Source organism: Capricornis sumatraensis, chromosome 7, assembly GCF_032405125.1.
Source record: "Capricornis sumatraensis isolate serow.1 chromosome 7, serow.2, whole genome shotgun sequence".
NCBI classification, from domain to species: Eukaryota; Metazoa; Chordata; class Mammalia; order Artiodactyla; family Bovidae; genus Capricornis; species Capricornis sumatraensis.
Window position 1 is genome coordinate 93,033,724 of NC_091075.1, and position 144,179 is coordinate 93,177,902.

The 144,179-nt window shown below is 39.3% G+C and overlaps 1 protein-coding gene and 2 non-coding genes across 4 annotated transcripts; all 3 read left to right on the top strand.

Moving 5' to 3' along the window:
- The first annotated feature begins 21,068 nt into the window (after positions 1 to 21,068).
- USO1 (USO1 vesicle transport factor) lies at positions 21,069 to 96,659 on the top strand. Of its 2 annotated transcripts, XM_068974919.1 has the most exons (26): positions 21,069 to 21,259; positions 39,393 to 39,479; positions 39,557 to 39,621; positions 46,758 to 46,834; positions 48,949 to 48,960; positions 58,875 to 58,975; positions 59,379 to 59,481; positions 59,830 to 59,885; positions 64,133 to 64,253; positions 69,907 to 70,085; positions 74,232 to 74,372; positions 76,804 to 76,892; positions 77,269 to 77,423; positions 77,837 to 78,048; positions 79,678 to 79,698; positions 83,564 to 83,674; positions 83,937 to 84,055; positions 84,191 to 84,372; positions 84,839 to 84,960; positions 87,522 to 87,660; positions 88,775 to 88,938; positions 89,500 to 89,583; positions 91,821 to 91,919; positions 93,868 to 93,975; positions 94,961 to 95,176; positions 95,692 to 96,659. In XM_068974919.1, the coding sequence occupies exons 1-26, from the start codon at positions 21,194 to 21,196 to the stop codon at positions 95,779 to 95,781; spliced, it is 2,919 nt and encodes a 972-aa protein (XP_068831020.1). In that variant the 5' UTR covers positions 21,069 to 21,193; the 3' UTR covers positions 95,782 to 96,659. The 2 variants fall into 2 exon arrangements, with proteins under 2 accessions (XP_068831020.1, XP_068831019.1); XM_068974918.1 differs by lacking the exons at positions 48,949 to 48,960; positions 79,678 to 79,698.
- Positions 96,660 to 113,892: 17,233 nt separating this feature from the next.
- On the top strand, positions 113,893 to 113,999 carry LOC138082480 (U6 spliceosomal RNA). Its single transcript, XR_011145109.1, has one exon. It is a non-coding gene; the product is annotated as a U6 spliceosomal RNA (small nuclear RNA).
- Positions 114,000 to 132,447: 18,448 nt separating this feature from the next.
- LOC138082476 (U1 spliceosomal RNA) lies at positions 132,448 to 132,611 on the top strand. The gene has a single exon (XR_011145105.1). It is a non-coding gene; the product is annotated as a U1 spliceosomal RNA (small nuclear RNA).
- Positions 132,612 to 144,179: the final 11,568 nt, after the last annotated feature.

The following is a 144,179-nucleotide window of genomic DNA, read 5'->3' on the forward strand; positions in this document are numbered from 1 at the left end:
GGTCCCCACCTGTAGTTAGTTCCTCAAAGATGCAAATTGCCCAACGGAGGAAACAGAACACCCACACCAGCCTGAGCTGCACCTTCAGGCTACCTAGGAGGTAAAAGCCCACCAAGAGAAAATAAGATCTGTTTTATTCTCAAAAGCAAAAGCACAGGGGCAGAGCCTGAAGGAGGCTCTAGTTTACCATTTCAATGGAAGTCAAGATTATGGACTAGAGCCAAATTAAGTCACTTTTGTAATTTCTTATAGATTTTTCTAGGCTTGTTTCCAGTCAGTTCCCCAGCAGGGATTAGCTGTAAAGCTTATTTAGAAAACAAAAGGCTTGTGCTGAGAGGACTGCCTGAGCACTTCCCACCCACACTGGGCCTGGGGAGAGGGGTCTCCCAAGAAAGAGTGAAAGTGGGGGCAGCCTGGCCGGGAAAGAAGGCGGCGGGGTGGTGTTGGGGGCGGCGGTGTGTGGAGCAGGTCCCTAAGGACACTGGAAATGTTTTTCTACAGTCACCTATGACAGTTCACATCTGAGCACTGGCAGTGTCCTTTAGAGCTGGAAGAGGGTGAATAAGGACCTGTAATATAGCAGAGAACTATATTCAACAACTTGTAATAATCTATAATGAAAAGAATCTGAAAAAGAATATATATATATATAACTGAATCATTTTGCTGTACATCTGAAACACAACATTGTAGATTAACTGTACTTCAATAATAATAATAACATAAAGGGCTTCTCTGGTGACTCAATGGTTAAAGAATATGCCTGCCAATGTAAGAGACACAGGTTCAATTCCTAGTCCAGGAAGATTTCACATGCCTTCAGTTCAGTTCAGTTGTTCAGTCATGTCCAACTCTTTGGGACCCCATGGACTGCAGGATGCCAGGCTTCCCTGGCCATCACCAACTCCCAGAGCTTGCTCAAACTCATATCCATTAAGTTGGTGATGCCATCCAACCATCTCACCCTCTGTCGTGCCCTTCTCCTTCTGCCTTTAAGCCTTCCCAACATCAGGGTCTTTTCCAATGAGTCAGTTCTCCTCATCAGGTGGCCAAAGAACTGAAGTTTCAGCTTTTGCATCAGTCCTTCCGATAAATATTCAGGACTGATTTCCTTTAGGATTGACTGGTTTGGTCTCCTTGCAGTCCAAGGGACTCTCAAGAGTCTCTTCCAACACCAGAGTTCAAAAGCAACAATTCTTAGGTGCTCAGCTTTCTTTATAGTTCAACTCTTACATCCATACACGACTACTGGAAAAACCATAGCTTTGACTAGACAGACCTTCATTGGCAAAGTAATGTCTCTGCTTTTTAGGTAGGTCATAGCTTTTCTTCCAAGGAGCAGGCATCTTTTAATTTCATGGCTGCAGTCACCATCTGCAGTGATTCTGGAGCCCCAAAAAATAGTCTCTCACTGTTTCCACTGTTTCCCCATCTATCTGCCATGAAGTGATGGGACCAGATGCCATGATCTTAGTTTTCTAAGATTATGCCTTGGAGCAACTAAAGCCCTGAGCCACAACTACTGAGCCCACGTGCTGCAACTACTGAAGCCCGGGTATCCTAGGGCCATGCTCTGCACCAAGGGAAGCCACTGTAATAAGAAGCCGGTGCACGGCAACTATGAGCAGCCCCCGCTTGCCACAACTAGAGAAAGCCCACACAGCAGCGAAGATCCAGCACAACCAAAACTAACTAAATAAAATTATTAAAAAGAAATGAAAGTGTTAGTAGAGGGTAAACGAGCTGTGGGAAAGGGCTATGAAGGAGGAATGAGTGTAAGGGCTTCTCAGTACCTAGACCATTGGATATCAGAAAGCCTTACTAGCCTTGAAACCAGTGGATTATTGTAAGAACAGCTATAACTTATTGAGCACAGGAAGAGTGCTTAGCATAATGAGTGCTTGCTATATGCCGGGTCCTGTTTAAGATTCTTCACATATGCACGCGTACATATTGATATATAACATAATACACACATCTTACTCATTTAATCCTCAAGTAGTCATATCAGGTTGGCTCTATTATTCTATTTTATAGTTGAGGAAATAGTCTCAGAGAGGGTATATACGTAGCAAGATATCATTCACAGGTGAGTCCTTCGGAAACTACTAAGATTCTACTAACTCTTAGACTTCAGCTAGTCTAATACACCTGAATATTGAGGCAGTATTGAATACTCTTGCATAGTGTCATAGACTCTGTAGCCCCAGTGGATTTGAATCCCAAGCTGTGCTTCTTTCTGGCTGTGTGACTTTGGCCAAAAAACCACAAAGTGGCATGATAACAGTAGGTACGCTACTAACCATCTAAGAGTAGTTATGAGGATTGTTTTAGCTAATACCTGCAAAGTCCTTAGAACAATGCCTGGAACACAGTACATGTACAATAAAAGTTAGCCACTACTAAGGGTCCACGTTAGATCACAAATAGCAAATCAGAGTGCAAAGGACTATCCTGATAGCAGTGAGAACTGAAAGCTAACAACCTTAATAACAAAAGGGAAATGTAAAAGCATAAATAACCAACTATAAACATAGAAACGTGTTTGATGGGAGAAGAGCATAATAAAAAAATACGTGGGCATGACACATGGTCCTTCAGTCCTGCATATTCATAACCAGGTGAGGAAGAAGGAATGAACTTGAGATAATATCTATAAAATTTCAAATAATAATCAAATTGATGAATGAGGATACCATTCACCTTTCTTCTATTGGTTAGCTTTATTAAAATCCTGAAGAAAAAGTAAAAGTGTCAGTTACTCAGTCATTTCCAACTCTGCAACTCCATGGACCGTAGCCCACCAGGCTCCTCTGTCCATGGAATTCTTCAGGCAAGAATACTGGAGTGGGTTGCCATTCCCTTTTCCAGGCAACTTCCACACCCAGGGATCAAACTAAGCTCTTCTGCATTGCAGATAGATTCTTTACCTACCATCTGAGCCACCTATTGGATAGCTTTATTAGAATCCTAGGATTTAACATATCAATGCAGAAAAATGTTGATTGACCTTAGTCTTGCCAAATGTAAATTTTATAATATTAAAATAAATTTGTATCATTCAAATTTTATGACATTTATTCAGAGCAGAATCGGATTTAATAAAAGTAGCATCTATTATTCAATTTTAAAGATTGAATCTTGAGAATGAAGATGTAAACATAATCCCATCCCAATGGAATGAATTAGCTAATTTGATTTTCTTAGTTGTTATTCTTAATATCTGCTTTTGGGCCAATTTATATAGATATTTATTTCATACGAAATTCAAATGCATATGCAACAAACAGACCCTCTATGATAGACTATGTGGGGTGGGAATTTACAAAATCAGTTAGGACAGTGCTGAGTGCTGGAGTGGCTACTCCCTGCTGGGGACAGGTGTTGTCTGAAAGGAAGCAGCCTCAATGTCAAACCAGGCACCGTGAGGGTGGTTCTAAGGAAGACTGGCAGGCCTCTCTCTTGCCATGTCTCTGACTCTGATAAAGGACCTTGCATTTTGTTCTGCCAGACCCCAAGCACCAAGTCTGGTAAATGATTCTTCAGTGCTGGGAGTAAACGGGCTCAATCTGCATCAATAGTTCAAGAGCTGGAAGACAGGATCAATACACTCTCCTCATAAACCAGATTATAAAGACTGGCGTCACTCTCACTCTGGGCGTTTATTTTCCTGTGGTTAGCTCCTAGCAGATAGAACTCAGCTTGAGTCAGGCTCAGCTGGAGATCTGATTCATAGCCAGCGATGGGTCCACAGCCACGGAGGGGAAACGGTGCCTCCTAGAGGCCACCATGTTGGTGGCAGAAGTAATTTGTGAGAGACCTACAGAGGCACTCTTGCCTGGAAAATCCCACGGGCGGAGGAACCTGGTAGGCTGCAGTCCATGCGAAGAGTTGGACACGACTGAGCGACTTCACTTTCACTTTTCACTTTCATGCATTGGAGAAGGAAATGGCAACCCACTCCAGTGTTCTTGCCTGGAGAATCCCAGGGACGGGGGAGCCTGGTGGGCTGCCGTCTCGGGTCGCACAGAGTCGGACACGACTGAAGCGACTTAGCAGCAGCAGCAAAGAGGTACATTGTGGGGACACAATGATGACATTATGGTCCTGCTGACCTCACTGCACTGGGATCTTCTTCAAGTATAAAATCTGAAAGTTTGTGGCTAATTTTTACTTCAAAAGTGTACTTTCTCCCCCTACAAAATCATCTATCAGAAACATTGCTAACCTGTTAATCATGATTCCTTTCAATTCCATCAACTCACCTTCAACTGCAACGTGGTGCTAAAGTCAGAATATTTGTGTCCCCCTAACAGATAGGGCCTTTGAGAAGTGATGAGATCATAGTACCCTCAAACTGGAGGCCTAAGAAACCTCCCTTATCACGTCTGCCTTGGGAGGACACAGCAAAGAGACCAACGTTTATGAACCAGGAAGTGGATCCTCACCAGACATGAAATCTGCTAGTGCCTTGGTCTTGGGCTCCAGTCTTCAGAACTGGGAGAAATAAATTTCTCCAGTCTACGGTATTCTATTACAGTGGCTCAAATGGAGTATGACCCTTGGGTAATAACAAACCAGGTCTAATGATGCTTGGCTTCAGTTTTATTAGAGGACATAAGATAAAGTTGGCTACTTCAGTGTAACGTGGGAAAAAAGCTTACTGAACATACCACCACATACCAGGTACTAAGCACTAAACTATTATTGAACACTAACGATAATTTATAACTTATTTAAAAGCCAAAGTGTAGGCTGTTTGGACTATTTCTTAAGTTGGTAGATGACTCAATATGAGAAACCAAGAGAGCAGCCTCTTCTTGCCTACATAAGTTCTGGCAAGATCACAGCTTTGTTTCAGACTGGAAACTGGGAAACACTGTTACAGGGTGGACCTCTCTGTAACCCACTGGTGAGAGTTCCCCTTCTCACAAAGTATCTACTTCTCCAAAGAGCGAAAGCTTACTTAGGGGAAGTAGCCTGGTTAAGCTATGGCAGTGGTCAGGAGCAGTCAGTAGCCTATCCCTTCTCCAGGGGATCTTCCTGACCCAGGAATCGAACTGGGGTCTTCTGCATTGCAGGCAGATTCTTTACCAATGAGCTATCAGGGAAGCTCAGTAACTGCTGTTGTTAGGAACTAATACCAATTCCCACTGCACTCAGGTAAAACCTAACAGCCTAAAGGGTCTTCACAACAGGATGCAGCAAATCGTCTGTCTTCCCACCCCCCGCCCCCTCCCACTACACTGCAAACCATGATAAAAGAGAATGTAGGCAATGATAATGAAGGAGTTGAGTTGTGAGGTTACACTGAATATGGGCTGGGGTCCAGGCAATGGCCAAAGCTGCTTGCAAGCTTGGCAGCCGATAGGCATAAGTCTGCAGAGAAAGCAAGAGAATGGAACAGACTCACTGAAAAAAGCACAGACAAGACTATGAGACTACAAAGCCTGACACAGATAGAAACACATACATCTCCACCACACACACACACTACCTGCCTGTCACTCTTTGGTTCTCATGAGGCCAGCCTGGACTTTCCAAAGATTTCTTTGAAGATTCCCCTCTATCCTTAAGAAGAGACCCTTCTTGAGCTGAGTTCCTTTGCAAGATTCAGGATGGACTCCAGACTCTCAGGGAACTTCTTCACAACCTTAAGTGATGCAATCTCAATATAACAGGAATAGAAGCACCATCATGGCTGAGGAGGAAAGTGAACCAGAGAGAGGATGGAGGATTTGGAGACAGAGATGTACGTATGAACCTCAGTATCTACGTGTTTTAAATCTTGTAATTTTCACAGACCTAGAGGTCTCTGACAGTTAATGAACTGTCATTTTAAAATGTTGAGGCAAAAAGGAACGCATCTGAGTCAGTTCTAATGAGGTGGATGAACCTAGAGTCTATTATACAGAGTGAAGTAAGTCAGAAAGAGAAAGATAAATATTGTATACTAACGCATATATATGGAATCTAGAAAGACGGTACCAAATAATCTATTTGCAGGGCAGCAATGGAGAAACAGACATAGAGAACAGATTTATGGACACGGGGGAGAGGGGAGGAGAGGGTGAGATATATGGAGACAGTAACATGGAAACTTACCTCACCAGATGTAAAATAGATAGCCAGTGGGAAATTGCTGTATGAGTCAGGGAACTCAAACAAGGGCTCTGTATCAACCTAGAAGGGTGAGATGGGGAGGGAGGTCCAAGAGGGAGGGGACATATGTATACCTATGGCTGATTCATGCTGATGTTTGACAGAAAATGACAATATTCTGTAAAGCAATTACCCTTCAATTAAAAAATAAATAAATTTTTTAAAAATGTTGAGGAAGAGGCAAGCTACTGAATGAGTAGAGGACCTCCATTTTACCCCAGTGGGACTGTTACTGATTCTTACACCTTTTCAGAAAAGGTATTCATTCACTCTTTTATTTATATCTTAAGCATTTCATGAGAGAAATTACACATTCTAGGAGTATTTGACAATGTGAGGATTTAAGAAGGTCACAAGCATATACCTCAGAAATGTCCTGGTCCTAAGACACTCTTTAATTGGCTAGGGAGGGAAGGAGGAAGGGGGAGCTATCTAAACCTGGGAAGACTTCCACATCTTTCCCCAAGACAAACTCATATATGTTAAGAATGAAATTTATTTCCGGAATTCTACCACTGTTCTCTACCACCGTTCTCGTTTTATCCCCGCATTGTCCTTTTTTCCTCTGTCCTGCACTTCTGAAATTGCCCCTTGATACAGGACCCTCCTCCTGCTTACTCTGAAACCCACTTAGGTCTCCCCTTCTCAGATAGTACCTAATGGTCCTCTCTTCAATTAAAATGTTCATTCTTACAAAGCATGGCTTTCATTTAGCTCCTGAGGTATACGACAGAATTAATTCATACTAACCTACGAAGGGCAGTTAAGCGTGATGATGATGTACTTTTTCCACTGATATTTGCATTTTAAAAGAAGATGTTTGTGGATCCAAAAGGCTAAGTCCTTCATGGCGTACTTTTATGCATTATAAACAACTGTTGGGAAGATATTTTTTCATCCAAGGGCCTTTCCTGGACCTTTTAAATCACACTGTCTACCCCCACCAGAACATGTTTCACAAAGATGAACATTTTTATCTGTTTTAATCATTGCTGAATCTCCGATGCCTACAGCAGGACATGGCATACTCATTGCTCAATTAATGTTTGTGGAATGAATGCCAGGATTTAAATCTAAGTCAGTCTGACTTCAAACTGTAATGTTCTTTCTACTGTATGAAGCTCTCTTTCTTATAATTAATCTCTTCACCTGCATACTAAGGCGATTCAGATATGTCTGACTTGTTGTGACCCCATGGACCCCACTAGGCTCTTCTGTCCATGGGATTCTCCAGGCAAGAATACTGGAGTGGGCTGCCATTTCCTTCTTCAGTCTCTTCACCTACCTTACAGTAAAAGAGAAAAGAAGTAAAGAAAGAATGGAAGAGAGGGAGGAAAAGAGATGGTACCAAGATGGATAAAATGAAATAGGCTCAGGGATCAGCTGCAAATTGCGACCCCTGGGGTCTCTCCTCCAAAGCAAACTAAATTTTGTCTGGAGCTCCTGATGTTTCCTTCTGAAAATGTTTCTACTTAATATCTTTTCTAATCTTTCTATTATTTGTGATTATTTGGGGGGGGGGAAATGCATGTTTGTTTAAAGAAAAATGCATCCAGTACAAATTATGGAGCAGTTGAAAGAAAAACACATGACCCATATCCTTCCACCAAAATACAAACACTCTGAATTCATATCCTACATTTCTTTCTAGGTTTCTTCCTATGCATACATTTAAAATATTTACTCAATTTTATTTGCATATTTTATCTTTTTTTTTTTTTGGCCATGTCATACAGCTTGCAGGATCAGCTTACTGCTGCTGCTGCTAAGTCACTTCAGTTTTGTCCGACTCTGTGCGACCCCAGAGATGGCAGCCCACCAGGCTCCTCCATTCCTGAGATTCTCCAGGCAAGAACACTGGAGTGGGTTGCCATTTCCTTCTCCAATGCATGAAAGTGAAAAGTGAAAGTGAAGTCGCTCAGTCGTGTCCGACTCTTAGCGACTCCATGGACTGCAGCCTACCAGGCTCCTCCGTCCATGGGATTTTCCAGGCAAGAGTATTGGAGTGGGGTGCCATTGCCTTCTCCGGCAGGATCAGCTTGCTGGATCTTAATTCCCTGACCAGGGATCGAACCTGTGCCCCATGAAGTGGAAGTGTAGAATGCCAACCACTGGGCCACAAGGGAATTCCCCATATATTTTAAACTTAGCTGTTAATTTCCCTGGTAGCTCAGATGGTAAAGAATCGGCCTGTAACGAGGGAGACCCAAGTTTGATCCCTGGGTTGGGAAGATCCCCTGGAGAAGGAAATGGCAACACACTCCAGTATTCTTGCCTGGAGTATTCCATGGACAGAGGAGCCTGGTAGGCTAGAGTCCAAGCAGTCACAAAAAGTTGAACACAACTGAGCGACTAACACTCTCAGTTTTCATATACAATTTTGTGTATCCTGATTTATCATTTTTCTACCATCATATTTTATTTCTGTCATGTACTGATATTACTCTCCTCCATGATATTCAGTGTAAAATTCTAAGTTAAATGAACTGAGGTTTTCTGCTGCCAGTTGGTATTAAAATTTCATGTTCTTTCATACTGATTCTGTGACAAGGGAATTTTAAAATTCCAATTCTTATTGTTGGCAGGAGACAAAACAGTTTTACAATTCTCTCTTTCTGTTAAATATTTTAAAAACTACAAAGAATCAATAAAACATGTGGTTGTATTTATTTATAATGCTGAGCAAACACACTTATTCTCTAACCATTTTTCCCTCCCAAGTTTTTCCAGATTATGATTCCTGGAAGAATAAATAGCCATTGCCCCAAAAGAGAACAATTGCCTGGGACTACACAAAAAGGAACATGCCCAAATATAAAGAAATTAAGTCAGGTTTTTATTTATTTAACATACACATAATGTTATTTTCATCTAGTGAATAGAACCATTCCATAAGAATTGTACAGATTAATGTAGAGTTTTATATATTAAAATACTATAGAGGTAGTTTTAGTCATATAGCTGAGAAGATTTAAGAGACTGCTGCTGCTGCTAAGTCACTTCAGTCGTGTCCAACTCTGTGCGACCCCAGAGATGGCAGCCCACCAGGCTCCCCTGTCCCTGGGATTCTCCAGGCAAGAACACTGGAGTGGGTTGCCATTTCCTTCTCCAATGCATGAAAGTGAAAAGTGAAAGTGAAGTCGCTCAGTCGTGTCTGACTCTGAGCGACCCCATGGACTGCAGCCTACCAAGCTCCTCCATCCATGGGATTAAACAGACTACAGAATGTTTAAAACCAGCAAAAGGAAACTATAGTGTAAGAACCAGACTAGGGTTTGTAGACCTGTTCTGTTATTTACTAGCTATGTGACCACAAGTGATCAAAAAAACAAATTTCTGTTCCCATAGGTTGGGGAGGAATATTTTAAAATATCAACCATGTTATAGGTTCCTTGGTAGATGTTTTACAAAGACCATTTAATTTAATCCTTATGACTCTGTGCTTCTAATGCGGGGGGCTCTGGTTTGATCTCTGGCCAGGGAACTAAGAACTAAGATTCCACATACCCCTCGGTGCTGCCAAAATTTAAAAGCAAAAAAGAAAAGTTAATTCTTATAAATGATGCTATTGGGTTGGCAAGTTGTAGTAAGCTTTCATTCTCCCCTCTTTACTAAGAGAACCCCAATTTTCCTGGGGAAACAAATATGCTTATACCAAAAAAAAAAAAATATAATAATGCATTTCCCAGGCTCTCTTGGGATCCAATTAAGCTTGGATGCAGTTCTTAAGGTGGAGAATCCCAGAGATGGGGGAGCCTAGTGGGCTGCCGTCTGTGGGGTCACACAGAGTTGGACACGACTGAGGTGACTTAGCAGCAGCAGCAGCAGTTCTTAAGGGGCTTCCCTGGTGGCGCTAGTGGTAAAGAACCCATCTACCAATTCAGGAGAAGCAAGACATATGTTTGATCCCTGGCTTCGGAAGATCCCCTGGAGAAGGGCACTGCAACCCACTCTAGTATTCTTGTCTGGGAAATCCTATGGACAGAGAGGCCTAGTGGGCTACAGTCCACAGTGTTGCAAAGAGTCGGACATGACTGAACCAACTTCGCACGCACAAGGATGCAGTTCTTAGCAAAACAGGTAGAGGCTGAAAGATGGAGCTTCCAGGAAAGGCTTTATGCAAACAGCAGACTGTGTGTGCTCAGTCGTGTCCAACTCATTTCCTCCTCCAGGGGATCTTCCCAACCCAGAGATCAAACCCATATCTCCTGCATCTCCTGCATTGACAGGAGGATTCTTTACCATTAGTGCCACCTGGGAAGCCCCTAAACAACAGACTGGCAACTACTATTGATTCAGGTAACAATTATCAACGGATCCTAAAAAAGAAGGGTGAAAGTTTGAGGAGAAACAGGATATCTAGCAATATTAAAGCACATTCCTCAAATGATATACATTAATATCAAAGGGAAAAAAATCATTAAATGTACAGTAGAGAGGCAGACAACACCTTAAACAAAGGATCAAAATTAATATGACTAATAGTGGGGCAAGTATATGTTATGTATCTCCTGAGATGATGCACTGTGAGAAGAAGAGCATATCTGGGATATTCCTAGCAAAGATGCCAAAGATGCACCATTCGAACTTAATCAGGATGACCCAACAAACTCCAGTTGAGCAGCGTGCTGCAAAGCAACTGATCTAACCTGTACTCTTCCAAATATCAAATCACAAAAGACAAAGACAGAGAACCATTCCAGATTAAAGGTGACTATAGACAGATAACATCTAAATGCAATGTGTGATCCTGGTTTGGATATCGGGCCAGAAAGGAAAATAATTGGGACTCCTGGCAAAATTTGAATAAGGTCTGTAGATTAGATAACTGCATTGATATCAGTGTTAATTTCCTGGATTTGATCACTGCACTGTGTTATTTAAGAAAACTTTTTAGGAATTAGGAATTAGGTACTAAAATAAAGGGACATCATGCTTAAAAATTCTTTCCCATATGGTTTAGGTGGAAATGCATAATTTAGAGAGAAAAAAATGATAAAGTAATCTTGATAAAAATGTTAGCATTCAAGGAATCTGGGTGAAAATATTTAGGAATTCTTTGTATAATTTTTGCAACCTTTTCTCAATTCTAAAATTAATTCAGAACAAAAATTACATGAGTAAAAAAGTAGAGGATGGACAGATAACTTGTCCATAGATAACTTTTGATCTTGACCTTTCTCCTCCTTTCTTCCCAGATAAGGATACAACCACAACCAGCTTTTAACAAAAAAGACAACGCTTCGAGCCAAGCATGGCTTAGCAGAAAGGTACCATCTTAGATCCCAGACAATTTGTTTTAAGGCATTCTTTGTTTTTCTTTTGCAATGCAGTAGGTAATCAAAACCAAGACAGCAAAGTTAAGTCTAATTTGCCCAAGACTACACCATTCCAAAGAGGTAGGACCCATTTCTGTTTAGGTTTGCAAACAAAACATTCCTTTCTACTTTATACCATGCTGAAGCCCAGGCTTCACTCTCTGTGAAAATACAAATAAGAATTTCAGCACTCCAGAAGGAACGTATAGTGGGAAAGAAGCTATAGCAGGGCCTGGCAGAGAGGACAGACACTCAAATGTTTGCTGAATCAGTAGCTCAGGAAACCAAGCACATCTGTTTTCAGTATTCTGCTATACTGAGCTATTTTTAAGTACTGAAGAAAAAAAAAAAAAACACTGTATTTATGTGGGTGTAATACTCTAGCTGCAGATATTAGTCAGCAGTTTCATTCAGTTTCTTGGATCTCTTTCTCTACTCTCTCCCCTTTCTCTTCCATGACTGTTCTCTCCTTCATAGAAGCCCCACTAACCCCCTCTAAGCCCCTACCTTATCAATCAGCTCTTGCAATTCCGTCTCCCACCCCAACCCACCCTCAAAAAGGGAGGGGCTGAGTATGAATTAGAGGAGAAAAGTTCTACAAATAAAGGGGCTCATTCTGCCAGGGAGGTCAGGAGTTAACCCACAAGGACCATCTTTCCTAAATTTGGCAAGGAAAAATTAAAAAAAAAAGGAGCCCGAGTCTCTGGCCAGAGCCGAGTAGCTACCTACAGACCAAGATTCCAAAAGCCCCAAACAGAAAAGTGAAAGGTACAGAAAGATGCTGAATTCAGGCCTAACCAGCCCATCAGGTATGCAAGATACAGCAGAACATAGAACCACTCATTCTGTTAAAATGAAATGGGTTAACTTTGTAGTTTCATTGATATGTTTTCAATGGTTATGAATTTTGTTTTTAAAAAAACAAAGATCTTGGTATTTACTATACCATAAAAGAAGTACCCAAATACAAGTATAGTCATTTTGCTTCCCAGGTGCCAGTAGTATAAAGAACCCACTTGCCAATGCAGGAGATATAAGAGACTGCAGCTTGATCCTTGAGTTGAGAAGATCCCCCATGGAGGAGGGCAACCCACTCCAGTATTCTTGCCTGGAGAATCCCACGGACAGAGGAGCCTGGTGGGCTATAGTCCATGAGGTCACAAAGAGTTGGACACAGCTGAAGCTACCTAGTATGCACACACAGAAACTTGAACCACATCTAGACAGCAGCACCTGCACAAGAAGACTGGTTGCTATTTAGGACTCATCATGCATATACCTGGGAGAGAGGGAGCAGTTTAAGGACTTGGCTCTGGGTCATCTTGGGTCTCACCAACTATGGCCCTGCCCTGGAAAGACCATGTGTATTGGGGTATTAGAGGTAGGGAGAGGGTTCATGCATGCATGCATGCATGCAAAGTTGACTCTTCTCAACCCTATGGACTGTAGCCCACCAGGCCCCTCTACCCATGGGATTCTCCAAGAAGAATACTGGAGTGGGTTGCCATGCCCTCCTCCAGGGGATCTTCCCAACCCAGGGACTGAACCCGCATCTCTTACATCTCCTGCATTGGCAGGTGGGTTCTTTACCACTAGCGCCTCCTGGAAAGCCCAAGGAGAAGGTAGTGGGAGAATAAGCTGGAGCTCTTCTATTTCTTTATATTACCCATGACTAGTGTGGTATTTGAGATCCTGGGCAAGACAGCATCAGGAATAGTCGAACCAGAGAGAAGGCTTCTGTCCTCGGCCTCTCTGTGCTCATAATCTTCTATCTTCTACTCCTATGCGCATAGACTCTTGAGCTGCTGGCAGACAATTACATCCACAGCCAACTCCCTCTTCTTTCCTCAAACTGTATGCCAGTTCTGGACCCTCCATCTAATATCTGCAACTTATTGAGCTTCCCCCAATTATTCATGTAGTATGTTGGTTGCTTATAGTCAACATCATTAAAGAACTGGAACTGGGGAGAGAGGAGACCTTGGAGATCTGGGCTGGCTTTGAAATGCTCTGGTCCAAATCAGTTACCACCCTGCTGGCCCTGGAGGCCCAATCTACTTTGACAGAGTCCCCTGCTCTTGTACTCACCTGACCACAGACTCAGGCAGATGAGACAGTCAGCTGCAACTGCCTGGTCATGGATTGCTAATGAACATGGCAATGACTTCACGAGAAGTTACCTTAAACTTCCAGGAAGTCTTAGCATCACCCAGTAATTAGAACTTCAAAAGACTCAGTTTAGCTGTGGAATGGGGCAGTAAAATCTTCAACCCTATTCTGGCCATTCAGGACTTGCCTGTTTAGCTAGCTGCAGAGAGTTGGGGAACACAGTGGGTGTGGAGAGATGACAGTCAAATTATCTACAGGAGATAAGAGTGCCTGGGCCTCGAGCTGATAAATTTATCCCTCAATAAACACTCTTATAGGACTTCCCTGGTGATCCAGCGGTTAAGAATCCCCCTGCCAAGGCAAGGGACATGGGTTTGATCCCTGGTCCAGGAAGATCCCACATGCTGTGGAGCAGCTAGGCCTGCGTAACACAACTACCCAGCTCACATAATTAGAGCCCGAGGGCCACAACTACTGAGCCTGCGTTCTAGAGCCTGTGCTCCCAAACAAGAGAAGCCACCGCAATGAGAAGCCCACACACCACAACTAAAGTAGCTCTCCACTTGCAGCAATGACGACGCAGCACAGCCAAAAATACATTAATTAACTTAAAAATTTCAGTCTTACAAAAAGTCCTTTGGAACTGAAAATGGGATTTCCTAATTTAAGTGTTTTATTAAATAAGCACTTCTCTTATATCTTCCGAAGAATGGAAACACACATGGACTGTACTCTTGTAAAAAGTGGGTATAGCTATAGCTTTGCTTGCAGATATAAATACAAAGCAATGTGAAATTACTTTTATTAAGTAATGCAACATGATCTTTTGAACATTTTGTAGAGCAACAGTACTTATGCTAGCTAGTGCTAGTGGCACTGCAGAAAAAAAAAAAAAAACCTGGCAAGCAGTCAAGTCCATCAGGAATGTAGCAAGCATCTATTGTTTTTCCTATCCTGATAAATTTTCTGCTGGCACAGTAGTCCAGCTTCCCTTTGAAGAAAGTCCCTATTTCTCTGTTCTTATGCTATACGCCCATTGCTTATTTTAGAGGTGGGCATGTAAACCAAGGCTAGTCAGAGCATCTCACACACTGGACTACAGGAACTCGCCCAATACAAAGGTACATGCCCCAGTGAGGTATAAGAGGACTTATGCTGGGATTCGAAGGAGAGAGGTAAGGAGTCTTCCTCTATAAACTCGGTCCTTGGAGGTTACAGGACTGCAGGAACTGACAGCAAACCTGCCCTTGCACGGAGTCAGAGAAGGAAACCAACAGAAAGAGCAGAGTCCAGATAAAATAATTAAAGTCCAGATCCTCGAGAGATTATCTGGATGTTCCCCAGAGCAAGCCATGTCTGAAGTAACGGACTTTTCTGTAACATGCGCCAACAGTTTGAAGTGAGTACTGTTATAGGGTAATATCTTTAAATGTTCAGTTGTTAAGAAATTGATGATATGCACCAGAGATACCTAGGTCTCCACTCTGACCTTTCCTGAGTATTTACTCTGTTTCATGCACTAAAGTACTAAGCACATTAAAGCTATTATGTAATAAAATTCTAACAACAACCACATGAGGAGGATATTATTATCCTTCTCAAAACAGGTAGAGCAGGAATTTGCATCCTGGACTCTAGAGCATGTGAAACTACTTGACTATTCAGGTCCTTGCCTTGGTCATGTTTCACATCTCTTAAGAGAGGTGGCTATCCAACATTTTAGCCTCTTTTCTTCCAAATAACACAGGAAGTATAAACAAATGAAATCCATCAAATGGAGCAGGATGGGGCCCAAGAACCCTCTGTCTTGCACCCCTCTCTTCCAAGGAATTCCTAGGGCTTCAAAAAGTATTTTAAAAGCATTCCACAGAACACAATAAGAAAGGATAAAGAATACTTCTTGTATGGATCAATCTCCAAGAATTATTAAACAGGAAAATGTAAGGTGCAGAACAGTTTATACAATGTGCTACATTGATTTGTGTTATTAAAAGAGAGTACATATACATATATGTGTATCTGGAAGGATAAACAAGAATTGTCTATATTTGCCTGGGTGGCCAAGGAATTGTAGGGAAACTTTTTGCTAAGTACACGTTTGTCACTTATATTTTAACCACGTGAATGTATTACCTGTCTTAAAGGAGGAGGAGACCACCATGATGACAATAATTGCATTAGTGTAATGAATCTCAAGCCAAAGTGAGCTTGCCACTGGGAGGTTGAAATGGTTCTCCCAATGGGCTGCTATCTGATCCCCAAAATTTAACTCCTTTCTTCGACATTTATCTTTACATATGACTAAGTGTTAATTACTAAATTGATTGCTGAAAGCAAACAAAATATTCAGAAACTAAATTTAGTTAATCAAATTTTCGGAGGAAAATTTTCTCAGACTCTGTTGAGGAAGTGTGGATGCCATGCAATACAGCACTGCAGAATTTCTGCTTCCATGCACACAAGCTGAACTGGGAATTTCTTCATTTGAAGAGTTCATTCATCCCTTAAAGAGCTACTAAGTGCTGACCATGTGTCATATACTGTGCTTAAGCACTGAAGACAGAACCTGAAAGTGTTAGTCACTCAGTCGTGTCTTAACTCTTCGTGACCCCATGGATGTACCCTGCCAGGTTCCTCTGTCCCTGGAATTCTCCAGGCAAGAATACTGGAGTGGGTTGCCATTCCCTTCTCCAGGGGATCTTCTCAACCCCAGGGTCAAACCCGGGTCTCTTACACTGCAGGCAGATTCCTTACCATCTGAGCCACCAGGGAGAGCTACTGAAGGAAGAGCAATTTACAAAAGGGAGCATTTAAAATCCCTACCTTTATGGGTTTACATTCAGGTGACAGTGGAGAAATATACTATAAACAAAATAAAGATGTAAAATAAATACTATATACCATTAATCCTATGATGAACATTTCTTCCCATTTTATGAAACCTAAAATTGGCATGCATTTTTTGATAGGTGGCATCTTACAGTCAAAGCTATGGTTTTTTTTTCCAATAGTCAGGTATGGATGTGAGAGTTGGTCCATAAAGAAGGTTGAGCACCAAAGAACTGATGCTTTTGAACTGTGGTGCTGGAGAAGATTCTTGAGAGTCCCTTGGACTGCAAGGAGATCAAACCAGTCAATCCTAAAGGAAATCAACCCTGAATAATCATTGGAAGGACTGTAGCTGAAGCTGAAGCTCCTGATGTGAAGAGCTGACTCACTGGAAAAGACCCTGATGCTGGGAAAGATTGAACGCAAAGTAGGAGGAAGTGGGATGAGATGGTTAGATAGCATCACTGACTCTATAGACATGAATTTGGGCAAACTCTGGGAGACAGTGGAGGACAGAGGAGCTTGGCATGCCATAGACCATGAGGTCAAAAAGAACTGGACATGACTTAGCAAATGAATAACAATAACAGTCTTTTTTTTTCTTTCTCTGAGGTACACTTGATGGCATCTTAGATCTGCTGAAATATGGAAAAATTATATATATATGGAAGAATAAAGTAAGACTGATAAGGACTACAGAGGACCACAAGCAGAGCAGAGGAAGAAGGAGTATGGGGAGATGGCAACTTACAACAGTCAGGAGAGACCCAAGTAACATTTACGTGTACGTCCATGCACAGTTGTGTCTGACTCTATGCAACCCCATAGACTTAGTCTGCCAGCCTCCTCTGCCCATGGAATTCTCCAGGCAAGAATAACAGAGGGGTTGCCATTCCCTTCTCCAGGGGATCTTCCCTACCCAGGGATCGAACCCAGGTCTCCTGCATTACAGGTAGATTCTTTACCATCTGAGCCACCAGGGAAGCCCAAGTAACATCTGAGCAGACTTAAGTAAGGTGAAGGGAGTGAGGCATTTCTCTATGTAGGTAGAGGAGCAAGCATCCAAAACACAGCAAAGACAAGCACAAAGGCCAGGAGGGGAAATCAAGTTTCAGAAACCTAAGGAAGCCAGTGTTGCTGGAGTGGAGGGAATAAAGCAGGAAGTGAGTGAGGTCAGGGAGACAACAGAGAGGCCAGATTCCACAGGGACTTGTAGACCACCTCTCTACTTAGTGCAGGATCATTGTCTTGAGTCTAGAGAGGTCAGACAGGGTAGTACATAGGAGCACAGGCTTTGGAGTCAGATTACCAATTTATGTTCCAGCTCTGCCACTTTCTACCTATATGACATCAGGCAAGTTACTCTCTGTCCCTGTTTTGTCACGGGAAAAATGAGGCTAATAAGATTATTCAGTTCATAAGGTTGTTGGGAGAATTAAGCAATTCATTTCTTGTAAAGTCCTTTGAATAGTCTGGCAAAGAAAGAGCACAAGTGTACTTGATACTGTTATTATTGGTTGGTTCTGAATGTCAATTACTGCTTCATCATTATCAATTTATTTTGCTGTGTGTTGTTTGGTTAATGAATAAAACTTAATGCAAAATTTTATCAACAATATTTTTGAACCCTGACTTTTCCAGTAACTAGTCTTTAAAAACCTGTATGTGACTGATACATTTTAGACGCAAATTATCACCTCCACTCATCCTCCAAAGCAGGTATGGACAAAACTCCACTGCATTACCACCACCCTCAACCAATCTTGTACAATGATATTTCATTGTTATTGTTGAGTTTGCTATAGAAAATAAGAAAGGATGAGGAAAGTGGGCCACTGAAGAGAGCCACTGAGCTAGGGGATTGGAAGCAAGCAAATCTAAAAATGAATTTCAAATCAATGAGTTTTGTTAGTCATTCTGTTCTCAGAAAAATCACTTTTATTTACCCAAGTTAACATTTTGAAAACTGAAAGTCACTCAGTCGTGTCTGACTCTTTGCAACACCACAGACTATACAGTCCATGGAATTCTCCATGCCAGAGCACTGGAGTGGGTAGTCTTTCCCTTCTCCAGGGGATCTTTCCAATCCAGGGATCAAACCCAGGTCTTCTACATTGCAGGCAGATTCTTTACCAGTTGAGCCATGAATTATATGTATTTTAATGATTCACATTCTTCCATTGAATATTTAGATTTATAAAAGTGAGAAGTATAACGGCATAAGTCGGGCAGTCACAATTTTTTCATGTTTTCTTTTCCTTTATTTAAGAAATGGTTCTTGAGCGTCTGCTATACTCACGGAAAGTTAAAACAAAGCAGGGCATTTTGGAAAGGTTGGTGCCTTAAAATGATTCTGCTAAAATGTGAAGGCGCTGCTTTTTATTACCAAATAATACATGTAATAAACATCCATGAGCCCCACTCCATCTCAGAGCTTTACCCCTAGAGGTGAGGAAAGGCTCAGGGAGGGGTGACACTTAAGGACTAGATGAAGTTCTTTGCAGATATTACTTGGTAATAAAAATGCTGAGCATTTATTGGTTACTTTTTTTAGGCTGCAAGGAAATGCCCTGGTGGAAAATGTCTAAAGCAAACTGTCAAGTGTCCAATTTTAAAACAGAGGACAATGCTTAGTGTACAATATTTTTGGCAGTATGATCCCCACTGTTCTCCAACTCACAGAAGCTTAAAACCTTGGCACTAGCAAAGGAAACTGCACCATAGCCTTTGTGACATGTGTTATCTGCAAACCCACCTTACAGATGAAAAAAAGGACCTTCCTCCTCATCACTATATTCATATACCCTTTAATGCTTTCTTCATGTATCTATCAATATCACCTTTTATGTGACAATGCTAAGCCACAAAGATATAAAAATGAATAACACATTCTGCCATTAACAGTCTGGCTCAATAGGCATTTATTGAGAGCTTCCCACATATCAACAACTGCAAAGAAATAGCATATACACATGTATCTAGATTTCAGGGAGAGCTTTCTGAAGATACCAAAGTTAAATTTTTTTTTCTGCTTTTTTTTTTTAGTTTTTTATTTTTTTAATTTTAAAATCTTTAATTCTTACATGTGTTCCGAAGTTAAATTTTAAGGAACTAGCAGGAGTTTCCTTGATGAAGTGGAGGGAGGGGAAGGACTTATCCAGGCATATATCCAGAGTATGTGTGGGAGGCAGGAGCTGAACAAACAGGCAAGAGCCAGAACATAACAGGCCTATACATCAAGCTAAGGAGTTTGGATTTTATTTTGGGGTGAATGGGCGACAACCGGAGGATTTTCAGACGAGGACTAACATGGACAGATGTTTTGTCATTGTCAGGCTCACCCAAGAGTGGACTTGGGTGACTGGAAGAAACCCAAGGCTTAAATGCTGACAAACTAATTAGGAAGCTATTGCCCGTAATCTTGGTGAAAAATGATGAGAACATAAACCATGTCAGAGGCAGAGAGCATGGAGAGCAGAGACCTATTTGAAAAATAGTCTATAAATAGGCATGACAGGATTTGACTACTGGACATGCGGGGGTGAAATTCAGAGTTTCAGATTCCTCCCAGCCTCCTCCTTCCAGCTTAGGCAATTATTTGGCTAGTGGTACTGATGAGTGCAGCAGGGCACATGAACGAAGCATACTGATTTTTTTTTTTTTTAAAGGAAGGTTGGGGAGTCTGAGACCTGTGGGGCATCCAAGGGGAGTGGTGTATGAATCAGTTATAACTAGACTCTGCGCTTTCAGGTTCAAGACATTGACAAGACTACTCCATAAGCATGTGTACCTGGCACTCTCATTTCAAAAGAAACAAGGCATACCGATTTGAAAAACGAATATTTTTCATGCTAACCCCCCACACACACGCTGAAAATCTAAGAGTTTAGCATTAACAACAAAACATCATGTTCCCTGCTGCCAAAATGACACTGCAGATCAACGTATTTAATCTAGTAAGCCAAACGCAGGGTTGGATTGGTTTCCTCTTCACACCCCTAGAAAATAGCGGTGTACCTGGTGTTTAGATCCAGGAATTCCTTTTAGCAGGTTGGAAGAGCAAAAGCTGAGAAATGCGCCCTCCCGTGGCAATGGAATGAGGGGGCTCAAGTACCCTTTTTTTCACCAAACAAAGCCCTGTAAAGAAATGCAATTTGTGGGGATGAGAAGGCCACAAAGCTCGTACTGCTATACCGCAAAACCAAATGAACCCTCCCAGAGGCCGGGACCCCTTACCTGTCACGTCGGCCGAAGGAAAATTTCTCTTTCTAGTCAACAAAACACAACCCCAGACTTGACAGCTTGCAGTAAGTCCCGCCCGGCAACAATTAAACACCTTGCAAGCCAAAATGCGTACACAATCCGTAAGGTCCCCTGCCGGCAGGGCCGGGCTCGCACCACGTGGGTGGTTGGGGCCAGCAGGAGGCAGCAGCCGAAGGCGGGAGTGGGAGGCGTGTTCTTACGGGGGAAGGCGGAGCCTTCGCAGTGGGCGGGGCTTAGGAGGACCTGGGCTACCAGCCACCTCTCGCCTACTTTCCTCGTTTGCCTTCGCCCTTCGAGCCGCCACGTAATGCCACGTCGCCGCGCATGCGCATCTCAACTGGTGGCGGACGCTGTTTCCGGGCTTAGGGGGCTGGAGCGGCCGCCGAGTAGGCTGTGGCGGTGGCGGCCGGGGAGTGCAAAGTGCAGGCTTGGGGGTCAGGCCCTGCGGAGGACAGGGGAAGTTATCTCTTCTTTCCCGAAAAGGCCGGTAGAGCCCGTGGCTGAGCGGCAAGATGAATTTCCTCCGCGGGGTTATGGGGGGTCAGAGTGCCGGACCCCAGCACACAGAAGCCGAGACGGTGAGAGGAGCGGCGGGTCCGGGACTTGGGAAGGGTCCGGGCAGAAACCGGGACGGAGGACATAGGGGCCCGGAGGTCACCCCCCTGCGCGTCACCATGGGCCGGGAGTCTACATGCCGCCTCCCCTTTTGCCCCCGTGCCTCTTTTCCTCTCCTGAAACCCGCAAGTTATTCCCTCACACCCGCAGCACAACCCCCAGCGCGGCGGCTTGGCCCTGCTGACAGCAGCCGCGCCCCGAAGCTCCACAGGCCGCTTGGTGGTGGTCCGCGGTTGTACCGCCGGGAAAGGCATCCATCCTGGGCAGAAGTGGCCTGACCTGCCTCCCACGCCCTTCGGGGCCGCGGGCCTGTCCCTCCCTTTTCGCCAGTGTCTTCACTGGCGGTGATTAACCTAAAGTCCACCTCCCTCGCAGTCTGGAATGGAGCTTTGAGGAAGACTGCAGGAAGGTTTAAAACCCAGCAGTTGACCAGAGCAAGTGGCTAAGAATAATACGATAGTTTGGGTCACAAAGCCACCTGCCCCTGCCCATTCAACTGGAGGCAGGTCGTTCTTTCAGGTGTCATTAGTTCGGACCCCGTTTTTCAGCCTCGCCCACTATTTGGGAAATACTCGCTTGGACGTTGTGGGGATCTTTCGCGCTCAAAATGCTTTGGGAACACGCGTCCCTTCCATTCTCCCCATTCAGAAGTCTGAACTCGTGGTAACAGGATTTGCAGCGTCACTTTAAAAAAATTGTTAGCTACTCAACACAATTTTTGATAAGTTGGTTCGACTTTAGGTTTAGGATAAATCTCGAAATTTGGTTCGTGTCTGTTAGGAATAAGTGTATGACTTTTTTTTTTTTTTAAACTATTGGTTTGAGAGTAATTTTAGGTCTACAAAAAAAGTGACAAAGTATGGCATTGTAAAAGTAAACTGTGGTTAGTATTCGTAGACACTACTGGATTGTCTGTGAATGTTGATCCTATGTTCTGTGTTACTAGGATCCTGAAAGTTCAATAATAGCTTTCATTTGCCAGGTTCTTACCTTGTGCTGGGTTCTGTGTTCTTTGTAGTTTACATTCTCATTTTCCTTAGCTCCCCAACCACCTTGTAGGATAGGTGATAGTATCCTCACTTTACAAGTGAAAACTTGAGGCTTAGAGAGGTGAAGTCACTTGACCTAAGTCACACTAGTAGTAATGGAGCCAGGATTCAACCAAAGCTTGCCTTACATCAAAGCCTAGACTTTATTGCTGATGTCTGTATTTTAATACATATCTGGGAATTTGGGGAATTTATGTCATCTGAGTTAGAACTGTTTAAAGCAGAAGCTGAAAGCTGGTGAATCTGCTTTCCTTCATTTGAAAATCAGGAGATTTCACACACGGTCATGTGCACACACACATGCGCGCGCACGTACACATACACATGCTCTCTTCAGGTTACCATAGTCACAGCCCACCTCTTCAGCTTTTGTTCATGTATTTTATATATCAGATATTTTTGTTTGAGGCACTAGGTTTTAAAGTGTGGTTTATTAGAACTTGATTTGAATCCTTGCCTTCCACCTCTCATTAGATTGAACAGGCAAGAGATGACTAATACCCAATGAGTAAAATCAGAAAAATGCCTACTCTGATGGGTGTAATGAGGATTAAGTGAAATAAAAAATGGAAAGAAACTAGCACTTAGTATGTGTTCAATAAAAGCTGTTTTTATTACTTTTTTTTTTTTTTCTTTTTTGGCTGTGCCATGCAACATGTGTGATCTTAGTTCCCAGGCAAGAGACTAAACCTGCACCCCCTGCCTTGGGAGCTTGAGGTCTTAACCCCTGAACTGCCAGGGAAGTCCCTTATTACATGTTTTCAGGAAAAGAATACTTTCTTTTTTGTTGTTGTTATAGTCTTGTCACAATGTCCTCTCCAGAAAAGATGGTGTACGACTAATTGAGTATAGGCTATTAAAGCAGAAAGGCCCTTTGCACGTCATCCAGGTGGAACCCCATCATTTTACAAGTTAGGAGACTAAAGCACAAGTTAGGAGACTGAAGCCACTTGCACAGTAATGCAGGGCTGAGACTAGAGCACTTTGATCTTGCCATAGTGAATGGAACAACACAGCTTTTATATCATGATTTCAAAGTGAGACTGGAATCACTTGTGTATCACGTGTATATAAACTGAAAGGGAAGTGGGGGGCCCTTGTTCTTGCCTAACCTTGAACGTGTATATTCAAAATTGGAAAACCAGTGTCTTCTGATGAGAATTAATAGTTTACTCTGAGTTACTATTACACTATTTACTCGGTATGAATAAAATTTATTTCACCATCTCATTCCATCAGGAAGAGTAATTGGTATACAGCATCATAAGCCACTAATTTAGGAGTATTTATAGAGCATTGGTAGACTGTTGGTATAATATTAGATCTTTTAATTGGTGATTTGATGTGACCTGGATATTCTAGTTGCCAGAGCTTAGAATTTCTAACTTCTGCTTTATCAGTATTTTGTAGTTTTGTCCATTTCTGCAAAATTACATTATTTCCATTGTGGTTTCCCTTCTTTCTTGCTTCCTCATCTTTCCCAGTGGAAAGCCTCTTTTCATTGTCTTAAGTTCTACCTCTCCTTCAAATCCATCATGGATCCCTTCCCTAATTTGCACCCCTTATTTTTCCATCCAGTTAACTGCAGATAGTATTTCTCCTCTGATTAATCTTCAGATTAGCTAGATTGTGCATTTGTTAGACTTTCTACCCTTTATATCTGCCCCATCTCTTCTAGATTCTTAAGCATCTTTGGTGCAGTGTTCATATATATTTTAAACTGTTTTTCCATAGTAGTACTCAATATTTGTTAAATTATTTATTATGGTATTATGAAAGAAATCACAGATCTATAATCATAGCAAGTGCAAATTAATAGGTGTTAAAACAATACTTTTTAAAGACTGTAGAAATCAAAATTCTGAAATGATTGAAATTAATTATGTCAAACTTTTTACTTCAGGGATTTTTCAGATTTGCTGTGCTTTGACTGCTTTCCTGCTTTTCCTTAACTCAAATTTCTTCTGAATATTTGAGTTGTATTATTGATTGTATGTTACCTAGCTTTTCATACTCAGTCAACAGTAACTTTGGACTGGTATTAAGATGTTCTCTCGAAACAAAGTAGTAAATATTTGTGTTTATATCATATGATGGTCAATAATTCTATAAAGTTTGAAATATTTTAAGTCTGGAGTTTCATTCACATTAAACCTTTCATATTTCATAGAGTCAAATACTTTTTAATTTGATTTCTCTTTTTTACTTCAGTAGAGAAAGGCAGTAACTGATTTCTGATGATTAAAGCCTCCTTAGCCTTGGCATGGGAGAAGGCGGTGGCACCCCACTCCAGTATGCTTGACTGGGGAATCCCATGGACGGAGGAGCCTGGTAGGCTGCAGTCCATGGGGTTGCACAGAGTCGGACATGACTGAAGCGACTTAGCAGCAGCAGCAGCAGCCTTGGCATACTTTGCTAGGTCCAGATAAACACTGATTATAGTAAATATCCTACTCGTTTGTTTGAGTGCTCATGCTAAGTGCTATGTCACCTCAGTCCTGTCCAGCTCTTTGTGACCCAGTGGACTGGTAACCCACCAGGCTCCTCTGTCCATGGAATTCTCCTGGCAAGAATACCAGAGTGGGTTGCAGTGCCCCTCCTCCAGGGAATCTTCCTGACCCAGGAATTGAACCTTAGTCTCTTGAGTCTCCTGCATTGGCAGACAGGTTCTTTACTACTAGTTCAAACTGGGAAGCCCTTTTGAGAGCTCAGACATGCTTAATTTTCCATCTGCCTTCCAACTAATATCTTCTTTTCTTTTTTGAAGGTGAGTTTCTTGCAGATTCCAAGAAAAATGTTAACTATTTGTGATGACAAATCATAGGGGTGGGGTTCTCCTCTCAAATTGTGTCCCAAAACATGAAAGCTGCAAAAGTCCAGAAAAGATATGTACAATTACTGTACTGCTAAAGTGTCTTTTTTTAGATCAGACTTTAGTCAGCTGACTTGAAAAGCAAAAGGGCTTTATGGACACAGCTGTAGTTTCTTTTAATAAAAATTGTTATTAAGGAATGTGCACTTAAATTTAGACATAGTTTTGGTTTAGTTGAGCACATTATATACCACGTTACTATAAAATGTGTAGCCTGAAACTCCTACATCTGGATTCGTGGTTCATATTCTGTATTAATAACCCAGTCAGTGTTGGAACTGGTATGTGTTTTCTCTCTTAGCTCTCTTACAATAACAGTATCAGAGAAAGCCATAATAATGATTTGTGTTTTGATCGCTGCTGCTGCTAAGTCGCTTCAGTCGTGTCCAACTCTGCGTGACCCCATAGACGGCCTCCCACCAAGCTCCCCTGTCCCTGGGATTCTCCAGGCAAGAACACTGGAGTGGGCTGCCATTTCCTTCTCCAGTGCATGAAAGTGAAAAGTGAAAGGGAAGTCGCTCAGTCGTGTCCAACTCTTAGCGACCCCATGGACTACAGCCCACAACTATACCCAACCAAAGGTGTCTCATAGTCTTTAAAAGTAGTGCCTATTGAAAACTACATGGCTTTCTTGAAGGTTAATTATGTAGAGTATTTGTATCATTTAAATTTTACATATCAAAGGGTATCCCAAAGAATGTGAGTAGCTGTAGTTGAAAGGATTTTGTTACTAAAGACATATACTGTGTGATGGTCAAAAACAAAACAGAAAACCTGATATTTGTACAAGGTTTATTAAATAGACAGTATGTTACGCTTCAAATATTTTCAAGATGGAGTTAGAAAGTAAGTTGTGTTTGCCAAATCTGATTGATCATATCCTTTTTCTCCCTCCAGGAAACCATGTAGGTCTAGTGTTCTGAGAAACATATATTGGATAAAATGTTCCTAGAGGATATATTTTTTAAAGGAATGCTGCATTTAAAATAGAAGTCCTTTGTTATCATCAGTTTTATAGAGTCCATGAACTCTTGCCGTTTGGGTAACCTTAAAGACTAAATAATCCTTGATGTTTTATGATTTATAATTGTAATCACTTGAATTATCTTTTAGGAGAGAATATAAGAATTTCTTATATAAATTTGTCTTTCTTTTTGTACATGTTCCTCTTATTATTTATACTGCTTTGTCTGGTTTTTCTGTTGTAGATATCCTAGAAAAGGCATGCTTATATTTTTATACCTCAGGCAGAAATGCCATAAACTCTCTATAAAAAGTCACAAATTTTTATAATTTATAAAATTTATAATTAAAGTTTATAATTTGGAAGCTTATATACTGTTAGACTTTGAAATGCTAGCATTTGTGATAGGTTATTTGTTAGACAAGTTTCAGTATGATGCCTTGCTTAAAAGCGTTTGCTTTTGGAAAACAGGTAATTTCTTAGAGAAAGCATGGGGAATACATGAAGCAGTATATTATGTTGACTAACTTATTAGTAATTGTAATGGAAATAGATTGTGTTAGGTTTATGGATTGATCTGAAAAGAGACTGGTGTTTGACTTTGTAATCCGCCCCCCGCCCCCACCCCCGCACTTTAAGAAACAGTTCAGATCATCTGAAGATAAGTCTGGCTCTTGCTTTTTTTTTTGTAAAATCTTCTCAGTGATAGAATTTGTTTTAAAACAAATTTCTGGCTCTTTCTGTAATCAAAACCAGTAACTTTTTATTTCATTAAAACAACATAAATCAAATTGACTGTTGATTAGCATGAATTATTTTAGTCCTATAGTCATAGTTAGGGAAGTTCTCTCAAAAGAAGTTATAACTATGTTTTAAACCTAATGAAGGCAAAGTTATATCAAATAACTTGGGGGATTTCCCTGGCAGTCTCATAGTTAAGACTCTATGCTTCATTCCGGGGGTACAGATTCCATCCCTGGTTGGGGAACTAAGATCCTATATGCATAGCAGCCAAAAAGATGTTTTTAAAAAGGAAGGAAAGAAAAGAAAAATGTTGATGTTAGGTGCTTGATAGGTATCTGTTGAATAAATGATTGAATGGTTGAATTTGATTTTTTTTTAATGGGCATTACTGACTTTCATTTTCGCATGTCAGTTAAATAGTTACTGAATACTAGAAAATATGAATTTCTATTAGGAATTGTGAAAAAATATTGCAAACTGCTTTATTTCAGAGTCCTTTTAAACGTACCTCAGCATCCTAGTTTTATGGTACCTTTTCTTTTTCCCTTCTTAATGCTCAGTGATTTCTTATTTTCATATTCCTCATCTCAAATTTTTTTCCCTATTCATTCCTTTTCCTTTTGCTTCTTTTTTGGTCTCTTTTGTGTATCACTGAGTAAAAATAAACTATTAGTAAACAAATTTGCACTATTAGTAAACAACAAGCAAACAAATTCAGATTATGCTGTGCTTTCATGCTGTGTCCAACTCTTAGAATCCCATGGACTGTAGCCCACTAGGATCCTCTGTCCATGGAATTTTCCAGACAAGAATACTGAAGTGGGTTACTATTTCCTACTCCAGGGTATTTTCCTGATCCAAGGATTGAACCCCCATCTCCTGCATTGGCAGGCAGATTCTTTACCACTGTGCCATAGGTTATGAGGTTGTAATTCTGACTATGCCCGCTTTACCAGTTATTAATGGAATTTTTTGTCCTTTTCATATTTTTCTTGATAAGTGAACTTGTGAATTTCACATGACAATCTCATCAGGCAAGGGTCCTGATACATAATCACCTCCATGAGCTACATGATGTTATACATATTATTTTACTAATTAGCCTTTTAATTTTCTTATACAAAATGGCAAACAATACTGGTAAAGTTTAAGTCCTCTTTGACTACCGTCTCCAATTTCAGTTCTGTTTCCTGAAATAATTACTACACTTATTTTGGTATAAATCCTTCTACACGCTTATAAATAATCATTCAGTATGGAATTATATATTTGTATGAGCATGTTTATCTCTTTTTCATAAATGATACACTGTTTATAGGGTTCTGCAGCTATCTTTTTCTTTGGTATGTCTTGGAGATCTTTGCATATTAAAACATAAAGCTACTTTATTAGAAATTACTTAAGACACCGGATTTTTCATTTTCTTAACTACGTACCTTCTTCTAAGAGACTATATCTTGATAACAAGAGTGAATGGTCAGTTGTTCAATTTTGTCTGACTCTTTTTCAATCCATGTCTAGTTCATCATTGTATTTATCTCTGAGAAAATCTAGTACCTAGTTAGCATAGTATGAATTAGTTGAAATACTGCTGTCTCTGCAGTTTTTCCTTCTTAATTACTCCCTTCAATCCTTTTAAATAAAACTGTCGGTTAAATTTTACTCATATGTATGTTTTCTCATTAGAACTGGGTTTGTTGTTAATACATAGTTCTCTGTTTAATGCAGGAATCACAATATCAAATCCCAGCAGTGTCAGCTGGGTAACATCATTATTCAGTGAAGCAGATCAGGTTAGAAAAGAGAGCAGAGAGGCCTGGGATGGAACTGAAGCCTGCACATCCTGCCTTGAGAATGTAGCTAGTGCTCAGCTTCACCTAGTTGCTGCAGAGCTTAATGGTTTTAAATCCCATCCCCATACTGTAATCATGCGTCTTTTTCACAGTCTGTTTAGTGTCATGTGTTTTGCATTTTTGTGCTTTTTGTTGATTTCACAGTTAAAACTGGCCCCAAGTATAGTGCTGAGCTCTTACCTAGTGTTGCGAAGGATAAGGAAGTTGTGATGTGCCTTATGGAGAAAATATGTTTGTTAGATTAACTTCCCTCAGGCATGAGTAATAGCACTTTTAGCTGTGAGTTCAGTGTTAATGAATCAAGATATATATTGAGCAAGGTGTCTTTAAACAGAAGCACACATTAAACAAGGTTATGTATTTGATCCAATGATGAAAATGTTACCAGAGGCTTATAACATCCTGGGCCTGCATTTCCCTTAGGTACAGTGGTTTTGCTGCTGCTAAGTCGCTTCAGTCGTGTCCGACTCTGTGCGATCCCATAGATGGCAGCCCACCAGGCTCCCCCGTCCCTGGGATCCTCCAGGCAAGAACACTGGAGTGGGTTGCCATTTCCTTCTCCAATGCATGAAAGTGAAAGATGAAAGGGAAGTCGCTCAGTGGTGTCCAGCTCTTAGTGACCCCATGGACTGCAGCCTACCAGGCTCCTCCATCCATGGGATTTTCCAGGCAAGAGTGCTGGAGTGGGTTGCCATTGCCTTCTCCAGTACAGTGGTTAAGTATCTGCCAATTCAGTGTCCATGATAACTGTAGAGCATAACTATCAGGAATTACAGGCACCACTTGTATTCAGAAAGTAGATGAACAGTCATCTGAGAACAGTAGATGAACAGTAGATGATGAGTCAGTCAGGTGATCTGTTAAAGCAGGTACTAGAATAAGAGCAAGGGCTGATATATTCTGGAAGTGTCTTTAAATGTTTCTGTTATTGAAGCGCTAGTTGAAAACATGCTTATTATAAATAATCCAAATCAATATATAGGCTCAAATTGCCCCTTTCTTCCTCTCTCCACAATCTTATTTCCCGTTACTAGGAGTAATCTCAAAGGAAGTTTTGTGTACATCCTTCCAGAGTGTTTGCTTTGCATTTACCAATGTTTATCACATAAACGAGTTTATTTATAAACTAAGATAGTTATATTCACAGATATTTGATTTTTTTTTAATTTTAGCAGTGGGTATTAGAATATTTCTATTTACTAATTAATGAACATAGTTGGGTCCCCACAGCAAGAGTTGTGTTTTTTTTTGTTTTTTTTTTTTAATTAAAAGTTTGTTTCAAGTAAATAGGCTGAAGTGTCTTTTTTGGTTGTTACCAGTATTCTGTTATATAACCTTACATGTATTGACTATGCATTGACTTTTGAACAATACCAACCTTCTGCACAGTGGAAAATCCTCTTGTAATTTATAGTTGTCTCTGTGTATCCTCTGTTCCTCCATATCCTTAGATTTAATTGATTGAGAATCTATAGTATTTACTGCTGAAAAAAATCCAAATATAAGTGGACCTGCACAGCTCAGATCTTTTGTTCAAGGGTCAACCACGTTTGCATCTCTGTTGATTCAGGCAGTAAAATTCTTTGAAGGTCACTTTTTTCAAGTCTGCAGAATGGTCATCTGAAATGTTGTGCCTTGGTAGTATGCTGTAATGAGTACTTTGCTAAAAGGCCTAGGAAATATTTGTCTGTTTACAAAAGTAGACTGGATTCATATTTTCTGTATTGTAACTCATTCTTTTCATCAATAATGGCAGCAAAATGTTACCTGAAAAGGAGCAAGGTAGCATTAAAATCTGTGGGATTTAAACTTGTAATTCCTTTGTAGGTAAGAGTGTCAACTAGGATAACAGCCTTTGACTAGTAAATTCATGCATTTTCTTTAAATTACTAAGTGGCCTCATTGGTCAGTTTCTGAGAGAGTGAGTGAGTTGCTGGCAACAAAGTCCCTCACCTCAGGATCCCATTTGGGACACTGAATAAACATATTCTTCAGTTCTAAAATACTGTCCTTTTTTCTTCTGATGGTAAGGTCCTCTTTCACTCTGCTTTTCTGCTTGCTGTATTCTTGTTACCCTTAACCCACACGTCCACCAAATCCAAATCACTGCTTAACTTGAGGCCTTCTGATCGGCTGTGCTATCCAAAGCAGTATTGTCTTTCCAGTCTCTGTCTCATTTCTCTATAATCATTTCCTTCATCATACTTAGTATTTTCTGTATATTTCTTACTTGTTTTTAATTTATTCTGTTGTCTCCTTGCTTTTATAGTTTCATTTGAGTATGTACTTTCTAAACTGATCCACTGCTGTTTTCCCAAAATAGAATTTTGCAGGCCCCAGCAAAATATTAAGCAATTTAGCAGTATTTCTCAAACTGACTGTGTTGAAGGACCAGTGGATTGGTTTCCCCGTGCCCCCTGATTTCCAATTCATCACAGACCAATACTTTCGTAAAACATAGTAAAAATGGATTGCTAGGAAAAATGAAATGACAACACAGACACTCATACTCATGAACATATAATATGCAAGCCCAGTTATTTTTAATTAAACAACCATAAACGTAACCAATTGTTACAGAAGTTGCTAATTTATAATCATAGTTTCTTTCTTTTTTATTGAAGTATAATTGATTTATAATATAGGTTTCAGGTGTACGATGTAGTGGTTTGATATTTTTATACGTTACAAAATGATCATCACTATAAGTCTAGTTACCATCTGTCACCATACAAAGCTACTGCAGTATTATTGACTATATTCCCTATGCTGTACATTATATCTCTGTGACTTATTTTATAACTGTACCTCATCTCCCTCACTGTTTTACTCATCCCTCACACCTTTGCTTAGTCCAGTTTCTGAATTTACCTTGTCACAAACACAACTCTGGTTGCACTGACCATGGTTCCCATGAGGGTAGCAGCACTCTGTAACATTTTTTGAATGAATGAATGAATGAATTACCAGCTTCAAAATTACGGCACCGACTTCTTCAGACTCTCATTCCTTTAACCTTAGCTAGAATATTCTGAGATATTGAAGAGTGATTGCTGATTCATGTCAAACTTCAACTAGCTTATTCACTGATGCTTTTTGATTCTCTGAATCTTTTTTTTTTCTAATGATAAGAGAGACATTTGAATACATACTTGTTGAAGGAAAAGCTGTAGAAGTATGTAAAGTGAAAAATGAAAGTCCTCCAGGAATGGGCATTGAAGGTACTTCTGTCTTGTTCCCTTTCTGTTACTGTGCTGGAGTGGTTGTTCTTGTAATTATGAATGCACATGTGCATGTATTGCCCAAGGACAAAATGCTAGAAGTTGAATTCTAAACAGTAGCTGTTTCAGACAGTTTATTCTTCTCAAGCCTCTTGGCCTCTTAAATTCAGTTTTTTCAAGTATCCTTTTGCCTTATCTATCTCTACAGCTCTTTGCCCATTGTCCGCACCCTAATGTCTTTTTTTTAAAAAAACCTTACTTCATGTTTGTTATAATGAACTGACATATTTTCTATAACCTCCTTCTGTTCCAGTTTGTCTTTATTATCTCAGCCAGATTCTTTCAAAGTGAGTGTATTAATTTCTGAAGTACTTATATATGGTGCTGCCTTTTTCTTAAATACCTGATAGCTTCTGATTATCGGAGAAGGCGATGGCAACCTACTCCAGTACTCTCGCCTGGAAAATCCCATGGATGGAGGAGCCTGGTGGGCTGCCGTCTATGGGGTCGCACAGAGTTGGACATGACTGAAGCAACTTGGCAGCAGCAGCAGCAGCTTCTGATTATAGCTTTCCCAATGTATAGCTCCAACTCCCTTGGAACAAGGGGCTATTCCATCTGTACTGTGACTGGGCAGTTAAGGCCAAGGTTAATCAGCATCGTTGGTGGGGTGTAGTGCTAGTGGAAGCATTTCACAGAAACTGTGTTACCATGTTCCCCTGTTTCCAAGGAAGAAATCTTGCACTGCCTGTAGTTTGCAGCAGGTGCTCAGGCTCACATTTCCCTGCACAGTGTAAGATAAGTGTTAGGCAGTGTAAGAATAGTAGAAACAGCGTGGGCTTTGGAATAAGACCTCTATGGCTCATTTAGAATCTGGACCATACCACCGAACTAGCAGTGTACTTTGGGGTGCATTTCTTCACCCCTGAACCTTAGTTTCCACTCCTGTAAAATGTCTTATAAGTTTAGGTATTGGATCAGCTACTATAACGGAGGTCTAACCAGGATAAGGGAGAAGGCAATGGCAACCCACTCCAGTACTCTTGCCTGGAAAATCCCATGGATAGAGGAGCCTGGTAGGCTGCAGTCCATGGGGTCACTAAGAGTCGGACACGACTAAGCGACTTCCCTTTCACTTTTCACGTTCATGCATTGGAGAAGGAAATGGCAACCCACTCCAGTGTTCTTGCCTGGAGGATCCCAGGGACGGGGGAGCCTGGTGGGCTGCCATCTATGGGGTCGCACAGAGTTGGACACGACTGAAGTGACAGCAGCAGCAACCAGGATAAGAGTTTGTGTCTTTCTCCAATAAAAGTCTCATTAGAAGGTGATCCCTTGGGTAGGTTAGTTATGCTCCTCAGGGTCGTCCAGGGGCCCAGCTGCTGCTTTTTATTTTGTTCTGCCATCCCCTACGATAGTGTCTTGTGGGAGATGCTTCACTAGCATCAGGTTCAAGTCCCAGGCTAAGGGAAGGAGAAAGAGAAATGAGCATATAGCTTCCTTTTAAGGACATGACTTGGAAGGTACAACTCACTGGCCAGAAGCTAGTCACTTTCTGTGCCTGAGTGTAAGGAGAGCTTGGAAGGTAGTCTAGATGGACAGCCTTTGTGCCCAGCTAAAACACAGAGGGTTCTAATAACTCAAGAAGAAAAGAATAGATAATGAACACAATTATACTGCATTTCGTTCGTGTTTCAAGTCAGGAATAAATAGAATAAGTGTCTTTGAAATATTCAGTGGTCTTTGAAGTATTTGAAATACTCTGAATAGGAGTTAAGTATATTTGTGCTATAAATTTTTTTCTTGGTAAATGTCAAAGCCTTTGACTGTGTGGATCACAACAAACTGAAAAATTCTGAAAGAGATGGGAATACCAGACCACCTGACCTGCCTCTTGAGAAACCTATATGCAGGTCAGGAAGCAACAGTTAGAACTGGACATGGAACAACAGACTGATTCCAAATAGGAAAAGGAGTACATCAAGGCTGTATATTCTCACCCTGCTTATTTAACTTATATGCAGAGTACCTCATGAGAAACACTGGGCTGGAGGAAGCACAAGCTGGAATCAAGATTGATGGGAGAAATATCAATCACCTCAGATATGCAGATGACAACCACCCTTATGGCAGAAAGTGAACTAAAGAGCCTCTTGATGAAAGAGGAGAGTGAAAAAGTTGGCTTAAAGCTCAACATGCAGAAAACGAAGATCATGGCATCCTGTCTCATCACTTCATGGCAAATAGATGGAGAAACAGTGGAAACAGGGGCTGACTTTATTTTGGGGGGGGCTCCAAAATCACTGCAGATGGTGATTGCAGCCATGAAATTAAAATATGCTTACTCCTTGGAAGGAAAGTTATGACCAACCTAGACAGCATATTGAAAAGCAGAGACATTACTTTGACCACAAAGGTTCGTCTAGTCAAGGCTATGGTTTTTCCAGTAATGTATGAATGTGACAGTTGAACTGTAAAGGAAACTGAGCGCTGAAGAATAGGTGCTTTTGAAGTGTGGTGTTGGAGAAGACTCTCGAGAGTCCCTGGGACTGCAAGGAGATCCAACCAGTCCATCATAAAGGAAGGAGATCAGTCCTGGGTGTTCATTGGAAGGACTGATGTTCAAGCTGAAACTCCAGTACTTTGGCCACCGGATGCAAAGAGCTGACTCATTGGAAAAGACCCTGACGCTGGGAAAGATTGAGGGCAGGAGGAGAAGGGGACGATAGAGGATGAGATGGGTGGATGGCATCACCGACTCAATGCACATGGGTTTGGGTGAACCCCGGGTGTTGGTGATGGACAGGGAGGCCTGGCATGCTGCGGTTCATGGGGTCGCAAAGAGTCGGACACAGCTGAGTGACTGAACTGGACTGAAATGTCACCTAAAAAATACAGACCTGTGTTTGACCTAAAATATGGCTAAGTCTTTGTAAGGTTTGAAACATATATAATAATTTCCTTCATTTGGTTTCCATTGTCTTTAAAAACTAGGAGCATAACACTTCATCTTGGAGAGATCACTTACTCAGAAACTCCAACTCTGTGAAATACTATTACAAGGTAATAAGGCTTTCTCACAGCAAAAGTAGAAGTTGCAAAGTCCATGTACTCAGTCTTGAGTTGAAACCTGAATAGTTTGGAGTTATAGACATATTACTTTCTAGCTTAATGATCAGATTACTCACTGAAAATCTGCAAAATTTGAATGATCTGTTAGAAACATAACGTGATGTCAATGACGGTCAAAAGCCTAATAGGATAGAAAAATAATACAAAGGAATCATAGAAGTTTAGTAATAATTAAGTTTGTTAACATTTATTGAGCATTTATAGTGCCAGGTACTGTTCAAAGATTTTTATATTCATTTCTTCATTTACCACCTAAAACATCCCTGTATCTGATATTGGAGAGGACTTAGGTTTAAATGCCAAGAAAGCTTATAATTATGTTCTTTAAGAAGCCAGAGAAGGTTGTAATTAGTTTTAGATTGCTATCAGAAATCAATAAAATGAAAAGGCCATTTTGGTGGCTGACAGAAAGTATCTGAAATAGCTTAATTATGGCTCTGGATAAATAAGTTGTTCTTACATTCATTTTTGACTTATTGATTTTGCAGCGTGGTGATTTAATTGTCTTAAGGCACTAGAGAGAAAGTTTGGATTAAAATCACCAGTTGAGAAGAACATGTGCTTGCCACTAAAACCCAAGTTTAATAGATAAAAAGCATGTTTATAGTCTTTTTTTCTTTTCATTTTGTTTGGCTGCATCAGGTGGCTTGCAAAATCTCAGTTCTCCAACCAAGGATTGAACTTGTCTACAGCAGTGAAAGCCTGGAATCTCAACCACTAGGCCATCAGGGAACTCCCAGCATGTTTGTCATCTTAAAAATAGTCTTGAGACATATTTACCCAAACTCAGGAATTTTCATATATACATAGTACACTTTAGTAATTAGTTTTTAAGTTACATTTTACAACTTTCTGAAAAAACTAGTGATTTTATTTATTAATCAAAGTTAATTGAAGATATATAATTTGAACTCATTAGAAAAGAAATCTATCTTTAGCTAAGTTTTACAGTCATACTCAGGAAAACTCTTTAGCTTTAGGAATTCTTTAAGCTGAGAATAGTGAGATTCGTGTTTGCAGAAGATAATTGTGTAGTTTTTCTCCTGGTTAAAAAAAAATGAGAAAAACTCAACCAATTACTTAATAAAGAGAAAGTTTTATTCCATTTTTAAAAGTCAGTATAATTACTAAGAAATAAAGACTAGACATCTCTTCAAGAAAATTAGAGATACCAAGGGAACATTTCATGCAAAGGTGGGCTCAGTAAAGGATGGAAATGGTATGGAACTAACAGAAGCAGACGATATTAAGAAGAGGTGACAAGAATACACAGAAGAACAATACAAAAAAGATCTTCACGACCCAGATAATCACGATGGTGTGATCACTCACCTAGAGCCAGACATCCTGGAATGTGAAGTCAAGTTGGCCTTAGAAAGCATCACTACGAACAAAGCTAGTGGAGATGATGGAATTCCAGTGGAGCTATTTCAAATCCTGAAAGATGCTGCTGCTAAAGTGTTGCACTCAGTATGTCAGCAAATTTGGAAAACTCACTAGTGGCCACAGAACTGTAAAAGGTCAGTTTTCATTCCAATCCCAAGGAAAGGCAATGCCAAAGAATGATGAAACTACCGCACAATTGTACTCATCTCACACGTTAGTAAAGTAATGCTCAAAATTCTCCAAGCCAGGCTTCAGCAGTACGTGAACCGTGAACTTCCAGATGTTCAAGCTGGTTTTAGAAAAGGCAGAGGAGCCAGAGATCAAATTGTCAACATCCTCTGGATCATCAAAAAAGCAAGAGAGTTCCAGAAAAACATCTATTTCTGCTTTATTGACTATGCCAAAGCCTTGACTGTGTGGATCACAAGAAACTGGAAAATTCTGAAAAAGATGGGAATACCAGACCACCTGACCTGCCTCTTGAGAAACCTGTATGCAGGTCAGGAAGCAGCAGTTAGAACTGGACATGGAACAACAGACTGGTTCCAAACAGGAAAAGGAGTACGTCAAGGCTGTATATTGTCACCCTGCTTATTTAACTTCTATGCAGAGTACATCATGAGAAATGATGAGCTGGAGGAAGCACAAGCTGGGATCAAGATTACTGGGAGAAATATCAATCACCTCAGATATGCAGATGACACCGCCCTGATGGCAGAAAGTGAAGAGGAACTAAAAAGCCTCTTGCTGAAAGTGAAAGAGGAGAGTGAAAAAGTTGGCTTAAAGCTCAACATTCAGAAAACGAAGATCATGGCATCCTGTCCCATCACTTCATGGCAAATAGATGGAGAAACAGTGGAAACAGGGGCTGACTTTATTTTGGGGTGCTCCAAAATCACTGCAGATGGTGATTGCAGCCATGAAATTAAAAGACGCTTACTCCTTGGAAGGATAGTTATGACCAACCTAGACAGCATATTGAAAAGCAGAGACATTACTTTGTCCACAAAGGTCCGTCTAGTCAAGGCTATGGTTTTTCCAGTGGTCATGTATGGATGTGAGAATTGCACTATAAAGAAAACTGAGCACTGAAGAATAGGTGCTTTTGAACTGTGGTGTTGGAGAAGACTCTCGAGAGTCCCTGGGACTGCAAGGAGATCCAACCAGTCCCATCATAAAGGAAGGAGATCTGTCCTGGGTATTCATTGGAAGGACTGATGTTCAAGCTGAAACTCCAGTACTTTGGCCACCCAATGTGAAGAGCTGACTCTTTTGAAAAGATCCTGACGCTGGGAAAGATTGAGGGCAGGAGGAGAAGCGGAAAACAGAGGATGAGATGGTTGGATGGCATCACCAACTCAATGGCCATGAGTTTGGGTAGACTCTGGTAGTTGGTGATGGACAGGGAGGCCTGGCATGCTCTGGTTCATGGCGTCGCAAAGAGTTTGACACGACTGAGCGATTGAGCTAAACTGAACTGAGAATAAAATCAAAAGGTCAGGCTAGGCTTGGTTAACATACTGCATCTGTAGTGTGAAGAAATGGAAATCAATATAGTAAAGACTTAGAAATTCTGCATTGCAGAAACCTAATTTTGTATATAACCTTATGTTTCCCATTGGTTGTGATCTTAGAAGTCTGTTAATATCTTCTGGGACACTGGAAGTCTACAGAACATAATTTGGAAAACACTATATGTATTTAAACACCATTAATTTTGATACATTGGATGCAAAATTTGTGACATGCCAAAATCATTTATAGAATCTGAGTAAAAACTGTTATTAGAGTGAATAACAGCATAATAAGATAGGAAAAAACTGTTGGAGCTATAAAGGACCCGAGTGTAATGGTTTTAAAAACTGTTCTCTATCACATGTTTTCCATGTTTTTTCATCCTTTCTATGGCTTATCTTTTCATTCCCTTAACAGTGTCTTTTGAAGAACAGGAGTGATGAAGTCCAAATTATTATGTTCTTCTTTTATGGATTGTACTGTTAGTATATGTGTCTGAGCAACTCTTCCCTAATTTGAAGCCACAGCATTTTCTCCAGTGCTTTCTTCTAGAAGTTTTATAGTTGCTTTTAAGTTTCCAGATTCTTCTTTAGTGCAGTTTTACATACATACATAGTTTGGTTCTTTTGTTACAGTGAGCTCACAATTTACATAGTTTTACAACTTGCTCTTTTTTTTTCACTATTTATTAAATCAGTATTTTTATGTCAGTACAGTTAACATCTTTTGAGTAGTTTTAATAGTATTTGACTGGCAAATATACCATAATTTATTTAGTTTTTCTTCTCTTGATGGACAGTTGTTTCTAATTTTTTTCTATTCTAAATAATGCTCCAAGGTTTATTTTAAAATTCAGTTCAGATTTTAATTCCTGAAAATTTATTAGAAGCTTAGAACATTTTACCCTTCTAGATTTTTGAGGCACACTTAAAACTATTGATGAACAGTTTCTGACTGTTCTCATTCAGATATGTAGTGGAAACATTAGGGTGAAGTTATGATGTAAGCAATCATCACTTTAAAAATTTTTGTTTATTAACTTTATTAACACATCATATACCATAGCCCTAATGGATCCTTCTTAGTTCAAAGAGCTGTAATAGGTACCTTTGCAAAGCTCTGATTCTACTAATTTCTTTTAATTTTTTAGTTTATATGACTTAACTTTATTTGACTTCTCTTGTACCACTTCCATTTTTCAAGTCTCTGTGAAAAATCTATTTGATATCTGTAATACTACCTAAACAGTGACATCCTTTTTTTCCCCCTCAGATTAAATGGTATAAATTTTGGTGGAAACTTTATGTATCTTTTTGTTTCCTTTTTATTCTATTTATGTTATTTCATTTTTCCATGACAGATTCAAAAGCTTTGTGACAGAGTAGCTTCATCTACTTTACTGGATGATCGAAGAGATGCTGTGCGAGCCCTCAAATCGTTATCTAAGGTCTGTAACACTTTATCAGTTAGTAAGGTTATTAAGTTGGATATTCCTTTCTTAAATAACATTTTTCTTTCGTGCAGAAATACCGCTTGGAAGTGGGTATTCAAGCTATGGAACATCTTATTCGTGTTTTACAAACAGATCGGTATGTCTCTGTTTAATGATTTTTCTCCCTAATTTTTCTTAAAATTTTAATTAATTTGTTTTAGAGTCACTGTTCCAGAAATGATTAAGGCTACCTAAGTTTTTACTTTCAGTTGTCATTCAGTAAACAGTTATTGGACACTAGATCCAAACCATTGTGCTAAGCATTTAGGACAGACATAATCTAAACCTTCAGGGATTGAGAGCTTACCATTATATAAAAATGGAGTGAAGTAACTGTCAATTAAAGGTTTAAAATTTGGAGTTTGAATTGAACAAATTAATGTATTGATTTTCACTTAGATATACTATAGCGTACTATTTGGTAATATACATATTATATGTTATATCACTTAGCTAGACTTTGTTTCTCTGAGGGGAGAGAATTAAACTCATACTAATAGAGTGAAGTCTTAAGAGAAAAGTCACTCAACCTAGTTTTTGTTCTTTCAGTTTCTCTTTAAGAGAGCATCTGCATCTTTGTTTTTAATTAACAACTGTACATGAACAACTTTAGATCTTATCCCTAGTTAAAAATATCTTACAAGCTTTAGCTGCTCAGTTTACATTTCCACCATATCAAGATCTCTTCACAGGTGTCTTAAATTCAAAATGTTCAAAAGTAAATATGTCTCTGGTTGTCCTGCTAATATAATACTCCACCACATCCCCTCACCCGCCTGATCCACCTCAGCTGCCTTTGACCCAAGTTCATCCCAGTATCACCTTTCCATTAAAATAAGAAACTGGAAGTTTTGTGCTGAACTCATCCCTCTGCTTAACCCATTATGCCCATCCAGACCAAAAAAAAAAAAGCTGGAATCCATGAATTCTCTTGATTTCAGTTGTCAGTCCTAGTTTTGGCTCTCAGTATCAATCACTTAAGTCATTTTCACAGCCACTGTATTAGTTATCTATTGCTGTGTAATAAATTACCTCAAAGCTTCCTGGCTCAAAATAACAAATATTTATTATGTCACAGTTCCTGTGGATCAGGAATTCAGAAGTGGCTTAGCTAGCTGGTTCTGGCTCAAGGTGTCTTACGAGGTTGTACACAAGATGTCAGCCAGGACTAGAGTCATCTGAAGGCTTGATTCGGGCTGGAGTATCTGATTCCAAGATGGCACACTCACCTGAGGCGAGAGGCCTCAATATCTCACCTTGTTGCTCTTTTTAAAGGACTGCTTGAGCATCCTCATGATATGGGAAACTGGCTTCTCCCAGAGCAAGTGATCTTAGAGGGAGAATAGAGAGAAAGCCACAATGCCTTTTAGGACTTTGTCTTAGGAGTCACCTATCGTCAATCCCATTACATTCTACTTTACTAGAAGCAAGTTAATAAATACAGCCTGTACTTAAGAAGAGGAGACTTAGGGTCCACCTTTTGAAGAGAGCTGTAACAGAGAGGTTTGTTTGTGTTTTTTTTTTACATAATTTAAAACCATCCACCACCTCCAGACTCTATTCTTTGCCTCTGACCTCTTTGTCTTTCCATTCATTTCAAGAATTATCTGTCTGAAGTGTAAATCTTCTATTACTCACCTGTTTAATGCATTTAACCAACTGAGTGCAGTGTGAAGTCCAAGTTCCTCAAACAAAGCAAAGCATATAAGCATTTAAAATATATATATATATATTTCTTTCTTTATTTGGCTGCATCAGGTCCTAGTTGCAGCACACAGGCTCCAGAGCTTGTGGGCTCAGTAGTTCCAGCATGTGGTTCTGAGCACATGGGGGAGCTTATTTCCCTCACCAGGGATTGAACCCATGTCCCCTGCATCAGATGGCAAGTTCTTAACCACTGAACCACCAAAGAAGTCCCGCATGTAAGCTTTTTAAAGGCTTAGACGCTGCCTGTCTGTCAAAACTCATAACCTCTTTTAAAATTGTATTTCATCAATGCCCAGCTGCTTGTTCATACTGAATAGACTCTTTGCTATCCTCCTCAGTGTAACTCATGTTGGCCAGCTTTCAAAGCCAACTAATTTTTGTTTTTGTTATGCATTTGGCTGTACTGGGTCTTAACAGCCCATGGGATCTTCGCTCTTCGTTGCAGCATGTGGACTCTTAGTTGCATTTAGAATCTACTTCCCTGACCAGGGATCAGTCCTGGGCCACCTGCATTGGGGTCGCAGAGTCCTAACCATTGGACCACCAGGAAAGCCCCCCAAAGCCAATTAATTCTAATGTGTTTGATTAAATCCATCAGATGTTATTCTAGAACTATCTATTATTAACACTGGAGTGGGCAGCTGCAGTACTGTTACTTTAACACCAGGTGGGCAACTGCAGTAGGAAGATAATGGTCACCCAAAGATGTTTATATTCTCTCAGCACAACCTATAAATGTTACCTTAGATGGCAGAAGGAACTTTGGAGATATGATTAAGTTATGGATTTTTAGATAGAGAAATTATGTTGGAGTAGCCAGGTGGGCCCAGGGTAATCCTAAGGCTTCTCAAAAGTTGAAGAGGAATGCAAAAGAGGAGGTCAGAATGAGGTAAAATGAAAAGACCTCCATCTGTCTTTGCTGGTTTTAGAAGTGAGAGGGGACCTCTAGACCTGGAAAAGGCAAGGAAATGGATTCTCCCTGAAAGGGATCAGAAAAGAAGGCACCCATGATGAGACCCTGACTTTAGTCCACTGAGATCCATTTCAGCTCTCTGACTTCCAGAACAGTATAGTTGTGTTGTATAAACCACTGAATTTGTAGTAATTTGCCACAGCGTCAATAGAAAACTAATAAAGTAACCCAAGATTGCTATCTGCTTTAAACAATATAGATCAAAAAAATTAGTGTGATTATTAAACATACATGTAATTTTTTTCCATGTATCTTTATGCATGCCATTTCTCATTGAGTCTTACAAAATTGGTTATGAAACAACTACTATTTTGATACAGAAAGCAGAATGCTACCCCTTACATAAAGTGGCCCTTATTGTCATTTTTAGGGCACAGTAGAAAATAATAGTCTTGATATAAAGGTTAAGAAGTACATTTTAAAAAACATTTATTGCACATTTACTCTGTGCCAGGCATCATAAGGTGTACCATATAGAAATAAGGTGTACCACATAGAAATAAGGTGTACCACGTAGCCTTGTGAATGTGTGAACTAATAATTGATCATATTAGAGGCTGATGGGTATTTTATTATGCATCTTAGACAACAAAGCCAAACGTCTGTGAACCTTCTTGTGTTTTATTTCTTTTCTTGTGTCAAATTCCATATCCATTTGTCTTCTATATTTATCTGTTATCTTCTATTCTCAAAACATACTACGAGTGCTTTCTTAACTTCATTGATTGCAAAGGTATATATTCTGCAGCCATCTCTTTCCACTTCTCATCTTCATTACTCTTTTATGCTTATGCTCTTGGCCCATCTAACTAATACTCTAAGAATCCTTCAACTGAATCCCCTTCATCCTTGGCTGCATCACAGAGAGCTGTGTTCCCTTTCTTGGCATGTCTTGAAACTTCATCTGTCCATGGGTCCATTTCTATTAAAACTTGAGGAGCGACTCCTTATTCTCCCAAGTCTCACATTCGGGGCCTGAAAGTTGTCTGATAGAAACTAATGTTTCCAAACCATGTCATCTCAATAGTTGTTTTTTTTTTTTTTAAGTGTACATTTCAGTCCCTGGTGGCTCAGAGGTTAAAGTGTCTGCCTCTAATGCGGGAGACTTAGGTTCGATCCCTGGGTCAGGAAGATCCTCTGGAGAAGGAAATGGCAACCCACTCCAGTATTCTTGCCTGGAGAATCCCATGGATGGAGGAGCCTGGTGGGCTACAGTCCATGGGATCGCAAAGAATCAGACACGACTGAGTGGCTTAACTTTTCAGTGGTTTTAGTATATTCACAAAGTTGTCTAACTATCACCACTGTCTAATTCCAAAACATTTTCATCACTTCAAAAACGATAGTATCCATTAGTTGTCATTGCCTAATGCCTACCAACCCCATTCCAAGTGCCTAGCAACAACTAATCTACTTTTTGTCTGTATAAATTTGACTGTCTTGAACATTTCATATAAATGGCATCATAAAATGTGGGACTTTTGTGTCTGACTTCTTTCACTTAGCATAATATTTCAAAGTCCATCCATGTTGTAACATATATTAGTATATTCCATCCCTTTTGATGGCTGAATAATATTCCAGGAAAGATCCCCTGGAGAAGGAAATAGCAACCCACTCTAGTATTTTTGCCTGGGAAATTCCTTGGACATGGAGCTGTCACAAAGAGTAAGACACAACTGAGTGACTAACACACACACACAGATATTGCCTGTTTTTTTATCCATTCATCTGTTGACAGACATTTGGGGTATTTCCATTTTTTGACTGTTAGGAATAATGCTGCTATGAACATTTGTGTACTGGTTTTTGTGTGAACATATATTTTGTATAAAAGAATGCAATTGTTGGGTCATGTAGTCTAACTTTTTGAGAAACTGCCAAACTCTTACATGGCGGGGGTGCTGTGCCATTTTACATCTTAGTCTGCAGGTGTAAAGGTCCAGTTTCTCTTCACCAACATTTTTTATTGCCCTTTTTTAAAAATGGCCATCCTAGTGAGTATAGCTTGTAGTTTTCCTTTGCACATACCTAATGACTTATGCTTTGCATATTCCTAATTATTGTTGAGTGTCTTTCCATGTGCTTATTTACCATTCATGTGTCTTTATTAGAGAAATGACTGAGCCTTTTGCCTAATTTTAATTTGTTTACTTGTCTTTTTTTTTTTAAGTTCTCTTTTTATTGTTCAGTTGTATATTATTCTGGATACAAATCCCTTAATAAACATATGATTTGCAAGTATTTTTTCCCATATTTTGGGTTTTCTTTTCACTTTCTTAACAGTGTCATTTGAAGGACAAATGTTTTTACTTTTGACAAAATCCAGTTTATCTGTTTTATCTTTTCTTGCTTATGCTTTTAGTATCATATCTAAGAAACCATTGCCTGATCCAGGGTTTTAAATATTTGTACCTGTGCTTTCATCTAAGAGTTTTATAGTTTTAACTCTTATTTTTAAATCTTGTATCCCATTTTGAGTTAATTTTTATATAAGGTGTGAAATTAGAATCCAACTTTTTGCATGTGGGTGTTAATTGTCCATCACACCATTTGTTGAAGACACTGTTCTTTCCTCATTGAGTGGTCTTTGCACCCTTGCCAAAAATCAACTGAAATAAACTGAAATAAATGTTTGACTTTATTAATCTGTGTCTGTTCTTATGCCAGTATTGTCTTCATTACTGTAATTTTATAGGAAGTTTTGAAATCAGAAAATGTGAGTCCTTCAACTTCATTCTTCTTTTTGAATATTATTTTGGCTATTCTAGATACGTTGCATTCCCAGCATTCCCATACAGGTTTACTATCAGCTGGTAGCTGGGATTTTTATAGGGATTGTGTGAATCTGTAAGTCAAGTTGGGGTATATTACCATGTTTACAACATTACATCTTCCTATTCATGAACACAGAATATCTTTTCATTTATTTGAGTTCTAGATAATTTCTTTCAACACTGTTTTGTAGTTTTCAGTGTACAAGTCTTGGACTTTAGTAAAATTTATTTCAAAGTATTTAAAACTTTTCTATGTTATTTAAATGGAATTTAAAAATTTTTATTTTCTGATTGTTCGTTGCTAGTATAGAGAAGTACAGTTGATTTTTTTTTATGTTAAGCATGTGTCCTTCAACCTTGCTGAATTTATTTACTAGTTCTAATAGGTTTTTAGTGGTTTCCTTAGAATTTTCTATGTACAAGGTCATGTCATCAGTGAATGGGATAGTTTTAGTTCTTCCTTTCTAATCTGTATGTTTTTTATTTCCTTTTCTTGCCAAATGCTCTAGCTAGAACCTCTAGTTCAATGTTGGGTAGAAGTGGCTAGAGGAGACATCATTATCTTGTTATTAATCTTAGGGGTGAAGCATTTAGTCTTTCACCATTACATATGATGTTAGTTGTCAGATTTTCATTTTGAGGAAGTTTCCTTCTATTCCTGCTTTCTCAAAGGTGTCTTAAGAGATGTCCCTCTTAAGTTTCTCAAAAACGGGTAATAATAATTTTAAAGATCTGTTTTATTTGATATTTGCATCATCTGGTTGTGACCCTCTGTACCTCATTTTTGCTTTCACTCCTCATCACTTCTTTATATTTATTAAATCTTTCTGACCTGTGTCTCATTCTTGCTTTTCACTCTGAATGCCATCATCTTCCACTGTTTATCAACAACAAAAATTTACTGTTTATCAACAACAAAAATTTACTTCCTTAGACTTCTTGGCAGTCCAGTGATTAAAAGACTCTGCACTTCGAATGCAGGGAGTATAGTTTCAATCCCTGCTCAGGGAACTGAGATCCCACATGCCGCAAGACAAAAAAAAAATTATACTTCCTGAAACAAAAGAGAAAAAGATAAAAAAAATCTTACACCTCCTGAAACAAATGAGTAAAAGGAAAAAATTTTATACTTCCTGATGTTTTAAATGTCGTAAATGTTTACTGTATTTTTTTTTAAGAAAATAAAATACAGATCAAGGAAACAAATTCTAGAGATCCAACTAGAGATAACACTTTATAACATATTTATGTTATAAAACATATATGTAAACATACACACAGACTTAAAAAATTACCTGGCTTATGCTGATTTTGCTTGTTTTAAAGTTGGGTTTCTTTTCCAAATTAATTTATAAGGTTTCCTTAAAATATATACATACACACGTGAGTATATATATGGTTTTTCATAGATGGGATCATTCTTCACATTGATTGTTGTATTCCATTTTTTTCCTACTGGCATTAAATCAGGGGTGTTTTAATTACCATGTCATTAAACATTCTTTAAAAATACATTTTTTAATTGCTGCTATATATGGATTTACCACACTTTTTAAAAATATTATTGGACATTTAGGTTGCTTCTAATTTTTCAGTATTATTACAAAAAATAGACCTTTATATGTCTTCACAGTTTGCACTCTGATATTTTCTTAGGGTAGGGTCTTCAGAAGTGAGATTAGTGTTTTATACAATCTTGTTAAAGAAAAGTCTAAAATAGTCATAACAGCCTATACTAACTGGCAGTGTGTAAGTGTAACAATTTCTTTCTTCCAGTTCGGATTCTGAAATAATAGGTTATGCTTTGGACACACTGTATAATATAATATCTAATGATGAAGAGGAAGAAGTAGGTAAGTTTCTTTCACTGTGTTTTCTGTACATAAAATTAACTGGATTGTGCCATTTTTGCTGTTTTAGGGTTGATTTTATAAATTTATTTTTAAGGTTTTTTTTCTTTTGTTCTAATCAATAAAGGGAAAACATTAGAAAATATCTTTAAGATGACTGCTTTGTATGTGATTTGGAGGTGGAATTAGATTCTTCTTTTTGAAATATATTATTCTCTCTTTATTGGTTTAGTTAAGCAGAATGAATATTAGTAATCTCTCAGTTAAATAATCATTTTTGGCTATTGATTAAAAATCAAACTTTTATTTATATGTTATATGGTGAGCAGTATGAAGTTAGAGGAATTGTTCTTGATATATACTTGAATTTCTAACAGATCTTATGTTAACTTTTTTATATTTAGAAGGTTTTTTGTTTTTGTGTGTTTGATTTTTGGCCTCACCATGCAGTTTGCAGGATCTCAGTTCCCCAACTGGGGATTGAACCCAGGCCATGGCAATGAAAGCCTGGAATCCTAACCTCTTGACCACCAGGGAAATCCCAGCATGTGAAATACTTGACTGGAAGTCCGTACATTTTATTCCATGTATTGTAAAAACAGACACTGAGTAACATTTTACAATGCTATTGAAGAGTGCTTTCCTTATTTCACATTGACTGTTGCAGTAGGACATAGTGGGTTTTTCATTTTTCTAGACAATCTAAAGGGTGGTATTCATGTATATTATAAGTAATTTAGACTGAAATCATAGGGTCCTCCAAAATCTGAGTAGGTAACATAAAGAAATGTATAGATACTATTGTTTACACATATTTTATTAAAGTAAAAGTGGAACAGAAATATATATAGATACTAATTTCACAAAATACCAGTAATAACATTTGAAACTGGATTGTGTTACATAATCACAATTTCTTAGAGTCAAATATCCTTTCTCTTAAATTTTTATTTCTCTGTGATATCTACCTCACAACTTTATTAATTTCTCAGGGGTAAAAAAATCTTTAGTAAACAGAATTTTGTTCTCATTGAAAAAGAGGCTGTCAGTTACATAACAGTACTTAAGTACAGTACCACCATTTTGAAGAAAAAGATACTTATTTCGACTAGTCATTTCTCAGAAAATTAGATGCAGTTATACTTATTAGAAAACATTAAATTTTTTCTTAGTTGTTTCAGATCGAAAATTTAGCTCTTTTTTTTTTATAATTTTTGTGTTTTTAAGAAACTGTTTAGCATCAATTAGGTGATTTTCCTGGAGAAAGCAATGGCACCCCACTCCAGTACCCTTGCCTGGAAAATCCCTTGGACGGAGGAGCCTGGTAGGCTGCAGTCCATGGGGTCGCTACTAGTCGGACACGACTAAGCGACTTCACTTTCCCTTTTCACTTTCATGCATTGGAGAAGGAAATGGCAGCCCACTCCAGTGTTCTTGCCTGGAGAATCCCAGAGACGGGGGAGCCTGGTGGGCTGCCGTCTCTGGGGTCACACAGAGTCGGACACGACTGAAGCGACTTAGCAGCAGCAGCAGGTGATTTTCCTTTGTTATAAATTCATAATCTAGTGATGTTTAAGTCCATTTTTTTGCTTCTGTTTAATGTATTTGGGCTCCTTATTTTTAATTTACCATCTAAAAAGTGATTCTTTGGATGAAACCAGGTAAACAATTCTAGAAACTACAATAGTGGAGTCATTTTTTTCTAGGAAAGATTAAAATATGAACTTAGGCTAATAGCCTGAGTCAATTTTTAGAAATCTAGATACTGAGAAATAGGGCCTTCAATTCTATTATTGATACTTTCTCTTTACTGCTTCATTAAAAGATATTTCTTAGCAGACATAATGAACTTCATTTTAAAATGAATTCAACTTCATTGTAGTTATTTTAATAATCCTTCAATTTATTGGTAAATATGTCTCATAACTCTGCATATATAGCACATGCTATGTCTGTTAGAATATCTAAAATATTTGAGTAAAATGAGTATGAAGCGCTTCCCTTAAGAAATGATATTGCTTATTTGATGTTTTTAAGCTCGTATTTATTTTATTGTGAATACTACTACATAAAAAAGTTTTATCACCCACTTTTATTTATTTTGTCTACCTTTTCAGATGATGTTGAAGGTAAAAGATTGCATTTAATATGCATGATGCTTTTAGGCATAATTTCTGATAATATAAAAGGACACTGTCAAGTGAGTTTCTTCTGGCTGGTAAAAAAAAATCTTGAGATTTATTTTAATATATAAGAATTCCTTCATTAAAAAGGAATATTTTATAATCTTATTATTTATCATTTCTATGACTACTAAATTACTTATTGTCCAGGAGACAGAAAATATTCTAGTACATATTTTAACGAAATTAAAGTTTTTTCTCTGGTAGGACAATTTATTAGAATTACTTCTTATGTGTTTCCAGGGGGAATTTTTGAGCCAGTTTATTTAAAAATAAAAATAATATTTGAATATGTATACATATATATACATGTATACATATAAATTTTATCTATATTCAAGAAGAACTGGAAGGTATTCCAGTTCAGAGAATACTTATATGTTGATATTGTCCCTTTAAAATTATGCATGCACAAGGCCTGGTTACTGATATTTTTTAATATTAATTTATAAAACTCACCAATATTGCCTTTTTTCTAGTGGTCCGATTCAATTTCCATTTACTTTTTAACATTGATTGTTCTTTTCCTCATAGTTAATTTAAAGTAACCACACTTTTTTTGTTTTACTATTTTTCCTGAGATCCTTAACTTTTTAAAATGAAGAAAAAAAATCCTCATCTAAAGTAGGTTTAAAAATGGGACAAAATTTCCTATACCTAACAAAAAGCTAACAATGAAACTAACTTTTAAGCTATATAACATTACCTTTTGTGAAATTTGAACCCCTTGTTTCAAAGTAGAGAATATTGACTGCCTAATTAATTAATATGCCTTGACTCTTGCAAAAATGCTGTGTCCTTGTTGAGTAGTACTATTATTGTTTCGTCCTGTTTATAGAGTTTAAATTTTACAGTGCTTTTATGTCCATTATCTTATTTGATCCTGTTAGCAAACTGTGAGGTAGGTAATATTTTTCTCTTTACTAAAGAGAAACCCCAGAGATATATAATTTACATAATATTGTCTACTAAATAGGGTAACAAATTTTTTTATACGTTTTTTTGAATTCCATAGTTTTCTGATTTAATAATCCGAAAAGCAGACAGATGTTTAAAAGTATAGGTCTGCTTCTTTAACTAATTGACCACAGTGTAAAAGATTACTTGGTATTCCCTCACTCTAAGTTATGACTACTTTTACCAGAATATCTCTTTTGTCCTCCATAATACAGATTATGAACTCAATGTGGAGTTTCAACGAGAAGGTCCAGAAATGTTTTTTAATATTGTATAAATAACTGGGAAAAACACAACTGTAAATACATTTGAAGAGTAAATGTGTATATACATATTTAGTTAAAAGCCACGTAAATAGGTGTGAAATGTTTCCAGAGGTTTATATGGACTTTTTAAAAAGCAATCTTTAATTTGATATGCCTGTCTTAGGTTTATTTTCACTATAATTTCAAAAGGTCATTTTGTTCTTAATTTTTCATTTGGGATTCCCTGGTGGCAGACAATCTGCCTGCCAGTGCATGAGACTGGGGTTCAATCCCTGGGTGGGACCATCCCCTTTAGAAGGAAATGGCAACCCACTCTAGTATTCTTGCCTGGGGAATCCCATGGACAGAGGAGCCTGGCGGGCTACAGTCCATAGGGTCGCAACAGAGTCAGACATGACTTAATCACTAAACAACAACAAAGGGATATTTACTTTTACAAGTTATAATAAGTATACCAAATAGTGCATAACCTATAGGATGTTAAAAAATAGACTTAACTCTGGAAATTTTTAAATAATTATATTGGATGAAAAGGGATTGTTTACGTGTTTCATTCTTTTGCCTACTTATAAAAACGTAGTATTTCATGAATATAGTTTTGTTTTACAATCTTTAGATATAATTAGTGTTGTAGTTTTAGCTTGACTAACTTCTACATCAAAATAGCTTTGTATGTTACTTTAATCACTTAGCAAATTTTTGTGGGACTCTTCATTAAAATCTAGAAGCACTGTCTTATGACTGTAACTTGAAGGAAGTAGAGTACATCTCACTAACACTTTTTTAGTTAATATTAAATCAGAAGGAACAATAGATCCTTGGAACAGGCTCATACTTTACTAGTTCAATTCAAAACATAGATCTTAATTATATACTGCTAAGCTATAGTATTTTATAGAGTATAGCTACAGAATAAATTGCATGTATAGTATTAAATCTACTTCTTGCTAAGTTATTAGCTTGTGCTCAATGCCTACACTAAATTAAACTTTTTCTTCGGTTAAACTTGTGTTCCTTATAGTATAGCACAAAAGTTCTAGAGTTCTCTGTATTAAAAGGTGTCTGTAGTTAAGCATAACATACTGTATCTCCCTCTGAAATGTCAAAAAATTTACATTAGTGTAGAAAATATTGAGAATTCTGCAAAAAGGAGCCTATTCAGTTTTGTTTAATCTAGATATATTTGTGTACCTGTGCTTGCTTTCATGAAATACCTGTTAACACATGCCACGCAGTCCTGGATTTTGAGAAATACTAACCAAGACTTAAACCTACACCTTGGTTATTTGCATTTGTCCACATAAAAATATTTCGTAGGAAGAATCCATCAAATCTGTGTTTGGTTTTCCTCCCTTCATTTTAAGATTAACTTATAAGTTTGAATATTCTCCCAAATGTCAATCTTTTTTTTTTTGGCTGCACTGTGTGGCAGGTGGGATCTTAGTTGCCTGGCCAGATATCAAACCCATGCACCCTGCAGTGGAAGCATGGACTCCTCTAACTACTGGAGCGCCAGGGAAGTCCCCCAAATTCCATTGACTTTTATTTTGAACCCTTCTCTAGAGGTCACAGTCTTTGGGACCAAGGGCATTGTCTGTCTTACATGAAAGGTTGTTTGACCACTTAGTATTTTAAATAATAAACAAGTCGCTAACATTAAAAATGGGGTACTTTGATATCGCTTTTTAGAATTTGAACTGCTAAAAAAATCTGAAGACTGATGACACCTGGGCCTGCACTGTCCCATGGCAGCAGTCAGTTGGAGCTGAGTAACTGCTGCTTTCCTTAGACGAACACATAGTCTCCATCCTCCTTATAGTCTTACACCTGGCCTGCTTCATTCATGTGCATTACTGTCTTGTCCCTGTAGTTGAGTTTATATTCTCTACTATATTCACAGCACTCATAAAAACCATTTTAAAATAAATTATATTTCAAAAACGTTGTTACTTGTATACCCAAGTGTGCTTTCATGTAATAAATATGAAAATATGCAAATGTAAAATAACCTTCAAAGCATCACAATTAGGTCATTGCATTGCCGTGATTGTATTCATACTCTCTTAGAAGGAAACAGTTCTAAGGGGGAGACAGTTAAGCTACTTGCCTTTTCAACATTTCTCATGTATATGGAGTTTTTCTCTTGACATGTGTGGGCCACTTTTTGCACAGTTTTCTTTGCTTTTTTATCTGTAGATTTTGGCTAAGTATTTGTTCTTGGTACCATCCCCCACATAGCCAGGGTTCCAGGGTAGCTATAAACAAGATAGACTCATTAGCCCAGCAAACCTTGTGAAATTTTATGGGATAAAGGGCATTTACCATACCATGGGAATCAGGGCTATTTTTCATAGCTGATTCTAAAGAGGGAGATCTTCAAAAGGTTTTACTAGCTTCCAAATTCTCATATCTTTCCCAGTTTCTTTGTTATCTCCCTTCCCATCATCACATCACCTTGCAAATAAAATGGAAAGGGAGTGCAGTTCCTGCTACTTACCTAGTCTGAGTGGTTTTCCAACTCCGTAGATAAATTCAGCTTTGAGTATTGAAAACCACAATGTACCATGCAGAATTTTACTTTCAGAGATGTGTGAATAATCAGGGCACAGGATTTTATCTGCTCCCAAAGGAACAGCAGAAAATCTTTTAAGTAGATCAGTGATAGATATTGTCCCTTGAGTCTATGCGAGTTATGTTTGAGTATTAGACTTCCTTATGATTTTATTAGGCCTTTTTTGCATCAAGCCTTTGCCCCTTTAATTTAGTACCCTTGACATAATAATTATGCAGTAACATGATGATAGCTTTCAAATGTAGTTTTTTTAATCCCTTCATGTCGTCCTTTACCTGTTTTCCCTGAAATAATGGAAATATTTCAATGGAAATAATGACCGCTTACCTAGGCAATTCTTCTGAAGCCACCATTAATCTAAAAAATTTAACTAAAAGGAGAAAAAATTGTTCACTAATGTTTAAAAAAAATGAAACAAGTTTATTTGGCATCCAATCAATCATGAACTCAAATAACTACTTATTTTAGTAGATTGCATACAACTTTTACAAGAAAGATACAAGGTAAAATATCACTGACAGGATTTGTTTACAGATAAGCATGTTTCTGGGAATATCATAGGTTATACTTCTTCTTAGACATCTCTTGCATCTTGGTATAATACTCATTGATAGTAACCTTATAAGAATCTGAAAATTTTTTTGAATCATTAAAAGAAGATTGTTATGTTCTGTATAATTTGAAACTTGAGGGAATTCCCTGGTGGTCCAGTGAAACTTGAGAGAATTCCCTGGTGGTCCACACTTTCACTGCCAAGGGCCCAGATTGGATCCCTGGTCGAGGAACTGACCAAAAAAAAGAAAACTTGATAATATCAATGCATGTAGATATATAGTATGTTACAAATCTTAGGACTGTGGTTCTTAAGGGCAGTTCAGCCCCTCCTGCCACCTGAAGGACATTTGTCAACCTCTGGAGACGTGTCTGGTTGTCCCAACTTGAGTAACTGTAATGAATTGCAATTGGCATCTTGTGGGTAAAGGCCAGGGGTGCTGCTAAACATCTTGCAATGCTTGGGGAGCCTCTCACAACAATGTCATTGTCAGTGGTGCCAAGGTTGAGAAATCCTGTGTTAGGGATGATGATGACCATGTTGTTACTGTTACTGAGCACTTACTATTCACCAAACACTGTGCTAGATGTTTTAGTTACTTCAGATCCTCAAGGGAAACCCTGTGTAAAAGAAAACTGTTCCCATTTTCAAGTAAGGAATCTGAAGCTTGATACAGTAGGGCTTTTTGCCCAAAGTAATGTGACTAAATGGATGAATATGGGTATAATCAGTCTTACTTAAAACCTTTGTGAGCTTTCTTTTCACTTTACTGCCTTTCAGAAAAGTGTCTGACCACACCACACACGCTAGCCATTCTGTTCATAAACAAATTCTGCCTGTGTTAGCAGTGCTACTTTATTTCTCAGTCATGTTAAGTTCAGAGATAGTATTTGACAGGTAATTGCTCCTTTCTCCTGGAAACACTTCTTCATTCATTTCTCAGTCTCCCTAATTTTCTTCCGATCTCACTGGGCTACTTTTTTTTTGTCTCATTTGTTGTTTTCTTTCTTTTCTCGCCAGTCTTTAACATTGGAATGTCCCAGGGCATGGATTTCTTTCCTTCTCTATTTTTTCCTTTGGTAGCCTCATCTAGGCTTGTGACTTCAAGTACAGTCTGGATGCCTGCCTCTCAAATATGTATGTCCAGCCCAGACCTCTCCACTGATATCCATATATGTATATTCAAATATTTAACTTGATGTCTCCAGTTTAATTTTTTCCTCCCACACACAACTTTATTGAATTATAATTAAAATATAATAAATGTGTAAATATACAGTTTGATGAATTTTGACATATGTACAAACCCATGAAACCATCACTACCACCAAAATAATGAACATACCCAAGTTTCTTTGTGCTTGTTCGTAATCAATTCCTCCTTCTAGCCCCATTTAATCATAGATCTGTGATTACTGTAGATGATTTGCATTTTTCTGGAATTTTTATGTAAATAAGATCATACAATATATACTCTTTTTGGTTTATTTTGGTCTGGCTTCTTTCACTCAGCATAATTATTCTGAGTTTCATTCATAGTGAGTATCTAGAGTTTAATCCTTTTTTTATTGCTGTTGTATGAATATATAACAATATGTTAATCCCTTCCCTTGTTGGTGAGCGTTTGGATTGTTTGTCCAAGTTTTTAGCTGTTACCCGTGAAGCTTCCATGTACAAGTCTTTTTGTGGACATATATTTTCATTTCTGTTGAGCAAATACTTAAGAATAGATTAGCTAAGTGATAGAGTAGATGTATGTTTACCTTTACAAGAAATAACCAGACTGTATTTCAAAGTAGTTATACCATTTAACATTCCCACTGGCAGTGTATAAGAATTCTATTTCCTCTGCATCCTGTCCAATACTTTCTATCTTTTTAAATTTTAGCAGTTCTGATGGACGTGAAACAGTATCTCATGGTAGTTTTGATTTATATTTTCATAATAAATAATTATATTGACAGTTTTTCATGTGGCTATTTGCACCCATATACTTTCTGTGAAGTGAAGTGAAAGTCGCTCAGTCGTGTCCAACTCTTTGCAACCCCATGGACTATACAGTTCATGGAATTTTCCAGGCCAGAATACTGGAGTGGGTAGCCTTTCCCTTCTCCAGGGGATCTTCCCGATCCAGGAATTGAACCAGGGTCTCCTGCATTGCAGGTGAATTCATTACCAACTGAGCTATCAGGGAAGCCCTTTTACTTTCTTTGGTGGCATGTTTATTCAGATCCCTTGTTCTTTTTTTTTTACTCGATTGTCTTCTTATACTTCAGTTTGTAAGAGTTCTGTATATATTCTAGATAAAAGCCCTTGTGATATATGTTTCACAAATACTTTCTCTCAGTCTTTGAGCCTTTTTATTTTCCTAACGTATTTTGAAGAGAATTTTTAATTTTCATTAATTCCAGTTTATTATTTTTCTTATATAATTTGGGCCTTTTGTTTCCTATTTATGAAATCTTTTTTTTTCCTATTTATGAAATCTTTACCAAACCTAAAATCATTAAAATTTTCTCCTGTGGTTTCTTTTAAAAGTTGTATAGTTTTAACTCTTGTAATTAGGTCTGCGAACCAATGGGTCTGTTTCTAGACTTACTGTTCTGTTGGTCTCTGTGTCTTTCATATTGCCTGCATGACATGGTATTGGTTACTGTGCGTGTGAATATGCTCAGTCGTGTCCAGCTCTTTGCAACCTCCTGGACTGTAGTCTGCCAGGCTCCTCTGTCCGTGGAATGTTCCAGGCACAAATACTGGAGTTGGCTGCCATTTCCTACTCCAGGGGATCTTCCTGACCCAGGGATCTAACTTGTGTCTCTGTGTCTTCTGTATTGGCAGGTGAATTCTTTACCCCTGCGCCACCTGGGAAGCCCCTGTTGGTTACTCTTATCTTTATAGTAAATCTTTACCAATGTAAGTCCTCCAACTTTGTTCTTTCTCAAAATTATTTTGGCTCTTTTTGGTCCTTAACACTCCCATATCAATTTTAGAAGCAGTTTGTCAATTTCTACCTAAAAAAAGCTTATTGATATTTTGATTGGGATTCCATTAAATCTGCAGATTGATATGAGAGTAAACTGATATTTTAACAATCTTGAGCCTTCTAATACAAAAGCTATTCCCTGGTGGCTTATTGATAAAGAATCCGCCTACAAATGTAGGAGATGCTGGATTGGGACGATCCCCTGTAGAAGGAAATGGCAACCCATTCCAGTGTTCTTGCCTAGAAAATCCCATGGACAGAGGAGCCTGGTGGGCTACAGTCCATGGGGTCACAAGAGAGTCAGACACTACTTAGCAACTAAATAACAACAACAATAATACAGGAATGCAGAGTGTATATTATTTAAATCTTAATTTCTCTCATCACCATTTTGGAGTTTTCAAAGTATATAGATTTTATACATCTTTAATCAGATTTACCCCTAAGTCTTTAATACTTTCTGGCACTCCTAATTAGTGCTATTTTTTAAATTTTGAATTTCTAGTTTTTTATCATCAATATATAGGAAATGCCATTAATTTTGTATATTGGCGTTTTATTCAGAAACTTTGCTAAACTCACTCTCTAATAGGTTTTTTGTAGATTCCATAGGATTTTCTACATAGACAAGCATAAATACAATTCACTTCTTTGTTTTTAGCCCGTATGCCTTTTATCCCTTTTCTGCCCTGTGACACTAAGAACTCCCGTATGATGTTGATTAGAATTGGTGAAAGTGGATATTCTTGCCTTTTTCCTCATCTTAAGTGAAAATCATTCAATCTTTTACCATTAAGTTCTGATGTTAGCTATGGTTTTTGTAGATGCCCTTTATCATCCAGTCTTATGACTATAACCATTTTTATGTTTACCATTCTAATATATATGTCCAAGCCAAACCTATCCACTAACAGTTATGCTTTCATTTATCCAGTTGATTGATAACCCCACTCAAGTTTTTATGTGCCTCAAACTGAACACATTCAAAACTAAACCTCTGGTTCTCTATGTATTGTCAGCTTACTTCTTCCAGTGTTTGCAATCTTCAGTAAGTGGCAGTGCCATCCTTCCACTTCTTCAGGCTGAAACCTTAGAATCACTCTTCCTTTTATTTTTCTCCCCTTTTCACACTCCTCTAAGGAATATGCCAACAAATCCTGTTCCTTCTGTTTTCATGAGAATTATGACCACTCTAAGCCACCTTCACTGCTTACCTCGATTATTGCCTTCTAAATGAACTGCCTATTAGTTCCCTCCTTCCCTTGGCATCTTCTTAGCACAGCCAGACTAGTCCTTTTAAAAGTAAAGTATATTTTAGTAATATAGTTTTAAGGTTCAGAAACAGTGAATTCTTCTACTGATAAGAAAAGATGATAAGAGACATATTTCTTAGGATTTCTGAAGGATGAACCCAGCATATTAATTAATATGCTAGAAAATTAGGTTATATTAATAACTGTGAAAACTTTTGTTTTCTACTTTGGTCTCTTTCTTTTCTCTTCAAATTATGAGATTATCACTATCAGTGTTGGATTGTCTTGCTTTTTTGGTCTGCTGTGTTTTTTCTATTTCTAAAGTATATTAATATTAAAACCTAACATTTGAATAAGGAACAATTTGAGGGATAATAAATATGCTTTATCTTGACTGCCAACTCCATTGTCTGTGGAATGGAGCCTGGAGCAATATGTGGAAAAGGAATGGATGTGTCTGGAATAGGTGAGCGGATGGGAGTAGTGTATTTGCCATCTCTATATTGCATTTATAGGGTAGGCAGATTTTAAATGCTAATTTGCTTTGGCAATTGTTGTCTCAGTTTTTAGTGACCCTTTATTTTTTTTGACAGAGTACATTGAAACAACGGATAAATTAAATCTTAAGGACAAATATAAACTCTTTTAAAAAAATCAATGAAAAATTACATGCAAATTCTGGTTTTACTGCCAAATAACTTTCTAGGATGTATGTGTTAATTTTTTTGAAAAAGATACTGAAGGATCTTTAGATGTTTGGTTTAACTTTAAAATTAAATTATTTAACTCAGTAACACTAAGAGACTAAGAGTCAGCAAGGACTATGTGTTAAGTAATCTTTTTCGGGGAGGGGATTTTGGGGTATAATTTACGTCCATTAAAATTTATTCTTAGGGGTTGTATAGTCCTGTGTGTTTGGTCAAATGTATATAGTAGCGTAACCAGTATCCAGTATCACATTTGAGATAGAATATTTTCATCACCCCAGTAAGTTCCCTTGTACTCTGTTTAGAAGTTTAACCTAAAAATGACCTTGAGAAAATGTGGAGATCTAAATACATTTTCTTTGAATATCATAAACATTTAAAGAATAAAAAAATTATTTAAATGACACTGAAAGTAATTTTAGGGATATGTGCTTCCAGCATAATCGTGATACCACTTCCAGCCACACTGTTCCAAGAAAATTATCGTTTCTGCTTAGCATCTTCAGCAAAACAGATACTTTAAAATAATAAAGCATCATGTTCAAGTACTTTATCTTTGAATGTTACAGAAGAAAACTCCACAAGACAGAGTGAGGATTTGGGAAGCCAGTTTACAGAAATTTTCATTAAGCAGCAAGAAAATGTCACTCTTCTCTTATCTTTATTGGAGGTATGTAAAGAACTTTGTTGTTTTTGTCATCTTAATAAACTTCTTTTGTTGCCCTTTTGGGTGTTATTGAGGAAGCAATACATATGTTCCTTTTTAAGATAGTGAAATTTGTTGTATTGTTGCAAGAGGTTCACATGTTTGTTTTAAGACCTAAATAATCTCTTCAAATAGTGTCTTGCTTGTTTCCATTTTTACAAAGTACAACTATATCTAGTCAGTAATAGTTTAATCGGTTTGATCATTTATAACTTTTCTTTTTATTTCTTAAATTACTTTTTTAAAGTTTGCTAAACTCTTTTTGTTTGCTTATAGTTTTTGGTACCATACTACTAATTGAAAACAAAAAGTTTTTCTTGAAAATATGAATTACAGATGTTAAATATTTCAAATTCTTATATTGTAGGAGTTTGATTTCCATGTCCGCTGGCCTGGTGTGAAACTTCTTACTTCTCTTTTAAAACAACTAGGGCCTCAGGTTCAGCAGATTATTTTAGTCAGTCCCATGGGTAAGTGACTCATCTTCCTTATATTATTTTGATTTAAAAGTGAGGATCACGGACTTCTCTGGCAGTCTAGTGGTTAAGACTCTGCACTTTGAATGCAAGGGGTGTAGGTTCTATCCCTGGTCAGGGATCTAACATCCCACATGCCTCATGACAAGGCAAAAAAAAATTTTTTTTCTAAGTGACGATTATAAAAAACAAAACAAACAAACAAAAAAAACAAAATAACAAGAAAATAAAAGTAAGGATCACTTTTATAACTGAAATGATGTGTTAATAAATTGTTTATAATTTGAATCACTATTGGTATTTTTGATCTGCCAGTGTTTTACACATGGTTATATGTTCTAGGTGTTTCAAGATTGATGGACTTACTAGCAGATTCCAGGGAAGTTATACGTAATGATGTAAGTTAAATTTTTTTTAAAAAAAGCCTAAGAATATGCAGCTTTTATTTTCTCTTTGCATATGAAATCTTTGTTGACCCTTTTTCAGAGTTATAAGAAATTAGATTTGGAAAATTGGGTCAATGGTTTAGACCTTTTAAAGTTATATACAAGGCCCCGTTATTTCTTTGTTTTCTGCCTATTCAGGATTTTGGTTAGACAAATGATTTTGCTATTCGAATTTATGCCTTCTACAAGATTAGGATTTCTTCCATCTTTTTCTGAAAGGTTGTACTGACCCCAAACTGTGTCTCCAGAGAGAGTACAGGAAACATCCCTAGACATTGAACTGCATAAACTTAACAAAGTGCTGCATTTGAACTCTCCACCCTTAATTGATTGAATATATTTCGAAGGATTTTCCTTGTAATCTCTATTTAACTCACCTGATTTGCTCTGGAGTTAATTCTTCATTCTGATTTATTTTAATATTTGCATATACATTTGAGTATTTTATGTTGACCTGTACTGTTTTGTTTTGATGCAGTACTGTTTTGCTGCTTGACCGTTTTTTTCTGTTATCTACAACTTGACCAAAACCACATTACTTTAGATGGCAATTGGAAAAATCTTTAAAATTAAACTTTAGAGCTAGGAGATCTTATCAAACTAATTTAGACTCCATATTCACACTGAGAGGCCCAGGATGCACAGAAACCAAGTGACTTGTTCTTTGTTAGGGATGTCTTATGATCTTTGTATTTGTGGCACCCGGCCTTGTTCCTTCCTCATCTTAAGTGCTAGTAAATACCATTTGGATTGTTCTTGGTCTCACAACTGGTTCGTGCCAAAGCAAAGACAAAACTGAAGTGCTCTTGACTTCTTATCCATATAGGTAGTATTTTTAGTTTTGTATTTAAAACTTTGTAGTATGTATGTGAATGCAGTATTATAAGTGAAATAATATAGTAATGAAACTCGTAAGAAGGGCTTTTTAATTTTTTTAATTTATTTTTTAATTGGAGGAAAATTGCTCTAAAATGTAGTAGTTTCTGAGGACATTTTTTTATTCCTTAATATTGTTTTAAGAATTGTGTACCTATTAGGAATTTTGAGTGTCTTTTCTTGGCTAAAATACTACCATGTGTCTTAAACCCAAATTTGTTATTCTACTCCTTTCTTGGTCCTCAGTTCAAATAAGATACATACCAATTAATATAGAATTATTGCATACATACAAACCAATTAATAAAGAAATTCTCTTCCTGTATCATTTATTTTATTTTTTATTATTATCATTTATTTTCATTTTCAGATGTAATTTGTGTGTGTATGTAACGGCATTATCTTGGTTTTTAAATATAGCGCTTCCTTTAACTATCTAGTGTTTTTCTTTTTTCCTACTCCTAACCTTTTTTCCTGTTTTTATTTGAGACAGATAAAATGATTCTCTATTTATGTTGATTTTCATTAATTTTACAATTAGGGATTAAGTTATATTTTTGCTATAATGTTGCTTAGATTTTGGAGTTTTACAGCCATCTTTCCTTTGGTTTAACAAATTCATTTGAATTTTTTGTGCATACTTACTATTGAGCATTATGTAATAAGCAGCATATTATACCGTATAGCAATCAGAAGAAACTAACCGGCACCCTGGCGGTCACTAGTGGCACCCTGTGACTGCCTAGAATAGTATACTGGTTCCCCTCGCTCTTTTGTATTGTTTTCTTTCTTCATCCTTCTTTTAAAACTTTGATTTCCTTCTTTTCTTTTTTTTTAATATTTCTCATTGCATTCAATGATAGTTATCAACATGACTAAATCTCTCAGGGAGCCTATTGGTAAAGATTTTTAGTCTCAGTTTGTTCTATATTTGAAAAATTGATTTTGATCTGGATTTAGAGAATTAGTTGGTCATTTTTCATAGGTGCACTGAAATATCATATTTATTCAAGTTAGTGCTTAAAAATTAGTGAGAAAGGTTGAGAAAACTCTAGGTACCAGCTCACTTCTAAGTGATAGTCTGTAATTGCATTCTTTAGTTTATTCTTATGAGAAATGTAAGCACACACAAAAGTAGAGAAAACACAGACAAACCCGTCCCCTAAACCCCTTAATTTTCAAGATTTTATACTTGCTTCATCTACCCCTCCCCTCACCGTTCTCCTTTATTTTTTTTAGTTTATTTCTTCTCCTTTATTTTTAACTGAAATATTTGAAAGGAATCAACCTGTCTGATTTCACTATTTCTGTATAATTTCTCTACTGCATACTTCAGTATACATGTAGTGTGTATGTGTTTCCTTATATAACTACAATGCAATTATCACATTTAATGAGATAACAAGTTTGTCTTAGCCCTGAGTTTAAATAAGGTAACTATTCTGTACTCAAGTTTCCCATTTCTCTCATAAATGTCTTTCACAGTTGGTTTGCAAATCAGGATCCAGACAAGGTTCTCTCATTACATTTGATTGTTAATGTCTGTTACTTTTCTAAAGGCCTTGATTAGGGTTTGGTTCACCTCTTTGCTTTGATGTCCCCTGGGTGATGCAGTTTGCAACACATCAGGAAATGAAATACCTGGCTGTCTCACTTGTATGATCAGTGGATTTGATTCAGGTGATGACATTCGGATCCCTGCATGGATCCTTTCGTCCATTATAGCCTATCATTCATTAATGAGCATTGCCTGAACCAGTTATTTTGTTAAGAGTTTCAAAATGATTTCTAGAACTTGTCATTCTTTCACATTTATTCAGCTGTAATCTTCCTCAAAGAGGAAGTTTACTTCATGGAACAGTGTATTTTATTACCCTGAATTACAATTCATACGTGAAAGAAAGGATAAATTGATAAATCCCTTTAATTGCCAGTTTTTAAAGTCAGGAATTGGTGCCCACTTACTTTCAATGACCAATGAGTGTATACTTTGATTTTCAATAACATTTTAGTGAATATGTTTGAATAGAGGAATACTTCTCATAATAGGTGAAAGAAACTGATATGCAGTGAAAACTTGGGCTCTGTGGGGGCTATTTTATTTCCTTTAGTCCTCATTAAAACCCTCTGACAAAGATACCATCCTCGTTTTACACATGGGTGTACTGAGACTTACATTGTATAAATTACACACAGAATTTATGTAATTTGCTTCAAGTTGCACAAGCAGTAACCAGAACTTTAAAAAACCCACTGTGTCTAATTCGTAGCCTTAGTGTTCTTCCACTGTATTTCTTCCTCCTTTGTTAGCCGTTAAACTCATTAAGTAGGAGAATTTGATATAACCACTTTCTCTTTCTCTCTCATATTAATGTTGAGACTGGACAGTCAGAAAGATGAGTAGGACAAGTGCAATAAGGCTCTGGGCATTTTTTTGTCTTGTATGAATACTGACCTGCCAAGTATGGACAGCCAACAGCTAATTGGCCTCTTAGGCACTTTTGAATTAGTTGCTATTCCTCTTCCTCTAAGTAATATCTGCTTTTTTCATTAAATATTTTCTATCTCTTTGACCGTTATGATATTGTTAGACTCCCTGTGAACTCGTAAAATTCTTGTTTGATAGTGAAATAAGCAGAAATGGTTAACAGTTTTTCTTGAATGATTAAGTGGTTGCAGATATATAAACTAAATCTGGCTCAATAGGAACTGAGTAAAACTAAAAATCATAATCAAAGACTACAGAGAATTGTTTTGTACTAGACATGCCAGTCATGAGATATGAATTCTCATCCTTCCTTTTTTTTTCCCACCTGTCAACTTTTAGAATTAAATCTGGAGAATTTGCAGGCTGAATAATTACAAGAATAGTTGAACTTTCCCTGCTAGAATGTGGTGATGTTTATTGACTTATATTATTGATTTCACAGTTTCTTACTGTTACTATTGTGAAGTCCATACAGAGGCATTATTGAAATAGATAAAATCATGTTCAGCTCTCTTAGACCACAGTGAAAACTATGTAATATAGACTGATGAATGTGCAAGAATTGTTGTATATTTGTAATTGAGTGGTGAAAAAAGGAACTGAATTAGGAATTGCTAGACATGGATTCTAGTCAGGGGGGTCTGTCTTTTGAAGTCTGTATAGTTTAGGGAGGCAAATTGCTCACCTTCTGTATCCTTTTTTTCCCTATCTATAAAGCAAAGGAGTTGGACTTGTAAAATTCCTGCCACTTCTAAATCTCTGTGATTTTTAAAGTAATCTTTAAATGTCTTTAAAAAGTTATATTGCACTCAACATTATCTTTCTTCTCCATAAGGGCGTCTTACTACTACAGGCACTAACAAGAAGCAATGGAGCAATCCAGAAAATTGTTGCTTTTGAAAATGCTTTTGAGAGACTACTGGACATTATTACAGAGGAGGGGAACAGTGATGGAGGTATAGTATGAAGAGGTTGATGTGAGAAGGTTCCTTTTGCTCTCATTGAATTGTTAACTTCTGAGGAATGCAACTGAAGGGAGAAAGGAGGGCTTATGCCTGTTTTTGTTGTTCTGTTAGATGTTGAAAGAGGCTTTCCTGAGGGAGGATGGATGCTTTATAGTCTTTCTTTCTTCCTCTGTGGTTTGTTGAGTATGGATTTCTTTTTATTTATCCTCCTTAATATTTCTTAGACTTTCAGAATCTGTTGGTGTCTCCTCATTTCTGAAATCTCAGCTATATCTCTTCCAATACTGCTTTGTCACGTGTTTTGAAATCTTCCTAAACTCAGAGTCAGTTCTCTGACATCTGACTAGATTCTCACCTTATCATCGTACATTCTCGTCTGTTTTTTCTGTCTTTTTATCTTTCCAGAGTTTCTTCTGGATTATTTCTTCTGATCTATTTCCTATTTCACCAATTCTCTCTTCACCTGTATTTGATCAGCTTTTGCATGTATCATTGAGTTTAAAATTTTTCCTTTCTATAAGTTCTGTCTGGTACTTTGGCAAATTTGCTAGGTAATTTTTTTACAACTTCCTTTTTTCTGTATGGAGCTTCTCTGGTAGCTCAGATGGTAAAGCGTGTGCCTACAATGCGGGAGACCTGGGTTCGATCCCTGGGTCTGGAAGATCCCCTGGAGAAGGAAATGGCAACCCACTCCAGTATTCTTGCCTGGAAAATCCCATGGACTGAGGAGCCTGTTAGGCTATACAGTCCATGGGATCGCAAAGAGTCAGACATGACTGAGTGACTTCACTTTCACTTTTCTTTTTCTGTATATATTTTCAATTTATCTTTTCATTTCTTTAAATGTAAGAAACAATTATTTTATGGTCTCTGATAATCCCAGTATTTTAAGTCTTGGTGGTACTTTGCTCTGCTGGTTTTTACACATGGTACAATGTTTTTTGTGTACGTGGTTTTCTTTTACTGTGTTTTGTGTCGTACTTAAGAGAATTAGTTACAGGAATTTGAATCCTAGGATGAAGGTAATTTCTTGCATAGAAAATGTGTTTGTCTTTGGCAAGCCCTGGGGTTGCAGTTTATGTGGGATCACCTTATTCCCGATTGAAGGCTTGACATTTCCTGGATCATCAGGCAAGGCAAACCCAGGCCAATCTATGAGTACTGGTTAACTTTTCACTGTTTGCCCCCTGGGGATATGTCCTTTTGAGGTTCTGGTTTATTAGATGAAGAGTTTTCTGTTAGATTTCTTGCCAGCTTGTGTATACCCTTGGCTTTGATTTATTTTCCTTCTGTCCCATGAGACTATCAAAATGAAAAGTTTAGATTTATCAAAATCAAGAAATGTACCGCCAGCCAAAAGGTATTTTTATACTTAGCTAGCTGTGTAGATACCCATTTTCTTGTCAGTTTTAGCCTACTGTACTGTCACTTCATTGCTCTTAGACTTGTTTTTGTTAGTTCAGCATTTTTAGATATTTTTAGTGAGAAATTGATCGAAAAAACCTAGCACCAGAGTCAGAGGAGAAAAATGATTATATTTGCATTCACTGAACTGGAGTTAGTAAGTACCATAGTATGGTTGAGAGTAGGCTCACTAATCTGGAGGGCAGGACCACGCTGGTGATAAAGATTTGGGTCGTTAGAATATAGATGAAACAAAATTAGATAAGCAGAAAAGATTGGATGAGTTACTTAGGGCTTCCCCAATGGTTCAGCAAGTAAAAAATCCACCTGTAATGCAGGAGACACAGGTTCAATCTCTGGGTAAGGAAGATTCCCTGGAGAAGGAAGTGGCAACCCACTCCAGTATTCTCTCCAACAGATAGAGGAGCCTGGCGGGCTATAGTCCACAGGGTTGCAAAGAGTCAGACATGGACTGAGCACACATGCAAAGAAAGAGAGTTATCTTACTGAGATTTTATTTCATTACTTAAATTAATACTGAGATTAAGCATATTTTCATGGGTATGTTGTTGTTCAGTCACTGTCATGTCTGACTCTGCGACCCTGTGGACTGTAGCATGCCAGGCTTCCTGTCTTTCACTATGCCCCAGAGTTTGCTCAAACTCGTGTTTGTTGAGTTGCTGCATCCAACCATCTCATCCTCTGTCACCACTTCTCCTGCCCTCAGTCTTTCCCAGCATCAGGGTCTTTTCCTATGAGTCAGCTCTTTACATCAGGTGACCAAAGTATTGGAGCTTTAGCTTTAGCTTTAGTTCTTCCAGTGAATATTCAGGATTGATTTCCTTTAGAATTGACTGGTTTGATCACATTTCAGTCCATGGGACTTCCAAGAATCTTTTCCAGCACCACAGTTCAAAAGCATCAATTCTTCAGCACTCAGCTTTCTTCACACTCCAACTCTCACATCCATACATGACCACTGGAAAAACCATAGCCTTGACTGTGAAGTGAAGCTGCTCAGTCGTGTCCGACTCTTTGTGACTCCAAAGAGTCACAAAGAATCGGACTATAGCCCACCAAGCTCCTCCATCCATGGGATTCTCCAGGCAAGAATACTGGAGTCGGTTGCCATTTCCTTCTCCAGGGGATCTTCCTGACTCAGGGATCAAACCCAGGTCTCCCACATTGCAGGCAGATGCTTTAACCTCTGAGCCACCAGGGAAGCCCATAGCCTTGACTAGATGGACCTTTGTTGGCAAAGCAATGTCTCTGCTTTTGAATATGCTATCTAGGTTGGTCATAACTTTCCTTCCAAGGAGTAAGTGTCTTTTAATTTCATGGCTGCAATCACCATCTGCAGTATAGTCACTGTCTATTTTTGTATATCCTTGAACCCTCTGAATTACCTTCTTGCCCATTTTTATATAAGATCATTTTTCCATTTCCAGTTGATTACTTGGAAGCTCTTATATATTCTGGACACTAATCATTTGTTGATTATACAAGTTTTAGTTATTTTCTCTTAGTCTGTTTATAGTGTTTCTATTAAAGTTTAAAATTTTAATATAATCACATGTTAGTTTTTTTATAGTTTATGCTTTTGGGTTTTGTTTAAGAAATCTATCTCTATCTCATGGTCATAAAAAGAGTTTCCATCACTTTCTTGTACTAAAGGCTTTAAAAATTTGCCTTTTGCATTTAATTAATAGAGATTTTCTTTTGAATGATGGTATAAGATTTGTAATCAAATTTCATACATGTGAAGGTCTTTCTGAGTTCTCTTTTCTATTCCATTAGTGTTTGTCTAGTTCTGCACTAAAACCATACTTTCTTAATTACTAAAGCTTCATAATAATCTCCTATTAGAATATTGAAAGAATTTCCTGTCTTGGCCCTCTTCATAATTTGTCTTAGTGTCTGTTTTCTTTATTCTTCATTTAAGTGAAACTTAATAGCTAGTCAAGTTGTCTGAAAATCCCAGTTGGAATATTTATTGAAAATATACAGAGTTTAAAGATTAAAGAGAATCATCATTGACGTTTTCTCTCCATGAACCCAGGTATATCTTTTAATCTATTCAAGTCATCTTTTTATCTCTTTCAGTAATGTTTATAATTTTAAACACAAGAGTTATATACCTTTTTTTAATTAGGTTCATTCCTAGGCATCTTGTACTTTTTGTTACATATGAATGAGATCTTTCTTTTTAATTACATTTTCAAATGGCTGCTATTTGATTTTTTTATATATTGATTTTGAATCCAATTATCTTATTGAATCATTAGTTCTCATTGGACTTTCTGTGTAGATACGATGTCTCCCACAAATAGTGTAATCCTGTTTTCTTTCTTTCATTTCTTGTACCAATTTTCTTGTCCTCTTTCTCTCATCACACAGACTAGGATATTTAGTGGTGGTTTAGTCCCTAAGTGGTGTCCAGCTCTTGCAACCCCATTGACTGTAGCCTGCCAGGTTCCTCTGTTCTTGGGATCTCTAGGCAAGAATACTGGAGTGGGTTGCTGTTTCATTCTCCAGAGGATCTTCCTGACCCAGGGATCGAACCCAGGTCTCCTGCATTCCAGGCAGATTCTTTACCATCTGAGCCACCAGGGAAGCCCAGTAGAATCTTTAATATAGTGTTAGAATAATTGCTGACTTTAATGAGAATGTTGATGTTTCACCTTTAACTCTGATTTTTGCTAAGAGTTTTTATCATGAGTGAGTCTTGAAGAAAAGAAAGAGGAATGACTAGGTGGATCACAGGATTTTTAGAGCAGTGAATCTATTCTATGTGACACTGTAATGGTGGGTACATAAAATTAATACATACTTTGAAACCTATAGAACTTAAAAAGAATGAGCCGTAGTGTAAACTATGACCATGAGTTAATAATGTATCAGTATTCATTCATCAGTCTAACAAATGTACCTCACGCTAATGCTAAATAGTAGGAGTAGTGGACACTGGCCGGGAGAGAGTATGTGGGAGTTCCCTATATTTGTTGCTCAGATTTTCTTTAAACCTGAAGGTGCTCTGAAAAAATAGTCTTAATTTTTAAAAAGCAATTAATTCTTATAATCATACAGCTCAAGTAGTAGGCACAAAAGTGTGGGTATATATACAGAGGAACCTACTCACTATAAGCATCCAGCCTTCGTCATAGGCTTTGCAGAGGAAACAGAGAGCTCTTTGCCTAGGAAGCCTGAGGAGTGACCAGACATCTGTAAGGAAAACCAGGGAGGGAGTCATTAGTGTTTAAGAAACCAAGAGAAGAGAAAGTTTCAAGGAAGAGACATTGAGACAACAATGTCAAGTGCTTCTTAGAGATTACAATGATTGATTCATTTAACAAATGTTTAGTAGGACTAAATATTGGAGGACTTCCCTGGTGGCTCAGACGGTAAAGCGTCTGTCTACAATGCGGGAGACCTGGGTTCGATCCCTGGGTTGGGAAGATCCCCTGGAGAAGGAAATGGCAATCCACTCTAGTATTATTGCCTGGAAAATCCCATGGACAGAGGAGCCTGGTAGACTACAGTCCATGGGGTTGCAAAGAGTCGGACACGACTGAGCAACTTCACATGCATACGTGCATACCTTGTATGTGGGGCTTCCCTTGTGACTCAGCTGGTGAAGAATCCACCTGCAATGCGGGAGACCTGGGTTCAATCCCTGGGTTGGGAAGATCCCCTGGAGAAGGGAAAGGCTACCCACTCCAGTATTCTGGCCTGGAGAATTCCATGGACTGTATAGTCCATTGGGTCGCAAAGAGTCAGACCCGACTGAGAAACTTTCACTTTCAGTTTATCTTGTACATGTCTGATGTCTTATCTCTATATCTGCTGAGAATACAGAGTGAGTAGGACATTCACAAATTCCTGTCTTCATGAATTACAATCTAGTGGAGAAGACAGATACTACATAATAATAAAAGGAGCAGGCAACTGTGAGAGCATATAGCTCATGATCCTAACGTAGTCATTGGATCTCACTAATTATTCCTGAAGAAATGACGTGTAAGCTAAATGTGAAGAAACAGTGTGAGTTACTGAGATGAGTGGCTAGTCAAAAAGAGAAGTCAAGAGATCCCAGGGGGACCTGAGGAAGAGCAGGCTCACTGCCGTGCAAGCTGAGGAGATGCTGTGCATGGAGATTTTTGTTTTTAAAATGTTTGGGGATTGAATTTTCCTTCAGGTTCTGTCAGCCTTCACATTTCTGTTTTTTACATTCTTTCCCCAGGTATAGTAGTGGAAGATTGTCTGATTCTGCTCCAAAACTTGTTAAAAAACAACAATTCCAATCAAAATTTTTTTAAAGAAGGCTCGTATATTCAGCGTATGAAACCTTGGTTTGAAGTTGGGGATGAAAATTCTGGCTGGTCCGCACAGAAAGTGACTAATCTGCACCTAATGTTACAGGTACGCTGTCCTCAGACATAAATGTGATAATTTTCACAACAGTCCTTTTAAAGAAAAAAAAAATGTTTTGCCTTTGGTCAATCCAGGATGGTGAATTGGTTTCAGGTGAGCTTAAAAAAAGAGTAAGAACGTTCTGATACAGAGATTTGCAGTTATATTCAGAAATAGAGATTCCCTTCCTCCCACACATATGCTTTGTTTCAATAACTGTTAACATCTGACAATACTGTTTCATCTTTTATTCCCCTCTCTTGCCCTGTTGGGTTATTTTAAAGCACATCCAAACATAGTTTCCTGATAGGTTTTGCACTAGAAGATAATAAGTTGAGTTGAATTTTTTTAATCTATTTTCTTCATTTAAGGTTCTAATATCATAAATTTTAGTATTCAGAATATTAAGTTCAGCATAGAAATTCATTCAGTAAACATTTACTGAGAGCCAGACACTGGATGCTTGGAAGTGGATGAAGATGTCCCTACCCTCAAAGATTAATAGTCTTGAGTTTTATGTTTAATTTAATATAAATTAAATTAACAAGTCACATGTAATTTCATTTAAGCTCTGTGGTGAAAGCTTGGTGGTGATGGATAGTAAAGGTGAAGACAGTAGGATCCCAAATGAATTCTGTATCAGAAAATTATGACATTTTTAAAGTATTTTACTTATTTATCCCTTTATTGAATCCCCCTTCTCCAGACCTTTAAGTTTATACCGGTTTCCTAACTTACTCTCTAGTGATTCTTGTGGGTCTTTGAATGTCCCTGTGTTCCTAAAGTTGTGTTCCTCAAAACTAGGTGGTTAATCAGACTGATAATTAGAATCTGCATATTGTTGCCTTCTCTGGGAGTTTCCCACATAGGGTTGATTGATAATTAGGGTGACCATATGCCCCAGTTTACCAGGTCAGTATTCATTTTGTAATTACTAATCATGTCCTCTTTCACGTCAGAAGTGTCCCAGTTTGGATAATAAACTATAGTTAGCCTATTTAGAATATGCCTTAAAAACTGTTAGGGAAATATTTTACAGGGAACATGGGCAGAATCTGTTGATATTCCCAACTTCATTGTTTCTGTTTTTACATGTCAGTATCACACATTTCAAGGCTATTAGTTTTTAATGTTTCAGAAACAGTGTCCCAGTGGTAAAGTTGATATCTTTGCTCAACACTGCCTTCTTAACAAAGGAAATTCCTCTAGAAAAATGATTTTCAAAATGTGATTAGAGAAAATGAAGGGTTCTCATGATGTACCAGTTACATATATATTTCCTTCCAGAGTGAAAATCTAAACTGCTTGAGGAGCTTACTCATGTCTTATAGCTTTGAGTACTACCTAAAGAATTAACTTTTGCAAAAAGTAATTGTTAACAAGAAAGTCACTTGTTAAAAAGTAAAGCACTATTTTACCAAAAAAAATTTAGAATAGAATGCTGCGTATAAACAGAAAAACAGTATTCTAGTTATATATAGAAGTAAGTTAGTTCTTTCAGTATTCTTCTAGAAAGTGAATAAAGTAGATAGTAGTTATTGAAGAAGATAAACTTCGAAATAAACTGAGTTTAATTCACTGTAATGTATTCTCCATTCAAAGACGAAGTAGTTGATGTATTTCATAGCTTCACAGGCCACAGGTTATCTTCTGCTTTTCAAACTATTAGAAGGCTTTCTTGATAGCTTTATTGCTTATATTTAGGGTTGCTTATATTTCAAGTTCTCGGTTGTATAACAAGTGAAAATGCATTGTAAATGGTGATGAACAATCCTTTTTGGATATATATGTCCAAACTGGAATTATTCATCATCACAGTTATAATTATGATAGAATTCTAAGCCACTAAAGATTGAAATTGATCCACTTGAGGATCGTTCATTTAAATTTCGCAAATTAAATGTGAAGAAGGCGTCTTTTTGAAGTTTTTTTAGTTGTGAAACATTTAAATTTTTTCCTGGAATGGTAATTTCATGATTGTTTCTACCTGTAGGAATCCCTTCTATTTCATTTTTTGGACCGATACTGCCATTGACTCTCAGAAAACTCATTACCTAATGAGAGACTCCTTTTTGTTGTTGGATAGTTCTAATTATAAAAAGCTTAATCTATATAATGAGTCAAAATCTGCCTGGATATAACATCTACAAACTTCCCCTGGTTTTTCTCTCTGGGAAAATATAAGTCAATCTATTGTGATATTTTGCATATTTATAATGTATTTGAATATAACTATTTGTTATCTAGAAATGTGATTATTTATAGCATCAGTTAAGATACCCAATGGCTGTTAAATGACATTAAGGAATTATTGGGTTTCCCTCGTAGCTCAGTCAGTAAAGAATCTACCTGCAATAAACATAAAAAAAAAAAAAAAGAATCTACCTGCAGTATAGGATACTCAGGTTCAATCCCTGGGTTGGGAAGATCCCCTGGAGAAGGATATGGCAACCCACTCCAGTATCCTTGCCTGGAAAATCTCATGGGGTTGCAAAGAGTCGGGCACAACTGAGTGACGAACACTTACTTACTTAAGGAATTATTGTTGATTTTGTTAGGTATAATAATGGCATGATTATATTTTTAAAATCTTTTTATTGGAGGCATATGGAAATATTTACGGGAAAGATGACACATAATTTGGTGTTTGTTTTAAATACAGGTATATCTCAGTTTACTGTGCTTCACTTTATTGTGCTTTGTAGATAATTGTACTTTTTACAAATTGAAGTTTTATGGCAACCCTATGTCAAGCAAGTTGTCAGCTTTTGTTCACCAGCACTTGCTCACTTCATGTCTCTGTCACATTTTAGTAATTCTCAGTATTTCAAACCTTTTCATTATTATTTGTTATGGCGATCTGTGATCAGTGGTCTTTGCTATAAGTGTTGTAATTGTTCTGTGGCACCGCGAATCACGCCCTTGTAAAATGGACAACTTAATCGATACATGTGTGTGTTTGATGGCTCCTCTAATGGACCATTCCCTGTCTCCCTTTCCTTGGGTCTCCCTATCTGCTGTGACATAAGTGTTGAAATTAGACCAATTAATAACTTTACAGTGGCCTCTAAGTGTTCAAGTGAAAGGAAGAGTTGGATGTCTCTCACTCTAAATCAAAAGCTAGAAATGATTAAGTTGAGTAAGGAAGACATATTGAAAGCAAAGATAGGCTGAAACCTAGGCCTGTTGTACCAGTTAGCCAAAATGTAAATCCAGAGGAAGAGTTATTGAAGGAAAGAATAAGTGAATACATGAGTGATGGGAAACTGAAGCAGCATTATTGCTAATGTGGAGAAAGCTTTAGTGGCCTGGATAGATGATCAAACCAGTGATAACATTCCCTTAAGCCAGAACCTACTCTAGAACAAAGCCCTAACTCTCTTCAATTCCATGAAGGTTGAGAAAGGTAAGGAAGCTGCAGAAGAAAATTTTGAATCTAGCAGAAGTTGGTTCATGAGGTTTAAGGAAAGAAGCCATCTTCTTCATAACATAGAAGTATTAACACAGGTGAAACAAGTGCTGATGTAGAAGCTGCAGCAAGTTAATGAAGGTGGCTACACAAAGCAACAGATTTTCAATGCAGATAAAACAGCTTTCTCTTGGAAAAAGATGCCATCTAGGACTTTGATGGGGCTTCCCAGGTGACACAGTGGTAAAGAATCCATTTGCCAGTGCAAGAGATGCAGGAGATGTGGGTTCAGTCCCTGAGTTGGGAAGATCCCCTTGAGGAGGAAATGACAGCTCGGGATATTACAAAAACTTAGCTGATTAAGCAGTGTCAGGGTTTGAGAGGAGATGGCTCAGACAGTAAAAAATCTGTCTGCAGTGCTGGAGACCTAGGTTTGATCCCTGCATCAGGAAGATTCCCTGGAGAAGGGAATAGCAACCCACTCTAGTTTTCTTCCTGGAGAATTTCACGGATATAGGAGCGTGATAGGCTGCAGTCCATGGGGTGGACATGACTAAGTGACTAACACTTTCACACCAATTTTGAAAGAAGTGTGTGTAAAATGCTGTCAAAGCATTGAATGCTATAGATCTGGCTGAGCATTTTGGGGAATCCATTACACAGGTTTTCTATTCATATAGATCAAATTTGTCTCAAGACTTTTCCAATCTCTGAAAGACAGATTTTGTGTTCTCTTTCTTTTGCAGCTTGTTCGTGTACTAGTATCTCCCAACAACCCTCCTGGTGCTACCAGTAGCTGCCAAAAAGCTATGTTCCAGTGTGGCTTACTGCAGCAGCTTTGTACTATCCTAATGGCCACTGGAGTTCCTGCTGACATCCTGACTGAGGTAAACCAAGTGATGGCAGAAGCCACTCTGTGGAAGCTGAACTCAGGAAGCCTGGGAAGAACTAGATATCAGCTGAATGAGAAACAGCAATTGTTAACCATTCTTATCTGTTAAATTCCTTACTGACACTATAAAGTATAATTAGCATAATGAAGACAGTAGCAATTCCAAAAGGTGTATTCATTCCGCAAGTTTAATGGCATGTAAATAATGTTAACGCTTAGAACATTTCTTGTTAATTTTATTGTATTCAACAGGAGTGCACAGTAATGATTTATATTTTTAATTTTGAGAACATTATGACTTAGTCAAGTCAGACGTGAATCTTATTCGTAGAATAATAAATTCTTTTTCCTTGATGTATCGCATTTTCTGTTTCCTGCCTATTAAGAAAAAGAAGTTAGTTTGAAGAAAAGAAAGGTTTATTTAAATTTCTTTTCTCAAATTAACACATGTACATTAAAAGTACAGATAATAGTGAAAGTTTTATAAGAAAAACTATCTTTGGACTCCCTCCTTCCTATCTAAGCCTCACTTCCCCCTGTATAACTAACTGTCCCACTTTACTTCCTCCTGTCACCCTAGTAATTTATTTTTAAATTGATAATCAGAATTTATAGTTTTGTCACTATTCCAATACTGTTTTTTGCTAAGCCAAACAGAGCCCCATGCTTTTTTTTAAAAATAACCTTTTTTTCTTTCCTGAGTTATAATAAGATTCTCTTTCATTTTACTGATTTTCTGTCTATCTATGCATATTAACACTGTCATGTGCTTAAAAGTATGTTCCCCACTTCAGACCTTCTGGAAGTCCTCTATCCTCCTGCTCCCATATGGGCTGCTTATTCTCTTCTTCCATCACACAGCTCTTATCCTGGAACTTACCTTTCATTTATTTATTTGCATCTTCGTTGTGTGTGGCATGTGGAATCTTAATTCTCTGACTAGGGATTCAACCTGGGCCCCCTACATTGGGAACATTAATTAAGTCTTAGCTCCTGGACCACCAGGAAGGTCCCTATCCTGGGACTTTGATTCACTCGCTCTAATGATCCTTTTGCCATGCTTTAGTCGCTCAGTTAAGTCCGACTCTGCAACTCCATGGACTGTAGCCCACCAGGCTCCTCTGTCCATTGGGAATCTCCAGGAAAGAATACTGAAATGGGTTGCCATGCCCTCCTCCAGGGGATCTTCCCAATCCAGGGATCAAACCCAGGTCTCCCTCATTGCAGGTGGATTCTTTACCGTCTGAACCCTCAGGGGATTCCTTGGTTATCTAGATTCTGTGTCATTTTCTACCACCCCTTGGTTCATTATGTTATTTTACTTAACTTCCTGAAAGGGGGTGAATGGCAAGATAATTTGGTTTTAGCTTTTTCATGTCATTCCTCCACCTTCAGAATTAGTCTAGTGTTTGGTTAGGTATGGAATTCAGAATTGAAAATCATTAACGCTCAGCTTCAGAGAAGGCAATGGCACCCCACTCCAGTACTCTTGCCTGAAAATCCCACGGACGGAGGAGCCTGGTAGGCTGCAGTTCATGGGGTTGCGAAGAGTCGGACAGGACTGAGTGACTTCACTTTCACTTTTCACTTTCATGCATTGGAGAAGGAAATGGCAACCACTCCAGCGTTCTTGCCTGGAGAATCCCAGGGACAGGGGAGCCTGGTGGGCCGCCGTCTATGGGATCGCACAGAGTCAGACACGACTGAAGCGACTTAGCAGCAGCAGCAGCAACGCTCAACTTTAAGAACATTATTCCAGTGTTGCTACTAAGAAGTCTGAAGCCATTTTGCGTCTTTTTATGTAACCTACTTTCTTTCTCTAGAATCTTTCTTTCTGGTTTCTGAAATTTACTGATGATGTGCTCTATTACAGACTCTACCTCTCAACCCCACTAAATTTTAGTATTCATTGGGCCCTTTCAAACTAGAGACATAAGTACTTCAGTTCTGAGGAAGTTTTATGTGTTCCTTGACAGTTTCCTCTTTTCTGTGTCTTGAACTTTATTAATAGATTATTAGATTTTCTGGACCCAGTGTCTTTTTATTCTGTCTACTTGGAGGTTTTTCTCAGCCTTATCCTTAAATTGAATTTGTAATTTGTTACATTTTAAATTTGTTCTCTGATTTTATTTTTAAGCATCCTTTTTCTTGCTTTGTAGAAATAGATTCTCTCTCTTAGAGGATATTATTAATTTTAGTTTTTTTGAGATTTTAAATGCATGTGGTCAAGTTTAATTGGAGGCAGTCAGTGTTTTAAAATATAATCTCACAAAAGTGTTAAAGATTATAATGCTGTAACTGACATTTTTGTTATCTAAGTTTTGTTGTTTAAAAGCAAAAGAATATAACATTTTCTTCTTTTAAAAACAGGTTTTTCCTTCAACTCACTTTCTCTAAATTTTCTTCTCCACTCATGTTCATTTCAGACCATTAATACTGTATCAGAAGTTATTCGAGGCTGCCAAGTAAACCAAGACTACTTCGCTTCTGTAAATGCACCTTCAAACCCACCAAGGTAGGAAAAGAGAAATGCTGAGATCCTGCAGACGAATTAGTATATCTTGTCTGCACGCCTTATTCTTTTAAGGGTTCAGTTCTGTGTTTTGAAACAAGAAATTATCTGACAAGATAAATATGTTGGTATTTTAAGAGTTTCCAGTCTTTAGAACCTATGTATTTGTACTTGGGTATCACTTCCTAGCTGTGTGCCTTAGCAAGCAGATCACTTCGTTTCTCTCAGCTGCAGATATCTTTTCTGTGAAATGGAGATGAAATTGTTAGCTTGCTGGTATTCTGCCTGTGGCTTTTCAGTCAACAAAAATGACTAGCTATTGATGTATGTACGTAGACTGCAATATTTCTGTTTGTTCTTTTCTTTTTAAATGCAACAGACCAGCCATCGTAGTACTTCTCATGTCCATGGTTAATGAAAGGCAGCCGTTTGTGTTACGCTGTGCTGTTCTCTACTGTTTCCAGTGTTTCTTATATAAAAATCAGAAAGGACAAGGAGAAATTGTGTCAACACTTCTGCCTTCCACTATTGATGGTAAATAATTTAATTCTAACTTTTAAAATAAATAATTATCTTTTAATAGTAAAAAAAAAGTGCAGTAGATATTTAAAATGTAGAATATTAGTATGTAATATAATGTTTAAAATATAACATTTCCTCTCAGTCTGTTTTAGAAGTATAGTTTTCAATTAAGGTCATAATTTCTGGAATATACCATCATCAGTTTGATGCCTGAACTGTTCTAATATTTCTTTGTTTTGCTACTTTTTTTTCAAGATACTTCTTTGTCATCTTTTAAATTTTATTTTGTAAAAACAGACTTTCGAAAGTGTTACTTAATGCTGCTAATTAACAGATTTTTAAGTATTATTTCATATTATTTTTGTGTGTTTGGAAACAACATAATTCATTTTCACCTTATTGTTATTTGCCTGCCACCTTTTTAGCAACAGGCAATACGGTCTCAGCTGGTCAGTTGTTATGCGGAGGTTTATTTTCTACTGATTCGCTTTCAAATTGGTGTGCTGCCGTGGCCCTTGCCCACGCTTTGCAAGAAAATGCTACCCAGAAAGAACAGCTGCTCAGGGTTCAGCTTGCTACAAGCATCGGCAATCCTCCAGTTTCTTTGTTGCAGCAGTGCACCAACATTCTTTCACAGGTAAAGTGACCAGCAAGACTTCTCTAGGGAGGGGGTGGAAAGTTTCATTTTGATGTCAGTGACACAAGGATTTAAGGATGTCCTTAGTAGATACAGATGGAAAGGGAACAAGGCAAAGACTGCTCATTAGCTCACTGTTACATGAAATGGTTTTGTGGAGAGAAAGCAGGAAATAATACTCCTGTCAGAATGGTTTTGCCAAATAATGAATAGGGTCTGCATCAGGATGGAATCACATGTTCTGGACAGAAGGTGGTGGATTTTTTTTGAAGGCGGGGGTATTTGTTTTCTTTTTATATCATCCACACAGTTTCTCTTACTGTTCAATAGCTGAATTCGGGTCAGTGTATGAGAGGGAATAGAATAGAGTGGTTCACAGCTTGCTCTTTCTCTTCCCAGGGCAATTGATCTTCCTTTCAGAAAACAGAAATAAAATACCAATCCATTGCTTACATAGTTAAACAGTACACCCCTTGATGTTTGTGAGCTCCCAAATCCTCCGAACCCCAAGGTGTATAGTTTACCTAGTAAGATGCAAATAAACATAAAATGTTTGCATTCCTTTAGATGCCTAATGAAAGTAGCAAAGCTTCATTGAAACGTGAATGCTAAAGGATTGATATTTAGGAATATCCCTTACTATTTTTAGATGATTTGCCCACATGTGCTAGCCTTGCTGTTAAATGATTCAGGTTGATGCTTAAGCAAAACTTTAAAGTCATAGATGTTCAGAGTCATTCAAGGAGAGTGAAAATGTCCATAAGTCTAAAATTGCTCTATCCACTGGTATTATCTTATTCCTTCCCCATGATATGTGGAGTGCTTCTCAGTTTTTAATTTTGCCATACTTGTTGAATTGTTTTATTATGAGCTTTTAAAGAAACATCATTACCATCCATAGGGAGTTATAAATGAAGGCTTAAAAATTAGCTAGTGAAAAGAGAGTTGAACTCTCCTTTGTTACTTAGAATCAGTGTACTTTGATTGAAAGCCTGCTTTATCTTTATTATCTATCTTAGTGATTTTTTAGAAGTGGTTCAAAATATTCATAGTCTTATTTATTTAATACTTGTTTTTCTCTCGTTGCTGTATATGGAAAACAGCTTTTTTTGATTTTGTATTAGAGTATATTTTATTTACAATGTTGTGTTAGTTTCAGGTATACAGCAAAGTAAATCAGTTATACATATATCCATTTTTTTTTAGATTCTTTCCCATAAAGATTTTTACAGAATATTGAGTAGAGTTCCCTGTAGAGTTACCACTACATCCTTATTAGTTACTTATTTTAAATATAGTGGTGTTTAACAGCTTTTCTTAAGCCAAATAGTAATTAACTGTCTGACCATCATCACCACATACTTAGCTCTAACATTGCAATTCTAACTAATGCATAATGAGAAATCCTCAAGATAGTGATGTCTTCCCACTTTTAAGTAATCACAGTGCTATAAATTTAGCCTTTCTCCTCTAAAATGTACATATGTTGGTAAAATAAAAGATTAGATCTGTCCTGTTCCAAACTGTTGGCTTGGGTTGCTAGAGAGACTGTATTTGAGGGATTTTTCTGGGTATACATTTTTCTCAAGCAGTAATATTTTCAAATAATCTTTAATGTATAATTTGCAGGGCGATAAGATCAACCGACGGGTATGTATCACTTGTTTGGGCTTAGGCATTTCCTCCTACAGCCAGCCTTTTTCTTTGTCTTGGGTTTTGTTAATTGTTTTTTTTTAACTGCTTGTTTGAAGTTATATCCTACTCACACTTGTATGTGTCAGCAAGTTAATCTCTACCGTGACTCTTGGGTTTCTCTCTGGGTACTGTAGTGGTGTTACTAAGGACTGTGGGAGTGAGCATCTGAAGCTCTTCTTGTGCTTCCTCTGGGGATGCTTGCACTTTCTGGAATTCCTTGGTTTGGGGTTTTTGGTGTGATTTTTCACCCAAGCTTGCTGCTTTATTTCCAGTGAAACCATTTCAGAGGTAGTAAAATTGAAGAGTTAAAAATTTTGTCTTTAATCAGCATATGAAAGAATATGATGACTTTTATATTATATAGGTTATTGAAAATATACAATAGTAAGTATAAATTTGTAATTTGAAAGAGTTTAAACATCTTGAGTTATTCTGGGTGTTACGTATGTGCTACACTACCATTTCAGATTCGTTTTTGATGTGTGCTGGGGGAGAGTGTGATTTGTGTTTGATTTTGATCTGTTTTCTGGGATATTTGGCCAAAAATGTGTGTACTTTTAATTCCATATTTGGGCATGTATTCAGTTATGCAGTGTGGATACTAATAACTGAAGTTCTATTGGGAGTTGTATCTTTGTGTATGAGCATGATTTAACGCGTGTTAATACCTCACACACAGATTTGGCAGCTTTAGCTGTCAGAATTTTCATTACTAAGTAAAGAATTTTATAAGTGTGCATGTCATTCACTTAAAAGGGAAATTTTGGAAAGTATAATTTATATACAGTAAAATGCACAGACCTTAAGTGCTCAGTCTGATGATTTTCATGGTTGAATATATTTCTGTAACCACCACCCAAGACAAAATATGCAGCATAGTGTTCATAATCCCACAAGTTCTATCTTGTCCCTTTCCTATTAGTTCTCTGTCTCCAGAGGCCACCACTAGAAAGTAAATCTGATCATAACACTCTTGAACCTCATTTTAATACTTAAACACTAGTTGTTTAAAATGTTAACTTTCTATATCTTTTATTTTTAATGTATTTTTAGGAATAATACTTTATTTCTTCTGAAATGTTCGAGGTTCTCTCCAACAAGATTTGAAATAATTCTCAGCCATTTTTTTTTCAGTAGATGTGTAACTCAAATGCATCATGCAATTTGTGAATGGCAGGCAAAAGTATTCTCAGATAGACAAAGGTTTCAACAGTATTTTGAAACATTTTTAGTTTAGATAGAGCTTCCCCCCCTCCCTAAAAAAAGAGAGCATTTTTCACTAGTTAACAAACTAAGATTTTTGGTCAGTTTTAGCCTCTACCACTTTTTTAAGGCTCCCTTTAATGATACTTTTATCTATTTATTTTTTCAAGCTGGAAAAAATGCCAGTAGTAGAATGAGTACATCCATGTTGTCAACATGTAGAAATATTTGACTTTGGTTGTTTCTTACAGTGGGGGATAATTGATAACAGTGAGAGAGAGATTTTTTTTCTATTTTTGGCGGTGCTGGATCTCAGTTGAGGCACACAGACTTTTCATTTTCAGTCTTCATTGTGGCAGGCAGGATCTTTAGCTGTGGCATGTGAACCCTTAGTTGCAGCATGTGGGATCTAGTTCCCTGACCAGGGATTGAACGTGGGCCCCCTGCATTGGTAGTCGGAGTCTTAGCCACTAGACCACCAGAGAAGTTCAGGAGAGAGAGATTTTAGTAGCAGTTAGCTTCACTATAATTAAATGACATCATGATATAGCAGTGAATTATTTTTTCTAAATCATATATTAAAAAATTAACATTTTGTTATTATTCTTATAATACTATTGCTGAGAACATCTTTAGAACTTTCATTTCTAAATAAAAAGAGCCCTCCATGACTACTCTAATTGAATTTCCCTCCTATTTTGTTTGTTTTGTTTTTGATGTTTTTAATTGGAAGATAATTGTTTTATAATGTTATGTTAATTTCTGATGTACAGCAGCAGGAATCAGCCATATGTACACATACACCCCTCCTTCTCTGAGCATCCCTCTCACTTCCCCCATCCCACTGCCCCACCTGCCCGGGTCATCTCAGCACTGAGCTGAGCTCCCCTTGCTATACAGCAGCTTCCAACTAGCTATCTATTTTACACATAGTAGTGTACATATACATTTTTGATTAGGCTCATTCCTAATCAGAACTGTTGCTGTAATAAACAAGGTGGTCCATTCTATCTTCTACCTGGTTCTAACCAGTTGTGTTTGACTTTGCTCTTTTTAACCTTCATCTAGACCCCAAAGGACATACTTTTCAAAACTGAACCTAATTCCATTTTTGTTTACTCAGACATCAGTCAGTGATTTGACAGGATGCCCTTGTTTATACAATGTCAGTATGTTTGGTACCTGCAAATGGTATTCCCATAATAAATTTTATTTTCAGTTTACCTGGGTAACATGAAGATATACTGTGGACACAATAATGACGTAAAGGCAAGGAAAAAGTAAAACTAGTGCTTTATGTAAAAACTAAATCATGCTAATAAATGCTTACTTGGCATTTGAAGAGGTCTAATTTGAATTTAATTAAATATACTTGAAAAAAGGTTATAGAAAGGCCAAGATGTTGATATTAAGGTTCATAAAATTAGAATAGTCTGGGTGAGTGATAGAAATTTTTCAAAACATAGTAATAGTTACTTTTGAATCCCTCCCTTGTATTGATTTTTAAACAATTGTATTTTGGATATTTTCTGAAATTAATCCCAGAACAATGCATTATTGTGCTAATTTCCATTATTTTCTTTCAAGCAAGTTTTGTTTTGCTTAAACAGAAATGCAGGTTATGTAATATAATTTGGGCAAGGACAATATTATGGCCATCTGATGCGAAGAGCTGACTAATTTGAAAAGACCCTGATGCTGGGAAAGACTCAGGGCAGGAGGAGAAGGGAATGACAGAGGATGAGATGATTGGATGGCATCACCAACTCAGTGGAATGAGTTTGGGTAGACTCCGGAAGTTGATGATGGACAGGGAGGCCTGGCATGCTCTGGTTCATGGGGTCACAAAGAGTCTGACACGACTGAGCGACTGAGCTGAACTGAATATTATGAGCTAAGAAAATACCTCATATAAGGGATATAAATGTGCTGTATGAAAATTTAGGAAAGTGTAATGTTGATGGACATGCTAGTTTTCAATATTGTTTAACATACTTAGCAGCAGTATAGTTAGAGGTTTGAGGCACTTAGTTAATTTAAATAAATCTTTTTCTTCTCCATTATGCTTGTGATTTCTCATTATTTGGCATTTCTCAGGAGTTTGTAATGTGGTTTATTTATTTTCCTGTTAGAGAAATATATTCTTTAATGGAATTTAACTAAATAATTCAGGAGATTATGTCTTTGTTTTGTTTTAATATTTTTTGAAGGAGGTAGGATTTGTGTGTTTATTAGGAACTAGTTTTTTTTTTAAATTCCTATTGAAACATATTAAATTTACCAGCAAATTTATGCTGAAGTGTTTTAAGATTGATAAATTATAAGTATCCACATCATATATTTCTTCCTGAGCATATCAGGTTTTCCACTAACAATATTTTAGATAACCTGGTGTATGATTATAAACATGGATCAAGTCTAATTTCTGCTCTCTGTTTCGGAAGTACAGTCCAAAGAGGACACAAGAGTGCGTTTTCTTGTTCAATTTTTAAAATCCAGATTCCCGGTACATCTTTTATAAGCTGTTAAATGTCTTTTTATGTAGATGGGGAGGGATCTTAGGGCAACTTCAAGTTTGAAAAACATAAAGAGATTTCTGCTAACTTGTTTATTGCAGGGAAGCAAAATACAGACAAGAGTTGGATTACTAATGTTGCTTTGTACCTGGCTTAGCAACTGCCCCATTGCAGTGACACACTTTCTTCACAATTCAGCCAATGTTCCATTTGTATCCTTTATGTTTTAGTAAAATACATGTAAGTATTTATTTTTTCTATTTCTTCTTCTCGATTAGAGGTAGCTGATGCTTGCTTAAGCTGTGTGTTGGGGTGGTGGGCGGTGTGTGTACATATATACCACTGTTTTCTGTTTTCTTGGATTGCATATAGAATTTCTTGTTGAAAATTACATGAAATACATGTCAGGTTCAAATTGTAAAACAAATTATTCTTGATACTGTGAACCATTAGTTTCCTTAGCAAAGATTTCAGCTTACAGGACAAATTGCAGAAAATCTTGGAGAAGAAGAACAGTTGGTCCAAGGCTTATGTGCTCTCTTGTTGGGCATTTCAATTTACTTCAATGATAACTCTCTTGAGACCTATATGAAGTAAGTAAGGGGAAAATGATTTGCTGATGTCATCAATAGATAATGGTAAATTTTTTTCTGCCAAAGCATAATGTAGACCAGGCTTTTCTGTTTTGTTATGATTTTTTAAGCATCTCAATATACTTATCTCTGTAGAGAGAAACTAAAACAACTGATAGAGAAGAGGATTGGCAAAGAGAATTTCATAGAGAAACTAGGATTTATTAGCAAACATGAGCTGTATTCCAGAGCGTCTCAGAAACCCCAGCCAAACTTCCCCAGTCCAGAATACATGATATTTGATCATGAGTTTACAAAACTGGTAAAAGAACTTGAAGGTAAGACGACAAGAGTTCATCTTGACACTCGTTAGAAAGTACCTATGATTTTACTTTATATGTATATTCTGGATGCATGCAGATTATATGATCAGCCTAAAAGTATCCTTTTTTTAGCTCTTGGTCTGTAGCCCATTCAAGGACTTTTGGCATTCAGTAAGATTGGAAAGATGACTTCTGATCTCTCATGCAGTTGTTGTTTAGTTGCAAAGTCATGTCCGACTCTTGTGACTCCATGGACGGTAGCCTATCCATGGGATTTCCCAGAAAAGAATACTTGAGTAAGTTGCCATTTCTTATTCCAGGGAATCTTCCCAACCAAGGGACTCAACCCACGTCTTTTGGATTGGCAAAAGACTTTACTGCTGAGCCACCAGGAAGCCCAAAGCCTCATGCAGTTAGGCCATGTGTTTTTACTGATAAGTCTTGATAATAAAACAGTATTTTTAAATGTCTTCTTTTATAGGTGTGATAACTAAGGCTATTTATAAGTCCAGTGAAGAAGATAAAAAAGAAGAGGAGGTGAAGAAAACATTAGAGCAGCATGACAGTATTGTGACTCACTACAAAAATATGATTCGAGAGCAAGTACGTGCTGATAAATTGTATACAGTCTCTGTTATACTAGAAGTTTAGATACTTTTCTGGGGCTTCCCTGGTGACTCCGATGGTAAAGAATCCACCTGGAACACAGGAGAGCCAGGTTCAGTCATTGGGTTGGGAAGAGCCCCTGGAGAATGGAATGGCTACCCACTCCAATATTCTTGCCTGGGGAGTCTAGCGGGCTACAGTCTGTGGAGTTGCAGAGTTGGACATGACTAAGCACTCATACTTTTCTGCTTTAGGGAAGAATTTATCTTGGCATTTCCAAATGCAAGAGGATACACAAAGTAAAACTCATCATTTACCTAAATAATTGAAAAGCATCTGAGTGTTCAGCAAACTGAGAGCTTAATATGTGTTTAGCAAGTCGAGTAGTAAAGATAATCAAAGGTGTATAGCAGCACTGAGAGGTACCTAATTTATCTAGGTAGAAGCTTGGGGAAAACAGAGAAGCTGAGTCCCCCTGAAAGGATAACTATGAGTAAGCTTAGCAAAAGGAAAGAGAAGGAAGACACCTGTTGCTGATATGTACACAGAATCTTTGTTGGCTATATAAAGGGAAATTTGAGAGGCAGGGCTGGAGGGAAGGAAGGGTATGGTGGTGATGGGTGGAAATTAGGGAGCTGACAGTGATGATGGTGACTGCTGGTTTTTGTTTCCTGTGTTGTGGGTACTCACTGAGCACATTTAAATACTGTCACATTTAATTTTCACATTTTCACAATATCCCTACAAAGTAGGGGGAGCTGATTTATTAGAGTAGGTAATGATTGAAGTTGAAACTATAGTTTCACAATCATCAACTGACATTTTCTCTGCAGGATACCAGTGAAGCCCACACTTGAATAGTATTCAGCACCTTAGCTTCTTATTCCTTCAAGCTGTGTTTCTTGATTTTCTTCTCTCATTTAATTCCTCACTGTGGCATATGTACCTTTATTGGAATGGAATCCTAGAAAGTGCTGCAGTATTATCTGTAAAATGAGATTACTGGTGTTAAAGTTCAAGCGTCATGGAGACAGTTTCACGTGAGGCAGGTCCACCATCCCTTTCCTGCACTGCCCTCCACTCCCTGCTGACTGTGCACAGCTGAGGCAGGTGTGGCAAGAAGGAGCTTTAGGGTAGAGCCCTGTAAATGAGAGCTAACTTCACTTTCTTTTCCCCACAATGTATACTGCTGGGAATGAAACTCTAAAAAAGAATAAAAATATACTGGAGGTATATTTAGCATTCAGTCTGAGCTTTTCAGTTTATAAGCAAATTAGTAAATTAGAATCATCTTTGAATGATCCAAATTTGAATCATTACTCTGCTCATGGTTATTAGAATTTTTCATCTATCTTAGTACAAAATGACAGTCATTTCCAGATGGTAAAATGTAATCTTTACAGCAGTGGGAAATAAGAACTTGGAAGGCAATATTATAGCCTATACTTGGAGCTGATAAATATGGTTGATTTGGAAGAAGAAAAGAGTGATTTGACACAATTACTATAATGACTCTTCTTTAGAAATGTTAATTTTAAATATTCTCACCAATTAGAATATCATTTGGCAATTAGGCAACAAGCCTCAAGAACTATAAAATGTTTATATAAACTTTGAATTATATTTGGAAATCAATCCTAAGGAAATTCTCCAAAATTCAGGAAAACAGTTATATTGACTAAGATATTTATTGTAATGATACTATCATTTAGAAAAATGGAGAGCAGCCTTCGTGTTGTTTTTGAATATAAATTATATTGTATCTCCTGATTAATATGAGGAAATTATGATTGAATAGTAGGCAGATTAAAGGTTAAAAAATGATGTATGGACTGATTATGATAAGTTTAAAAAACTTGGGTTGGAAAAACAGATCACATTCCAACCAGTTAAATTAGGAGGTGGTAAGAAGTGAAAGCCTTCTTTTTTAATTCTAAATGTTCTGTGATTGTCTTTTTTTTTTTTTTTGACGTGGACTATTGTTAAAGTCTTCACTAAATTTGTTACAGTATTGCTTCCTGTTTTATGTTTTGGTTTTTCTGGCCAAGAGGCATGTGGGGCCTTAGCTCCTGACCAGGGACGGAACCCACACCTTCTGCATTGAAAGGCGAAGTCCTAACCTAACCGCTGGACCAGCAGGGAAGTCCCCTGCATGTCTTTTAGTGTTAAAAGTAATAGAGGTGCATACATATGCTAAGCTTAAATAATTTGGTGTACATTTTTTTTTTTTTGGTGTACATTTTTTAGTTTGATGGACCATAAAATGAAGTTTTCAAAATTGACACCACCACCCCCCTCCCACCGCTGCCCCCAAACCAAAACTCACAGTGAGATTTCAGGTTGTATCTTGTAGTGGGGCCTTGAAATCTTACAGTTCTGCTACATGTTAACTGGCCTTAGTACATATATTAATATGTTATTGCTTAATTATTGAATGATTTTGAAAATGTTGAATAGTTTAACATCCTCATCCAAAGTAATCTCTAATTTTTAACTTGTTCTTAATTTTAGCTCAGTAGTATGAATTTAAAACACTTGAGTTATGTTTTGTTTCACAGGATCTGCAACTGGAGGAATTAAAGCAACAGATTTCTACATTAAAATGTCAAAATGAACAGCTCCAGACAGCAGTCACACAACAAGTATCTCAGATTCAGCAACACAAGGATCAATATAATCTTCTTAAAGTACAGCTAGGTAAGTGTAGCTAGCCATTCCTATTGTAGTGTCCCCTAGAGATTATTCTTGTGGACTCATCTTTCTTTAACTTTAATCGCTATGACAGAAGTGTAAGTCAGAATTTTAAGTCTAATCTCTTTGTTTTCCATTGATTCTCAACCTTAGCTACCTGCACATTGAGATCCCTTGAGATTTTTTTTAATACCGATACTGAGACCCCCACTGATGTTTCTAATTAAATTAGTTAGGGATTGGGTCCAGGCATCAGTGATTATTACAAGCTCCCCAGGTGATTCTAATGTATATAGCCAGTTTTGAAGGACTGGTCTAACCTTTCCTTTTTTTTTTTTTTAATCTGCAAAGTGGAGCTGAGATTTAAATAAAATAATATACATAAAATTCTGGTTTGGTGTCTGGCACATGCTAAGGGCTCAAATGCTTATAAATAGTCTCATTCTATACTGCTTATGATTGGAATGCTGGCTACTTAGAAACATAGTTTGACTTCCCTGGTAGCTCAAACGGTAAAAGCATCTGCCTACAATGTGGAAGACCCGGGTTCGATCCCTGGGTCAGGAAGATCCCCTGGAGAAGGAGATGGCAACCCACTCCAGTACTCTTGCCTGGAAAATCCCATGGACGTAGGAGCCTGGTGGGCTGCAGTCCATGGTGTCACAAAGAGTCGGACACGACTGAGCGACTTCACTTTCACTTTCACTTTATTTATATGAAGGTAACCAAAATTTTCAGAAGAAAATAACTTTTACTTCCTCCATTTATGACAGTAATTCGTCAGTTCTTTTAGGCCTTAAAGGAAGCTATTCTTTTGTGAAGATTTCTAAAAAGATTTTATTTTCTCTTATATTAAGTGATGGAATTGAAACTACTATAATTCTTAATTTTAGATCACTAAGCCAGTTTAGTCTTAAGACTATGCTGTTTTTCCTCCCAGAAACCGTGAAAACATCAGTTTGTTATTTTTGTCAGTGCTCTGGTTTGCAAAGATGAAATGTGCATACAAAAGTGCCTCCAAAGTAATTATTCAGGAAATTATGTATTTATTTTATACTTGAATTATCAGCTCAAAAAATGACAAGTTTCATGCTGACTTCTCAAATTTCATGGCTAATAGGAAAAGACAGTCAGCATCAAGGTCCTTACAGTGATGGGGCTCAGATGAATGGCGTTCAGCCAGAAGAAATTAGTAGGCTGCGAGAAGAGATAGAAGAATTAAAAAGTAATCGGGAACTTTTACAAAGTCAGCTGGCTGAAAAAGACTCTTTGATTGAAAATTTGGTAAGTGAATGTTATAAAATTTTTAAACGAGTTCAAAAATAATTCTCATTATCCTGCTTGTTTCTATTTTTGGATCCTTTAAACTAAAGTTATCATTTTAAGGTTTTAGAACGTGAGCTCTGGAGTCAGACTGTCTAAAGCATGAGTGCATCCTAGCTAACTGAATTTGAGCAACTTAGTTAACCTCTTTAAACTTGTTTCCTGAGCTGTAAAATGGTGGTGGTGGTATCTGTCCCATTGCTGTGCGATTTTAAATGAAGCTCTTTTAATACATGGAAATCACTCAGTAAATACCTGCTTTTATGCTCTTTTCTTCATATTATCTCAGTTAAGTGCTTAGATTTAATAAATTACTTGGTATGAGTTGATTAGCTATGGAAAATTTGTTGACAAGATGTGCTATGTTGAAATGTTATTTTGGGCATAAAATTTTAAATGTCAGTGTGGAATTTTTTGGTATACATGTACCAGGCATAGCTTATATGTGTACAGTTTTGTTTCGTTTTTTCCTAACTATTTAAACTGAATTTATTTCACAGTTTCTCTCTCTGCTCTTTGTAGAAATCTTCCCAACCATCACCTGGCACAAATGAACAGTCTTCAGCAACAGCAGGAGATTCTGAACAAATTGCAGAGTTAAAACAGGTCACTTTTCAGCTTGATTCAGGCTCTGTTTTGTCTTGTTTTAATTATAATAGCATAACAGCCCTGCATTAATCTAGAACTGCTTTGTCAGGCGTCTTCACTTCTCTATCAAGTGAAAACAGCCATTTGAAAATACAGAAGCTGTTTTAATTGTACAATAATGGTATTTTGCTTTTTATGGTGTATTTATTTTTCAGTGGTGTTCTTTTTAATAGATCTCAGCATCCTACCCAGATTATTTGTAGATTACCAGTAAGCAATTAAGGAAACTTTAAATATATTTATAAGCTGCAAATATGAACATACAAAGTCTTGTGCTTAATTTTCTTGGTAACTGCTTGGTTAAATGTATCAGGCATTTAAATTGTTCTATCCAGAAAAATGTTGGTTATTAGAATTGGAAAAGGGAAAAACAGAAAGTAAACTTGTATATATTTCAGTTAGATGACTCTAGCTAAAAATAAAGCAAAATAACTTTCTGCTGTAGTAATGCAAATGTGCCTTTTCTTCCTTCCATCCCCCTCTCCTTCCTTCCTTTTCTATAAAAGGAATATATGTTTCTTTTTTTAAAAAAAGGTAATACTAAAAAAAGAAATTAACAGCTTGACCAACCTAGGACTGACTTCCTTCTCCAGTAGTCAGCTGGTCCTCACCCTCTGACATGCCTGATCAGATGGGAATGCCTGGACAGAGAGAAGCAAAATGTCTTATTTTGGTAATGTCTCTGTACCCTAGAGTGGATTCTACAATGAAACATTTTAAAAAATAATAATAATTTGTCAGTAATGATTTACAATTCTCCAATAATGTGGCCATAATGTTTTCTTCTTATGAGGAAGAGTTAATATGCTGTTCTGATTTTATGAAATCTAAAATTATATTAAAATGAAATTTTTATTAATATATACTCTTAGTCTATAACTCCTAAGTAAAAATTTACTTTTCATATTTGCCAAATATATATTTTAAATAACAGTTTGGGGTTTTTTTATAATATATAGTAAAATAGAGTATAGAAAGAAGACCAGATGGTCCATAATTTTTACATAATTTACTTTGATAACCGAAGAAACAAAACAGTCAGAGAAAAGACATACATGTACATGATGGAAAATATTAAGAGAATAAGAAACTTTTTACATGACAGCATCCTAGTATCTCCAGACACTGCCAGATACCATGGGGGAAGATTGCCCTTGGTGTTGCTTCATTTTCCTGGACTTGTTTTGAGGGGAGTGAGCAAGAAGGTTGGAAACTTCAACCTTAATACATAAACTTCCAGTTAATTCCACCTCTTTCGCTACAGTACTACTACTTTCATCAGTGTTTGGTGGCCCCCTAGTCTAAGACCATCTTATTTTACCCATTCCAAATAATATACCTCTAGTCTTTAGACAAAAGAAAAGGAGATGTTACCTGAGGCATGAGTTAGGACAGGGATTCAGTGCTCTATTTCTAAGCAGACTTTCAGCCAACCCTGCTGGGTTTTTGTTACTGTTGTTTTTACTTATTTGGCTGAATCGGGTCTTAGTTGCGGCGTCTGGACTTCGTTGCTCCATGGAATGTTGGATCTTAGTTCCTGGGCCAGGGATCAAACCCACGTCCCCTGCATTGCAAGACGGATTCTTAACCACTGTACCACCAGGGAAGTTCCAACCCTACTGTTTTTGACCCCAGTTTTACTCACAGTTCCAAAATATCTGGTGGTACCAGTTCCCAGGCCTTTTGGTAGTTCTGCATTATAAATCAGGCAGCAGAGTGGCTCTCTAAAGGTCAGCTTCTGTTTCAGCTCTCTCTGGCGTGCCAGTTGGTTACCACTGTCATTTGCTTTCTGAAATTCCACACTTTAGTGCTGTTTTCTCTTCTCTTCTTCTCTGTCTCTGTGGGTTTCTCCCTCCTGCCTGTCCTTTCTCACTCCCTCTCTCCCTCCTTCTTCCCCACCTTCCTCCCTCCCTTCTTCCCACCTTTTCTTCCTTTCCTCCTTCTATCCTCCCTTTGTGACTTTTTTACACTGGATCTTGGAAGGAAGCAGTGGTGAACATGTTGAATGTGTGCATTTAATTCTCCATCTGGAACCCAAAGTTCAAGAGTAGTTCTTCCACTTAATTTTTAAAACTTGGAAGTGATGATTTTGAGAGAAGGGCCAAGGAAGGAAATAATTTCTTCCTGTAAATAGACGTTTCCTTAACAAAATTAATACTATTTAATGTTACAACCCAACTATTTTTGTCCCTTAGGAACTGGCAACTTTAAAGTCTCAGTTAAACTCACAGTCTGTGGAGATTGCCAAACTACAGACCGAAAAACAGGAGCTGTTACAGAAAACTGAAGCATTTGTAAGTTGTTTTTTTGTTTGTTTGTTTGTTCTGAAAGGTAGTATATACAAGGTCAGGAGGGTATTTCTCAGCCACTATGGAAAAGAAGCAAATTTGTTAGATAGCACCTTCCATGGTTATTCATTAGCCAGAGTTTCAGATACATAGGCTTCTTGGCCATGCAAACAGTGCATTATAGTCAGACTTGCCAGGTCAGTTTTATCAGTTAGTTATGGTTCATTTTGTTGGCATTTTATTTGTTTATTTGGCTGCCCTAGGTCTTAGTTGCAGTGTGTGGGTGCTAGTTCTCTGACCAGGCATTGAACCCCGACCCCTGTATTGGGAGGGCAGACTCTTAGCCACTGGATCCCCAGGGAAGTCCCTGTTGGTATTTTATATTTCACCCCATCTTTCAGTCTAAGCTGGCAGGTTTTCTACTGGTATAAAATTATCAAAAACCTTATTGGTGACCCATGCAATTCCCAGGGTTCCAAGCCAACAAGCAAGAAGGTTCTCCTGGATCTCTCCCGGGGAACCGCATCTCTATTCCAGCTTCTGCAGAGATGGTTGATTGGGTCCGTGTGTCACATGAGTAACCTCTTCCCAAATGGTTGTGCAGCCACACACTGGTGTTTCACTGGGACATGCTTTGTTGTTGACTGCAGTAGGGATAGGCCAGGAATTTTCTAAATCATCAAGTTCTGACTCCCTTTTGCTTAACAGTTCCTTTTTCAATCCATCTTCATCCTCTCATATTTTACTGTAAGCAGCGAGGAGAAACCAGGTCACACCTTTAATGCTTTGCTTAGAAATTTCCTCCACTAGAATAGTTCATCACTCACAAGCTCTGCTTTCCACAACACTAGAACATAAGTCAGCCAAGTTCTTTGCCACATTATAACGAGGATCACCTTTTCTCCACTTTCCAATAACATGTTCCTTGTCTCTATTTCTGTGTGTGCGTGCTCAGTCACTTGAGTTGTGTCTAGCTCTTGGCGACCCCATGGACTACAGCCTGCCAGGGGACCCTGTCCATGAGATTTTCCAGGCAAGAATACTGGAGTGGGTTGCCATTTCCTACTCCAGGGGATCTTCCCAACCCAGGGATCTAACCTGAGTCTCCTGTATTGGCAGGTGGATTCTTTACCACTGAGCCATCTGGGAAGCCTCTACCTCCATCTGAGACCTCACCGAAACTTGTAACATCCATACTTCTACCAGCATTGTGTTTATGATGCCATGTGTTTTCTCTAAGACCATAGAAACTTTCTCTATAGCCTGCCTCTTTCTCTATGAGCCCTTACTGGTATTGCCTTTAGTGTTCATATTTCTACCAACAGTGTCTTCAAGGCAGTTGAGACTTAGTCTAACATGAACCTCAAAATTCTTTTCCAGTTCCAAAGCCCTTTCCTCATTTTAAGGTATTTGTGAGATCAACACCCCCACTTCCCAGTATTTTGGAAGGAAAAAGATGAGGGAAGGACTGAAAATTTTTGATTTAGGTTTATTTCCTATAGCTCTTAAGAAGATACTTGCATTTTACCAGTTAATGGGATTCAACTCAATTTCCCCATCTGTCTCTCTGAAATGATAGTAAAGTTTTAACTTATAGGAATTTTATGAGGAAAAGACTGAAAAGTGTTCTCTACATATTAAATGCTATGCCGTAGCTACATTAGAGCTGCGTCATTGATAACTTGCCTGACCTGGCCTTGAGGCTGCTTAAACCAACCTTCCTTATACTCTGATGAGTGTTTATACCACACCCCTCCTGACCCAGCCTCCTGCTCCACTGTAAGGGCAACTCATCTGTTTAGGGAGAGCACGATACTGAGGGTAAATACTGAGGGAATTAGATTTTTCTGTTACTGGAAATAAAATTTCAAAATAGCAAGAAAAATCATCATTAGAATATCATATTGATTATAACTTTAAAGCAACTTTTTTTTTTTCCACTTTTTACTTTCAGGTGAAATCAGCTCCTGTACCAGGAGAGAGTGAAACTGTAATAGCTACAAAAACTACTGATGTAGAAGGAAGACTGTCAGCATTATTACAAGAAACTAAAGAGTTAAAAGTTGGTTTGGTGAAACTTTTTATTCATTGTATATTATGTGAAATGAATTCCAGGGAATTTGATTTTATTTCATTTAATTTCTCAAATTCTTGGATTTATGAAGAAAGTAAATGGGACATAATCTTACCTCACAATAAGTCCATTCCTATTTTGATGACTAAAGGTGGCGCAAATGAATATTTTTAAATGCTGTTTCAAATAATGGTATCAAATATGTAAAATAAGATTGTATATGAGTGTACTTGAAAGTAAAAGCACATGTTTAGTCAAAGTAAAAAAGAGTTAAGTTTTCTTATCCATCTCTAATCACAGTAAGAAACAAGGAATATAGCTTTGGCTAATACACAAGCCATAAGCTAAAGAACACAGACACCTTAAATCCTTCCAGCCTATTATGTGACAGAAAAATCAAAACAGATAGGATGAAGTAAAGAATGAGGTAACAGTAATAAAAATAGAAAGGTAGGAATTAAGACATGGCAAGAGGAAGATAACATGTGATTCTGCATTTTGGATTGTGGTCAAATTATTTTATATTTAAGCTATGGATTTTACTTGAAGCTATCTTTCTTTCCCATTTAATTGTATATGTGAAGTTGGGACAAAATTTTTTTTTTTTTAATTTGAGTCCTAACTCTGGTGCTAACCAGGCTTCTGCTGTAAGATGTTAATGTCTTTATTTATTCCTCTGATTATCTGAAATAGTAGGATTTTTTGAGGAGTAGGTAATTAAAACTATTTTTTTTGTTGTCAAACTCTGATTTTCACAGCCATCATCTTTGATGTATAGCCTAACATAAATTCTCATGTTACTAGATGACTTTGTGTGTGTGTGTATTTTGAATCTCCTGTCCCCCCAACACCTAACCCCAAACTCTTCAGATTGCATGAGTACAGAGATCTGTCATAGAAAGAATATATTTGTTAAAACCATAGGAGAGTGAATACTAATTTTTGATTGTGATTTTCACCATTCTTCTCTTAGAATGAAATTAAAGCTCTGTCTGAGGAAAGAACTGCTATTAAAGAACAGCTGGATTCATCTAACAGTACCATTGCCATCTTACAAAATGAGAAAAACAAGCTCGAGGTGGACATTATAGATGCCAAAAGAGAACAAGATGATCTCTTGGTGCTGTTGGCCGATCAAGATCAGAAAATATTTTCATTAAAGAATAAACTCAAGGAACTTGGTCATCCAGTAAGATTGTGATGTTTCAAAAAATGGTTTATATGTGTTTCTTTATGATGTGTTTTTAAACATTGTCCTGTGTCATGGGAATGTTGTTATGCTTGTATATCAGCACTACAGGCATAGATTTGTAGGTATGTGAATTGACTTAAGACACAGATTAGATGCAGTTTCCAGCTTTTGTTAACTCTTCTCTTTGGGAATCTGAGCCTGGAAAGTGACTTGATTTATTTGCTCCTGTGGTAACAGAGACACTCACCATCCAAATGTACCATCCCCATTTTGCTGTGTTGGTTCAGGTTTATGTGTAGAGAGTTGTAGCCATCTGGCAGCAAGTTTACCTGTGTATCTTGTCTCATATTAAAAATAACAGGAAACCTTGAATATTAAATCAAGGAAATCAGATGGCCCATAATCTACTATAATTACTAGAGTAAAGAATTTATCCATGGAATAGATATCATTTTGTGTTGAATGTGACGTGACCAGATCTTCATAATGTTAAATGAGTATTTTCACTTTAGGTTGAAGAAGAGGATGAACTTGAATCTGGAGACCAAGATGATGAGGATGATGAAGATGAAGATGATGGCAAGGAACAGGGTCATATCTAGCTTTAAAATTTCTAGGAATGATAGAGACTGTATTGTAACTTTGAAGATGGAGTCTTAAGACAGTGCTCTGGTTTGCCTCCACAGAAAATAAAGATTTAGAAACCAAGTGGAAAACATTCACTAATATGACTATTGATGTATTTTTTAAATGATGCCACCCATGTTGATAATCCTGTTACTCTAACTTTATGTAGAATATACATCTTTTATTGAACCGAACTATCCCAAAATATAATTTGCAAAGAACTATAGACACCAAAAATATACCTTTTTTTTTCAGGCATGTGGTGGCAGTGCTATTTGCCTTAGTTCATTGGTTGTTTATGGAAGTTCTGTGTTTGTCTGCTATTTTTACTTTTCAGAATTTGTGACTTTTAAGTACTAACACATTTGATTTAATATATGTTGGAATCACTGTTTCTAAATTAAGTATTGGAGTTCCTAGCTAATGATTTCCTTTTGAAGAAATGGATGTACTTAAAGGCAAGATAGCATGGTCTGGGGGTAACACGTCATCAGCCCTTCACCCAGTATGACTCCTAATGTGAGCAGGACAAGACAGTTCAGAGTGAGTGCCTTGACACTTGACACGGCGGTGTTCTGTACCTCAGTGAAGAAGGCTGCAGACACGCAGTGAAGAGGAGGAGGTTTCTGAGAAACTTTTCCAACAGTGTATTAGCATGTGTTTGGTTTTGGTTTTATTTTTAGCTAAACATTAAAACACATTACAAATTAACAGCTCATACAACTCAGATTTAGTATTGTTTGATTATTATAAAACATATTATGTTCCTAGTTTTAAAAAAGACTCAAACTATGGTTTATATAATTTATTGGCATTTTTGCTGAATAGGTTTAAGTCAGATCATAGATTTTTAAAAAAGCAATGAAGCAATGTGTCAAAATTTAATGTTTTCGTAATAAAAATAGATATTATGTTCACTTAATCCCTAGTCTTGGTTCCCTTTTTAAGATTTTGAGAGTAGTATTTTGTTCTTTGTAAAGGATGAGGCAGGGGGAAGCGGTGAGAAGCATCTTTCTCTTACTAAGAGGACTTTGCTATAACTGGGTGATAACAGCAGTCTTATCATTTAAATCTAACAATTGGGATTCCATAAGATTGGAGGGGACTTAATTGGAACAAAAACAGATGAAGTAGGGTTTGTAAACTGAGCAATGGAGTTCTTTCTTCACAATGATTTTTACTTATAGTAGCTCCAGTACGTTTCCCACCTGATGTGAACAGCCAGCTTATTGGAAAAGACCCTGATGCTGGGAAAAATTGAAGGCGAAAGAAGAGGATAGCAGAAGATGAAATGGTTGGATGGCATCACCATTTCAATGGACATGAACTTGGGTGAACTCTGGGAGATGGTGAGGGACAGGGCACCCTGGTGTGCTGCACTCCATGGGGCCACAAAGAATCAGACACAGCTTAGTGACTGAACAATGACAACAGGCTTATTTAAAGGCAAGACAGCAAGAGAGTTGGGGCATAATATATTTCATCTACCTCCTGGTTTCAGTAATAATTTGAGGAATCCACTAAGAGGCACAAACGTTTAAAGGAAGTATTGAAAAGGAAGATGGTTGTGTGTTACAGAGCGCCCATGAATACGCACCACATCCCACCCCCTCACACTGCCACGCCTCTGGAGATGGCATCAGCCATCAGAGGACCATGTGATTATTACCAGACCAGCTCACACTGTGTGATGTTTATTCTAAAGTTGACACCATGTTGTGACCTTTTCAGGCCAATATTATAAGAATAAAGAAAAGTGGGTCAGGAGAAAGAAGAAGACTTCCAAGAATAACAGAATACCAAAGATCTTCAGAAAGAAAGAGCTGCAAAATCAGTGAGTTTGCCAGAATTCAGTCAGGCTGGCTTGGAGTAGAGAAGATGCAAGAAGCCCTTGAAGCTGCACAGTCCAGCCTGGAGCCCAAAAGGACACCTTCCTAACATAGCCATAGTTTGGGGGTCTTGTTTGTTTGTTTTTACCTGAATTGCTTCTGAAGCCTCCTAACCCAGTCTCCACCTCCAATTGGTCGTTGCCTCTCCGGGCCGTCCTCAGTATTCACCACAGTAGTCTGTCTAGTCAAGGCTGTATGGTTTTTCCAGTAGTCATGTATGGATGTGAGAGTTGGACTATAAAGAAAGCTGAGCACCGAAGAATTGATGCTTTTGAACTGTGGTGTTGGAGAAGACTCTTGAGAGTCTCTTGGACTGCAAGGAGATCCAGCCAGTCCATCTTAAAGGAGATCAGTCCTGGGTGTTCATTGGAAGGACTGATGTTGAAGCTGAGACTCCAGTACTTTGGCCACCTGATGGGAAGAGCTGACTCATTTGAAAAGACTCTGATGCTGGGAAAGATTGAGTGCAGGAGGAGAAGCGGGCGACAGGATGAGATAGTTGGATGGCATCACCGACTCGATGGACGTGATTTTGGGTGAACTCTGGGAGTTGGTAATGGACAGGGAGGCCTGGTGTGCTGCAGTTTTGGGGGTCGCAAAGAGTCGGGACACGACTGAGCGACTGAACTGAACTGAAGCTTCCTGAAATGAAAACAGGAGCCAAAGAGACTCCAGTTGCCTACTGTTTGGAGTCCTTAGCCAGAAGAATAAGACCCTCAGTGCTCTACCACTCTTTAATTTTGCTTCCTTCAAGAATATTTTAGATCTATACCAATATATTAACTATCAGGGCACATAATCTTTTTCATCCTTCACTTTGCTTTTGAACATGTTCTTTCAACTGTCAGCCTTCACATTAAAGGCTATTTCTGGACTTCCCTGGAGGTTCAGTGGTTAAGACTCCACACTGCAAATGCAGGGGGTGCAGTTCCAATCCCTGGTCAGAGAACTAAGATCCCACGTTCTGTGTGGCACAGCCAAAAAAGAAAGAAAAAGGTGGAGGGCGCCTCTTCCCATGTATTGGAAACTACAACAGTGGAGTAATCATAAATCACAAAACATACCTTTCCTTATTTTAAGTTTTATTCAAGTACAGTTGCATGTCTCTGGCATGTCAGAAAAGAATAATCATCCAAGATTACTACAAGAGGTTAAGTAACAGCTCACATTTTCAATGTGTAAGTTCAGTCGCTCAGTCATGTCCGACTCTTTGCAACCCCATGGACTGTAGCATGCCAGGCCTCCCTATCTATCACCAACTTAGTTACTTTGAACTTATGCTGATAGAAAATCAAACCTGTTCTTGAAAGTTCTGTTGCAGCGAGGTAGAGGCCTCATAATGCTCATCAGAACAAAAAGCTTTACTGTTAGAGCAAAATGCATTCATTCAATGAAAATTTATTGAGTTTATAAATGAGAAAAAGTCCCTTCCCCATTTAACTTCCCCATATATCTGGCAGTGTAAACAACAGTAAACACACGTAAGTATGTACCTTCTAGAAAGGAGTTTATATTTTACTCTGATGGGAAGCCAGAGTAGTGATTAGATCTGGTTTGTATTCATAGATTACTTTCTCCACTATATCAAGAATTGTCTTTGGGGAAGAGGTTAAGAGAGAAAGCCAGGGGACTAGTGGGAGGCTATTGGCCTCATCTAAGCAAAAACAGATATAGTTCAGACTACACTGTAGGGGTGGTAGGGTCTAAAGTGGTGGGATTGGGGATACATTTTACAGGTAGACTCAAGAAGATTGGTTGGTGAATTGCACGTGTCTGGGGAGTAGAGGAGCAAGACAATAACTCAGGGAAGGTGGGAGGAGCAGGTTTGGTGTGGGATCTAAAGTTGTGTGTTAGGCTTGCTAAGTCTGAAACTCAAGGAGATATATTTCTGCAAATAGATGGTTGGTAGGCTGTTTGGAGCTAATTAGGGCTGGAAAAAATAGTATATAGATGAAATTTAAGCCCACCCATCAGAGTAAGTTCTTACAGAGAGTGAGTATAGGGAAAAGACTATACCTTTGGACGGCTCAGCCTTGAGTCCTGGGGAAGGATCTTAAGATATATTAAATGCACAATGAAATCATCTTATCCACAGCAAATTTGAGCCTTGGAATTAAGGGAACAGCAAGCTATGACCTTCAAACTGGTTTCTTACTGCAATTCTGAAAAATGAAAAAAGCCTTTTCCAACAGCTTTAATGAAAGACATCATCAATGTAGGCTAGTTCTTTACTAGTGAACCTAATCAAACTGTTTTCTTATTAAGAATCTGCCCTGCTAACCAAATAGAAGATATATATCTAAAGAAAATAATATACTTTGAAAGGTTTCATTTTAATGCAGGTTACTTTATCAAATTGTCCCTTTTGTGGATTAGTGACTTTCCCTTCCAGAAACTCTAAAATTATTCTTGTAGTTTTCTGTGTCTACAACTCAGAAGCTTTATGGTTTTCTGTAACCTTTCAGAGTGAAAATAACTGCAGAGGGAAAAACATTGAGGTATGACACACGTATCTTAAATGTAGTTTCCTTTGGATTAACTCATTTTTTTGTCTTGATGTAAGTTTTTCCATATTCACTCTAAGCAGTTGTGACTAGCCTTAGTTTGAAAAAGTTTTACACAGCAACCTTGGTACAATTATATATTACCTTTGATTTTTCTTATTACAAAAACATGAGACAACTTTGTAATTACATTATTCTACCTATGAGAATGTAAACAGGAGTCCCATTAATTGCTTTGCTAGTCTCTTTTTAGCTCTGGCTTTTAATTCTAGATTTATTTAAATGTATTGAATCTAGTGGGATATCTATAGAGGTAAAGCTCACCATTTTGTGACTCTTAATAAGCTCTCTCACCTCTCTATGGTTTCATGTTGCTAATACCCTGAAATAATAATAAATATCAGGGAAAAGGTGAGATGTAAATTAGTTGCTGCAGTGGACATGATGAGGGCTTTCTGATCTTTTTTTCACCCTTATGTTCTAGATCCAAGATGAGATTGCATAAATAAAGCCTGTGAAACAAAAAAAGCAGGCAAGTGTTAGCATGTTAACATGCTAATGGTTAGCATGTTTAAAAGTAGGATGAGCTGAATAAAAGCTTAAATATTACCTAGGTTTCTATTCTGCATTACACCTTACCACGAATTTAGTGACTTAACACTCACTATCTCCACAGTCACTGGGTCTTGAGTCAGGGCACAGCTAACTAGATCCTCTGCTTTTGTCCCAAAGCTGCAGTCAAGGTGGCAGCAAGGCTGTGTTTTCATCTGCAGGCTCAACTAGAGGAGAATCAGTTTCCAAAGTTCATTCAGTTGTTGGTAGAATTCATGTCCTTACAGTCGTAGAAGTGGGGCTTCAGTTTCTTGCTGGCAGTTGACCGAAGCCTGTTCTCAGTAGCTAGTGGTCACCCGTAGTTCCTTTCCTCATGGGCTCCCTCGGCATGCCTGCTGACTTCATCAAGACAGCAAGGGAAGGTCTAGCCACAGCAGACTGTCTTATATAAAATACATCACAGGAGTGGCATCCACCACCTTGGCATAGTCTGTTGGCTAGAAGCAAGTCGAATCTTCCCCACTCTTGAGAAGGAATTACACAGAGGCATGAATACCAGGATGTGGAGATCATGGGATGCTGCATGCTTTTATTTTATTGAACCTTAACACTCCAAAACAAGGTGTTGAGGGTGAGGGGCATGATGAGTGCAGTTGGAAGGAGGTAATAAATTTAATAGCAAGTATCTCTTAACTTCTGATTGTTGAATTTTAAGCCTACTTTTTCCACTCTCCTCTCCCTTTCATCAAGAGGCTCTTTAGTTCTTTGCTTCCTGCCGTAAGGGTGGTGTCATCTGCATATCTGAGGTTACTGCTATTTCTCCCAGCAATCTTGATTCCAGCTTGTGCTTCATCCAGTCCAGCATTTTGCATGATGTACTCTGCATATGTTAAATAAACAGGGTGACAATATACAGCCTTGACGTGCTCCTTTCCCGATTTAGAACCAGTCTGTTGTTCCATGTCCTGTTCTAACTTGCTTCTTGACCTGCATACAGATTTCTCAGGAGGCAGGTCAGGTGGTCTGGTATTCCCATCCCTTTCAGAATTTTCCATAGTTTGTTGTGATCTACACAGTCAAAGGCTTTGACATAGTCAATAAAGCAGAAGTAGATATTTTTCTGAAACTCTTGCTTTTTTGATCATCCAATGGATATTGGCAATTTGATCTCTAGTTCCTCTGCCTTTTCTAAATCCAGCTTGAACATCTGGAAGTTCATAGTTCATGTACTGTTGAAGCCTGGCTTGGAGAATTTTGAGCGTCACTTTGCTAGCATGTGAAAGTGAAAGTCGCTCAGTAGTGTCCAACTCTTTACGACCCCACAGACTTTACAGTCCGTGAAATTCTCCAGGCCAGAATATTGGAGTGAGTAGCCTTTCCCTTCTCCAAGGGATCCTCCCAACCCAGGTATCGAACCCAGGTCTCCTGCATTGGTGGCGAATTCTTTACCAGCTGAGCCACATGGGGGTGAGATGAGTATAATTGTGCGATAGTTTGAACATTCTTTGGCATTGCCTTTCTTTGGGATTGGAATGAAAACTGACCTCTTGCAGTCCTGTGGCCTTAAAACTCAACATTCAGAAAGCTAAGATCACAGTATCAGGTCCCATCACTTCATGGCAAATAGATGGGGAAACAATGGAAACAGTGACAGACTATTTTCTTGGGCTCCAAAATCACTGCAGATGGTGAAATTAAAAGACACTTGCTCCTTGGAAGAAAAGCTATGACCAACCTAGACAGCATGTTAAAAAGCAGAGACATTACTTTGCTGACAAAGATCCATCTAGTCAAAGCTATGGTGTTTCTAGTGGTCATGTATGGATGTCAGAGTTGGACTACAAAGAAAGCTGAGCACTGAAGAATTGATGCTTTTGTACTGTGATGTTGGAGAAGACTCTTGAGAGTCCCTTGGACTGCAAGGAGATCCAACCAGTCAATCCTAAAGGAAATCAGTCCTGAATATTCATTGTAAGGACTGATGCTGAAGCTGAAACTCCAATACTTTGGCCACCTGATGCAAACAACTGACTCACTGGAAAAGATCCTGATGCTGGGAAAGATTGAAGGCAGGAGAAGGGGAGGACAGAGGATGAGATGGTTGGATGGCATCACCAACTCGATGGACATAAGTTTGAGCAAGCTTTGGGAATTGGTGAATGACAGGGAAGCCTGGCATGCTGCAGTTCATGTAGTTGCAGAGTCGGATATGACTGAGCAACTGAACTGACTGATTTCTTAACCTCACCTTATTCCAGGCTGGGATCCCTGCAAATGAATGACTAAACAAGTCAGAGTAACTGTAACAGTGGTCAGTAATAAGTATAACAGTGTAAAGCTGTCAACCACCATCCAGACATACTGTCACAAATTTTTTTATGTTCAGGCCAATTCTGTGCTCAGAGCTGATGTCCACTTCATTGTCTCCAAGTGGTATCACAAAGCTATCTCAGATACAACATGTTAAAAACCAAATTTATGTTCCTTCCCTCCCTAAGCCTGGTCCTCTTGTAGGCTCGTTTCAGGTGGACTGGTGCCATCCTTTTTTCCTACTGCACAAACAAGAAATTTCAGTCATCCTTAATACCTACCTCTCAACTTTGGTTTCAGTTACTAAGAAGTTCTCATTTCTGTCTATTTTCTTCCGTTTTAGGGTATCCTGTATGTGTGTGTGCTGTGCTAAGTCACTTCAGTTGTGCCTGACTCTTTGCTACCCTATGGACCAGAGCCCGCCAAGGCTCCTCCATCCAGGGATTCTCCAGGCAAGAATACTGGAGTGGGTTGCCATGCCCCTCTCCAGGAGATCTTCTCAATCCAGGGATCGTATCCATGTCTCTTAGGTCTCCAGTGTTGGCAGGCAGGTTCTTTATCACAAGCACCACCTGAGAAGTCTTTCCCCAAGCATTTACTCTGATGAAGAAGGCACCTCTAGCAAGAAACTGAGGGCAGCCTCCAACCAACAGCCAACTAAGGCCTGTGGTCCAGTAGCCCAGAAAGAACTTAGTCCTTCCCAACAAACATAAAGTGAACTTGGAAGCAGATCTTGCCCCAGCTGAATCTTGAGATGACTCCATCTCTGGCTGCCACCCGATTGCAGCCTTCTGAGAGACCCTGTAGGAAAAGGCCCAGCAAAGCTATGGACCAAAGCCTGACCTGCAGACCATAGGCGATAAGTGTGTGCTGTTTTAAGCCACTGCGTTTGGGGATAATTTATGATGCAGCAATAAAGAGCTCATCCGTGTTGTATGGTACATAGTACTGGTTCCCTTTCCTTTCTCAATTCTCCTTGCTAATTTTGGTGCTTTTTACCATCCCAAATTTCTGCCATATTTACTGGGATGAAATCTGTTTTCCCGTGGCCCTGTTCATTGATCATAGCTTGAGTCTTTAGGGTCATGCAGACTTAAACAGCAAACATGTATCCCTGGGGCTGCACTCCAAGAAATCTTCCCTGCTCCTTCAGGTGTTCTTTAGTGGTTCCTGGGAGAAACCGTGTCTGTGTACATAGTGCCCAAATTGAGTGGAAAAAACAATCACCTCCATATTCTGAGTATTCCTTGTATGACAGCTGCTTTTTCCTTGTAAAGCAAGGCCAGTACAATGCTCAGTAAATGTAGGCCAAACACAAAAAATCCTGTTCTCAACTCAATCTAAGATTATGGTAGAGTTTTGAAATACAACTGCAGACAAATGTAATTGCAGGCTCATTGCCCTGTTTTCCATCAGTGCTATGGTTCAGCCGTTCTGTACTTGTGTAGTTGTTCTTTGGACTCCAAAGGATAAAATCTTTTATACCTGCTTAAATTTAGACTTGCATGTGGTTCCCCTGCATTTCTTCAGCCTTTTTGGATGTTTATCATATCCTGGTTTTTATCATAAGCACTTCATTTTAGCCATCTCTTTAAAAAAAAGTGGAAGAATTGTTTTGCTCTACTGACTTCACTTTCTCCAGGGGATCTTTCCAACTCAAGTATCAAACCTGGAGCTCCTGCATTGCAGGTGAATTCTTTACCTTCTGAGCCACCAGGGAGGGAATGGCTACCCACTCCAGTATTCTTGCCTGGAGATTTCCAAGGACAGAGGAGTCTGGTGGGCTCTAGTCCATCGGGTCGCAAGAGTCAGACAACTGAGAAACGAACACTTTCATTGACTTCACCAAGTTATTGCCACAATTCAGTATACTCACACAAGGGAAAACATAAAATTTCAAGTTTGTTTTTTATTTAAGAAAAATTATAAGACTTTCCTGGAAGTCCAGTAGTCAAGACTCTATGCTTCCAAATGCAGGGGGCATCAGTTCTATCCCTAGTCAACGAACTAAGATCTCACATGCTGTACAGCATGGCCAAATAATTTTTAAAGAAATACTATAAACATACAACATAACTGATATCACTCATGGATTAAAGCAGCTAATAAGATATCTCATGCTGCTGCTGCTGCTCTAAGTTGCTTCAGTCGTGTCTGACTCTGTGCGACCCCATAGACGGCAGCCCACCAGGCTTCCCTGTCCCTGGGATTCTCCAGGCAAGAACACTGGAGTGGGTTGCCATTTCCTTCTCCAAAGCATGAAAGTGAAAAGTCAAAGTGAAGTCACTCAGTCATGTCCAACTTTCAGCGACCCCATGGACTGCAGCCTACCAGGCTCCTCCGTCCATGGGATTTTTCCAGGCAAGAGTACTGGAGTGGGGTGCCATTGCCTTCTCCGAGATATCTCATAAAGATATTTAATAAATACGTGATAAAGATAACAGAACTTTGAAGCTCACTTTAAACTACCTCAGTTAATACATGGGCTTCCGTGATTGCTCAGCAAGTAAAGAATCTGCCTGCAATGCAAGAGAGACAGGAGACATAGCTTCAATCCCTTGGTCAGGAAGATCCCCTGGAGGAGTGCATGGCAACCCATCCCAGTGTTCTTGCCTGGAGAATCCCATGGACAGAGAAATCTGGTGGACTACAGTCAAAAGGATCACAAAGAGTTGGACAAGACTGAAGCAACTAATCATGCCACAGAGTTAATACATACATGACATGTCAAATAACTTAAATTTTCTAATCTTGTATAATTAATGTTTTTCTTATTGATAAATGGTTAAAAAGCATCTTGTGCCCAAAAATTGACAAAGCATATAATTGGGTTGCTAAGATAATACTATACTTTGCTGTCAATCATAATCTCTCAAATACTCCCATATTGGGCCAAGGCAATAAATCATTTATGAAAAAATATGTGGATATAAGATTCGAAGTCTTCCCTGGTGGCTCACATGGTAATGAATCAGCCTGCAATGCAGGAGACCGGGGTTCAACCCCTGGGTCAGGAGGATGCCCTGAAGAAGGGAATGGCAACCCACTCCAGTATTCTTGCCTGAAGAATTCCATGGACAGAGGAGCCTGGCAGCTACAGGCCATGGGGTCACAAAGAGTTGGACATGACTGAGCGATTCAAAGAAGTAACTTCCTTGTTCAAGTTTGGATATGAGCGTTTCTTTTATTTGTTTGGTCCTATTCGAAAATTAATCCAATATACTACTATTCAGTGATGGATTTCTCATACTGAAGCATTCTTTCTCACAACTTGATAACCTTGAGTCATAGTAACTACAGTATTTAATGAAAAAATTATTGAGTTCATGCAATAATATTTAAGGCAACTTGATTTACAAAGAATTATGAAAAATAACACTAGAAGAATTGGAGATAACAGACATAGAGATGTTTTGCTCTAATGGGGAGTAGAGAAATAGTCCACAGTTGAACTAGGAGTGGGGTCCAGTGTAAAAGATTTTTCAGATAGGAAATACTAATGACTGTTTGCAGATGGGAATAACCAACTAGAGCAGAGAAGGGTTTACAGTTGCTAAAGTGATGTCCGTGAATAGATGACTGGGGTCAGGAGATAAAGTACAATTGGAAGGTGGCCTTAGAGTGAGGGTAGACAATACATCTTCAGTAACAAGAGGGGAGGTGGAGGATGTGGAGACCTTTTGGTATGTGGTGGTGGTGAGTGTGTGTGGAAGTTCTCCTCTAACTGCTTTTATTTTCTCCATTAAGTAGGAAAGCAAGATATCAGTTGGAAGTAAGAACTGGGAAAAGAGGTTTGAAGAAAGTGGAGAAGTCGTGAAAACAGATATCTTAGAGTGGAGCTGGGAAATTCAGTGAACCAGGAAAATGTAGTTCTAGGCATCAATTTCAGACGCAAAAACGTGAGGAGGAATAAGACTGTCTTCTTCTTTGTCCCTTCTTAAGAGCCTGGAAGCTCCCAGCCAGGTGCCTATGAGTAAGAATTAACATCAGGCCTGGAGCTCCACAGAGATTTAGACCTACCTGGGATCTTACTTCTCACAACACTGTTTCCTTGGCAACTGTCACGTTCAGCTAGAGAGGAATGCTTTGTGCTGGAAGCTATCTGCCTGTTTCCTGTGAAATCCCCGGTCTATGGAATTGCGCCTGCAGAGGGAAAGCTCTAAGCTGGCATCCAGAGAGAAACTGGTGAGAAGCCAATCAAATGAATCCATGCACCTGGAACTTCCTATACGTGACCCGGGTAGATTACAGGGGCCAAGAGGCTGTGTGTATTGGTAGTCCCTCAACTTGTGGATAGCATGAAGGTACTGTGCACTCCCTGGTGGCTCAGAGGTTAAAGCGTCTGCCTGCAAGGCGGGAGACCTGGGTTCAATCCCTGGGTCGGGAAGATCCCCTGGAGAAGGAAATGGCAACCCACTCCAGTATTCTTGCCTGGAGAATCCCATGGACGGAGGAGCCTGGTAGGTTACAGTCCACGGGGTCACAAAGAGTCGGACATGACTGAGTGACTTCACTTTCACTTTCACTGTGGAATCAACACTACTCTCTTCATCTCTCTGTAAAGTTAAAAAAAAAATGAAGTATTAGAATAAAGTCTACTGTATGAGTTTGATTGACAGTCAAAACCCAAGCTACTGCTGATATGGGAAAGCATGGCATTTGAACAGATTGACATTTGAATCCTTAGCTCGATTTGTGTCTTCCTGTGTCATGGCCAGAATTGGCTCACAGACCCATTTACTGGCAAACCGATTAACGGCAAAGGAAACGAGACCACAGTGATTGCATGGACTAATTGCAACTCACACTGGGGTGTGTGGATAAGTGAGGAATGCTTCTCTGAGACCCCACAGCTTTGTATGCGTGGGACTTACTGAACACAACAAAGATTATGTTAAGAAGAAGGAAAGATAGGTACCAAGGACTGGCAGTGAAAGGAGGTTGGGTAGGCAATACGTTGCCTCTGTTGTGTGTATTTAAGACGTACATACTATCAGGGTAAAACTGAATTTTCTCTCAGGTCTCTGTAGCTGTTTGCTGAGATGGGGATTAGTGTCAAAAATCCTACTGAAAAGTTGGCTATTTCATGTTAGGCATGAATTATATCACAGACCAGATATGTAACTCAAGCACCAAACCCACTCTTCCCATTGTTTCATATAATGGTCACACTTATATGAAATTCTTATGTTATGGCTTTAAAAATATTCTGAATGCTAAGCCCTATCAAATGATCTCTATTTAATGTATTTTTTTGTGATTGTCATGCATAAAGTACTGCAAAGTTACCAATGTCTGAAGATTAATTGAAAACTTCATTACAGTATCAGTTATCTTCCTAAATTTACTTTTTACTCATTGGTTTTGATGGGGCCCAGTGTAGGTCACCAGCATGGGCCTCGATGGCATATTGGTGATTTTGAATTAAAGTTATTTAAGAAATGGTCAACATAAGGAGGGTACTATGGGAGACGTTTTCTGTCTCCCTGAAATAGGAATTAAATCTCTCCTGTGAAAGGTACCCCCTGACCCCCACCCCACATCTGGAAGTAGAAGGACACCCCTAATAGTCAGAGACAGGGAATGAAGGGTGAGAGGCCTGTATTACAAATACGTTACTTCTTCAGTTTTCTACCTTAAGCCCCAATTCTATTTAGATCCTTTGCTAATTGAGCATCCCAAACCTCAATTTATTTGTCCTGACAATTCCTCTCAAATTTATAGTTTTTGTCTAAAAAGTATAAAAGCTGCCCACTTTGGCGACTTCCTTTTGTCCCATTTCTATGAAACCTCTTTCTGCACAAAATTAAAAAAAAATTTTCTCCTCTTAATCTGTCCTGTGTCCATTTTATTACTAGTCTAGCAGCAAGAACACAAGGTGGGTACAGGGTGGGGGAGATTTCCCCCTTCATGACAGTTCTTTTTTAGCAAGCAGTAATTCACCTGCAGAATGAGTTCATTAGAAACATTGTGTTCCACAGCTGGTGGGCACTAGTCTCAACTTGTTTTCTCGTTTATCCTACACGTGTAATGGAGGTGAGCAAACAGATTCGATACTTAAAAAGAATATAAAGAATAGGCAGAAAGTGAAAGTGAAGTTACTCAGTCATGTCCGACTCTTTGCGACCACATGGACTGCAGCCTACCAGACTCCTCCATCCATGGGATTCTCCAGGCAAGAGTACTGGAGTGGGGTGCCATGTCCTTCTCCAGGGGATCTTCCCAACCCAGGGATCAAACCCAAGTCTCCCGCATTGCAGGCAGATTCTTTACCATCTGAGCCAGCAGGGAAGCCCAAAGAATAAGCCAACTTAAATACAAACCCTTGCATCTATACTTTCAAATGTCAGCATGTCTTCATCAGCTCAGGTTACCAAAACAAAATACCACAGACTAGCTGACGTAAGCAACAGAATTTTATTTTTTCACTTCTGGAATCCAAGAAATCGAAAATCAATGTGCCATATAGGTAGGTTTCCCTCTGAGGCTCTTTCTCTTAGCTTGTAAGCAGCTGCCACCATCCTGACCTGGTCTACACATGAAGAGAAGGAGAGGAAAAGGAAGAGGGAAGGAGAGAAAGAAAGAGAGGGAGAGAGAGAGAAAGCCTTTTTGGTGTCTCTTCTTATAAGGGCACTAATCCCATCATGGGGCCACACCCTCACAATCACCACTAGACCACTCAATTGTGTCTGACTCTGCAACCACAGGGACTGTAGTCTGCCTGGAGGAGGGCAGACTGGAAGATCCCCTGCAGGAGGTCATGGCAAACCCCTCCAGTATTCTTGCTTGGAGAATTCCATGGACAGAGGAGCCTGGCAGGCTATAGTCCGTGGGGTTGCACAGAGTTGGACACGACTGAAGCGACTAAGCAGCAGCAGCAGGCATAGAATTGCTTGGTTTTATGCATAACTTACATGGAACATTCATTATTTTTCCTTCAAAAGGCCTTTTTCTTCCAAAATGTTCAAAGGAATGCCCTTTTAAGTAGCTAATTAACCTGTGCATTTTGTGAAATTAATAGTAATTTTTCTTATATTATCCACTAGTGCTTATTCATGATAAATCTGTTTTTATTATAATGAGTATTTTCCTCTGATTAAGTATTTAATATTTGTTAATACAGAGATATTGACAAATAATTTCCCATCTTAGTTAAGGAGTAATGTGGACCTTTATGGTTCATTTGTGTTTGCTGTCCACTAACTTTACCTTCTTGAATCAAAAAGTTCTCTATGGGCTAAAATGCCATTTAATAAACTTAAGCACTCCTTGATTTTTTAAAACATTTGTTCTCAGAGTTTCCTTCTTTTTGAGTTTTTAAGTTTTCTCTTGTGTATGTGTGTGTGTGTGTGTGTGACGTGTTGGAGAAAGATAGACCATTTGGGAGGGAACAATAAACTCACTTTCAAATGATTCTAAAAACAATAAAAATTTCAAGTGGTCATAAGAAACAGACATAAATCATCTATCTACCGCCTCAGAAAGTAAACAGCTGCTTAAAGTCAAACTTCAAAGCCAAAAGCTCCTGCTACACTAATTGCAAAATTTTCATCGAATACCCAAGGAATTGGAAAAGATCCTAATGGCTATTTTATCTCCATTAAAGGCAACTGGATACACAGGCCATTAACAGTAGGCTCAGTTTCTATGATTGTGCCCAAGCACAGTTAAGCTTTTAGACAAACTTTGAAAGACCCTGAGTTACCATTAATGTGTAGAGTAGGAAAAGTTTTCATTACACTGTTAGGTTTGTTTAATGAATGGGGTCTGTGAATTTTACTGACAAAAGACAGGGCAATAGGAGAGGAAAAAGATATAAATGTGTTTGTTCTGAGGAGTTTTTGGCCCTGCTGCATGGCATGTAGGCTCTTCATTCGCTGACCAGAGATGAAACCCGTGCTCCCTGAGTTGGGAGGATACAGTCTTAACCACTGGACCACTAGGGAAGTCCCTAAATTTACTGGGTTTTTTATGTGCACAGGACAAAAAAAAGTTAAAGTGGCTAGACTTGGGGATTTATATACCATTTTTAACAAAGGAAAGGACATTTGAAGTTCAAAGGAAGATAAATTATGGAGAAGTGACTAGGAAATTTATAGAAGAACTAGTGGAAGGTGCTGGGAAAGACTGAAGGCAAAAAGAACAGCAGCAGAGGATAAGATAGTTAGATAGCATCATTGACTCAATGGACATGAACTTGAGCAAACTCCGGGAGATAGTGGAGGACAGGGAACCCTGGCGTGCTGCAGTCCATGGGATCGCAGAGATGGACCCACTTAGCGACTGACCACTACCCACAACAACAAATGGAAGACAGTGTTATTTTAGTACAGCCTGTTTACGCAAACTCATCACAGTGCTGACTCCCAGTCTCTGATGATAAGAATGCTCTTCTCTTCCCAGTACAGTGGGAAATGTAAAGCTTGCTATACATTGTATTATTTTACTATACCATCCTAAAGGGAAATGTATAGCTTGCTTTCAGGCAGATAAGGGGAAGGCAGAGAACTTCCCTGTAGCTGTTGATTCTCAGTTGCCTTCAGCTCAAAATAATCCTTGTGCCAAAGTGGCATCCTTGGCGGGTGGCGGGCAGGGGGTGCATCCTGATCCTTTTCAAATGCTCACCTATTTTCAGAGTGGAAGATTTCTGTGGAAGAAGGAAGCTATTGCTTCCCAGCTCCTTAAATTGGATTTTGAAGACACTGTCTCCTCTCAATCTCCACTGGGAGTCAGCAGGTCTATAAAGCAAGTGAATCAACTTAAATTTCTAAATTTTGTTTCTCACTGCAAGAGCTTTTGTGTTGTGTAAGACCCCAAAATACAAAAAATTATTCCAAATTACAGAAAGGCCACATTAAATCTCTCAGGTTGCTCTGTTTTTCACCGGCTGTGTCCTTTTCTTCCTTTCCTTCTATTTCTTCATCCCATTCTAGCACAGCCCCATCTGTTTGAGTATTTCTCTTCACTTTCTTCCTCTGGATTCTTTATTAATGCACATGCTTTCCTACCTACAGTACAGTGTAGAAAAGTTCCTGTGGTACTTTACAACTGTAAGCACCAGGATGTCTATTTCCTACTTTCATTTTTCATCTTCTTTTAATGTTCCTGTGTTACATGTAGAAACACAATAATATAGCCATTCTGGTATGGCAAGATTTCCTTGTCTTCTGATTTAATCTTCATGCCTGGTGGTGTGCTGGAGCTGCTTGCTAATTTTTCAGGGATTTTGTGAACTGGTTTTTAAACATGGCTATTACTAAAAATTGACTTATATAAACTTGCAATTAAATGAATTATGCTAAAAACATAGGTAATAAGTACTCCAAACTCAACCTAACACTTCGTAATTATTTTACTATACTATTATCTGTGCTCTTGAGGATGTTTATGCTGATTCTATCTATCTGCATGGGATTTGCCCAGTGGCTCAGTGGTAAAGAATCTGCCTGCAATGCAGGAGACCCGGGTTCAATCCCTGGGCCAGGAAGATCCCCTGGAGGGGGCATGGCAACCCACTCCGGTATTCTTACCTGGAGAATTCCATGGACAGAGGAGCCTGGTGGGCTATGGTCCATGCGGTTGCAGAGTCAGACACAACTGAAGTGACTGAGAACGCACTCACATACATCAATCAGCATGGAGGCAACACTGTATATGATGTGCTACTGCCTACCTCTTTCCAACTTCGTATTTAGTGATGTCAGGGCAAAAGCCACGATTTGGAGTTTAATCCCCCTAGAAAACCAGCACACCACTGCTCTAAGCCTATAAAAATCTGGTTGATCATTTATTAAGTTTTAATGACCAAATCCTAACTTTTGATGTGCTTAACATCAGTCTTCTTTCTTCCAGTTTCAAGATTGGTGCAATCAGTTCATAGGAAGGTTTCTACCAAGTCATATGCTTTGTCCTTTCAACCTTGGCTAAACAGGATAATTTTATCTTTGGTTTAGACAACAGAAGTTGGCTAACAGAAGATCAACGTCTGTCTCATTGAGTAGGTGAGCTTCTTCCTTTGAGTCAGCTCTAAGTTTTCTATTTCATTTGTTGCACACAAGCACCACTAAACTCTTTGAATCTCTGTCAGTTGTACCGTAATCAAAGTGTAGTAGTTGTTGCAGCTTTTCAATTACAGTCATCTGCATACTTAGCATAGTTTAGTTTCTAACTCATGCTCACTATTCTTTTATCATCTCTACCAATTCACTCTCTCTCTCTCTGTTTTTTAAATACAGTTGTTTTTTTAAAAAATATTTATTTATTTATTTGGCTGCACTGGGTCTCAGTTGTGGCCCTTGGGATCTTCGGTCTTGGTTGCATGCATGATCTTTAGTTGCGGCATGTGGGATCTAGGTAGATTTCCCTATCTAGAGGGCTTCCCAGGTGGCTCAGCAATAAAAAAATCCGCCTGCCAATGCAGGGGATACAGGAGACACAGGTTTGATCTCTGAGTCAGGAAGATCCCCTGGAGAAAGAAATGACAACCCACTCCAGTATTCTTGCCTGGAAAATCTCATGAAAAGAGGAGCCTGGCAGGCTACAGTCCATGGGGTTGCAGAGTCAGACACCACTGAGCAACTGAGCACACACAGGATCTAGTTCCTTGACCAGAGATCCAACCCGGGCCCCCTGCATTTAGGAGTGTGGAGTCTTAGCCACTGGAACACCAGGGAAGTCTCCCAATTCACTCTCTGAAGATACTTGTCAATACAGCTATTTCCATTTGAAGGGGACTCTGATTTAACCGAGAAGAAAACTAATGTATTTTTTTTTTAATTTCCTGCCAGAACGGTACATAGTTTTCTGAGGCTTTTAAGAATTCTGCAATTTAGTGCTCACTTCGGCAGCACATATACTAAAATTGGAATGATACAGAGAAGATTAGCATGGCCCCTGCACAAGGATGACACGCAAATTCATGAAGCATTCCATATTTTTTATGAGACAAAAAAAGAATTCTGCAATTTAGAATTATTCCATTTGTTATTGTCCAGGCTTTCTCCTTTTCTTTGGAGGCTAGATTTCAAATGTTGGAAAACAATGACATCAAGATAATCTCAATAATCTAAAGAGTACTATAGGAATTAAAATTGTAAATTACCAACATCAGAATGTTTCCAGATGTGGTAGAGACAATCTGAGAACAGGAGATTCCAATCCCTCAGGCAGGAAAAAGAAGCAAAAAGAAAAAGATAGGACAGGGTGGCAGATGGCAAATTCCTATGGCTTCCCACTTTTGCCTACAATTGGCTTTAAAAAAATAATAAAATAAATAGCTCAGAGGTGGTTTAAAAGTTGTGCTGTTTTATTTTTAGGTAACTGAGACATTGCCTCAAAGACTATGCCACTTTCCTGGTTCTATGGAGCTTCCTTATGGAACTTCGTTTCTATAGGAGTTGGTGATTGAGGTGAATCCTGTGATAAAAATAGGTTCAGAGGATACATCCCCGGGGGTGAATGACTGTGATCAGGAACACCTGCGCTTTGAAGACTTCCCTTGAGAGTAGCTTCCACACACAGATAGCAGTCCCTGCAGACGTGGGGCCTGGCCTCCTCCCAGACTTCAGCTTACATGTCTCCTCGGGGCTCCTTAGTTGGAGAGGAGGTGGGGGAGCTAGTGCTGTGATGTGCACCCTTTGTGGGGAGACCTGGAGTTGTCAGAACTTGGGGTGTCGGGGAAAACCTGGCTGACATGCCACAGTAGGTCCCCAGGTTCCCAGGTGCAGAGGCCTCTCTGTTCCCCTCCGAGGTCTTGGGCTGGGCAGAGGGTGTGAGGACAGGGCTGTTCACAGCTGTGCTCCCAGACGAGGAAGGGGCCCGGGTGGACGCGCTCGGTCTGGAAATGACGGGCACTGGCTGAAGCTGGACGCATGCCACCATGCTGACTCTGGGCCTAATTCCATCTGGCACTCCAAAAATGCTGGATGGCCACAAAGCTAGCAAGGCCGCTGCCTCCCTGTTGTAAGCATACTCTGGTCGCTCCATCGGTCTTTGAATTGGCTGTAAGGAGGACGGAAAGACCAAGTTAGAGAAGACACTTCCTGGCTGGAATATACAGGCTGCTCTGTGCTAATTGACTGTTTGGGCCTGAAAGAACTTTTTTTTTTTTTTTTTTGGAAGGAGCAGTGCACAAGAATTGGCTCAGTGGCAAAGAATCTGCCTGCAATAAAGGAGACCATGTTCGATCCCTGGGTCGGGAAGATACCCTGGAGAAGGGAATGGCTACCCACTCCAGTATTCTTGCCTGGAAGATCCCATAGACAGAGGAACCTGGAGGGCTACAGTCCATGGGGTCGCAAGGAGTCAGACACGGCTTAGTGACTAAAACACACACACAGTGCATGTATGGCCGCTGCAGGAGATGAAGAGGGTGTCTGAGACTGGGGTGACTTGCAAAAGGTAGGTGTGGTTGAAGTTGGGCTAAACTGGGAAACTGATTTGACTTTTGCCTGCTTTGCCGAGGTTTTGAATGCCATCTTTCCCCAGAGATACAAACGTAGAGCGTAAGGAAGCAAGTCCCAAGGACAGGTCCACGTCAACATCCCCAAGGAGAAATTTTCTAAAGTGTCCTTAAATCCCTGCTGTACCCTGGTCCCTGCCACCCACGGCCTGAGTCATGTCCATGCTGGTACTTTGACCAAACAGTTACAGTGGGCCAGATATTTCCTGTCCTTTCATTTTTTCTCCCCTTTAGTATTAGTGTGTCAAAACAGTAGGATATTTTCAACAAAGAAATCCTTTTGGCACTACTGTGCTATATTCTACAAACCCTTTCACCAGTCAGTGTCCTTTAATTTGGTCTAATATTTTGTATCTTTCTTGTCTGCATTGACCTATTTTTTGTCACCAGTTTCCTATTAGAATGGTAAAGTGCCACAAGCAAATACAAATAAGTCAAACTTTTTCTTTCTTTTTGTATTTTGGCTCTGCTGGGTCTTCATTGCAGCATGTGGGCTTTCTGTAGTTGCAGCCCATGGCTTAGTTGCCCCATGGCATGTGGAATCTTAGTTCCCCATAAGGAAACAAACCCACGTCCCCTGCATTGGAAGGCTGATTCTCAACCACAGGACCACCAGGAAAGTCTCACGAAGTTTTTACTGAGCCCAAGTTCTGTTGGTCTTTCTTGCTGAGGGAGCCACAGAGTTCTTAAGCGGCCTACAAACATCCTAGTCATTATGTCCTAAATGATTAAATATTTTCCTGATGTAGCTGTTATCGTAGACTTAGGATTTCCTTCAGGATGATACTGGAATTGAAATAGTTTCAACTTTATATCTTCTAAACTAAAATTCCCAGTATAGAACTTTTCTGATATGATAGAAGAATATGATAAGAAAAAAAAAAATCTGTTTTCACTGAATCTAAAACATTTCTTTTTTTTCTTTTCTTTTGAATCTAAAACATTTCTATTTGGGTTCAGTACACAAAAAGTTTGAAAAATTTAGACACCTTAATTTTACCAGTCCCTCAAATATTAGCAGTGTGCTGTTTCTACAGTTCAGATACGGACTTCTCTTGTAAGTGATCTATAACAAGGATTCTAGCCTGGAAGAAATTCTGCCCTCCAGGGGACATTCGACAATGTCTGGAGACATTGTTGACTGTCCCAATAGAGGAAAAGGGTGCTAGTGGCATCTAGAGGGGACAGGTCAGGGATGCTGGCTAAACATCCTACAATGCAGCACAACCCAGCAACAAAGAATTATCCAGCCCCAAAGTGCTGCTGTTGAGACACACTGATCCAAAGTAACTCAATTCTTTGAGGAAACATAAACTCCCCTGACTTACCAGCACTGGAACTATATAGTAGCTTTTTCTGTAGCCAGGACTGCTGTCACTGCTCTCTTCGGACAAAGCAAGCACCCCTTTCTGTAAACAGAAAAATGCAGTTGTCTTAGAACCCCTTTTGTTATTTTTTGGCTTCCTTTCCAAATATTTAACAGATACGTATATTTTAAACCTTTGAAAATGATCCACAAAATGCTAGAAAAGGAAAAAGCATTTTATACATGGCTGATGAAAGAGAACTGATTAGAAAACAAAATCAGAATAAGCAGTGTTTAAGATGCTGAGGTGATATTTAATGCTCTGACTTTGTAAACATTAAAAACATTACTATAATGTTATTTAATGGATCACGTGGTGGTTTTCTTTCTTTTTAAATAATTTTTACTTTTTGGCAGCAACGCATAGCACGTGGGATTTTAGTTCCCCAACCAGGGATCAAACCCATACCCCATGCATTGGATGTATGGAGTTTTAACCACTGGACCGCCAGGGAGGTCCAGAGTGTTGTGTGAGAGAGTTTGTGTGTGTGTGGGGGGCTAAGTTGCTTCAGTCATGTCCAGCTCTTTGTAACCCCATGGACTGACTGTAGCCTACCAGGCTCTTCGGTCCATGGAACTCTCCAGGCAAAAATACTGGAGTGAGTATCTCCTTCCCACTGAAGTGGGGGAAGCCATTTCCCTCTCCAGGGGATCTTCTGGACCCAGGGATCAAACTGTATAGTCCATCAGGTCACAAAGAGTCAGACACAACTGAGGGACTTTCACTTTCACTAGAAAAAGAGAATGTAGCCATGATTCTTACACAAACATAAAAGGAACAAGTGTCAAGCATTATATTTAATTCATTCATTAATGGGGGCACTGGCAAGCTGTTACAACACTTTAAAAAAGAACTCAATACCACACATTTCTGCTCAGATAAGGTAAACTGAAATGAATTTACAGATAGTGCAAAATGGGCACAACTGGTCAATATCCACAGGCAATAATCAACTGTGTCCTACCAGACAGTTCTCATTTCTATGCACAGGATTTAATTACGTTACTATCAGTTTTGTGCAAGTTAACTTCTATCTCTCCAGTGTTCTAAAACAGTCAAAGGCAGGGCTCCCCTGGTGGCTCAGTGGTAAAGAATTCACCTGCTCTTGCAGGAGACAGTGTTCCTTCCCCAGTCCTTGAAGATCCCACATGCCTTGGAGCAACTAAGCCTCTGCGCCACAGCTGTTGATCCTGTGCCCTAGAGCCCGGGAATCGTAACTCCTGAGCCCACATCCTGCCACTATTGAAATCCGTGCGCCCTAGAGCCTGTGCTCCGCAAAAAAGAGTTAACCCCCACTCACTGCAACTAGAGAAAAGCCTGCACTGCAACTAGAGAAAAGCCTGCGCAGCAACGAAGACCCAGCACAGCCAAAAATAAATAAATAAAATTTAAAATAAAACAGTCAAAGGCAAAATGACAATAACTGGAATAAACGCACTAGCCAGATTGTCACTAAATTTCAGTGTTTCATGATTTTTCTTTACTCTGCCTTTATTCTTCGGATGTTTTCTTCTCGACAAGCCTAATGTTGCTGCTGCTGCTGCTGCTGAGTCGCTTCAGTCGTGTCTGACTCTGTGCGACTCCATAGACGGCAGCCCCCCAGGCTTCCCCGTCCCTGGGATTCTCCAGGCAAGAACACTGGAGTGGGTTGCTAGTTCCTTCTCCAATGCATGAAAGTAAAAAGTGAAAGTGAAGTCGCTCAGTCATATCTGACTCTTCGCGACCCCATGGACTGCAGCCTACCAGGCTCCTCTGTCCATGGGATTTTCCAGGTAAGAGTACTGGAGTAGGGTGCCAGTTCCTTCTCCACAACAAGCCTTATGTTAGTGGCCACTAATTCAGTATGATTTGGGGCACTGAGAAGACACTTTCTTATCACTTGACTCTACCTACCTGCCTGTAAGGTACCTGGAATTCCACACGAAGACCTTTAGTCTCTGAGCAGACCTGGCTTCATGCCACACAACATAAATGAGTCCCCACAGAGGGCAATGTTTACAAGGTGCCTTTTGGCACACAAAGCTCTTTCACGTGTGTGACTGTGTTTGATTCTCAAGACAGTTCATTAAAAAAAAAATGATGAAACTGGGAGGCTTGCCCAAGGTGACGAGAACCTAGTGAGTGATGCAGTGGGGACTTGAACCCCATCCAGGCTTCAGATGGTGTCCACTTCCTGCCATGCTCACATGCCTTACAGGTCCTACCGAAGGCAGACAGAGGCACAGGAAGAGGATTCACACTTGCTCACCAAGTCCCCCGACACCACAATACTGGGAAGTTCATTCAACACACGACTCACACATTCACTGAGCACCCACTATGTTGCCAGGCGTGGGGGTCACAGTATTGAGCAAGACAGAGTCCCCATCTTTGGGAACATAAATTATAGTAGGGAAGACACATGTCAAACAACTAAGTACAGCATGGATTATTCAGCCAGGACTGTTAGAAGTGCTACAAAGAACTGCAAGGAGTGCAAGTGAGCCTGGGGCGATTTGACTAGACTGGGGATGGGGAGGGAGGATCAGGGAAGTGAAGTTCAAACCACACTCCCAGGGATGACTAGCAGTTAAGGGTTTGGGGATGGGGAGGAGGGCATCTCTGGGGCAGGCTGGAGGGCAAAAATATTTCAGAGGAAGTAAGCAGCAACAATGGAGACTGAGTCAGATCTCTGTTGCTCTCCTTTTTCTTCTGCCTCTGTGCCCATGGGCTCTTCTCTGAGTCTTCCAAAAAAAAAACCTAAACTTAAATATTTTGGGGGTAGAATGTGTTGTGGAACTATTCTTGAGGAGACAGACCTTCCCTTTATCCAAGTTAGTCTCTCTTCATGCCTTGGAGTAATTTAAACATCACTTCTGAACATTTCAGTTCAGCTCAGTTCAGTCGCTCAGTTGTGTCCGACTCTTTGCGACCCCATGAATTGCAGCTCACCAGGTCTCCCTGTCCATCACCAACTCCCAGAGTTCACTCAAACTCATGCCCATTGAGTCGGTGATGCCATCCAACCATCTCATCCTCTGTCGTCCCCTTCTCCTCCTGCCCTCAAATCTTTCCCAGCATCAGGGTCTTTTCAAATGAGTCAGCTTTTCACATCAGGTGGCCAAAGTATTGGAGTTTCAGCTTCAACATCAATCCTTCCAATGAACACCCAGGACTGATCTCCTTTAGGATGGACTGGTTGGATCTTCTTACAGTCCAAGGGACTCTCAAGAGTCTTCTCCAACACCACAGTTCAAAAGCATCAATTCTTCGGCGCTCAGCTTTCTTTATAGTCCAACTCTCAAATCCATACATGACCACTGGAAAAACCATAGCCTTGACTAGACAGACCTTTTTTGACAAAGTAATGTCTCTTGCTTTTTAATATGCTGTCTAGGTTGGTCATAACTTTCCTTCCTAGGAGTAAGTGTCTTTTAATTTCATGGCTGCAATCACGCAATCTGCAGTGATTTTGGAGCCCCTCAAAAAAAGTCAGCCACTGTTTCCCCATCTATTTGCCATGAAGTGATGGGACCGGATGCCGTGATCTTAATTTTCTGAATGTTGAGCTGTAAGCCAGGTTTTCATTCTCCTCTTTCACTTTCATCATGCTGCGGCTAAGCTGCTAAGTTGCTTCAGTCGTGTCCGACTCTGTGCGACCCCATAGACAGCAGCCCACCAGGCTCCGCTGTCCCTGGGATTCATATGGATACCTAAATTACCCTCAGGGGTTCCCTGGTGATTCATCAGTAAAGAATCCACGTGCATTGCAGGAGATGCAGGAGACACAGATTCAATCCCTGAGTCAGAAAGATTCCCTGGTGGAAGGCATGGCAACCCACTCCAGTTTTCTTGCCTGGAGAATCCCATGGACAGAGGAGCCTGGCAAGCTACATACAGTCCATGGGGTTGCACAGAGTTGGACACGACTGAAGCAGCTGAGCACGCATGCAAGTTACCCTTAGTTGCTTTAATTTTAGCATAAATGAATTTAGATCCTTTCTTGAAAGAGGGAATGGATATAAAAGGGTGGAGAATGTAGGGGGAAAAAAAAGAATTGATAAAGTCACTCTTATGTCCAGAGCATGAGAAATCTAGATGTCACGTGCCTTTGCGTTCCTATAGGTAAATTTAGATGACCTGGAAGGGAAAGTAATGTGAAGACATCAGTGGTGACTCACCATCTGAAATGTGAGAACTCCGTGGAGAAAGACCAGAAGACTCACATGCTGCGCCATGCTGAGTGGCTGAAAGCACAAGAGAAACTTTGTTATTCATGTAAATGAACACGAGTGTGTATATACACAGATGATGTCTTGATCAGTCTTTATTTAACAGTGATCATGTACCATGAGCACAAGGTACTAGAGCAGGTGGGGTTTGAAATCCTCACTTTGAAACACTTGCTAGCTGTGAGGCCTGGGACAAATTATTTAACCTCTTTGTGCCTTATTTTTCTCATCTATAAAATGCAGATAATATTAAAAGCTATTTCAAGGGTGATTATGAAATTCAAATGAGGAAGTTCATATGATGCATTTAAAATAGTACAGGAACACGGCAGCCCTCTATACTTTTTTAGCTTTTATTATTATTACCATGCTTTGAGCTGGGCAGCAAATAGAGAGATAAATAAAATAGAGGCCAAGCTGTGAAGAATTTATAGTCTGTCCAAGAGACTAAATAAAAGGAGTGGATTTCTGCCTCCACTGCTTACTGCTTTATCCCTTGTGTTAGTCGCTCAGTCACGTCCAACTCTTTGTGACCCTGATAGGGGAAGCACACTGACTGAAACCGCCCACCCTGGCCAGGCTCTCTAGTAACCATTCACATGAGTCATTTTATGACAGGAGGTCCTGGTAAGGAATACGGAACTAATAAGCGATTCGTGTGCCACCAGGAAGAACTCTGAGTCAGAATGATTGTCCAAAGACAACCCGGAAACTAATCCTATTAGCATAAAACCCGAGACTGAGCCACGTGGCAGAGCAGCTCTCCTGGGTTTCCTTACCCTGCTGCTCTCTGCCCGGGTGCCTTCTTCCAATAAAGTCTCTTGCTTTGTCAGCACGTGTCTCCTCAGACAATTCTTTTCCAAGTGCTAGACAAGAGTCCACTCTTGGGGCCCTGGAGAGCGGCAACCCCTTCCTACAACAACCCCATGGCCTAGAGCCTGTCAGGCTCCTCTGTCCATGGAATTTTCCAGGCAAGAATACTGGAGTGGGTTGCCATTCTCTTCTCCAGGGGATCTTCCTGACCCAGGGATGGAACCGGGGTCTTCCCTCATGCAGGCAGATTCTTAACTGAGCCACTAGGGATATGAGATAAAGAGGATCCATAAACTGGATGCAACTCAGAGTGAGTTTGACCTGAACAGCGCCTTGCACAGCTGTCTAGATCAGAAGATGAATCTTTTGACATTGAAAAATATTTAAAGCAACCTAGTGGTGCATGGGTCCTAGAAAATCAGGTTCTGGTTAAGCACTGGACACTGCTGAGATCCTGGATGCTTCTTGACACGCATAACTTGTCCCCTCGCACTCAGAAGCCCCAAATCACTTTCCTTTGTGTTAGCACAAGATAGGTTATGAGCCCCAGTTCTAACAACACCTTTAAGGTTTCTCATCACTGGGTGCTCCCTATGCACATGTGCAATGCACATGTTAACAAACTTCTGCTTGTTTTTCTCTTGTTTATTTGTCTTTGTTAGTCTTCCAGGGTTCCAACTGGAGATCCTAAAATGAATAAAGGAAAACGGATTTTTTCCCTTCCCTATTTCCTGCCTACCTGTCACCCCCAAATCCTTTTTATTTATTTATTTTTGATTGCACTGGGTCTTTTTGCTATGTATGGCTTTCTCTAGTTTCTGCAAGGGGGCTACTCTCTAGTTGCAGTGGGAGGACTTCTTCTTGCAGTGGCTTCTCTTGTTCCTGGAGCACAGGCTCTGGGCACATGGGCTTCATTAGTTGTGGTGTGCATGGTTATTTGCTCCACGACATGTGTAATATTCCTGGAGCAGGGATCGAACTCATGTCCCCTGCATTGGCAGGCAGATTCTTATACACTGAGCCACAGGGAAGTTCCACCCCAAAATCCCTTATTGAGAACTTTCTATACTCCAGGTCCCATGTAGTGCGCTTTCCACATATTATTTCATTTGACCCTTTCAGTGACTGCACAGGAGGGTATTTTATATGCACATTTTGTACATGAGGAAGTCAAGGTTAGAAAGGTTAATAAGATCTCCAAAGTCACACCAAAGGAGGTGGTACAGCAGGGTTTGAATGTCTGTCTGATTCCAGCTGATTTTTTCTGATCCCCATGCCTCTGTTTCTTACTAGGCTCTTTGGAGTTGGACAGGGTAATGGGTATGCATAAATATTTTACCATTTACACAATCCTTTTCTCAAAACAGCCTAAAGCTGTGGTTCTCAGGTAGATCCAGGCAAAATTGAATTTATTTGGAATTTTCCCAGGAGTCATCCGCCATTTTGGAAAATCACAATGCCAGTGGCCAAACTGCCTGCCACTTACATTTGCAAGTGCCTATTGTGTTCATGGCAGTCTGCCTGGAAGCCACGGAGCTGACAAACATTGTGTTCTGGGATTATAGTTACAGGTTGGCCTTTGGGAGATGAGTAAATTTAGATGAAATCATAAAGCCGGGATCCTCCTGATAAGATGAGTGTTATTTGTTCAGTCATGTCCAACTCTTTACGACCCCATGGACTATACACTGCCAGGCTCCTCTGTCCATGGGATTTCCCAGGCAAGAATACTGGAGTGGGTAGCGATTTCCTTCTCCAGGGGATCTTCCTGACCCAGGGATCAAACCCAGGTCTCTGCAGGCAGGTTCTTTACCGCCTAGCCACCAGGAAAGCCCTTGGTAAGATTAGTGCCCTTAAGAAGAGATCAGACAGATTGCATGCTTCTCTTTCTTTGTGTCTCTATCATGTGAAGATACAGTAAGAAGGAGGCTGCCTGCAAGCTAAGAAGAAAGCCCTCACCAGAACCTGACCATGCCGGCCCCTGACCATGCCGGCCCCTGACCATGCCTAGCCTCCAGAACTGTGAGAAATAAATACCTGATTCTCAATCTGCCCAGCGTATGGTACTTTGTTATAGGAGCCCAAGCTAAGACACAGGCCCGCTGTACTGCTCCCAAGACTTGCTCTTCAAGCCCCTTGGTTCTAGTGTGGTACAGTTCCAGGTGCTGGGATACCTCTGTACCTAGGAGCCACTTGCCCGTCGTGCACAATGTTACTGTCTACTTTTATTTTCCCATGAATCTAGGGTCTTCCTCTAACACACCCCAGACCAGCACTCCCCAGAGTGGGCCATTCCCCACCCACCATTCAGCCTTCTGTATTAATGAAGGACAGCTGGCCTGACTTTATGGAGGCTGATTAAGCTGATTCTCTGTCTGAGAAATGTTAACCCACAGAGATGAGCTCTCTGTCCCTCCCTATGACATTGTCTGATAGTCCACTTTTAAATGATCATTCCTTTGACTTAAGTTACTGCCTCTCCTAATATTTGGTTCAATCCAATAAACATTTACTGTGAAAGGTGATAGGGATAAAGAGATGAAAGTTAGTATCTTTTTACTGAAGGCTTGTCAGGTCTGCCAGTTACACTGGGCCCTTATGAAGGAAAAGCAACCTGGCCCAATCTGCTTATTAAGAATGCTCCATGTCAGAGGAGAATTATGCACTCATGTTTGGTCAGGGACAATGAGAAGTGAAGCCAGAACTGCCTGGAGAAAGGGTCACAGAGAATACATTTCTCAGGGTCCCAAATAGCTTCCAGAAATCTAGAGAACCACCTCAAGAAAGTTAGGCCAAGTGGGGAGCTCTGTCATAGCGATAAAAAGTTTTAAATAATAATTAAAAAACCAATCATAATAAAACTAATCCTCACTAAGGTCTCATTACAGCCAAGGCACTGTGCTATCTGTTTGACCTTCCCAACAAGCTACAAGGGGCTTCCCTCATAGCTCAGTTGGTAAAGAGACTGCCTGCAGTGCAGGAGAACTGGGTTTGATTCCTGGGTTGGGAAGATCCCCTGGAGCAGGAAATGTCAACCCACTCCATTATCCTTGCCTGGAGAATCTCATGGACAGAGGAGCCTGGCAGGCTATAGTCTGTGGAGTCCCAAGAGTTGGGCACGACTGAGCAACTAGGCACGCACACACAAGCTACAAAATAATCAATACATGTTTAAATTACCTACTCTGTTTAATTATTTTTAAAGCATGGCTGGGAATGACTAGGAAAGAAAACAGTCTAAGTAAAATGTCCCTTTTATCCAGTAGATCCTAATTTTTAAAATGTCTTGTAAGACTGGGGTTGATTTGGTTCCTTCAGCACTTCTACTGGAGAAGGCAATGGCACCCCACTCCAGTACTCTTGCCTGGAAAATCCCGTGGACGGAGGAGCCTGGTGGGCTGCAGTCCATGGGGTCGCGAAGAGTTGGACACGACTGAGCGACTTCCCTTTCACTTTTCACTTTCATGCATTGGAGAAGGAAATGGCAATCCACTCCAGGGTTCTTGCCTGGAGAATCCCAGGGACAGGGGAGCCTGGTAGGGTGCCGTCTATGGGGTCGCACAGAGTCGGACACGACTGAAGCGACTTAGCAGCAGCAGCAGCAGCAGCAGCAGCAGCACTTCTACTAAACTATACACTCCTCTAGATGTTTGACAAAAGGGAAAACATATAATGACTTAGTCTTACCATTTCAAGTTTGAATAACAAAGAAATGTATGGAGAAATCTTTTGCATTCGCAGCCACAAACTTGGCTGATTCGTTTCTCCCTTTTCCCTTCAGCAAAACTGCAGGGGGAGAGCTTTCGGGAGAAGGAACTGGAAACCTTGCAGGGAAATCAGGCCCTCACAGACTTCTACCACCGTGGTCTTATTTCTTGTTTTTTATCATACATTTCATCAGTAAAAAATTTTGAGCATGCACTATGTATATATAAATGTATAGATATAGATATTATTTAATTATGTATCCATCCTTAAGCATGTTCTACTGCATATCTATTATGTACATTATAGAAATCACTGAAAAATAAGTTTTAAAGTATGGAATTTAAAAATATAAAAATCTTAAAATATTTTCCTTCCCCAGTGGGTCTGTTGCCCACCCCCAGGATACAAACACTCTACTCCAGTGACCATCTCCTGTTGCCACATCCACCAGAAGGCATTCCCCCTCTAGCTGACACCAATAGGTTCACTAAGCCTCAGATCCATAAATCAATAAATCTGAGGGTAGGTGTTTCCCTCCAGACTCCTCAAGACTCACCTGCTGCCGCTGGAGCTTTGTGAGATAGACAGGAAGCTCCACCAAGAGTAACACCGACCAGGCCTCTTAGCCCCACAAAATGCCCATGGCTTTCTGCGCTCTCTAGACTGGAGGCTTTACAAAACATGATGTCAGATGGGGAGTGACAGTCTGTTTTCAGGATTTGCTTTTAAGAGAACTGCTTACCCCTGGCTTTGCAGCCAACCACACATCCCTGATTTCACATAATTATACGGAGGCTGGAGGGGACTGCGCACGTCAGAAGCTGGGTGAGGCCCGGGTGTACCGAACACGAACCGACAATGAATTCCTAACCAGCAGAGAACCCATCAAAGAAACAGAACCAAATACTGAAGTTGAGTAACATTTGAAATGCTTTGTGTGTCAGTTTTATTTTTTTTCCAAGTTGAAACTACCACTGTTGTCAGAGAAAAATACAAGGCAGATATCAAATTCTAATTGAGTGAAGCTAAGTCATATCATGGGGCTTCCCTGGAGGTTCAGCAGTAAAGAATCTGCCTGTAGTGCAGAAGACCCAGGTTCGATCTGTGGGTTGGGAAGATCCCCTGGAGAAGGGCATGTACTCTTGCCTAGAGAATCCCATGGACAGAGGAGCTTGGCAGGCTGTAGTCCATAGGGTTGCACAGAGTCAGACACAACTGAAGTGACTAAGCAACAGCAGCAAGTTACATCACATCTCCTGTGCTGGCCTTTGCTCCAATGTTACCCTTGGTAGGCACATAGAAATGTACCAGAAAATGTACACATCCACAACCTGCAAGGGGAGTTCCTCCAACAGAGATTTCTAGAGAGTGAATTTGTATCCTGCATATATGTACAGTATACTTAGGTGTACTTCAGGCCTATGTTCCTGGTGTGAATCCTATTTAGTTATTGCATATGTCTTTCAATAATACGCTACTAGCTTCAGTCCCAGAGAAGGCAATGGCAGCCCACTCCAGGAGCGACTTCTCTTTCACTTTTCACTTTCATGCATTGGAGAAGGAAATGGCAACCCACTCCAGTGTTCCTGCCTGGAGAGTCCCAGGGACGGGGGAGCCTGGTGGGCTGCCATCTCTGGGGCCGCACAGAGTCAGACACGACTGAAGCGACTTAGCAGCAGTAGCAGCAGCAGCTTCAGTGCATAAAGATTTTATAGGTTTAGTTAAGAGTTTTACATTTTTGTTCATAGATGAGATTTATCTATGAGATTATTATGTCTACTTTGGTTTTGGCATGAGGTTTTCAACCTTTGTAAAATGACTAAAGAAGCTTTTTCTATGCTAACTTATGTTAGTATCTAAGAGGACAGTGAAAATTTTGGCTTAAAGCTCAACATTCAGAAAACGAAGATGATGGCATCCGGTCCCAGCCCTTCGTGGAAAATACATAGGGAAACAGTGGAAACAGTGTCAGACTTTATTTTTGGGGGCTCCAAAATCACTGCAGATAGTGATTACAGCCATGAAATTAAAAGACGCTTACTCCTTGGAAGGAAAGTTATGACCAACCTAGATAGCATATTGAAAAGCAGAGATATTACTTTGGCAACAAAGTCCGTTTAGTCAAGGTATGTTTTTTCCAGTGGTCATGTATGGATGTGAGAGTTGGACTGTGAAGAAAGCTGAGCACCAAAGAATTGATGCTTTTGAACTGTGGTACTGGAGAAGACTCTTTAGAGTTCCTTGGACTGCAAGGAGATCAAACCAGTCCATCCTAAAGGAGATCAGTCCTGGGTGTTCATTGGAAGGAATGATGCTAAAGCTGAAACTCCAGTACTTTGGCCACCTCATGTGAAGAGTTGACTCATTGGAAAAGACTCTGATGCTGGGAGGGATTGGTGGCAGGAGGAAAAGGGGAAGACAGAGGATGAGATAGTTGGATGGCATCACTAACTCGATGGACGTGAATTTGAGTGAACTCCGGGAGTTGGTGATGGACAGGGAGGCCTGGTGTGCTGCGATTCATGGGGTCGCAAAGAGTCGGACAAGGCTGAGTGACTGAACTGAACTGAACACACATGTATATTTCCTTATGTTTTTCTAATCAAATATGACTCTCCTCAAAGGATATCCAGATCTTCAGGGCTTCTGTGAGGATTATAATGCTAATGCTTTAATTAACCCACTACCAGAGCGTGGAGGACCTTCTTTCCCTGAGGTAGACTGTCTTAGACAAATATTTTGATTCCTAGGCCAAAATCAATGGATTTCTTTAAAAATTTTTAATTTAAATTAATTTATTTATTTTTGGTTACACTGGCTCTTCAGGTGGCTCAGAAGGTAAAGCGTCTGCCTGCAATGTGGGAGACCTTGGTTCGATCCTTGGGTAGAGAAGATCCCCTGGAGAAGGAAATGGCAACCCACTCCAGTATTCTTGCCTGGAGAATCCCATGGACGGAGGACCCTGGTGGGCTACAGTCCACGGGGTCGCGAAGAGTTGGACATGACTTCACTTTCACTTTCACTTTCACTGGTTCTTCATTGCTGCATGTGGGCTTTCTCTAGTTGTGGTGAGCAGGGGCTCTTCATTGTGATGCCCGGGGTTCGAGTTGTGGTGGCTTCTTTTGTTGCAGAGCACCAGCTCTAGGGGGCTTCAGGAGTAATGGTGTACAAGCTTCAACACTTGTGGTGCATGGACTTAGTTGTTCCATGACATGTGGGATCTTAGTTCTCTGAGCAGGGATTGAACCTCTGTCTCCTGCATTGGCAGGTGCATTCTTAACCACTGGACCACCAGGGAAGCCCCTGAATTTTTTTTTGTAAAATATTGATACTAGTCTTGAAAGACTATGGGCTCTTGAACAGCTCTGTTATTTAAGAAACCACTATTAGTTGCAAACATGAAAATGGCATTTTGCATTTAAAATTTGTTTGATGGTGACAGTAATCTGGTGGCTCAGTTGGTAAAGAATCTGCCTGTAATGCATGAGACACGGGTTTGATCCCTGGGTTGGGAAGATCCCCTAGAGAAGGGATTGGCAATCCACTTTGGTATTCTTGCCTGGAGAATCCACGGACAGAGAAGCCTGGCGGACTATAGTATATAGTGTTGCACAGAGTTGAACACAACTGAAGCAATTTAGCAAACACGCGCACACACACTAGACTACTGTTTTAGTATAGTGTGTTAGTCGCTCAGTCGTTTTCAGCTCTGTGTGATCACCATAGCCTGCCAGGCTCCCCTGTTCATTGGATTCTCCTGGCAAGAATACCAGAGTGGGTTGCCACGCCCTCCTCCAGCGGATCTTCCCAAGATGTGGATTGAATCCCACATCTCTTAAGTCCACCTGTACGGGCAAGAGAGTTCTTTACCACTAGAACCACCTGGGAAGCCCAGTGTAGCACCACTTTTTCCCCTTACATGAGTGGTTCCCAAACCAGAGTTCCAAGTATCTTCACTTTTATGTCACAAAACAAACTATATATAGATTTTATCTATATATAAGTTTATGTGGGTGTATGTATGTATCATATGTATGTCTATATTACATAATACTTTGGAGGAGATAGTCTGTAAAAAATCAAACTAGTAGACTGTCAAAAGGTCAGATTTCAGGAATAGTTGCAGCTCACATTATTACCAAGTCCACTCCCAGCAGGACAGGCCAGTGAATCTGAGTGAGGAAGTGTTGAGGCAAGGAATGTGACTTTATTGGGAAAGCTCAGAAAGCTTCCCACTGAGAAAATACCAAACTAATGTTTCAAAATGACCATCTTCTGGGAGGTGGGGGGGTCCTCTGAGTGCCAGGTTCTTTTACTGAACAGAGATGGGGGAGGTGAGGAAACAAAGTAAAAAGGTCATTAATCCTTTCTAATATGTCTTAGAATGGCAAGCCTCAGGCAAGGGGATGTGTTAATTTCTTCCTCTTGCCCCATCCAGCAGGTGGACAGCGTCAGGCTGAGAGGGCAGGATTCTCTGAGGCATGCCATTCTGTATGATTATAATAATAAACGTGAGGAAATGCAAGTCAAAGAACAGTTCCAACATGGAGTCAGAATTGGCTTTTCCCTTCAACAACAGAGCTCGTGCCTTTCTTGCTCTAATAATATTTGTGTCTCTACCCACCTCAGACACCCCTGTGTTCTCAGTTATTCTGGTTCATTTTCATTAAGATTTTAAAAAACAGCAATATTTCTTCCTGTTTTAAAGATACAAAACTCTGGCTAATTTATTTTGGCCAAAGGGAGAATACCAAAAGAGTACTGGTGCTGTTGTAGCCACGCATTCCCGGAAACAAACTCACTCAGAAGGGTAATGCAGATAGTGGAGTGCAGTTTATTACAGCGGCGGGTCCAAGGCAGAGTCTCCTCTTAGACAAGGACCCCGACCAGTTTTCGAGAAAACCTTATATACCCTAAGTGTATAAGTTTCCCTGAAACTAGTCTGAACAAAGGAAAAAGAAAGATAGAATCAAAGTTAATCTGTGATCATATGCCTTGAGCCTAGGTAGTTAACAGTGAACAATTATCAATAGGCCTGTGGTCATATCCCAATAAGCATAACAGAATGTATGATTCTATTAGGTTACACAGATAATTAGGGTATTCTTTTAGGCGATGGAGGGCTTTGGGGTTCTTCCTTCCAGGGTCCTGGTTTTCCAGGTGTATGTTGTTTCCATAGATACTGGGCATATAGCTCAAAATCCATAGTCTGGCCCAAGATAAGAGTCCTGCTTTCAAGATACAGCCTGTTCTGTTTCCTCCTTCAGTGCAATCCCAGGAAAGACGATTCAAGACTAGGTAAACTTGGAAACTCCAGTTCTAATTCACAGCGAAGTGAGTCAGGCTGGGACCTGGGACACTTTGTTTCAGTGCTTGCACCTGGACACACCTCTCCTGGAACAACAAAATACAAAGAAACTCTATGGGACTAAAAATAACTGTGTGCATGCGCAGTTGCCGCAAATTTGGGACCCAAAAGAGGCAGAGAGGTCAAAAAATCCAACTTTCCCTTTCGAGGAGCCTGGAGCAAAAACAGTGTTAGGAGCAAAAGCAGAGTATTGAGCATTCACCTTGGACACTGCACCACCTGAAGGAGTGGGCAAAACACCTAAATCACTCCTTTGCCCCCAGCCATATACTCCTCCCCTCACCCCATATAAGGAATAAGCTTCTCCCCCACTTTGCGGAACCAGCAATCAAGGGGACCTGTTGCTTATTCTCCCCGGCTTCTGCCGCAGCATGGGCCGCTAGTCGATTTCTATTGATTGGGGAAGGCCAAGACCTCTGTTTCCTAACAGAGGGAGGGAGAGGACTGGGGACACTGATAATGTTTATTTCGTGAACATGGAAATGTGAATTACTAACTGCTGCCTGAGACAGGATTTGCTCTTTGGGAAGTTTAATATGAGTCTAGGAGGGCTCGGAAGTTTCTTTCTTGCAAGATGGATTCTCCTGCAGTCTTGTTTTGGATTTCAAAGGTCTGTGAAAAAGGGAACAGATGACCCTGTGCTTGTAGCGTTGGGCACGAGGGTTTAAGAATACAAGGAAACACAGTTTATTCTTGTTTGGGAAGGGAGACACTGATCACGAAGCTGGTTTCCGCTGGCGGAGTGTGATCACTGCGGCTGTGCAAAGTCCGGAGACTGCACAGACATGAGGGAGGGGGGCGCTTGTGTGAGCTTGTCCGTCTAGTTTGCCAGAGTCAAAGTGAGTGTTTATGCAACTGACCTTTCAGGTTAAGGGCGATCATTTGCTGCTTGTTTGAAAGAAAGTGTGTTTTGCCCTTGGGCTTGAAGCTTTAAACTGACAACCTACTTTTATCGACCCAAGGACTGGACGGTCAAACGTAGGTTTTTTTTTTTTTTTTTCTTTTTGTCAAGTTTCATCTTTCCTGACTTGCTGTTTTAGTTACGTGGACAGCGGCTTGTTGAACCGCGCCAGATGTCAACATCGACGTCACTTGTCCCAAGGCTTTCAAGATAGAAGCTTATTTATATTGTCTAAGTTTGTGCAGCGTCTTTACCTTTGTAAATTTTATTGGAACTGCGCCACTAACAATGCTAGGAACAGGACGCGCGTTAAATGAGATCACGAAAGGGGTGTGGAATATGTAGATACGCGCAGTGACTGCTGGTCGTGCTTAAGCAACATATATATTTCCTAAGAGTTTAGACAATTTCCAGATGTCAAATGATGCTGGTGGTAATTATCTCTTGGAAACTCTTTATACTTCAGAAGGGGAGTGGTATAGATTGCATGAGAAAAGTCGTCCTACGTAGAGAGGGATTTGAGTCTGATGGTGTGGTACCAAGCAGCGGTAGCAACTCATACTTACCTGGCAGGGGAGATACCATGATCACGAAGGTGGTTTTCCCAGGGCGAGGCTCATCCATTGCACTCCGGCTGTGCTGACCCCTGCGATTTCCCCAAATGTGGGAAACTCGACTGCATAATTTGTGGTAGTGGGGGACTGCGTTCGCGCTTTCCCCTGGCCTTTCTTTGTTTAAAAGTAGACTCTTTCTACAAGAAAGCATACCTAGCTTTCTTGTTCTTAACTATTTTCTGGAATTTCCTTAACTTTACAAAAAGATCGTTCGTTGAGTTTCTGACGCTCCTCTCCCACAATCTTTTTTGTTGCTTCCTTTCTCTTTCGTTTTCAATCGTTCCTAGAATCAGTCTTTTCCCATGAATCGTTTTTTTTCTCTTCAGTACTTCAGCGAGTAAAGCGCGCGTCCTGTTTTCCGTCATTAGCTCCGCCCTCTTGTGGGTGTGCGCAGAGGCGGGTGTCAGACTCCAGAGCTGCCGCTGGTTTTTGGTTTCTGATCTTCAAAGTACTACTTTCTGAGGATGTACTACGTTAACCGCGGCTTTGAAAGTGTTCAGAAAAATCAGCTTTTACAGGTCGAACGTCGAAATGTAGGAGCTCCCTTTCTTTTCCTGGGAAGAATTTACACTCTTCTTTCTCTGCCACCTCTGTGAATTACTTGCTGTTGGCCTTTTTTCATTTTGAAGCCAACAATGTTAGCATCTTGTGTCCGCTGACTTCTATTTTCTCTGGCCTTTCCTATTAAAAGGCCGTCTTGGTAATTTGCAGTACTGCTCTCCCGCTCAAATCCTTAATCACATCTGCCAAAATTTATTTTCTTGTATGAAGTAACATATTCGCTGTGGTGTTGGAGAAGACTCTTGAGAGTCCCTTGGACTGCAAGGAGATCCAACCCGTCCATCCTAAAGGAGATCAGTCCTGGGTGTTCATTGGAAGGACTGATGTTGAAGCTGAAACTCCATTACTTTGGCCACCTGATACTAAGAGTTGACTCATTTGAAAAGACCCTGATTCTGGGAAAGATTGAGGGCAGGAGGAGAAGGGGACGACAGAGGATGAGATGGTTAGATGGCATCACTGACTGGACGGACATGGGTTTGGGTGAACTCCGGGAGTTGGTGATGGACAGGGAGGCCTGGCGCGCTGCGGTTCATGGGGTCGCAAAGAGTCGGACACGACTGAGCGACTGAACCGAACATATTCGCAGGTTCCAGAGATTGGTATATGGACAATTTTGGTGGGCTGTCATATTCAGCCTTCCACCTTCATAAAACCTGCGGATTTTTTTTTCATTCTCAGGGGCTAGAGAATGACGTCACTTAAAATGGGTGTGGAGCATGTAAATTTGCGGAGCGTCTTCTGGCCTTGTTCACATTGTACGATTTTCGCAGATATTCTGGGATCCAAAATATTATTGCTTGGCTTTTGTAGTTCGGAGAAGTCTTTCTTTTGTAAATGACAGACTAGAGCTTATATGAAGAGAATGACCGAATATTCGGAGTGTTCGGAATCTGAAGGTAAGCGGTGTCGGGCGCACTTTTTACTTCAGGTGTTTGGAGAAGGGTACGACGTGAACCACTGAGAGTTCAATGACGAGGTAAAATTGTTCAGTTCAGTCAATCAGTCGTGTCCGACTCTTTGCGACTTCGCGGACTGCAGCACGCCAGGTTTCCCTGTCAAACACCAACTCCTGGAGTTCACTCAAACTCATGCCCATTGAGTTGGTGATGCCATCCAACCATCATCCCTTGTCGGTTCCCTTCTCCTCCCGCCTTCAATCTTTCCCGGCATCAGGGTCTTTTCAAATGAGTCAGCTCTTTGCATCAGGTGGCCAAAGTATTGGAGTTTCAGCTTCAACATCAGTCCTTCCAGTGCATTTTCAGGACTGATTTCATTTAGGTTGGACTGGTTGGATCTCCTTGCAGTCCAAGGGACTCTCAGGAGTCTTCTCCAACACATTTCAAAAGCATCAATCCTTGGGTGCTCAGTTTTCTTTATAGTCCGACTCTCACATCCATACATGACTACTGGAAAAACCATAGCTTTGACTAGAGGGACCTTTTCTTATTTGGAACCAATCTGTTGTTCCATGTCCAGTTCTAACTGTTACTTCCTGACCTTTATACAGATTTCTCAAGAGGCAGGTCAGGTGGTCTGGTATTCCCATCTCTTGAAGAATTTTCCAGTTTATTGTGATCCACACAGTCAAAGGTTTTGACATAGTCAATAAAGCAGAACCAGATGTTTTTCTGGAACTCTTTTGCTTTTTTGATGATCCAGAGGATGTTGGCAATTTGATCTCTGGTTCCTTTGCCTTTTCTAAATCCAGCTTGAATATCTGGAAGTTCACGATTCACATATTTTTGAAGCCTGGCCTGGAGAATTTTGAGCATTACTTTAGTAGTGTGTGAGATGAGTGCATTTGTGCGGCAGTTTGAGCGTTCTTTGGCATTGCCTTTCTTTGGGATTGGAATGAAAACTGACCTTTTCCAGTCCTGTGGCCACTGCTGAGTTTGCCAAATTTGCTGGCATATTGAGTGCAGCCCTTTCACAGTACCATCTTTTAGGATTTGAAATAGCTTAACTGGAATTCCATCACCTCCACTAGCTTTGTTTGTAGTGATGCTTCCTAAGGCCCACTTGACTTCACTTTCCAGGATGTCTGGCTCTAGGTGAGTGATCACACCATCATGATTATCTGGGTCATGAATATCTTTTTTATACAGTTCTTCTGTGTATTCTTGCCACCTCTTCTTAATATCTTCTGCTTTGGTTAGGTCCATTCCATTTTAGTCCTTTACTGAGCCCATCTTTGCATGAAATGTTCCCTTGATATCTCTAATTTTCTTGAAGAGATCTCTGCTGCTGCTAAATCGCTTCAGTAGTGTCTGACTCTGTGCGACCCCATAGACGGCAGCCCACCAGGCTCCCTCGTCCCTGGGATTCTCCAGGCAAGAACATTGGAGTGGGCTGCCATTTCCTTCTCCAATGCATGAAAGTGGAAAGTGAAAGTGAAGTCGCTCAGTCGTGTCCGACTCTTATCGACCCCGTGGACTGCAGCCTACCAGGCTCCTCCATCCATGGGATTTTCCAGGCAAGAGTACTGGAGTGCGTTGCCATTGCCTTCTCCGAAGAGAATTTTCTTGAAGAAATCTCTAGTCTTCCTCTTCTATTGTTTACCTTTATTTCTTTTTACTGATCACTGAGGAAGGCTTTCTTATCTCTCCTTGCTATGCTTTGACACTTTGCATTCAAACGGGTATATCGTTCCTTTTCTCCTTTGCTTTCTGCTTCTCTTCTTTTCACAGCTATTTGTAAGGCCTCCTCAGACAGCCGTTTTGCTTTTTTGCATTTCTTTTCCATGGGGATGGTCTTGATCCCTATCTCCTGTACAGTGTTGCGAACCTCTATCCATAGTTCATCAGGCACTCTGTCTATCAGATCTAGTCCCTTAAATCTATTTCTCACTTCCACTGTATAATTGTAAAGGATTTGATTTAGGTCATACCTGGATGGTCTAGTGGTTTTCCCTACTTTCTTTAATTTAAGTCTGAATTTGGCAATAAGAAGTTCATGATCTGAGCCACAGTCAGCTCCCAGTCTTGTTTTTGCTGACTGTATAGGGCTTCTCCATCTTTGGCTGCAAACAATATAATCAATCTGATTTCGGTATTGACCATCTGGTGATATCCATGTGTAGAGTCTTCTCTTGTGTTGTTGAAAGAGGGTGTCTGCTATGACCAGTGCATTCTCTTGGCAAAACTCTATTAGCCTTTGCCCTGCTTCATTCTGTATTCCAAGGCCAAATTTTCCTGTTTCTCCAGGTGTTTCTTGACTTCCTACTTTTGCATTCCAGTCCCCTATAATGAAAAGGACATCTTTTGGGGGTGTTATTTCTAGAAGGTCTTGTAGATCTTCATAGAACCGTTCAACGTCAGCTTTTCAGCATTACCAGTTGGGGCATAGGCTTGGATTACCGTGATATTGAATGGTTTGCCTTGAATAGAATTGTTACAGTGGATTTTCTTGGTTTGGAAATTTGAGAAGTTTGTGGCAGCTTTCCAACAGGTGCAAGTGTTGAGGGGTCTGATTTTCATTGAGCGTGGGGTTAGTGACACTTCCAAAGGGAACAGTTTTCTATTATATAACAGGTCCTGGCTGTTACTGAGCCTCCTCTGAAATATACATAATCTATAATCACGACTCAGTTTCTCCCACTGAGATGATCCTTCTGATGTTCTGTCAGAAGTTCAGCTTAGCCTGAAATCTCAGTGCCAGACATCCACGTGGACACTGTAGGCACCATACAGGCAGTGGTCCTTAGCATCATCGATGTGGTTACCTAGGTTTATCAGGAGAGAAAAACCAGGGTTTTGGTGAGTGTTAACAGTGTATGTGTGTGTGTGGAAGACAGAGGGAATGAATTTATAGTTTCTTTATATTTTCTCTATGTACTTGTGTTTTAAATACTGTTTTATTCTCTGTAGTTCTCTTTGAGGTCATTAAACAGAAGCAGTCTAAGTGTTGAAAGAAAATGTTAGGTTGTTTTTGACTTGTACTATGTAGTTAGGCCAGTGATGGTTGTGTCTGTACTGAACACAGGCAGACTTCTTTTTTCTTATCCTTATTTCCTAAAAAATACAATGTAAAAACTATTTACATAGTACTTAACGTTGTATTGGGTATTATAAGTGGGCTTCCCTGGTGGCTCAGTAGTAAAGAATCCACCTGCCACTGCAGGAGATCAGAGTTGGATCCCTGGGTGGGAAAGATCCCAGAGAAGGAAATGGCAACCCACTCCAGTATTCTTGGCTGGAGAATTACATGGACAGAGGAGCCTGATGGGTTACAGTGCATGTGGTCCCAAAGAGTCAGACAGGACTGAGCAACTGTGTACCCACCACATAATCTAGAAATGATTTAAAGTATTCAGGGAGGAAGGATGTATATAGGTCATATGCAAATACTGGGCCATTTTATGTAAGGAACTTGAGCACCCCCAGGTCTTAGTATCTGTTGGGGAGGAGGTCCTGGAGCCAATCTCTGAGAGCAGAGGGACATCTGTGCTTCCGAGAATCTGTTTAGAGCTGTGGGTCTCAAACCGCACTACATGTTAGGACCACCCCAGGCAACTAAAAAATGGTGATGCTCTGGTTCCTTCCGCAACCACAAATGGTCAATTCAGTAGGCTTGGAATGGGACTTTGGTGTATTTAAAGTCCCCAGATGATTCTGAAGTGGAGCCGGGGCTGGGTAGTTCTGGATAAGCATTTTCGTACAGGACCCAGCTGTCAAGATGCATGTAACATATCCTTTATTAGCTGTGTAAATATTTGCTTTACTAAGTCCTTCCTCTGTTCATTCTCGGTGCTCATGAAACTGTAATTTACAGCCCTTAGGGTATCTGCTATACCATCAAATATATTTCATTATATTTGAAAGCACCCTCCCAGGGATGGCAAATACTGCTTCAAAGCAGTAGAATCAGATGAGGACAGGAGCCCAGACTGTCCTGTTCCCATCTGTTTCCCCTGAAACTGAGGAGATACTTAAATTTTTTTGGATGGATAGGTGAACAAACTGGGTTAAGACCATATATTGAACTACTGAACTTGAATTTATTCATTGCTTTTTAAAAAGATACTTAAAAATTTTTTTTTCAAACTTTAAACTTATTTTTTACTGTTTTTTTTTTTCTGGTATACCAAAACAAAACTAACCATGTTATGATAGTTTCAGGTGGACAGTGAAAGGACTCAGCCATACATATACATGTATCCATTCTCCCCCAAAACTCTGCTTCTATCCAGGTTGCCTAACAGCATAACATTGAGTAGTGAACTTGAATACATTTAAAGACTAGAGGATACATTTAAATAACTAGATTAGAAATATGTGTGTGTGAGAATGTTGATCTGGGTCTGATCACATAAGTGATAACAGGAGTAAATGTAAGTGAGGTCCCATCCTTCTGTGCAAGGGTCCAGGCACAGAAGACATCTGCCGTGTTTTCAGCAATGCATGGAAAGGACTTTGTGTTTACCCAGAGAGACAGCCCTGGATCATATTAACAGGTGTAGGATCTGGAATGTCAGAAGCAATCATCCCATTTTTGTCCTTTTCCACATCACATCTGTGGTATTATGTGCAGTTCTGAAAACCACCATTGAGGGGGGGGACAATATAAAAACTAGAGAATATTTGGCAAAGACTCCCAGGATGTGGGGGAAAAATCGAACCATGTCACACAGAGAATAGTTGGAGGACTGGGCAAGTTTTGCTTGGAGGAATGCAGGACTGTTTATTTTTATTTATTTGAAAGGTTAACATTGAGAAAACAGACTGGATTTATCCGATATGACCACAAAGAGTGGATTAGAACCAAATTTTAATTCCATACAAAGAATAACTTTTTAAAAAATTTATTTATTTTAATTGGAAGCTAATTACTTTACAATATTGTATTGGTTTTGCCATACATCAGCATGAATCCGCCATAGGTGTACACGTGTTCCCCATCCTGAGCCTCTCTCCCTCCTCCCTCTCCGTACCATCCCACTGGGTCATCCCAGTGCACCAGCCGCAAGCATCCTTTATCCTGCATCGAACCTGGACTGGTGATTCGTTTCTTATATGATATACATGTTTCAATGCCATTCTCCCAAATCATCCCACCCTCTCCCTTTCCCACAGAGTCCAAAAGACTGTTCTATACATCTGTGTCTCTTTTGCTGTCTCGCATACAGGGTTATCGTTACCATCTTTCTAAATTCCATATATATGCGTTAGTATACTATATTGTTGTTTTAAAGAATAACTTCCCAAGATCAAAGTTAGCCAAGAAAGGACTATGGAATGGCTCTCTTGCATAGACTGAGGTATTCTGGCAGCTGTCTGTATGTCAGTGATGTTGTGGAGGAACACTTAATCAGGGGCTCCTGATTAAATGCAGATACTGCTTGGGTTGGTCCCCAGTGGAGCCTGATCTCACCTGCATTTCTAACAAGCTCCCAGGTCATGTCAACTCAGGAGCCTCTAAGGTTCTTTTCAAGTCTGAGACTTTGACTTCTGTGAAGCTGATTGTGTGTCCTCTCCTATGGGCTTCCAGGTGGCGCTAGTGGTAAAGAACTCCTCCCAGTGCAGGAGACATAAGAGATGAGGGTTCGATCCCTGTGTCTGGGATGGTCCCCTGGAGGAGGACATGACAACCCACTCCAGTATTCTTGCCTGGAGAATCCCACGGACAGAGGAACCTGGCGGGCTCTCTCCACAAAGATTCAGAAACGACTTAGAGACGTAGCATGCACACACACCTTTCCTATGCAGAGTTCGTTTCCTTTGGTTTCTAGGTATAGCCTGTTGCAACCCGGTGTAAGGAGAGACCTTTGGGAAACTTCCCAACAAAACCAAAGTCCCCTATGAATGTCATGTAATGGTTTTTCACTGTGGAGGAACAGAACGGACTAATAGATTGTGATCATTGTTCTTAATTCAGAGGTGCCAAGGTAACCATTCTCTTTCCAGAACAGTGGGCCTGGTATTTATAGAGATGGAGAAGGAGTCATAGCCATAAAATCTTTCTTCCTTTTTGCTTTGTACATCTGGATAAACAGATCAGGGAGAAACTTGTAACTTTGCCTCTCAAATAAGACAAAAATAAATTTTAAGTGCATTTCTTCATGGGTTCATCAGTTTCCCTCCCAGTTAAAAGGGTCAAAACGCCACCTCCTCTTGCTGGAAAGCATCCCAGAAGTCTCTCAAGGGCTTGGATGTAGGCTGGGGATGGTCCTGTCACCTCTCACCTCCCCATGTTTGGCAGAGACTGCAGGCTGCATACCCCTCCCCGAAATTCTTTTTCCTTCCTTCCTTTGTCATAGAACCTCTGGTTCTTAACTATAGGCCTGTGACTTCCCAGAGAAAGAGATCCTGTTTCTGAGATTCCTGTGCTCATTTTCCTGATCTATCTTTAAATGTCAATAATGATGGAAAATGACATTCCACTCAGGAATAATAGGAGTGATAAAAGCATTTTTTTTAATGAAGCGTTGCCGTTTTATCCAGGATACTGAAAAGGGTGCGCTGTGGTCCAAGGAGCATAGAGAATCTCTGATCATCAGTTGTGGTGATAAACAATGCAGGAGAAAGAATGCTGTGTTTGGCTAGGAAGCCTCTGTGGAACTTCATGAATCATATGTCTCCCCGTGTGTCAGGGGTAAAGGGGCCTGATGGGGTAGGAGTCAGAGGAGGACTAATCTCTGTCGCTGGTGAGAACGGTAGCAAGGAGTCTACGGTAGTCTGTCTGGTCACTGGTGGTTTCCTCTGATAAGACAAAAATCCAGACACAAGAATGCATCTATAAATACTCAACATACAAATATTACATAGCCATTACTTGAATCATAAAACATTGTTAAATTTACTATAGATAGGAGAATTTTCAACCAGTACCGTTTTTAAAAAGTTTTATTAAAATTATCAGCTTCTTCTAGTTCTCTGTATGTGTAAGACAATTAATGAAATTTCACATTGTTTGTATTTGATAGTTGAAAAGAAAATCAACGACTTTCTTTCCAACCTGTTGTTCCAGCCAATCCCTTTGGGAAGAACAACTGGAAGACTTGGACCCCCACCCTCCCGCCCCCACAAATGCTTAAGCATGCTTCTGAAGGTAACAGAGTTATAAGAAAGTGAGCTTATGGACTCGAGATTGTGGGGAGGCAAGAATCCCAGGGAGGCAATTGGCAATCTCAAAAGTAGTGGCTGAAAGGCTGGAAGCTGAGCAGGACTTTTAACAAACTCACAGGGCTAGGGAACAAAAGTTCCAAGTTCAGGGGCTGCCAGGGAGAAGGAGTGAAGAAAGGGCATGGCAACCCTCTCCAGTATTCTTGCCTGGAGAATCCCATGGACAGAGGAGCCTGGTAGGCTATACACGTTCCTGGGGTTGCAAAGAGTCGGACAAGACTGAAGCGACTTAGCATGCAGGGAGAAGGAGACTTAATAAGTAACCAGTCTTACAGCTAGAACTCCAAAGACCTCACCCTGGGAGTAAGAGTCAACCAGCAGGACTTGTTCTAATCAACTCAGTCTCTGTATGGATCGAGGTGGTCTGTGAATGTTGTGCCCATAGTCTACACAGTCTAAGAAAAAAAAATACTTTCTCTTTGGAGGAAGGCGATTTCATCTAGAACCTCAAATTGTCTACAGTTTTCAAAAACAATGTTAACTGCTCTATCAACAACAACCAGTTTTAAAAAAACTATCAGAGGGAGTGGTGGGGACAAGATTGGACTGACAATGAAAAAAAAAATTAGATCAGAGAGGCAGACTCTCAGGAGATCCAAATAGTTGTAGTTATTAGACACCGACTTTATTTATTTATTTATTTATTTTTTACTCCATATGATCTATTTTATTTGAGAAGAAATTATCCTTGAAGGGATCCATGCAGTCCCTTGGGATAAGTGGGAATTTCCAAATATTTCACAAACAAGTTTGGGAATACAATGATGAGAGTTGAAAAATGAAAAAAGGAAAAATCTTGGTTATGAGAGATATTACAAAACATAAAATAGAGTTACATACATTGTATAGAGAATTTGAAATCAAAATAGAATTCCACCCCCCCAACACACACCAAAAAATGAAGGAGGCGTGTTCTATGTTTATAGTCTCATCGCAGAGTGGCAACATTTGGCTCTTGTGTTGAGCTCTGCTACCCAGGATGCTTCATAAGTCCTAGGATAAACAGGCCCTTTTAGAGTCACCTTTCCAAAGAGTATTTTCAGACCTCTCTTTAAGTCTTTATTTCTCAGACTGTAGATGAAGGGGTTCAGCATGGGTATGACCACAGTGTACATCACTGAGGTTGTTACGCTTGAGTGTGAGCCGTGGGTAGCAGCAGAGCTAAGAGTATACTCCTAAACCTGTACAATAAAATAAGGGGACAACTGAGAAGTGAGATGCACAGGTGGAAAATGCTTTATACTTCCCCTGAGAGGATGAGATTTCATGTATGCAGAACACTGTCTTAGAATATGAATATATGATACCAAAGAGGGAACCACCAGCCAGGAACACAGCTACAAAATACATCACCATGTTATGGAAAAAAGTAGACACCAACTTTAAGATAGCTATGATTAAAATGTTCAAGGGATTAAAAGATAAGATGGTGACTTTGACATAAAATGGACATTTTAGAGCTGAAAAGTGGAAGGAAGGAAATATATGATTTATTAAATGATTTCACATATTTAAATATATGAATATATGTATTTTTTTAAAAATTGAAGTTCCTTCTCAGATATTATTAGTAGGATACATGTAATGAAAATTTGAGAGGACTTTGGCTTAATAACTGTCTTCAACGTTTTCAAAAAATTCTAAGGCTTTTCAAACAAATTCACAAATGTTAGCTCTTCCATTAATTAGTAATTTTGTTAGTATGTGGAACATTCTTAATTCATAATAAGTGACTTAAAGTTGTATTAAAAACAAGATATAAATGGGAAATTAGCCAATATTATGATGACAAACCCTCAAACATGATTTCACGTTTCCTATATCTTTCCCTTTATTTTCCTGAGCCTTCATTCTCTCAAGTGCTGATAATGATAGAAAAATCAAGAATGAAAACTTACACAGGTATTGCAGAGCTCATAAAGCCTCTGAAGGCACTGTAAGGGGGAAAAGAAAAACCAAAACAGTTATCTGACACTTAATTGTTAGGAAATTTTGTTTCAGTTCAAAGATATTTTTTTAAGTTCTCAAAAAAAAATTACTTCCAAGAGGAAATTACAAAAATTACTTTAAAGTCTGTGAATAATAAAGGGGCTTGTTGTAATGTTAATTGGACAATCATATGAAGAGAATGGAGTTAGAAGTTAGCCGAGAAGAGTACTGGTACAAAAATTTTCCAGAGATTAGCAGCCTCACTGAAAAAAAAAAAAGCAACAAGGATCCATAGAAACATAGAGATTCATCCCTGGCTATGAAAGGAAAGGGCAGTCAAGTACCAAGGTGAGGAACAGAGAGCTATATGCTTTGGCAGTTCTCTCTGAGCAGAAACCTGAACTTTCAAAGATGTTCCAAGCATCTTCAGGGAGATGCAAAGAAGCAAGCAATATACCAAGAAGCTGCCATTTACAGATCAAAAAGTCTATTCGAAACATAATTCCTGAAAATAAGTATAAATTTATCTCTGAGCTTGTTTAGCAAAAATAAAAAAAGACATTTGTCAGTTGAGATGAAGTCTTCTAAAAGGAATTAATCCCATGTGTAACTTTTTAATGAGGACTTTTAGATATTAGATTGAATGAGTTTACCATGTGATACAGGAATCGTTGATATGGTCTCATTCTGTGATGTATCCTCTGAAAAGTAAAAACATAATATTACGTTGTAAAAACAAAATATTCTGGTGATTTCTGGGTTCTAGATTATTGAGGTCAGATTACGCTAAACTTGTAAAAGCAGTTTCATGACTTATGTTGTCCCCTTATTTGCAAAAGAGAAGAATCTAAATCAGTTGCGCACTGAGAACGGTGGTGTTCACTCAGACAAGAGATAACTCAAGGCTGATGTTCTGATTTTCACACGCCTAGAGAGGTCTGTTTCTCTGGAGATGATTTTCCCAACTGGCAAGAACTGTCCACAGAATTCCTAGCTATGCCAGTGAGGCTGTTTCTTATGCTTCCTACCTTAGATTTTTTTCATTTTTACCTTGGAAAAAATA

Coding starts and splice junctions, on each gene's coding strand:
- USO1 (XM_068974919.1), top strand. CDS start 21,194: ATGAATTTCCTCCGCGGGGTTATGGGGGGTCAGAGTGCCGGACCCCAG. Junction 39,480..39,556: donor CCCTCAAATCGTTATCTAAG/GTCTGTAACACT, acceptor TCTTTCGTGCAG/AAATACCGCTTGGAAGTGGG. Junction 64,254..69,906: donor GGAGGGGAACAGTGATGGAG/GTATAGTATGAA, acceptor TTCTTTCCCCAG/GTATAGTAGTGGAAGATTGT.